General features: G+C 34.5%; 7 protein-coding genes, 1 long non-coding RNA gene and 1 other non-coding gene across 11 annotated transcripts; 3 read left to right on the forward strand and 6 right to left on the reverse strand.

Annotated features, from left to right (window-relative positions):
* Positions 1-13,659: 13,659 nt before the first annotated feature.
* Positions 13,660-15,629, reverse strand: LOC122301746 (delta-like protein C). Its single transcript, XM_043113130.1, has 4 exons — positions 15,296-15,629; positions 14,624-14,907; positions 14,118-14,182; positions 13,660-14,026 (listed from the first exon to the last, which is right to left on the reverse strand). Exons 1-4 carry the CDS (start codon positions 15,478-15,480, stop codon positions 13,811-13,813), a joined length of 750 nt encoding a protein of 249 aa, XP_042969064.1. The 5' UTR covers positions 15,481-15,629; the 3' UTR covers positions 13,660-13,810.
* Positions 15,630-20,562: 4,933 nt separating this feature from the next.
* On the reverse strand, positions 20,563-21,331 carry LOC122301751 (brassinosteroid-responsive RING protein 1-like). The gene has a single exon (XM_043113136.1). The coding sequence runs from the start codon at positions 21,195-21,197 to the stop codon at positions 20,706-20,708; it is 492 nt and encodes a 163-aa protein (XP_042969070.1). The 5' UTR covers positions 21,198-21,331; the 3' UTR covers positions 20,563-20,705.
* Positions 21,332-36,653: 15,322 nt separating this feature from the next.
* On the reverse strand, positions 36,654-37,446 carry LOC122310284 (brassinosteroid-responsive RING protein 1-like). Its single transcript, XM_043124169.1, has one exon. The coding sequence runs from the start codon at positions 37,307-37,309 to the stop codon at positions 36,758-36,760; it is 552 nt and encodes a 183-aa protein (XP_042980103.1). The 5' UTR covers positions 37,310-37,446; the 3' UTR covers positions 36,654-36,757.
* A 10,685-nt stretch (positions 37,447-48,131) lies between these two features.
* Positions 48,132-49,789, forward strand: LOC122301755. Its single transcript, XR_006240221.1, has 2 exons — positions 48,132-48,457; positions 49,558-49,789. It is a non-coding gene; the product is annotated as an uncharacterized LOC122301755 (long non-coding RNA).
* Positions 49,790-57,765: 7,976 nt separating this feature from the next.
* Positions 57,766-76,742, forward strand: LOC122310290 (guanine nucleotide exchange factor subunit RIC1-like). 3 transcript variants are annotated; one of them, XM_043124173.1, is made up of 23 exons: positions 57,770-58,173; positions 58,372-58,479; positions 60,609-60,757; positions 61,423-61,504; positions 61,654-62,069; positions 62,766-63,198; positions 63,290-63,513; positions 63,773-63,968; positions 64,090-64,235; positions 64,315-64,489; positions 64,620-64,673; positions 66,068-66,247; positions 71,922-72,055; positions 72,476-72,652; positions 73,361-73,418; positions 74,317-74,376; positions 74,498-74,539; positions 74,622-74,749; positions 74,854-74,989; positions 75,075-75,152; positions 75,430-75,546; positions 76,145-76,207; positions 76,308-76,742. In XM_043124173.1, exons 1-23 carry the CDS (start codon positions 58,027-58,029, stop codon positions 76,392-76,394), a joined length of 3,390 nt encoding a protein of 1,129 aa, XP_042980107.1. In that variant the 5' UTR covers positions 57,770-58,026; the 3' UTR covers positions 76,395-76,742. The 3 variants fall into 3 exon arrangements, 2 of the variants coding, with proteins under 2 accessions (XP_042980107.1, XP_042980112.1); XM_043124178.1 differs by having other exon boundaries at positions 57,771-58,173; positions 71,943-72,055; XR_006242601.1 differs by lacking the exons at positions 75,075-75,152; positions 75,430-75,546; positions 76,145-76,207; positions 76,308-76,742 and having other exon boundaries at positions 57,766-58,173; positions 74,317-74,393; positions 74,854-74,869.
* Positions 76,743-78,904: 2,162 nt separating this feature from the next.
* On the reverse strand, positions 78,905-84,695 carry LOC122310299 (ferric reduction oxidase 2-like). Its single transcript, XM_043124182.1, has 8 exons — positions 84,422-84,695; positions 83,999-84,104; positions 83,621-83,815; positions 83,187-83,421; positions 81,173-81,500; positions 80,481-80,724; positions 79,529-80,232; positions 78,905-79,429 (listed from the first exon to the last, which is right to left on the reverse strand). Exons 1-8 carry the CDS (start codon positions 84,636-84,638, stop codon positions 79,290-79,292), a joined length of 2,169 nt encoding a protein of 722 aa, XP_042980116.1. The 5' UTR covers positions 84,639-84,695; the 3' UTR covers positions 78,905-79,289.
* Positions 84,696-102,849: 18,154 nt separating this feature from the next.
* LOC122293564 lies at positions 102,850-102,956 on the forward strand. The gene has a single exon (XR_006237304.1). It is a non-coding gene; the product is annotated as a small nucleolar RNA R71 (small nucleolar RNA).
* Positions 102,957-106,803: 3,847 nt separating this feature from the next.
* LOC122310304 (probable receptor-like protein kinase At5g24010) lies at positions 106,804-108,686 on the reverse strand. Its single transcript, XM_043124196.1, has one exon. The coding sequence runs from the start codon at positions 108,547-108,549 to the stop codon at positions 107,155-107,157; it is 1,395 nt and encodes a 464-aa protein (XP_042980130.1). The 5' UTR covers positions 108,550-108,686; the 3' UTR covers positions 106,804-107,154.
* An 8,168-nt stretch (positions 108,687-116,854) lies between these two features.
* On the reverse strand, positions 116,855-120,019 carry LOC122305968. The gene is made up of 3 exons (XM_043118378.1): positions 119,120-120,019; positions 117,443-117,997; positions 116,855-116,959 (listed from the first exon to the last, which is right to left on the reverse strand). The coding sequence occupies exons 1-3, from the start codon at positions 120,017-120,019 to the stop codon at positions 116,855-116,857; spliced, it is 1,560 nt and encodes a 519-aa protein (XP_042974312.1).
* Positions 120,020-121,896: the final 1,877 nt, after the last annotated feature.

Below are 121,896 nucleotides of genomic sequence, written 5' to 3' on the forward strand. Positions count from 1 at the left end.
AATGCAAGGTCAATTTGGCCACGAATATGGGAACTTAATTAAGATTGGAAATGCAGGCAGAACCTTTCTGTGGAGGGCTAGTCTTGAAGCTCTTCCCACTAAGGTGAGTTTTTCTAAGATTAAAGTGGTTGATAATGCAAACTACCCAATATGCTTAGATTGCCCAGAAACTGCTGAACATGCATTGTGGAGTTGTATTTCTGCTCAAGATGCTTGGGAACAAAGCTCTAGAAGAATTCAAAAAAGTTTAATTAAAGGAGATCTTTCAAAGAGGTGCTAGAAGGTGTCTTTACTTATCTGACAATAGAGGAAACTTAAAGAGTTTGCAATGGTGGCTTATGAATTACATAAGAGAAGGTATGCTTATGCATTTGGCGTAGACTTGATACATCCCAGCACGCTGGTGGCACAATCAAAAAAGAATCTAGAGGATTTCAAAGAGGTGTTTCACAAGAGTCCACATTGAGCAGTACACAACACAAGTCCCACTTTAAAATGGACAACACCTCCAAGGGATACATTAAAACTAAACTGCTATGCTTCTACCAACAAAACTCACTGCAAAGTGGGTATTGGAGTGGTAATTCGTGACTGGCAAGGTCAAGTCTTAGCAATTCTTAGAGCCATAAGGGATCTCTATCTAGATGCTCATCTAGCTGAAACAGTAGTTGATCTTCAAGATGCAATGTTTAGCTCAAACCTAGGCTTAAATCGAACCATCTTGGAAGGAGATGCTTTAAGGATGGTTAAGATAGTGGTTGCAGAGGAGGAGAATTGGAGCAATGCTGGATTACTTACATATAGCAAGACTTTTTGCCTTGTCATCACGATTGTCCAAGATTTTAAATCTTTGGATCAAATAGACTGTAACCATGGGTTAGGTTTCCTATTTTCACCTCACGCATCAATTCTCTAAATTCCATGGTTTTCAAACTAACCTAGTTATACGGTCATATCATTATTAGTGTCTTGCCAGCCATAGTGGGGATTGTAAGTATTTTGATGAGAAAGAAAAAAAAAGCATTAAAGCTAAGTCAAGTCAACATGTTGAACTATGAAGCTAGAAGAGTTTATATATTGCTATCATGAAGTTAGTGAATGATCTTCCAAGTGACAATGGCAATATCATGATAAGTGATTCATGAACTTAATTCACGCATAGGCTTAGATGGTTAGAAAGACTTCCTATGATGTTAGGTTGCTGTTTAAATGATCATGATTTGATAAATGTCGCGTACGTATAAGGTTAAAAACCTATCACCAAGGTGAACAAGCCTTAATTAATTATCATGTCTTATGGGGTCTTGATCATGATCGCTCCGTAATAGTACTTATGATAGATAGGTTTTTTCAATGACCATGATTAGATGGAAAGTTCGATAATTTTGCAATAGTTCTTGTAAACAATTGTTGATAATTGTAATCTCACTCGATCATTCTAAATAAGGTCAAATCAACATATATAAATGGGTATTGAATGATCAAAATTCATTATATCGATTTGAAACCCTATGTATTGACTGTCTCTTAGCTATCGGTCGACTGTCGCCATCAATTCAAATAGTAGAGTTTTCTATTTCGATTTACCTGAGACTTGTTTCTCTATAAATAGAACATAGTCCACGAAATCATACGCTAAGTCCACGAAAATCATACACTTAATTCTTTGGCGTCATAGACATTTTTGTCTTGGTTCTTTAAGAGATCGAGGAGAAAAATAGGTAGAAGCTGATCATGGTTGAGTTGTCACTATCATAGAAAAACGTTTTAGGATCTGATTGTTGAAAACTAGAGAAACATTTCCAGGACAGTAGATTTATATCAGGAGATTTTGGTGAAACATTTCATGTGGTACTTATGTTCAGGACGCTGTGCAATTTTATTTATTTTGAGAAATACCCCTTGTCCCACTACAACAAAAAATATTTTTTGGGATGAAAATTTTCGTCCCAAAATGTATAGCTTTCATTCTGAAAGATTTTTTGAGATGAAAAAATTTCGTCTCAAGGTCGTCCCAACATCACTGTCCCAGAAGATATATTGGGACGAAAATCACAATTTCGTCCCAAAATATATCTTTTGGAACGATTTTGAAATTGACCGTTCGATACCGTTCGAACGATGGATTTTTTTGTCACGGTTAAAATTCATTCCAGAATAGCGTTTGAATGCTTCTCAGATACCGTTCGAACGTTAACGTTTCTTTTGAACGGTTAGCAAGATACGTTCAAACGATCAATAGAAATACGTTCGAACGTTAAATGAGCCGATCGAACGGTACAAGAGATCGAACGGTGATGATCAACGTTCGAACGATATGGTAATTTCCTGCGTTTGAACGTTTTTTTGAGCATCTGGTATCGTTCGAACGGTTTGCGCATTGATGTTTGAACGCTACATTATCGTTTGAACGGCATGCCCATTAATGTTCGAACGTGATTCGGTCGTTCGAACGGATATTATTTTTATTAAAACCAATAATTATAAAAAAACTAAATAGACATCCATATTATTTGAAAAACATAAATTAGGAACTGTTTAATTACTCACAAAAGTTTTATAATAAGTGCGAAGAAATAAATAACCATAAAACTAGCATTGTTCATACATAATTAGATAATGTCATAAGCTAGACGTAAAAAACCATCAGTTGGTTGGAGGCCTATACTGTTGCATAAGCTGTTGCATTTGGAGTTGCATATCTCTCCTGAACTCTGCTTGTTCTTCTTCATGTTGTTTGAGGCGCATCTCCATGTCTCCTTGTCTCGCCAATTGAGCCTCTAACTCTTGTTATTTTGCAACCAATTCTTCAATTCTACGATTCGCATTCTCTTGAGTTATAGAGGCAGACCCGGAAGAAGAGGAAGAGGGAGAAGGTTTTACATAGCGACCCAAACCCCTCAAATATCCTGAACGTTCACCCAGAACTTGTGTAAAAATCTCAACATCTGTATTTGAGGAATTTTAATCTGACGCAGATTCAGCACGCAGGGCAACCATTTTATCCTATACATAAGATAAAGAGTTAATATCATCATAAATATTCAAATATATTTATTTAAAACAAATTATAATACTTACATAATTTTCACGTGCATCAAGATGACTCCACTCTCCATTACGATTAGTATGTGATGCAGCATATAATTTTGTCAGATCATAATTGGCATCTGAATCTTGCTATAATAAAGATTTGTTAAGATATAAAATCATTATGATTGATATATTCAGTTAACTATATACAAATAAAAGAATAGCAATACCAATTTTTTAGAGTGGTGGTGGAAAGATCTTGAGCTTGCATGATGAGTAATCTTCAATTTTGATCTATTTGTTTTGTTTATAGAACTTCGCTCCTACATAAGAGTTGAAAATATTAAAAAGCGGAATTAAAAATAGGACTAAAATAATTAAATTAATTATACCTTATATGATGGATCCTCAAACATTTCACAAAGTTTTTCCCAATCAGAAGGTTGCACATCTTGAAAAGGATGTTGGCGTGCTTCTTCACTATTCTCAAACTTATTATAATGCTCATGACACCTCGCCTTATACTTGCGGAATGCATTACTCATAAGCTCTTCCACAGTTTTATGCTCCTCTCTCCGATCAAAATTTAATTCGAAATCATCCTTACAGAAAAAAGTTTGGACAAAAATATTATCATTTATAATATTCTAACTTTAAAGTAAAATAAAATTATTAGTCCAATTAAATTTTAACTTTTAACTTTTAAGTATTTTAAGTATTATTAAATCCAGATTATTTGTATTTTATTTAAAATTCATTTTATTAATTCAAATATTAAGTATTTTTGTGTTATTAAAACAAAACAAATTGTATTAACCTATAGTTGAATAATTCAACATCATAAATAATTAAGTTTTGTAGCAAATCTTAGATGATTTGTAATTTAATTCATTCTCATTTGATTATTTGAATCTTTTAAGTATTTAAGTATTATTAAATGTAGATTATAAATAATTAATTTTTAATTCAACTTCTGCATTTAAAATGTTAATTATTTTAACACTGACCAACATAACGTTCAAACGGTGCTCGTCACCGTTCGATCTAAGGACATACGTTCGAACGGCACATGAATACCGTTCGAACGGATTACTTCCAGAAATCACTCGTCTTCAACCTCCGAAAACCCCAACATTTACAGTCCATATTACATCAAAAGATAGCAAACTATATGATGAACTCATGTAAGCAAACGAAAACACTTATATAACAACTAAAATGAGGTCAAATTTAAGGATAATACCTGATTTGGAGAGATAAAGCGGAAAATCTACCAAACGGTCAAAACTCTTCACCAAACGGTAAAAACAACATCTTAATCCGAAAATATAAGAGATTGATAGGAGTTAGTAATATTTGAGGGCTAGATTGAAGAATAATAGCGTTGGTTGGAAGAAAATGAGCGTGTGAGTGATATTGACTCGACTGGAACGAGTGCGAGATTGTGAGGTTCTGTTGTGTAAATGTAGAACATTTACGTTCGAACGGTTGTTTAATTAACGTTCAAACGTCTAATCGATTAGCGGGAAAAAATTTTCCCCCGCTAATCTAACGTTCGAACGTGAAAATACACGTTCGAACGTTTAATTATACGTTTGAACGGTTATATTAAACCGTTCAAATGTCAAATCGATTAGCGGGAAAAATTTCCCCTGCTAATCTAACGTTCGAACGTTAACATATCCGTTCGAACATCATTAATGAACGTTTGAACGCCATTATTAAACCGTTCAAACGTTTAAGTTATATTGTTGCTTATTGTATTTTTTTTGCACTATACCTTTAAATATAATAACTTCTAAATATACTATAGTTTAGAGACATAGTAATATAACTATATAATATATAATCAAACAAATATTATATAGTTTAGTAACATATATAGTATAAAATATCATATTACATCTAATATTATAGTCAAATACATATATCAACCTATTATATATAACATATATATGGTACCATAGCATAGGGTTATATGCATCACATGCATATATATATAATGTTTAGTACTATTATATTATTATTATATTATTTAATAAATGGATATATATTAATATATATAGTGTCATCTATACTAGTATATATATGTGATACTAGTTAATATCACATATAATATATATGTTATATAAATACATGAACATAGTTTCATGTATATAGTAGTCTATATTATATTAATTATACTATATAATATAACTTATACTATATACTATATAATATTCAATAGTATAATATATTTTAATAAAATATAATATAATATATACTATATATATAAAAAATTATATATATAATACATAGTGTTTAATAATATATAAGTGCATTAAATATATTGCATTATAATATATTTAACAGTTAAAATATATTCTAATTGAATTAATTATTATATTTAATATAATTAATACCGAATATTACATTTAAATATTATTTATTATCATGAAAAATCGATTAATTAGGGAAGTGATTAATATTCAGTTAATACGTTCGAACGGTAGTAACTTACCGTTCGAACGGCACTGCATATATAAGCCCCCGACGTCACTTTCACCGAAGGTTGCACGTCTCCATTTCCTCCGTACTAAGCCTCCAAACCGCCGTCAACAGTGCCCACTCAAAGCCTCTACCTCTAACTACCGGTATTTTTCATTTTTAAAGCATTTTACCGTTTAGATTTAGGTTTTTTATAGATTAATTGTTTAATTTAGGGTAAACCAATTTATACATCAAAATAATCGGTAGATTTGCATAAAACCTTGTTAGGAACGTTTATTTAGGTTTCTATTGCATTTATTTTGGTGTAAAATCCAGGGAATCGAAGGATTCCATGGATTTCAATGGCCGAGTCGACTCGGCCTGGAATCCCGATCGACACGAAGATCGTTCGAACGCTATGCGTAGCGTTCGAACGATATAACATAACGGTCGACCGTTACAGTAATCGTTCGAACGATTTTTAATTTTATATTTATATTATTAATATTGATATTGAGAAATATATTTATTGTTGATAATGTTGTTAATGTTATTTATCTAGTCTGTAAATAGTTATTTGTTGTATTTTTCTTGTTAATGTTATATATCTAGTTTGTAATTATAAATTTCAGGTTGATTATAATGTCTACTTCTAGACCGGCACGTAAGCGACGCAATCTTGGTGAGAGTAGTAGTGGTCCAGTTCGGGAGAGGACAGTTTCACTGGAGCGACCAGTAAAGATTTCTGATTTCCAGAGTCTTCTCTGGGAGGGTCATTCATTGCCCTCAATATTCAGTGATCGTGGTTGGGGACCTATCTTGGATGAACGGGAGGAAGCATGGGAGCCAGTCTCCTACATTGACATTGTTGCTGAGTTCTATAGAGAACTCGGCAGTGCCAGTGCAGATGATTCTGGGGCCTACAGTATCACTGTCCGAGGAGTACCCGTTGTATTTTCACGAGATGAACTTATTGAACATCTTGGTATTCCTAGGCTGCCAGATGCATATCCGAATGTGGTGCCTAGAGAGTCTGATCCTTCAGTTGAGGCGGAGACAGCTGAGGAGGAGGCATCAGTTTATACTGATGAGGTCGATACCCTTGCTGATCACGAGGTGAGGGATTTGGTTGTCGGTCCAGATGCTCCACCGTATGACGGGACGAAGAGCATCAAACAGGCAGATGTATCTTCTTTCTTTAAGATATTAAATTTGATAATTGCCAATAACATTGACCCTCGATAGCACAAGACAGAAGTTGGCATTGATCGGATGAAATTTATGATACGGGTCGCTCGTGGCATTCCTATCGACTTGGTGGGGTATATATTCGATAGGATTCGATCAGAATCTTGGTACATTTCGATGGATATACTACCATTCGGAGTCCTGATCACCTGATATCTACTATGTGCTGGTGTTGTGCCAGATGTTGCTGAGCGTAAACGGGAGCCGATGGGATCGATAAACAGCACCACCCTCTCACGCAACACGGGACACTCGAGACTGTGTTTTCATGCACATGTTCCAGAACCAGTTGATCCTCACAGAGATGCACAGCAGGGAGATCATGGAGTCTCAGCTGCAGCTGCAGAGACATCTACACGGGCCGAGGCATCAGTCCACAGTGTTACTCGTGAGGAGATGGCTGACATAGTGCGTGCAACGATCAACGAGCAGACATCAGCAGTGATCGATGCAGTGCGTATGGAGATCCATTCTACTGTGTCTGAGCTTCGTACAGAGTTTGCTGCCATGTCTGCGACTCAAGTCACCATCAGTACTTGACTGACACAAATAGAGGAACGTATAGCTGCAGTCGAGGAAGTGTGCAAAGACTTGGGGTCTTAATTACTTTATGATATATTTGATTTATTTATTTCCTGTTTTTTGTATGAACAATATTTTGTGTTTTGTAAATTCAGTATTTAAGTATGAAATAGTACTGTTTTATATTTTCTAAACTAATTCTTAATTTAGATTATTCATATTATTTAATTAACCAATTTTTTATAATTACTAGTTAATCTAAATATAATTTGGCAAAAAACTTAAAAAATTAAAACCCTGTCACCGTTCGACCGATTCAAATAACGTTTGAACGGTGAATATGCATCATTCGAACGGTTACTATTTACCGTTCGAACGGTTTATCAATTTCCCTCCAAAATAATTTTGCCTATCGCGCCAATATTACGTTCAAACGGTAAAAATTAAACGTTCGAAGGGTTAATCATTAACAGTTGAACAGTTAACTTATTTGGGACAAAAAATTTCGTCCCTAAGAATACCGTTCGAACGCGTTCGAATGGTCTGGCATGACCGTCGTCATTTTGGAACGAAATTCAAATTTCGTTCCAAATTCTCACTTTTTGAGACGATTTTCAATTCGTCCTAAAGTAATTTCGTCCCAAAAAATGTTTTTTGTTGTAGTGTCCTATGGTTTGATTTGCATCACCTTTGAAGTTTTTAGATTATTTAGAATTTAAAAATATTATTTTTATAATAAAATTCATTATAAATTTAAAAAACTTGGCACAAGTAGCCACCACGAGGTGGTCAAATGGATTTCCAAAACTAGGCCGGCCACCACAAAGTGGCCGGTTGACCTCAGACCACCATGCAGAGGCTGGTCGTGATGCCGACTAACATATTCTTTTCATTACAATTTTGAAGCTTCTTAAAATTTAAATTCTTCCTTTCATTATTTAAAAAAAAATTATTTTAAAAATTTTTATTTTTCTAAATGGGGTTTTTTGTGTATTTGTTTGAAAAGAATTTAATGACATGCAACACATGATAGTATATGAATTTGCCACATGTTTTTTGGTTGATGTTGATTAAGAAAATAATTAAAAAATAATATTATTATAACTAATAAACTTTGAACTCTGTGGGACCTTTTAAAGAGACGTATTTGACAAAAGACAAGATGCTAAAAGTTGCATAGGAAATTGTTTTGTTTTGTTGTATTAGAGTCCATGTATGTTATATCGACAGAGGAAAATAACAGTCACAAGTCAAACGACACCGTACGTGTAGATATTATAAATACTTTGGAAGCCTTTTGAATATGAAAAAATCTTCACACTTTATAAATCATACTTATTTTAATTTTTTTCTATAATAAATATGTAGTGTGTGGATGATAAATATAATAATTTAATTATTTTAATAAGAATAAAATAAAATAAAAAATAATAAAAAAATAAAAAATAATATTTTAATATATAAAATGTATGGTGTATGATGATGTGTAGCATTTCTCTTTAAATATTACCCTTGCTCCCACAACAGTACTTATAAATTCCTACCAAAATAATGGGTTATAATTTTCTTTTTCCAAAACAATTGAAGAGTTTTTTTTTTTATAGTATTATTATTTAAAAAATCAAAGATTTATGTTAATTAATGGACAAACCATTTTACTAGAAATTTATAACTGAAATGAATTTTAAAAGTATATGATGAACTCAGGCTAAGGAAATATATAATACAGAGTAATCTGGGATTGTCAAATCGTATTAACGGGTCGTGTTCGTGTCGTGTCAAAACATATATATTATACTTTATAGATCAACCATAACCCGACTCGTGTCAAAATCTCAAACCTTAACATGACTCATTAAAATAACGGGTCGTATCGTGTCAATCCGTTTTGACCCATTAGTGAATATTAAGAAATTGATTAATATGACACAATACGATCCGTTTTAAACTTTTATATAAATGGGTTGAATAGACTCGAAAATAACCCGTTTAACCTAATTAAATTTAGTATAATTTTATATAAATTTTAAAATAACAATATTTATAAAAATTATAAAGCTAATTAAAAGTACAAAATTACAATCTAAACAATAAAATATTGAAATTGAAATTTTAATAATTTTACTTTTAGGTATAAGGGCATAATTGTAATTTTAACTTTCTTAATGTGTCATAACGGGTTAAAATGGGTTGACCCGTTATCAACCCATTAAGCAATCATGTCTTAACGGGTCAATCTGTTTTGACCTAAATCTGTTAAGACAAAACTCTAACCTACTATTATCATGTCATGTTTGTGTTGGGTTCACGGATCGTGTAAGATATTGACACCCCTAAGTAATCATAACTTACCTTTCTTTTTGCTTGCGGAGCAAATTTAATGATAATTATTGGTGCGTAGGTAGTGAGTTTCTATGATTTCTCATTCCACCTTTATGGTTCCAACATGAATATATAATCATTCCCACTATATTAGGGTTATAATCGGTTCGATTTGTCCGGCTTTAAATATATTTTGAAACCAAACCGATATAAATCGATTTTTTAAGAACCGATACTAACCAATTCATCACCAAAAGCAAAATCGAAATTTTTTAATTTTTCAATTTCAGTCTAGTTTAGTTCAGTTATAGGTGTGATTCGATTTTTGATTTATCCAACTCCAATCTCTACTCATGGATGAAAACTATCAATTTCGAAAACTGTCAAAAGCGTCTTGTTCTTATTGTGAGATGAAGACAAAGGGGGCTTCTATCAGGGATATTTCCACTGAAAATTATTTGTACCATAAAATAGAACATAAATAAAAGCAAAATCATAGAAAGTAAATCTAAAATTTTGAAAACAATACCTAAAGGAAAGACATTGGGGACGCCTAGAAGAGAATGAACCGGCGGCGACGGGTAGATGCAATTGTATTGGAGAAGGAAAAATATAGTTGTAAATATAATTGTGTACTAATTTGTACACTAATATGATGTCATTGGTCAAAAAATAGATTTTATTAAAAACAATGTTAATTTAAATTTTAAGTATGAATAAATCAGTATTGGTATACAGACTAATGTGTAACTGTGCTTATATATAGCAAAACTCATTAGAGAAACCCATAAAGCCAACGCTGCAAATAGAATTTTTGTTATTTGGAAAACCATCTTCCAAACTCTTTTTAAGCCATACAGAAAATTTAGCACTTTGCAAACCGAACGATGTTCACTAGGTTTATCCATGTGATGATAGAAAAATGAAAAATGGTAAAAATAAACCAGTGCCGCGTATTCTAATAAAAAATTAATAAATATAAAATCTATATAAAAAATTATTATTTTTAATGATACATCTCTTATTTTTTTGAATATAATATCATTGCAGAAGTGAAAGTTTAAACCGAAAAATCGACCCGATTTAGACAGGACCGGTTTGATTTGGGACTGGTTCATAATTCTACAAACTGAATAGAATCAGTCTGGTTACAGTTTTAATATTTTTGTGATCAGACAGATCACCGGTTCGTATTTATATATATAATTAATTTTTAATATTATTTAAAATATTATATATATAATTTTTATATATAATTATATATGAAATAATTATATATTATAATTTATGTTATAAATTATAATATTAAACATGAACATTTGTTTGATCATATTTTATTAGTATAAAATTTATATATTAATTACATTTTTAGACCTAATAAATTCTCAACATATTCTTTTGAATCATTTTGATAAATACATAATATATTAGTAATCTAGTATATCTTAGTATAGTAATTAGTGTTTGCTTTTATTAATTAATATACATTAGTTTACTAATGTATATTAATACGAAATAACTATAGTATTAGTGATACTAATACTATATTAAATCACTATAACTTATTAATATTTAATCAATTTTATATAGTAATACTAATACTAGTAATATATTAAATCAGTTTTATATAGTAATAATAATACTATATTAAATCCCTATAACTTATAATAATATAGTTATACTAAAACTGAAAAATCAGATCGAACCAAACCAGAATCGATAAAATCGAAAGTACGTGTTTATGAGGGTAATTGGTACAGAATCAGTTTTTAAAAATGTAAAATTAGTGTAACCGGATCTTTTCCAAAAATTATACAAAACCAAACTAAACCGAACTGATTATATCCCTAAAAATATGCAAGTGCAGCTTACTCTATAAATGGAAAAATTCTACTCATCATCACATACAACACACCATACATAATTTTTTATTTTTTAATTTTTTTCTTTGACCAAATATGTAGTGTATAGATAATGAGTAGAATAACTTAATTAATTTAGGAAGAATAAAACAAAAAAAAAATTAAAAAAATAAAAAAGATAAAAAAAAAATGTGATGTATAAAAATGATGAAGTAACAGTGGTACGTAGAACTTCTCCTATAAATATATCTAGCATAATTCTAAAATAACTATAGTATTTAAATATAACTAATGCTATATACCATACCACCATTTTACTTACATCTCAGTATAAATAATGTGATGCATTTATCACTATTTAATTATAAAGAAGTATATAATAAATGATTAATTAATGATGATAAATGTGTAATATCTTATTTACTGAAATACAAATATAATGATAATACAGTGTATAGAATTTTCTTTAAATATTACATGGAGAAGCTTTGGTCAGGAGCCACTGTAAAATTAGTAGTTATACAATCTCCAATCACGTGCTAGCACCTAAGGATTTATCATTTTTAAAATAAACTTAATCACACAAGATTATTACTACTAATGTTACTTAATTTTAAGAGGGCTTTCGATCAGCGCAACAACCGTAAATAAATAATCAAATATCGGATTCACAGGAACTACCAGCGCTGATTCGGAACAAATTTGGCAGGTTCAAGCAAAACCTGGAGCCGGATTGGCCGAGCATGGCTGGTTCGGGAACCGATAGCTAAACCTGGTATGATCCTGTCAACCGGATGGCGCGAACTACCTTGGAAGGGGTGGATCTAGCACTTTGCCGCCTGATCAAGCAGCTTCGACGACTCCTTGGTGTTGGTTCTACCACTCGATGGGGCAAAGTTCCGAACCTACCATCTGCTGAAAATTCAGCGACTTTCCAGCACCTCCATAGCACTGGAGGTGGCTATCGGCCGCCACCAATGACTGTCGAACAGCCACCATTTTTTTTTAATTTAAAATTAATTAGTTCAAAATTTAGTGAATATAATTTAGTTTGGGTTATATGTAGCTTATCGTTTGCTAAAGAGTTGATGGGTCATGTTGGAAGAGCATGACTCATGCCCTGTAGTGAACTAGAGGAACAGTGCAGCCACCCAAAGAAATTCCCCAATGAGCGGAAAAAAGGGGAAGGATGGACAGAAAATATGGATATGTTAGGCTACATAGAAACAAGCCCAGAAGAAGCTATACTTGGAATAATTATGGGGGTCTTTCTTCCCAAGAAAACAGTGAAACAAACTTAAGGTTACGCCTGATATTAAGTTAGGTTGAGTTAAAGATGAGTTGAGTTTATTTTTTTTGTAAATGAAAGTGAGTTGAAATAGTAGAATGAGTTTTGTGAAATTTACTTAAAATAAATTTAGATATGTTTGAATTTTAAGATGTATTTAGATATTTTTATGTAAAATTGAAAAAATTATGGATTTTACGTGTAAAAAAATTTTAAGTTGAGTGATATTTAATAATTTAAAAATTGTGTATTTTGATGTTAGGTTAAGTTTAAATTTGAAATCAACTGGACGAGTTAACATGAATCATGTTGAAATGAAAAGAAATCCATTGTTGAACAAAGCGTTCCAATTAAGCAGATGAAAGAGACCCTTGAGAAAAATGGAAAATACTCGGGTGGGAGACAATCTCTAGAGCGATGATCTGATATGATGTACAGAAAGAAAATGTAGCAGTCCACCAGAAATCAAAAGAATGACGCAGTGTAGCCGGACCCTTCGAGTTATAGCAATTAACCTACTTTAACCGTTAAATCTCTGCATGCTTTCTGTATATTTCATTGCTCCTCTTTATAGACCTGCAAGAAAGAATATAGGCTATAGGCTATAGCTGTTGTCTTAAACGGAAGAAAGAAGGGACAGCTGAGGCCAAATGTAGAAAGAGCTGTTCAGCAGTGTCAGTGGCTCTGGACAATGGTCAGCAGGTTTGCATAAGGGTTCGATGATGTTGATCACTACTAGCATCTACTCTTTCTTATTTTATTGAGTTACAGTAAGGCTAACGGAAAAGAAGAAAACTGAAAAAGAGTAAAAGTTAATGCTGCCTTTTGTCTAATATGTCCCTCTCGGAATCTAAAAAAGGTGATATTCCCTTTTGCTTACTCTATTGTGGTTAGCCACCCCTGGTTGGGGAGGAGTTTCAATTTCAAACCATAGCTAACTCATGAAATATTAAAACCAACCAACTGGAACAAATAAAAGTCCTCTCAAGTACTATGAACTATAAATGACCCTAGGTGAATTTGCGACCAGTGTTGATATGCTGAGAAAAAAACATGTTAATACAGGTTAAAGGTGTGAACGATCATTGTAAGTTACATCAGGGCCAATTGAATCATTCTCATCATCATCATCATCATCCAATATGGCTCGAGTCTGCATTTGTGATAGTTGCTGGAATCTTGCTTTCTGTATGTCTTTCTTAATGCTTAATTTCTTTGCATAAATAGCAGCCCCTGCAACTGCTCCTGCTGAACATGAAATGGCCAACACCACCACCGTCCACTGTTTATATATAAATATGCAGGGGCAGTCAGCTCAGAAAGCAGTAAAGCAAAGGTGAAACCAATACAAGGAGAGATGCCATGATACTCACATTTGTACTATTGCTGCTGATCTTTTCCCCTGGAAATCTGGGTGCTTTCGAATCTGTAGAATTATCTGCAACCATTTCTAGTATCCATAAGAAAACAATCTCTACCTTTTATAAAGATTATTATGCTTTTTTGGGTATAAATTATATAACTCCTCGTGCTCTTTCCTGTTATATATGTTGCTCAAACAAAACAATGGTTGCAATAGATTTGAATGAGACTTCTATACTTAAATGATACATATATGACAGTGTTCTGCAGTTAAGCTCGCTAAAAAGTGGCTGTCAATAGTCAAACTAGACACATTATATATATTCAGGAAATTCAAAAAAAAAAAAAAAAAGGAAATTCAGACAAATTTTCTTTCGATTGAAATGAATTGTTAAAAGCTTAAAAAGTTGATCCAAGGAATTTACACCTTAGGAAAACAAAACTAAATAGATTCAATAAGGAAAGGATGAGAGGAAAAGTATGCCAAATGGATAGAGTAGACGGAGGAAAGATGTACCTGTTAGGGTTTTGGTACGGAGAGAGCAATCAGTACTTCCTTTCCAATCAGGAGGGCACTGGCAAACATCACCTTCTGCTTCAACCAAGCATTCAGCCTCATGAAAACAGAAAATCTGACCACAAGGTGCCCCAGGATGCTCACAATGCTCTCCAGTAAACCCGGGAAGACATTTGCAGGTATAATTCTCACCCTGCACAATTTCCTCGCAACTCCCACCATTTTCACACCAAAATGAGTTCGTCCCATCACACATTGTCATTTCCTCCTCACAAAACTTTCCCCTATAATCCAAGATATCATAGCATTGATCACCCAAGTCACTTCAAAAATTACATCCATTAAGCTTTATATATAGAATTATATATATACATAGGCAATGCAAAACAAGAACTTTAAGATATGTTACGACCAAGAAGATCAGTCACAGACTAATTAACTTGGCGATCGAAACATGACTCTTAAATCACTTCATTTGAACACTCGATATCTGTTTAGGTGGTAGACAGAAACAAAGAGAGGGAAAAAAAATGAAAAGAAACTCATTTCTCTTTATTCTTTTATTTTTCCTTAAAACCTACCCAAAGTAAAAGCATTTCAGATATCTCCTTCCTAATTAAAGCAATCAATAACCATCTCAAGGAGAATGAAGACAAGTATCAAACTTTTTACCCGAGGAAGGTACGGTCACCGTCTAATATGGTGGAAGGATTCGGAAAATTGCAGATGCAAGCTCCAGTATTGTTGCATATCCCGGTTTTGCATCGACTGTCCTCGCATGTCAATGAATTCACAGTGAATGATCCAAGAAACAGTGAGAGTGTAACGATCTGCAGAAGTTCTATTCCAATGTACATTTCTAGTAGATTGTGTCTGTGTAAGAGAGGGCGAGAGGGTGTGGAGATTGTTCTTTCACATTTTTGCTTATATTTGGTGATAAAAATGAGAAAGATCACTGACAGAGTCTTAGGGTTTAAGCAAAGGTACAGAGAGAGAGAGATTTCATTTGCCGTGAGCTGCAACTCGAAAGGAAAGGAATGGAAAGGGACGTTGAAACTGTCAAAAGGGTTTTTCAGTTAAATTTACGGATTTTGGGCTTGAGATTTTTCTTATTTCCATCAGAGGACGTGAGGGATTGAGAGTGGGAATCGGTGGTACTGTAAAGGATATGTCTGTCAATTAAAGAAAGTGGAGATTTCATTTTGGTGTTTTATATGAGAAGTCAAACGATGCATGTGAATAGTTTATTAAGGCGTATGATTTAAGAAAGTCATCGAGATCAACGACTTCCGTTTCTCATGGATCGAAAGAGAATGGGTTTGGCAGAAAAAGATAAATGTTTTTAATTATAAAAAAATTTCGCAAAAATTGACGTGGTTTGATTTGTTACATTAAAATATAAAATTATTTTTATTATAAAATAAATTTAACTTATTATATATATATATATATGAAATCATGTCAATTTATAAATTTATTTTTATAATAAATCTCTTTATAACATTTTTTGTTGAAAAAATATATTGAGACTTTTGTCCAAAATGAATGGTGAAGATAGACATATCATTAAATTTTCATAATAACTTGACATCATAGAAAAGTCTCATTAGAATAGTATCAAATATTCATAGTTACCAATTCTTCTGAATTATATTAACGTAGGATTCACATTGCAGCAGAGTCTTACGTAACGAACAATATCAAATGTTTTCTTATTATGTGTTTATGTTAATTGAGTTATCCATTTCGAGAACAACACCTCCAACTTTGACTCAATTTTGTAAGAGTCGGAATTGAGTCGAATTTTTGAATTTTTAATCAGGATTAGCTTTTCTCCTTTTTTTTTTTTTTATTTTTTATTTTTTTTGACGCAAGAAGCTATACAAAACTTGCTAGATCAGAATTTCAACACACCGTGGCAAGAGCACCTCACCCTGTCTCTGCTAAACCCTCTTTCTCCTCCATGCTTCCAATCCTTTGATGAGAAATAAATTTTATATTGCTTGTATCCAAGATCAGGATATGTTTGTAAGTAATATGCAAATTTTTTTTATTGAATCAATTTTATGGTATAAGTTAGGTTTATGAATTTTTTCATGATATTAAAACTTGTTATAAGATGAATGAGGTCTACACTACTTACTCCATAATAAAAATCAGAAAAAATATTAATCTATGTAATGGAAATGCCTCAAGCGTAAATGCTATGAGGTGATCTTTATTTATACAATAAATCTGTAAAACTATAAACAAGGAAATAATTTAAGTATATACAATAAAAGACAATATCCTATAATTATGGTGAATCAGTGAGTGGAGCTAGAATCATGAAGAATCAACTATCTTCTTGGTCAGAATCAGGGGAAGTGGATTCTCCTCTAATATCCCCCCTCAAAATTGGCGTGGGTGAAATGGGAAAAACGCACAACTTGCAACCATCTAACAGAAATTGTAATTTCGGCACCCGAAATTTTCATACAAAATATAATAAATAATTTAATTTTTTTTAACTTTTTCAAATCTCAAAATAATAACAATATTAAAATATAATATTTTAGTATTTAATCTTAAAACTTAAAATTCTCATCTCAAAACTCGTTGAGCTACAAGTTCCCTAACAAAATGATAATCGATGTCAATGTATTTGGAGCGAGACTTGGTGACTGAGTTGGAGCGAGCAACAGTAGTTTGCTTTTTCGAATACCACGAGATGAGACTTCGGCCAAAGTAAACAGCATAGCCTGTTGTAGAGCACAGGGTAACATGGCATCCGGCCCAATCTGCATTAGAATAACCAAGCAATGTCGAAGAAGAATCTCGCGAGAGTTGTAAGCCATAATGATAGGTGCCCTTAACATATCATAAAATATGCTTCAAGGCACGGAAGTGATCAGTAGTAGGAGCATGCATATATTGACATATAGAGTTAACACTGTAAGATAAATCAGGTCGAGTAAGAGTCAAATATTGTAAAGCTCCTGCAAGTGACCAAAACTCAGTGGCATCAGAATGAGCAGTTCCAGATCCAATTAGATGAGATCCCACCAGAAAAGGAGTGGAAATAGGTTTGCAATCCACCATGTTTGCTCGAGTCAACAAATCAAGAGCATATTTGATTTGACTGAGAAAAATTTATTTTTCATTTTGAATAACCTCTATTCCCAAAAAATAGTGTAAATCACCAAGATCCTTCATTGAAAATTCTCGTACCGATTGGTCCATGAGGGTACGAAGCATAGACTGATTATTACCTATAATAACCATATCATCGACATATAAGAGAAGATAAATAACATCATGAAGACCATGATACACAACAAGTGAAGAATCAGCACGACTTGTAATAAAATCAAGTCCAAGCAAAAACTGACTGAAACGTTGGAACCATGTCCGTGGGGCCTGTTTCAAACTATAAAGAGATAGAATCATGGAGAATCAACTATCTTCTTGATCAGAATCAGAGAAAGCGGATTCTCCTCTAATAATCTGCATGTGAAGAAAAGTGTTGAAAAATAACATTACTTGTAGGTAAAATCTTAAGCATGTTTATAAATAATGTATAAATCCCTTTTATTAAACTGATGTTATTGGATGAATTAGTCCATGAATTCCTTCGCCCCTCTTATAAGCTAGATATCTAGCGTGAGTTCTCTCAATCTCTCTTTTGGTGCTACTGTACTTCGTCGTTATGGCCACCACCGTCCACACCGGTATCGTAGTTAAGTCTCTTGGCTCTCATCGGTCTGATCTCTCTCATCCACAAAATCCCAAATGTCTAATTCATGGCAACGCTACAAGCTATATCGGCGGCTCTGAAGATCATAGATGCGGTGAAGAAAGTTAATCTGAAGATGGCCTTCGATGAGCTCCAATCTCACTCCTCCCTCATCTCCTCCTTCTCTCTCTCATGGTCCTACCTCGACGCCCACTCCACCTCCTGCTAGAACTCCATCATTCACCGATTTCACCTCCTCGAGAAGCTAGAGTCTCAAGAACAAACTCAGCACCATCACCATGCCACAGAGTTAACCCAGACAAACCCCATAAAAAACCCGTCTTCCTCTTAGGCCCAATGCGCACGAACCACCTCAGAAGAACCTTTTTCTTCATGATCCCTGCAAACCCCGATGTGAGTTCCGAGTCATTGAGTTCGTCGAGGCCCGCGTTGAAGGCTTTGTGGGAGAGAATGGACGGGAAGGAGTTGAGGAAGTTCATAACCAAGCGTTCAAAAAGAGACGGGTGCAATCCGGGCCGAGCTCCCTGGCAGACCCAACAACTATGGTCTTGGATGCCATGTATTGGTTTTATATAGGGAATAGTGTGAAATTGAGGTTCAAAGAAGATGTGGAATTGAGTCTTTTGAGGTGGTCTTGTGTGCCACTGTTGGAAACACTAATTAGTATTAAGGCCAGTGTGGGGTGGAAGGAAGGGAGAGAGCGAAAAAGTTTCCTTTGGAGTGGAAAGCGAAGGAGGTGGAGTGGAAGGAAAGGCGAGGCCTAATGAACTACAGATGTTTGAGGTGTGCTAGCCTTGTTGGATTTGGTGGTGGCATACGGGTTGCGGTCTGAGTTCAATGTGGATGAACTTGTGGATTACTTTGTTATCATTAAGTGATTTCAGCAGGCTATGGAGTTGTGCCAGCTTATTGGTTTGGGGCGTAAAGTTGCTGTTAAGGCTGTTGTTAATTTGATTTGGGTGAAATTGTTTGCATCCTAATCGAAATCATGTAGTTTATTATGTGTTTTACCTTTCATTGAGCTTCCCTATGACGTTTAACATCATATCTGATGGGATTCTATTTTGTTTAAGTCAGAGATCCTTTTAACAAATTTAGATTAGGAGAAGAGGAGGTTGAAACTTGTACGTACTGGGTTTAATAAAAGTATGAGTTGCTTACTTGAGACTTGGTGGACTGAGCTATTAATAGTGAAAAATCTTACAAGCAGCGAATCTAAAAAAGAGTGAAATGGGATATCAGAGATATGATGCGCATTATGTATGTGTTATGCTCGAAAATTGATGGAATTCTTTAAGGTAATTGTATGATAAAAGGGGAAATGATGGGGCCTTGTTCCAAAACCATCATTGTGCTGTATTGGTATTATCCTCAGAGATTGTAAAGGGGAAGTCCTTATGACAGCTAGCAAAAGGGAACAGGACGTCAATGGTGCAGCAGAGATTAAGATGCTTGCTATCCTAAGAGGCTTAAAGCTGAGTGTCCATTTGGGCATACATCATCTTATAGTGGGGAGTGATTCTTTGATTTTGGTTCAGAAGCTCCAAAAGTCAGCGCCTTCTATATCCATGGTGGGTAATGTGATCCAAGATAGAAAGCAGCTAATGAACTGTTTTCAAAGCTGTGATGTGCAACATGTTGGCAGAATATGCAATGAAGCAGTTCATGGGCTTGCAAGGTTTGCTTGTATTGTTAATCATGATATTAACTTGTGGCGGAGATCTTTCCCTGATGTAATTGCTCTGGTCCTTTGGGCTGAGAGACATTTGTAAAGCTTTTATATTTTAATAAAGATGGTTCCAATAAAAAAAAAAAATGAATGATAAAAGAAATTTTCGTAAGCATGCGAGTAATGGCGGCAGCTAATTGATGGTTGGTAGAGTTTTACCTCAAGAAATTTTTTAGTGAAAAGAAAATGATATATATATATATATATATAAAGAGGTTTACCTTAGGAAGTGGAAAAAGTCTCAAACTAATTGAATTGTTGCTTTAGTTGATAATGCGGCTGTCCCATTAGTTGTTGATGGTGTGAGTTCAACCATTCATCAGTATCAACAGCCTCATATATATATACGGGTGATAGGTTTATTACCATATTCTACGTGAAAATGCCAATATAGCATTCAACGTTGCCGCATAAGACAACGCTTCTTTACTTGCAAGAATTGAGACGTATTTATGATAATAAAATTCCTCTGAATTTTTTGTTGGTTTCAAATGGTTTAATTTACATAACATGAATTTATTGATTTTTGTTATGCATAGATGTATATTTACATTACAAAATGTTCAATTCAATGACACCCACCGTACAAAAAACCCTCGTACAGGACTGTATCATGACTACTCACTGTAAAGATCAGGCCCATGACCGGAAGCAGTCCAAAGCCGTCGATTGAACTCATCCTTCATCTCCTCAGGCACAAACTGGGTCCTACACAGAGGACAAGTTTTTCTATCATGGTCCATCCATTGGTCCAGACAAGTCCGGTGGAAAATGTGCCTGCAATTCCTCAACCATCTTATCTCTTCCCCACCCTCGAACTCGTACAGACAAACCGCACAGCTTTCCGGCAGGTCCCCGGGGCGGGCAGACTCCGCCAGGTCCTGGAACTTCATCACGGGCAGGAATTCCTGGATCAGGAGCGCGAACACAAGTTTGGGTTTGTGTTCAGGCATCCGGGCCTCGTCAACCGGCCGAATTGAGTAGGTTTTGAGGAAGTCTGAGAGACCCAAGAAGTGAGAGAGCAAGAAAATGAAACTTCTTATGAAATCCAGAACGGAAAGTGCGTGGAAGAAAACCACACTGTACCCAGCTGGGAAGCCCATGGTCATGCAGCTCGGAGGTGGAAAAAAATGGACCTTTTTCTCAACGAGAGAGAACTTTAGCTAATTCGCTTCCGCGAGAGAGAGATTTATGTAGTGTTCATAAGTTTGCAACGGATTAGAAAACTCACTGTAAATATATTGTCACAACGATAGACACTCGTTACAAATAATTAATTGCAACAAATTACTAAACTTTGTTAATTTCCTCCCATTTCCAACAAATTAGGAAATCCGTTACAAATAAATTATCCCAACAATTAATTAATTGCAACAAATTACTAAACTCGTTGGATTTTTTTTAATTTCCTTCCATTTTTAACTAATTAGAAAACTTGTTGCAAATTTGTGAACAGCAACACCTTTTTGCAATGAATGTAGTGTCATTGGTAATTATACATATACTTTTTGCAATTGAACGAAGGTATTTTCGTTGGTATTGATGGTAATAATTTTTTAGCAATCTTATATGCAGTTGTGAAATTGCAAACGCCGCACAATCGTTTTGAAAAAGAGTGGGGTTCACGATTAAAAAGTTCGTTTTTTTTCTCATGTGAATCTCATATTAATTTATTTTTTTCAAAACGACTGCACGTCGCTTACACAACTACGACTGTAAATATCATTTCTCATAATTGTTTGCAAGAAAAGAAAAAGGTTGTTAATTTGTATAAAAATTTCGGAACCATTTTTTGCGACGGAAGTTTGTTGTTGCTAAAAATTTTTTCTACAACAAACAAGTCTCATTAAGAGCATCCTCATCCGGTTTTTCATCCTCATCCCTATAATTTAACTCAAAATCATATTTCTTCAAATTTATCCCTAAATTTTATTCATCTTCTAAAAACCTTCTACATCTCATTCCCCATCCCTATCTCTATTCTATTAAATAATATTTTTCTATTCTTTTTTTATTACTTTTTTATCTCTTTTCCATATACAAGCCTAACTACTAACTCTTTTGTCTTATTATCTTTTTTTTAAATATCACTTTCTACTAAATTTTTATCAGTTCTGCTAGACACAACCGGCCTTGCGGAAACAGCGTGTAACCGCGTCAGCTTTTGTCAGTAATTTAAAGGAAAAAAAAAAGAAACTAAATGAAATGAAAGCAAGAAGCTTTCGATGGAAGAATAAACTGCATATCAACCAGAACCAACGACTGAAGAAGAATAGCTGAAGAAAGTAAAAAGGACTGGACTGAAATATAAAAGGGATGACTGCGACTGAAGGAAGAAGGAAGAATATCGACTAAAACCCATTTTTGCAAGGCATTTTGAGTGGCTGAAAAATGCCCAAATCCATTTCTACAGATATTGACAAGTGACTGAAAAAACCCAAACCAGTGCAGCATTTCGACTGAAGAATGCCAAACTTTTTAAGTAAGAAGTTTAGAAAAATCCATTTTGAGCTCTCTGCTCGTATTCAAATGACATCAACTGGTTAAAATCTTAAATTTGATTCAGTTTTACGCTTTACAGTGAATGTCTTGAACTGAACCATCGCACCTGCAGATGGTCTGAAACTCTGAACCACTATGCATAGACCCACGGCAATACCGCAAGTCAACCACAAACTCAAAAAAAAAAAAAAAAAATTAGTGGCCACATCCTTCCAGATTTATCCTTCTACTTTCAATCTCACTAAGACCCCAAAACCCAGAAATGTCAACGATCTTGGAAGGCTTGAAAGCTCCACAGATAAGTTTGATAGAAAGAGAGAGAGAGAGAGAGAGAGAGAGAGAGAGAGAGAGAGAGAGAGAGAGATAGGAAACGAAGTACAGAATTGGAAGAAAAAATGAATATTTTTTATTAAAAGATGTGCCCGGTTACACGGATTCCCCAAGCCCGGTTGCATAAAGAGTTTTTCAATTTTTATATGATTTTGACTACCCAATACAGTATTTTTTCAAATCATTAATCGTATTATAAAAATAGTAAATTTTATTAATAAATTAATGTATTTTCTAACGTGATGGAAAATTTATTTAGAAGAGATGATTTATCAATTAAAGATTAATGAGGATCCGTAGTCACGTATTGATGATATAATTTTTTAAATTGGTTGTAACGGTAATATTACCTGTCTTTTCTCCAACGGTCATATTTTTTGTCATTTTTACAACGGTAATATTTTTTGTCATTTTTCCAACGGTAATATTTTTTGTCTTTTTTCTAACGGTAACTTTTCTTGTCTTCTCTCAAACGGTAACATTTTTTGTTTGTAGTGTAACGGTAACTTTTTCTTCTATAAATTAGCATATTGCTAACATTCACATTCTCACAAACTCAAGTCTCATTTCATTTATAGAACAGAGATTCTATTGTATCCTTTGATCTCCCACTCCCTTCATCAAATGGCTCGTACCTTCTTTCGCAAATTATTGACATACGTATCCTCTGAAGATGATAGCGATGTTCATACTGAGGAGGTCGATGGACAGTCATCGAGGCAACGTGACAATAGGCACCCACGTAGGTTTATTCTGTGTGATCATTCCCAGGGGCACGAGCGCCTATTTCGTGATTATTTCGCAGAGAATCCAGTATATCCCCCGAATCTATTTCGAAGGAGATTTCGGATGAGCCGTCCCTTATTTCTTCGTATTCTAAATGAGGTAGAGTCTTACGAGCCGTATTTCGTCCAGAGAAGAGATAATGCCAGACGACTCGGTTTATCTTCTATGCAAAAAATAACCGCAGCACTTAAAATGCTAGCGTATGGGGTAGCTGAAGATTTTATGGATGAATACATACGTATTGGTGAAAGCACCGCAATGGAGAGCCTAAAAAAATTTACTGAGACAATAGTAAGTATTTTTTCAAATGAATATTTGCGGTCTCCAAATGCTAATGATATAGCCTGATTGCTGCTGGTTGGTGAACAGCGAGGATTCCCATGAATGCTTGGAAGCATTGATTGCATGCATTGGAAGTGGAAAAATTGTCCCGCAGCCTGGAAAGGTATGTACTCTGGCCACATCCGTGAACCAACTATTATTTTAGAAGCAGTTGCTTCATATGATCTTTGGATATGGCATGCATTTTTCGGTATGCCCGGTTCACATAACGACATTAATGTGCTAGAGAGAACTTGCCCAAGGGCGTGCTCCTGCAGTCAATTACACTATCAATGGCAACGACTACACTATGGGGTATTACCTTGCAGACAGTATTTATCCCAAGTGGCGAACTTTTGTGAAGACAATTCCATCACCACGAGGGAACAAGAAGAAAAATTTTGTGAAAGTACAAGAATCTGCAAGAAAAGATGTCGAGCGTACATTCGGGGTACTTCAACAACGATTTGCTATCATTCGTGGACCTTCCTGAATGTTCAAAGTGAAGGACCTAACAAATATTATGAAAGCATGTGTTATTTTACATAATATGATCATTGAAGACGAACGTGATGATAGTGAGAGTCTGAACATTGAGTATGATCAACTTGATGATGATCTCCCAGAATTGTCACGCAATCATACAATTGAGCTTACGGACTTCATCCAGCTTCATCATCATATTAGAGATAGCTCGGCACATCATCAGATCCAAGAAGATCTAATTGAACATCAGTGGTTATTATATTCCCAACATTAGCCCTGTCGCATTCAGACTATGACCGAGTTTCCATAGTGTTATTTGAATTTATGTTTGAGTTAGTTTGCTTTGCATTTGTATTTCCTTCATGTTATTTAAGATTTATGTTTGACTTAATTTGCTTTGCATCTGTATTTTCTTTGTGTTATTTATTTTTATATTTGAATTGATTTACTTTGTATTTGTATTTTCTTCGTGTCATTAGTGACTATGTTAATGGTAAAAGTCGATCTTGGATTGCCTTTTCTTGAGGGACAATATTATAGTTTTTTATGATGATTCAAATTTTATTTTTAATCAAATTTAAAATTATAATAACATATTACTTGCATGATCAACTTGAGGGACAATAAAACAACTTGAAAAATACATAGCAGGGTTCTTTTATACATCTATCAAAAGTTTGCAAAATTATAAATACAACTGAAAATGTCACTATTATCAAAAAAATGTTCAATCTTTAGAAGTATTGCGTCTGGATATGATTTCCCTCTGGAGTTGCTGGAAATATAACCGTTGCATTTCTGGCATGACACTCACATCCATCATCATAATGCGCTGATCTGATTCCTTCTTCGCAAGCTCTACTTTCTCAGCCTCCAACCTCAGTCTTTCGTCCTCTTGAAGGATTCTATTTTGCTCTTTTTCAGCTTCAATCTTCATCTTCTCAGCCTCCAACCTCAGTCGTTCATCCTCAAGGTGTAATTTTTGTTCCTCTTTTTCCTTGTCATACTCCATCTTCTCGGCCTTCACTCGATAAAACTCTTTCTCCTGAGCGCGTGACTCCTCCAAAAGAGTATACTTCATCTTCCTGAGTTGGAAATTTTCCTCTGCTTGCCTGCCTTGGGCCTTTCGTTTTCCTTTCTCCGCTTTCCTTCCAATTGGTCGGACCAATTCGATCACTTCATTCTCCATGACATTATCCGCCTTCATGTCAAAAACAGAATCAACTATAGCGCCAGAACATCGAGTTGGGGTCGGGGATGGCGACATCGTCTTCCTTCGCTTTGGATCATCCTTTGTCGCTCGCCAAATCCACTTAGGTTGGTCCTTCAACAGGTGCCAACAATGCTCGAATTGGAATGAGCATTTCTCTAGCGCTTGATACATAACCTTGGCCTTTTCAAACTTGTATGGAAAAAAAATTAATGTTAAACCAATGTAAAAGACAAGAATTTTTAGAGTAAAAGAGACAAGGATTTGGAAATTCTACCTTGTCTTGGTCGGTCATACCATTTTGATTTAACCCTTCAACTTGGGCTAGCTTCGCACAAAACTTGTTTGTTGCCTTTTGGATAACCGACCACCGATGAATTAAAGATTTTATTGTTCACTCATGGCTGGTTTCTTTAAATTGTTGGAAGTATTCAAAAATTTTTTCCCAAAGTTGAGCATGTTTTTGATCTGTTCCCTGGACGACATCAAGGCTACAATTTAGCCATGCAGAGACAAATAACTTGTCTTCTTCGGGAGTGAAATTCCCACCCCGCACAGATTTCCTATTGCCAATAGGCTCGTTAGGGGGTAGGGGTGGAGAGTCATCAAGGGTTAATGGAGATGTTCCACTTTGCCCACCATAAGTGAGGTCGAGTTAAGAATCTTGACTAAGGAGATTGGTGAAGTACATGTGTCCAGGGTCTTGGGAATCCATCTCTAAAAAGATAGGGAAAAAGTCGATCAAATTCCCATCACTGTGAAGTTTGGGGTTCAGTCAGGGCTCAGGAACCGAATGGTGATATTATGGAAATTTGGCCACCCACTCATGGTGGCAACGACCGGTTGCCAAGACTTGTTGGCCGTCCGGGTTACCTAACCATTGAGGAGATGGCCATAAATATCTCTAATCCTCACATGCGGTTGTCATCATCACAGCCGAGGGGGTTTAATTTACATATTACACATCTATCGCAACAGAATACAAACAACAACAAACAGCATGCAAATCACAAAACACAAAATAAGAGCATTCACATCCGGTTCCCCATATTGAATAAGACAATAAATGTGGCTCAGAATGGTGTAAATAATGACAACATGCGTAATCAAGGAGTCCAACATCGAATGGCTGCAAAACCTCACCCGAACCCCGATTGCAGTTTATGGAGAGTACCACAAACTGCAACTTGGCCTATTCGAGTAATGATTACCCCGCCATATCGATGGGGCCCCAATTACATATAAAAATAACCCCATCATCACAGCCTAATTATATTCCCCCCTCTCCCGAATGACACGAAATACTGCAAATGACCAAACAACAACTAAGAAATTACTCAATGACCAACAAAAAAATATATTCATAGTCTGTGTTCCACATGAAAGAGAATACAAAAAAACTTGGCGTAGTCCGGTCAGAAAATACATGTATTTTTTATTATAGCTCACAATCTCTATTGAATAATCAATAATGCATTTGAATATGGAATTGAATATCATAGACTCCAAAAGATGAAGCAGCAAACAGAAGAATAACCGAATTGGATATACATGATTTCCCTCTGCAGATTATATATTTAAAACAAAAAAAAAAACCCAAGTGAACTACAATATGTTTTGGAAATTTTTTATGCAACCAAGAAGTACAAAAGAAACCAAGAACTAGATTTGAAACCAAATCTGATGCATGAAACCAATAAGACCAAAAGAAACCAAGAACTAGTAATGAAACACTATCATCAAATTAACTCAACCCAAGAAGTACAAATGAAACCAAGATTTATGAATAACAATCTGAAATATTATATGAAACCAAGAACTAACCAAGAAACCAAGAACTACAAAAGATTCCTCCATCAAATTCATGAAACCAAGAACTAGTAATGAAACACTATCATCAAATTAACTCAACCCAAGAAGTACAAATGAAACCAAGATTTACAAATAATAATCTGAAATATTTCATTGAACCATGAACTAACCAAGAAACCAAGAACTACAAAAGATTCCTCCATCAAATTCATGAAACCAAGAACTACAAAGAAACCAAGAACAATTGTTTCTGAAACCAAGAACAATTCCATGAAACCAAGACCTACAAAAGAAACCAATGTTACAAAAAAAAAAAAAAAACAGAAACAAGATCTACAATGAAAAACAACCAAATTCGGTGTAATTAAACCAATCTTCAACCAAAGGTCCAGAATAGTCAAAAAATAAGAGGTTCAGCCGAGGTTTAGTTTACACAATCAACTGTTGACAATCGGCCAACAGATGCATAATATGTTCGATCAGCACAGATTCAAGAAAGGTATGGCACACATCTAAGCATTTACAAAGTGAAGAGATTACTGGAAAAAAGCCAACAGAAAGCACCAAACTTCACGTTCCCCTTCCATTGAGCATAATCACAGAACATCACAGAACCACAAACAAACAGTGATTCCAACTATCAAATAAAGCCATGCCGATATAATCACAGAGAAGAAAAATACCAACGAAATCACAACAAAAAAAGAAGATAGCCAAGCATAATCACAACCCCACCCGAAGATAGCCAAGCATAATCACAATCCCAGGTAATAGATAAAATCGCAGTTAAAGATATCAAAATGCCCCAAATAAACTCAACAAAATCAGTTTCCAAAAAATTCCCAAATTCGAAACCGGAGGTCCCCTGCATATCTAGGGTTTTTTTCCAACCCAAAACCCTTTGAAATTTTGTCCTAATTTATCCAAAAACAGCCTCAAAAAAGAACCTACCACTGCTGAAAACAGAGTCTTGAGATTTATGAAAATGAAACCAAAATTTCACAACTTCATTTTCGGCTAGGGCTGGGGATTGTAGAATCAAATATCATTCAAAGTCAAAAAAATCTAGAATGGGCATACCGGCGTGATGCGAGATTCAGGGAAGTCGGAGAGATGAAGGGCAGCCAACAGTCGCAAGGTAGAAGACGCGGGATGTCAAAGGAGAGAGGGAACCGAAATCACATTTGGGGATGTACAGTGAGTGCCCATATATGGGGACCTACTGTAGCAACCGGAAAGTTTATCCCCATTTTGGGGAACCGGATGGAGGAAGATTTTAGCTCAAACCCTAAATTTTTTTCCCAAAATATGAGGATGCGGAAGAGATGGGGAGCCGGATGCGAGTGCTCTAATTACTAACTGAAGTTGGCCTTTTGGCAACGGACCTATCTGTCGTTGCTATTTGAGGAATTAATCTTTGCAATGAAAACTCGTGGTAATAGTATCTATCTTTTTTGCAACGGAACGTTGTCGTTGCTATGCTCATTGTATACCCAATCAAATCGATCGATCATTATGATATATTTCATCCATGTCCTTGTGAACAAACAATATACGATCGACGTATATATAATGATATCGATCAATTGGAGTAAATGAAAGAAAACATTGATTTTAATATATAATAACATAACATATATTATAAAAAAATAAAGTATTGCCAACGTTCGATAAGCTATAATTTAAAAATTGTCAGCATTTTTTTAAACGCTATCAAAACTATATATTATTATCTACATAATAACATAAATGCCAACAAATTCCATAACTTACCAATGTAAAAATTAAGTGTCGGCAATAATATATTTTTACTGTCACATAATATATTACTGTCACATAATATATTCTTAATTTTTTTTATAGTGTAATTATATATATATAAATATATATATATATATAAATCGAGACTCATATGTATGTATATGTCACTCTCACGTTTTAAGTTCTACAAATATTATAGTGTCCATTTCATTTATTTATCTCTCTTAAAAAATGAAAAATGATGACATGGAATAATTGGACTATTATTTAAAATATAAGATAAATTTGCATATAAAAAAACAACTATTTGTAAGGTTATATATTGAGTTCTGCCACATTGGTTAACTATATATATAGTTAAGAATTCGGATTCCATTTTTTATCCTTAATTTGTTAGGTCTTGTAGCATATGCGCCTTAAAATTAAAACGTGATAAGCTGCAATTTATTAAGAATTATTCTATGGAAAATGTTGAAGGTAGACCATTTCGTGCACCCCCTGCGCATGAAATCCATCTGGCAGCCACGGCCCACGGGATAAATAAAACGGTGCGCACGGAAGAGAAGCTTTCAGCAGTTTGAAACAGTGCGTATCGACTCATTTGGACTTTTTTTTTCTCTTCGCAGCGATGTGTCCAGTTTCGAATGGAAGAATGTGGTCGATTTGGGAGAGCAGTTTGCAGCACCTCTTCCATTCGAAACCGAAGCTTCTCTTCCATTCGAAAATGTGCTCTCCGAAATCGTCTACTGAAACTTCTCTTCCATTAGAAACTGTGCTCTCCGAAATTGATTGAAACAGATAACCCACAATGATAACCTACCATATTATTATTCTCAAAAGCCCAGAAGCTCACCACCCAAATGCCACTCCGACTTCTCATCCTTCTTCTATTTTGCTCCTATCTCCAATTCAGGTCCCTATCTCTTTCTAACCTCATACATACGTAGTCCTATGCTCTGTCTATATATTTTTTTTTCAATTTCCCCTCTTCACCTTCAGAATTGGTGTCACTTATCATTACTTTCCTTGTGATACAACTTTCACTTGCATAAAGCTTTCATCATTGGGTCTAAATTTGCATTTAACAATTGTCAATGACCAAGGTTTATGCATTATTCGATTTGAAGTAGAATCGTGGCTTATCGAATGTAGTATTGTCGTATATGGGTTTGGGTTGGAATTTAGCTTCAGTATAGTATATTTATATCCATAATTCCCTTCTTATAATGGATCAAATAATTGAATTGAAGAAGTTAAAAATTAGGGGGAGCAAGAGATAGTTACTGGGGGATGTTGCACAAGAGATCGTCAAAGTCCTCATTTTGATGACTGCAAAACCTGGATCTGAGGTCAGTGCGGGTGGCGAGAGAGTCGTGCCCAGACGTGCCGGTGGCGGAGACGAGAAGGGGTGGTTCTGCTGGTTTAGCTATCGATTGGTTCTTAGTTCGTGAGCACTAAGCGGGAAAGAAAGATGAAGTTTCAGTTCTGATAAAGGTTCTCTTCCTTTCCTTCATTCAGCTTTTTTTTTTTTTTTTCAAATTTACAAAATTGCCCCTCCAAGTCAACAGGGGTGCACAGGGTGTGCGCGAAGTTGACTACCCGTAGCAGAACTGTTATTCTATTTATAAACTGGTGTATAAGACATATCATTTAAACCCGCCTATAAATAAAACTTTTCTTTTTGCTTAACGTTTGTCATAATATAAACTGAAAAAGAATACCCATAAGCTATCGAACTCTTTATTAAATTCTCCATACCCTACACAAATTCTAGGAGGATCTAGCTCGAAGATTTGTAGATAAGTAGATGTGCAAGAACTTAATGTTGTAAATGAAAAGTAGGGCATGCATCGAGTTAAATTAACTGATTTCCATATCTAAAACCTTCTTAAAATTCATGCTTTCCTTTTTGCAGAATGATTCGCATACGATCTCCCATCTTCATCAACTTAATTTTTAATTAAGCGTTTTTAATAAACAAAAAATGATAATTGCAATCGTGATTATACAGACGTCATGTAATTATTTTAGAAAAATGAATAAATACAGGATCTATATGAAAAAAATTACTTTTTTAATAGTATACCCTACTCTTTTCAAAGCGATTGTATAACGCTTGCAATCATGAGTATACAAACGTCATGCAATTATTTTAGCATAAGTGAATAAATACAAGATCTATATGAAAAAAATTACTTTTTTAATAGTATATTCTACTCTTTTTAAAGCGATTGTATAACGTTTGCGCATTCCATAACTGTATGTAGCATTACTCGTTTTTAATATTTGCTTAGTTGTTTTATAGCTCATTCTAAATGAGTTTTTTAGCATGATTTTCCACCCATCAATATCTTTAATGCATCCCCCTCTATCTGTAATGTGTGCAGTCCATTTCTCTCAATTTTGTAAACAATTAAAGGTTGGGAAGATAAAACTAGAAAGGATTTTTTTAAGTTCTTGTTTGAATTTGAATATCCTAAGTAGAAGAGAGACACAATCATATAAAGTCGATTTCATATGTTAAATATTTTAACACCAAACTATAATTTTATAAGGGTTTATGAAAATCTATACTTCACAATATTGAATTTGGTAATATAATATGAGATGTTGAACATACATATTTCTATAGCTATTTGTTAGAAATTTGAGATCTGACCATGAAAGAAAGAACATGCTAACAACTCTATCTCAGAGTATCTCTTAATAATCAGAGGCACAAATTATATTATATATACGTAAAAGTAATTAATCCTCTCATTAGTTAATTAAGTTTCCTAGCCATCATGAAAGTCATAAGAGCATTTTGGTCCCATTCTAATTCATAATTTTAATCTTTTCATCAATCTAGACCTATATAAACTCATAAAAGGAATTAAAAATCTGTTAGAACATATTTGATATTTGACAAATACAGTTTATCTTATGAGAAAAGATACAGCTACAAAGAAATTTCACAAAAATAATGTCATAAATTAAAATAATTTTATATAATACATTAGATCTATTTTATAATAAAAATAACTTTATAATATATTAGCAAATCACATCAACATATGTAAATTTATAAATTTATTTCTATAAAATGGCTAAAATATTTCTCTTATTTATATATCCATCAGTCTTGCTGCAAAGTTATCACATTTAGGCTTTGTTTGGTATTGTTCGACTGCATTAAGATCAACTCAATTCAATTTAATTTTAAGTTAGGTCTAATATCTAAACACATAATTTTCAAATCACTAAACTTATCTCAATTTAAAATCTTTTTACACATGAAATACACAACCTTTTTTAACTTAATATATCTTTACACGTAGGATCTACAATATTTTTCAACTTCACATAAATATATATAAACTTATTTTAATATTTAAATACATCTAAACTTATTTTAAATAGTCTCTACAAAACTCACTATAATTCATAAAAAATTCAACTTATCTTAACTCAATTCAAGTCAAACATGGCCTTTAATTGACAAAAAAAAATATATATATATATTGATCGAACAAAACCTGCACAACCAAGATAAAGTCATCGGAAGAGGGTTTCCAGCTGGTTTGTTAATGGCTAATTTTTGTGGGTCTTATTACAGGTATAAAAGCAGCAAATGGGTTGTTCCATCACAAGGCTTCTCTCTGCTGTAGCTCTTAATGTATCTTCAGTACCACGGCCTAGATTCTACTGCTGAAAATGTTACCTCGTTTTAAGAAACATCGGCAATGATACGAATAATCAATGAAAAATGATATACTAGCTATTACTTTACAATTTGTTTATAATTTTAGATTAAAATAATATATTTTTTAAAAATTTAATTTAATTTTTATTTTGATTTGATAAAATTACATATTAAAAAAATATTATATTATTAAAAGCAATAAATAGATGGTGATTCAGTTGTAAGGATATCACTTCTCATAATCAATACCTTAACCGTTAAAAAAACAAAAATGTTAGGTGTATTTAAAAAAAATTTATAAATAATTTACTTCTTCTATCATAAAAATTTTAAAAAAATTAATAAAATGAATGTTATAAATAAAAATATAAATAAAACTGTAAGTAGATGTAATATTACTCTAAAAAAAGAAAAAAAAATTATAGAGATCCCGTCTAGCTCCCATTTTTTTTAATGTCTTTTAACTTAATAATTAAGAAATTATTTTTTAATAATATTCTGATTTTGATTTTTTAAAAAAAAATACAATATTTTTTAAAAAATAATGTAAAAAAAAGCAAAAAAAAAAAAAAAAAAAACTCAGAAAGCTAAAAGCAGTGAGCTTCATCCCCAGATCCCTTATCCCTAGCACCGCCCAAAGAAGAAGGAAAATGAAAATAGGGATATCATATCCATTCAGGTGATAACATTAAACCCGGATCGTGTCTGTACCTTTCCAGGATAAATATCTTTTGATTGCGTGTACATTTTTATCAACCAAAAAAAAAAAAATGGACTCATTAACTTTGAGCATTAGAGCAGCAATTGTTTAGGTAAATTTAACTTTATGTTTGGGTACTAAAGAATTTTGAGATGATAATTTTGAATTTTAGATGAAAGATTAAAATATTATATTTTAATATTAATATTATTTTAAAACTTAAAAAAGTTAAGAAAAAATTAAATTATTTATTATATTTTATATAAAGATTGAAAAAATTGTAATTATGAAATAAAAATTTTGTATTTGAGATGAGAATTTTACGTAGTCAAACCGAACCTAAATTTTAATTAAATATGAGAAAAATCTTTTATATTGAACTAGCAAAAAGTCTAACACTCAACACTCAAGCTACAGCAATTTTTAGATGATGTTCAAACAAGATGAGTTACTGTTCATACTGAAAAATTTTATTTTATTATTTCATTTATCTCTCTCCCTTTATCATTTTTTTGCTTTCTTCTTCCCGAAAACCTCCCATCATGGATCAAAGCCTAGATCCTCAAACTAGAAACATCAAAGATCGAGTCTCGAAAGAAGCTGATGACCATGAAAATCGAAGAAAAACCTCCACCCCCAAAAAACAAAACAAAAAAAAAACAAAAAACGGAGAAAATAAAAAAAATATAATAGGAAATTTTTCTGACTAAAAAGATGCGAGCATTGCAGGAGGTAGGAGGGTCTTTTTGGAGGTCCTTAAGCTTCTTTATAATTACAAATATTATTTTTTTTACTAACATGGTTTTGTTACTCAAATATTGACAATGTCCATCTTAATGTCTCCAAAGAAGTACTAAAAATCTTGATCTTTGATCCTTTGACAAATTATATTGTGCATTTAAGACTAAGATCCTCTTATAATTGTTGTGAAAAAGCATCTAAAACCAATAATTAGGAGAAAAATAAACCAAACGAATTCGATAATATTTATAATTATTTGTAAATATCTCTTCAACAGCAATGCAATTTTGTTGTTCACCCATGGCTGTTTTTATGGTAATTTGATATAAATGGAAAAACTTCAAGATTTAGGCTCCATTTGATTTCCCAAAAGGTTTCAATTAATTTGATCTTATATCAACATCTAAACACAATTCAAATACAAACACTTATTAATTTCAAATTTTTAAATTTTCAACTTCTTCATCTAATCATTACAAGTTTTTCAAACTTTTAAATAAAACACAAAAAACAATTCAACTTTTTTAAATTTTAAAACAAAACTAATATTAAAAAATTATATTATAACAATATTTTAATTTTATAATATTTTTATTCAATTTTTTTCTTTTATTTTTTAAAATCTTATAAAACATATCAAACTATTTTATTACTATTTATAAATTATTTTACTATAAATTTTTCATTTATTTTATCACGTGTAATCCTTGAAAATGATTCGAGTGGTATCATTAAAATCAGAGCTTGACATATTAAAATCAACTTAAACGGACAAGATCCGAAAAAACCGTCCTTTGCCTGCCCCCATACCTCTTTCCACAATTGCCAACAGCCCAACATCACATTATTTTTTTCTTAAAAAATAAAAATAAATAAATAAATACTCTGTTCGATTATTCAGTACCCATCTATACTTGCCAATTATTTAGCTTTGGGTTGTGGAGAATTATTTAATCTTCAGAGAAAAATATAAACTTTACAAAAATTTATGTGTAACCATTTTTACTTAATCTTTATGCATTTTACTAATATGAAATAATTGATTACGCCATATTTTTAATATAAAATAACTATTTTGACAATTAAATCAATAAAATACGTAAAGAATATACAAAAATGACTGTTAGCATAACTCTTTTTCAAAATCATACAGACATTCTAAGAATTTATTACTTATTTTTGGTTTTGAATAAATATTTCTAAGAATTTAGTCAAAAAATAACTAATTTTCACAAATTTCTTGGAATTAATTGATCACATCCCGAATTATGTCATGGCCAACACACTCTCAAATAAATTAAATTAAAACGAATACTTGTGCTTGTTAATATTTTTAGAAGAGAACTACTACACAACAGATTTACACTCAACACACTATTATTTTCGAAGTGTAAAATAGAAGAAAATAAAATAGTAAATTTGTATTTTTTAATAGTGTGAAAAAGTGTGAGACTGCTGTGTATATTTTCTATTTTTAGAATCCCAACAATTATTTATTTCAAATATTTAAATAATTAACATAAATACAACATGCGTATTGAAGAGTATTTAACTCTAGAATTTACCGTGTCTATGTTAACATTGATTAACGTGAGATTTTGATACTGTATTTAACTCTTCCTTAATTAAACGAAACATAGTACTCATTTTTTTTTTTTAAGTTCTATTATCAAATTAGTATATAGAGTACATATGATAGTAAAATATTTATATGATATAATTTAATATAAAAATTAAATTTTAAAATTGAGTGGCTCTACAGCCATTGACTCGAGACCCAATTTTTGGGTCTTGACAAGTGTAATTTTTTTTTATTATGTATTTTTAAAATACTCTTAAATATTTTTTAAAAATAAATAAAATTCATAATATCAATAAAAAAATACTTACTTAATTATCAAATAAAAAAATAAAAATAAAATATCGGGAGAAATATTAGAAACCTATTATCGAGAATTCAAGCATTTTTATTTTTTAAATTTAAATCTTATCGATCAAATCCAATTTTTTAAAGCATTTTGATCATGTCCAGACTGATAATAGAATAATTAATAAATTTGAGAATCTATGACACTATTTTCATGTTCATATCATATCAAATAAAAGAATCCACAGAAATAATTTTCCTTCAATGGTAAGCCGTGCGTTTTATGGGAAATTCTAAAGAAATTACAACTAAAAAGAAAAATAATAAAGAAATTACCGACTCTTTGTGAGAGCAAAAATCAATTAAAAAAAAGAAATTCTAAATTCTCTAATTTCTTTTATTTATTTTTTAATGTTACGTACTATTTTCTGATGCATAGATGTATATTTACATTACAAAAGGTTCAATTCAATAATGACCTCCACCGTACAAAAAACCATCGAACGCTACTGTATCATGACTGTACTCACTGTGAAGATCAGGCACACCGGAAGCAGCCCAAAGCCGTTGATTGAACTCATCCTTCATCTCCTCAGGCACAAACTGGGTCCTACACAGAGGACAAGTTTTCTGATCATGCTCCATCCATCGGTCCAGACAATTCCGGTGGAAAATGTGCCTGCAATTCCTCAACCGTCTGATCTCTTCCCCTCCCTCGAACTCGTACAGACAAACCGCACAGCTTTCCGGCTGGTCCGCGGGGCCGACAGACTCCGCAAGGTCCTGGAACTTCATCACTGGCAGGAATTCCTGAATTAGGAGCGCGGACACAGGTTTGGGTTTGTGTTCGGGCATCCGGGTCGCGTCGTCCGGCCAAACTGCGTCGGTTTCGAGGAAGTCTGTGAGACCCAAGAAGTGAAAGAGCAAGAAAATGAAACTTCTTACGAAACCCAGAAGGGAAAGTGTTTGGAGAAAGATGTTTGGGAGGAAAACCTCACTGTACCCAGCTGGGAAGCCCATGGAGCTCGGAGGTTGAAAAAACTGGACCTTTTTCTCAACGAGAGAGGGCTTTAGCTAATACGCTTCTGTGAGAGAGAGCTTTATAGAGTTTTCACAGAGAGAGAGAGAGAGAGAGAGGGGTTGGAACTTGGAAGCTTCTGTTTCAGCTGTGATAATAAGAAGCTACAATTACAGGTTGTGAGTTCTGGGAGGAGAGTGATATGGCAGATGATATGCACGCGGCGAAGAATGATTGGTGGGGTGAGTGAAGGAATCAGAGGGTTGTTTGGTGAGTTTGGGTCTTGGAAGGCTGCGTATGCCTCAGTTAATACGCGTTGTATTGAATATTAGTTGAGAAAACTAGTACGTAGAAAGCAGCCATTTCCTGGACAAAGAAATTTAAAAAAAATAAAAATAAAATAGAGGCGGCCATCGTGGGCAGAGTGCAGATTGTTAAACTCGTGGATCACGCGGTGTAATTGGGAAATTGTGAGGAAGTGGGTGCGTAATTATTGCTTATCATCTCGGTGATAATCTCTAATGGAGTAATTGAACTTGTACAGAGGATTGGGTTAGGTTTGTGTCATAATTTCCAAGTTGTTTCTTTGCTTCAAAGTTAAGACAGAAAGGCTAAACCCACGTATAGGAATCTCGATTGTAGATTTTAACGGTGGTTTTCTTATTTTATTTAGTGATTAAAGAAATTTATTTTTTAATGATATTATAAATTTTTTTAAAAATATATATATATAAGCATTTACAAAATATATAAAAAAAATTTGCATTGTCAGAATCTCCATGTGTGACTACAGAGCCACTCAAATCACAACTACATACTTACTTGTGTGTCATTTATATATATATATATATATATATATATGTTAACAACTCTATTAAGTTGGACTCTACTTTCTTTCGTTTTGAAGATTGTATTGACAATGAGGGTTTAGGGTACATTTGATAAATGAGATAAGATGGAAAATTTGTAAAGCTTATCACAATCTTTTTTTCATATATTACTCAAATATAAAATATTTATTAATTTTAAATATTTAATTTTTTTATCTAATTATTACAAATTTTATAAATTTTTAAACAAAATGTAAAAATCAATACAACTTTTATAAATTTCAAAATAAAATAATATTATATAATTTTTCTCTCGTTTTTCAAAATTTAATAAAACATTTTAACTCGAATAATTTTACTACTATTCACATATTATTTCACTATTATTCATAAAATTCTGAGATACTCCAAATATCCAAACGAGTCCACTATTATTGTTACCCTGAGAAACTTCTCTAAAGCATATATAAAGATGTACATTACAAGGAACAATTTAATAAGGTTTTTCATTTAGCAACTTTAGAATCCTAACATCTAGTCGAATATAGTGTGATTGCCTCTCTCTCTCTCTCTCTCTCTCTCTCTCTCTCTCTCTCTCTCTCTCTCTCTCTCTCTCTCTCTCTCTCTCTCTCTCTCTCTCTCTCTCTCTCTCTCTCTCTCCGTGTTTTAGAATATATTCTGACCTAATGAACAACCCAATTATATCATATATGAAAAATTAAGTTAACTAGGTTACGTTGATGTCTAACGTACATTCATTTTAAAAAGTATAGTAATATTTCAAGCTTTAGAATAAAGATACTATCACATTATGAGAAGCCTTCTTTTTATTATTATTTAAACTTTGTAATCTCAATTAAATTCTTTAATGGGTTTAGGCTTACCGGGCGCATTTAAATAACAACTGCTTAATATCATTAATGCGATAGATACATTATGTTATATAATTGATTTTTAAATTTTAATATAGTTTTAAGACACTTTTTTCGAAAAAAAAAAAAAAAAGGTTGAAGAGGGCAATTAGAAATGTTTTCCTTATCAGGACGTGATTATAATAGCACTCAACCCACTGGAGAGACATACGGGAGGGGACTAGTAGGCGAGAATTGCAAGGATTTCTTACAAGTCGAACTTGAGTGATAACTTGATCCTAATCCAACGAGGACATCAATAATCCATGAGTCAATAGGTTATCAATAATCATAAGTACTTTTCGTTACGACGTTCAACCTCAAGGCAAAGTACTCGCTATCAAACTCATAGACCATCAAACCACAACTATCAGTGATATATTTTTAAGACACTTACAATATTAATAATATTATATGAAAGTTAAACTAATGTGTTAGAAATAGTGAATAATCTTGTGAGCTTGAAAGGGCCATCATGTCTTACTTAGAGAGGAAGAGTATACTCAAGTTGATTACTTCATCATCAGTTGAGTAATCAATTGAATTGAGTGAAACAAAGTCATCATGGACTAAGTTTCACCATTTAGCAATTATGATTTCAGATGTTGCATGTCCATTTTCTATTGGCCAAACCACTCTTTATCACACATAAAGCAACGATTTGTTCAGAAAACACGGATTGAAGTGTAGATTAATTAGTGTGTGCAATTATTATATGTCTCAGTCCAACTCACGCCTAATTATTATTGTTTGGCATCTTTGGATTCTCTATCATTTCACTTGAATAAAATATAGATTAACACAAGTAGCCACAAAGTACCAACTTATCTCCACTATTCCAATTAATCCATTTCATACCATTCCTTTTCTTTCTTTTTATTTTAAACCTAAATTTTAATCATAAGATTCCACTACATATCACATCTTTCGAGTGAATGTATTGGTTTCTCGAATTAGCATTTTTCTACCACTTTTATTTTTTAGAACTTTCTCTTTAAGAACAGTTTGAATAATGAGATAAGATGATAAAATTTTAAATGAAAGTTAAAAATTGAAAGTTAAATAAAATATTATTAAAATATTATTTTTTAATATGATTATTATTTTGAAATTTGAAAAAGTTAAATTAAGATTTGAAAAAATAGAATTGCTAATCATATTTTGTGTAAAAATTTAAAAAAATTATAATAATGAGATGAGATGAAATGATTTCTGAATCCAAACAGTTCCCCTATTCTTCTATGCCTCCCATTAATCTTCTTCTTTTTTCTTTCTTACCATGGTCAAATTCTTTATAATTGAACAACATATTAAATCTACAAACCCATAGATTGAATATAAGAGATCAGATTCATAACATATGTGTATTCTACAAATCATAACTTGACAAGCATTTAATATGCTAAAGTATTTAGTACAGTTACAAAAAAATTTCACTAAAATAAATCCAACAAATTACATGACTTGATATGATAAGTTAGATTTACTTTATAATAAAAGTAATTTTACAGTCTAACATATCATATCAAACTGCATTAATTTATAAATTTATTTTTATAGTTAAAGCATTTTTCAATTAATATTGTTCTATCCATATATAAAAACATTTAGTCTATCTTACTCTGTAATCTAGCTAAGTCCTAAATCTTCCTTCTCTCTCTCTCTATTTTTTTTTAGGCAAGCAGATAATACTATAAGAAGAAAAACCGTGTTCCACAGTCCTGAATCTTCCTTGACAGTTGAGATAATCATATTTTATTTTAGAGTATAATGAGAAAGAGGTGTAAAGGTTTTTTTATTAGTCATTTATTCTTAATTTTCACCATTTAAAAGAAAAACATTTTATTTTCAAACATACATCCATTATGGAAGAATAGATGCAAATTTAACTTGATTAATATTGAAACTATATTGAATATTAATGCATATATATATATATACACACAAGTTCTCAGACTTGCCATTCTGCTGCTGGTCTGGTCATACATAACAAAAAGAAAAATATATCAAAACTGAAAGGGTTCGAAAAAGATAAGAAAATTGGATCACCAAGGTAGGTAATAGATAACAAAGACCCGAGTGAACAGGGTGGGACATTCCCACTCCAAAGAACATGATGATGGAGGAGGACAAGGAGAGTCCACGGTCCCCCATGAGACTAGCTAGGCCAGTGAGAGAAAGAGAAAGATTAGACAGAAGGGACAGATATCGTCTGTGCATGGTGGTGCGGCTAACTAATCTTGACCATAACTAGTCAAGCACCCTGCACCAGATATGGCTGCATAGGAGATCCAGATAGTCGCCATAATTCAATGTAAATAAAATAATTAAAACTATATCTTCCCGTCGGTTTGAGTTACTGAAATGAATCTGATATCATAATTCGGTATTAAAACAGAAGTTTTGAGTTCAAGCACTAAGCGCGAGCCTGAGTGCAGTGCCAAAAGTTTTGCTAGTGCCAAAAGTTTTGCTGGTGCCTGGCCAAGACATGAGTCATGGTCCCAAATGCCTTAGAAGCTATATTTCTCACTTTAGTTCAAAGTAGGCCAGGTGCTGTTGTTTTCTGTACTAAAATTGGTTGAGCAGACGTTGTATTGATTAAACAAGGACAAAGCTATCCAAGTTAGAAATATAGCATGTCAAGGGGGGGTCCTTTCTGTTTAAAGTCTGTCTTCTCCTCCTCTCACTCTCGGGTCATGCATCCAGACCCACCGGCTCAAAACATTATCTTATCTGATCTCATCAGTTTTGTGGTTTCTATCTTCTCCATTGACCCTTGATTTGGATCTCCTAGATGGAGCCCTTTGGCTGTCCTCTCTGCCAACCCTCAATCTCTGTCATAACTCCCTTCTTTTCTTTACAAAGGTTGAAGTTATGATCTTGATGCAGACATGTTTCCATTTTGTGTCTGTTCAAATGTTTATTTTATTTGTGGGTTTTATTCTCATGATTTAGCCAAAAAAATGATAAGATAACTAGCTAATAGCTTTGATTTCTTTTCCAAATTAGCTTTTTCACAGGAATGAGATAATTAAAGATGAATAGAGTTAATAAGAGTAAGCCATTTGCAATTTCTTGTCAAAGAAATGATATTTACAGTTTTAGAGTGTGCAAATACAGCACACTCTTTTTAAAGAAAGTAAGTAAGACCCACTTGAAAAAATTATTTTTTTAATAGTAAACTTTACTCTTTTTCAAAATGAGTGAACGACACTTATACAACTCATGGCTATATTTATTATTACTTAACAAAGTAAAAACTATCTCACAACTCCAAATATGAATAAAGAGACTAAAATGTGGCTGAAGTTTAAGGGGATGTTTGGATAGTGAGTTGAGATGAGAATAGTAGTGAATAATAGTAAGATTGTTGGGTTGAATAGTAGTGAGATTGTTAAATTGAGATGAGATGATTCCTAAAATTTTGTATGTTTAAATTTAAAAATGAGATAAGATGGTTTTAATTATTGGGGGATTTGATTGTCGTAAATTTTATCAATTATTGTATAATATTTATAATGATTGAATAACATTTATAATGATAAAATATTATTTATAAATATATTTAAATATATTCATAGGGATGGAGAGAGGTGGAGTTTTAGGAAGGGGGCAAGATGGAAAAGTAGGGTTCTACTCATCTCATCCTTGCTTTTCATGCCATGTTACTTTTGTCAGTAAACCTAACGTTTGTTTTATACACTATATTATTTGAGATGGATTGAGTTCATTCAGATGAGATTAATCAAATTGTAGTTTGTGCATTTGGATTATAGATTAGTGCCTTTATCGTACAAGATGAGTTGATAAGTTAAATTATTTGTTGTGCGTTTAGATATTGGTATGCCATCACCATAGGAGATGAGTTGAGAGGCTTTTGTTCCTACTCATTAACCAATATTCGCCAAAAAGGTCAAAATCTTCTTTACCAACTGAAGCATCGAATAGTTCCTCCATTGACACGTACGGAGCCACGAGTGGACAGTGGTCATAGGTCTCCCAAAACTATTGAAAATTCCCTACCTTCCCGAAATTTAGAAAAATCCTGAATGTCCCCCCAAAATTGTAAAGGAAAAATCTATTTGTCATCCTCACACTCCACACACCACACTTATTTTAATTTTTTTTCATTTTTTTTATAATAAATATGTAGTGTGTGGATGATAAATAAAATAATTTAATTAGTTTAATAAGAATAAAATAAAATAAAAAATAAAATAAATAAAAAATAATATTTTAATATATAAAATGTGTGGTGTAAGATGATGTGTAGCATTTCTCAATTGTAAAACCTCCTTCTCCCAGTTCCTCTAAAAAGTTTTCCCTTGCTTCCTCCCAAAATTTAAGAAAACTCCCTAGCCCACAAAGTTAATAAATAACCTTTATAATGCCCAGAAATTATACCAAAACTCCAGATTTTCTTCCATATTATTCCACAATAATAATTATTAAAAGAAAAATCACACATGATTTGAAAGAAAATTGTTTTAGATTCAAGATGGAAAACCACCGCGCTCAAGTACTTCAATTCATTTTCATTTTCATTTTTTTTTTCTTCAATTATATTTACAATTTTTTTAATATTAAATAAAAAATGCATCATATTAAAAATAAAATGAAAAAAGATATTTACAACCGTGAATTGTGCAACCACTGCATGATCGCTTTAAAAAAATGAATAAAGCATAAGATCCACATAAAAAATTAATTTTTTAATAATAAATTTTACTATTTTTTAAAATAATTATATTGAATTTATACACTTCACAATTATATATAAAATTACTCAAAATAAAAAAAAATTTAATTATCATAACATTGGTCAGCGGATCCCTGAGGATCATGGCTTGGTCTTTGCCAACGGGCTTTCCCCTGTTTGGGATTTGTAACGATGGGCCTAATTAAGCCAGGAAATGGATCACGTCCTGTGTCAGGATATATAACAACCTATACATTTGGGCCTTTTCCATTTTAGTCCATTTCTGCATATTTGGATTAAAAACGGTGAGCTTGTCTTCAACAGTGAGCGTACAAGTTTGTAATTTCGTATTTTCCTCGTAAAAGCTTTCCATGTTAAGCTTGGCCATCATGAGCATATGATCATGACATGGTGGGACAACAATATGTGGTCTTTAGAGCATTTAATCTCATTTCTCATAATTTTTCTTAAATTTTATTTAAAAATCACACTTTTTATAATTTTCTCTTAAATTTTACTCATATTTAAAAAACCTTTATACATCTTATTTCATATCATTTCTATATTCTATTAAAATAATATTATTCTATTATTTATTTACTACTTTTTTCTCCTACTTCTATTTTCATTTTTAACTACTAACTATTTTGGTTTTTTTCCTATATTGAATATTTCTAGTTTTAGCTAAAAATCATTATAACACGAAGATTATTTTTTATCCAAATACGCAAATGTCAATGAAATTAATACGAATAATAAATATTTGTATTTTTCCAACAGTTTTTTTTTTTTTTTTGTAGTTTTACTAAATACAAAATTAGAAACACTTGTAAATTATATTGAAATGAAAGGTAATTCAAGATAATAATAATAATAATTACAATATCTAAAACAATTCCTATATACCGGGTCCAAAAGTTTAGTACATGTCGCCAAGCTCACAATTTTTCAAAGTAAATTTTCAAAACAAATAACCACAACATCGAAATAAGAATAATGAAACTAGTTTTCTCCATTTTTGCTTACGCCTCTCTAAATCAATTTCTACTCGATGTCTACTAGTTTGGATGTCCATTGAGACTTGTATTTTATGAAGTTTAGCCATTAATCGGATAATTTTCTTCTACCCATATGATGGTATTTCTGGGTTATACCAACAAAAAAAACTTGCAAGCTTGCCCAGCCTACACAAGATAATAAAATTTGTAAGCATCAACATCCAAGTTACAATTATAAAATTGAAATTTAATTCCAACAAAATTACCAAAATAACCCTATAGTTTTGGCATCCAAAAAATAGTTGCCCCTTATTTTCCTAGTATGAGCGGTTCGTACATGTTTTAATACCACAATAACATATTGGGTATTCATTGCGATGATTGTTTGCTAAGCGTGACATATTGGTAGTGCAACTACTTGTAGTATTATCTTTTGTTTTGTTTCAAGTTTGTAGGCAAACAATGAGCATTTCCATTCAAGTTTGTCCACTTATTTTGGTAGGCAGCTCAGGAACCAAAATGGTAACATACAGGAAATTTTTCACATTGATTTCAAATGGCTGCAACAACCAGTTGCCACTATTTATTAGCCGTCTGGATTATCATGCCATGAGGTGTGTGCCAAATTTCCTATGTCCTTACTTGGCTTTGTTATCATCACAGTCGAGGTTGTTAGAGAAGGAAACACCAACAACAAGAGTGATAAATTTCAAAAAAAAAAATCACAAAATTAATGCATTGAAATGGCCAAAGAAAATGTCTTTTAATAGACTTAGAATGATTTTAATATTTACATCATGTGTGAGACAGGAGCACAACTAAGAAAACCAAAAAATCAAGATTGCCTTTTGTGAAAAGAATCACAAAAAAGTTGGTGGCCATCCAGGAATCAGATTACCTTGCCACTTTCGTTAGAGTCCCATTAAAAATACTTGTAAATTAACCCCATCTCATAGAGTCATTTAAACCATCATCACAGCCTTATATATGCTTAAATCAATACTAAACAACCCCTTCATGAATGCATACAAAGGCATTTGGTAGAAATCAATATAACAACAGCAAGTTTAGTCCAAATTAGATAAGAGAAACGCTTCCCACCGGTCCGACTGTTAATCCCACAAAAACAGCCATCCATTCAAGGCAAGACACGTAAGAAAAAACACTAAAAGAGAAATACGCTAGACCATAGAGAATCAAGGTCGTGGTCGTACGTGTTGCTAGCCCCTTTTTCATTTGCACTGCCCACTACGCTTCTCTTCCTCACTGCTTCGTTGGTCTCTGTGCATTGCCCTCAGTCCGACGCTTGTGAGACTTGTTTGCACCGCCCAATCTCAGTCTGATGCAGAAGGAGCTTAGAGCACGAGATTTATCCAAGCAGACTCATGAACATTTATCCAAGCAGTACTCTAAATTTGTACAGAGCACGAGAGATAATCTTACTCAATGTCTTTTATTTATTTATATTTTTTGAGAGATGATTTTACCACTGTTACACGGACAAAATAGCTTGATTTTACCATAACAATCCAAATGAAACAGTTGAGTTCACCTATATTTATAAAGAAAGAGACAATGGGTAAGTTAACGATTTTCCTAAGCATGGTCAGGTGGTGATCTGGTGCACCTTCGTGAAACACGTTTCGTCGTTCGCTCGTTCGTTCACTCTTATTTTGGAGTATTCCTGGCAGCACCCTTCTTATCTTTATTTGGTACTTGCCAGCTGTTTTGAAGGAGTCCGACGCCGATTCGTGGGGATTTCATTCGGGTTGAGCTTCGACGAAGGGGTGCGATTGATTTCCTTCGGGTTGAGCTTCGACCCAGGGGATGCGATTCTGAAGGGCAAGTTGGTATGTGATGAGATTGGGGTGCAATTCGGGATTGCGATTCGTGGGTGAGGAGTTGGTATGTAACGACGAGTCAGCGAAGGAGGGTGCAAGAGGTATTGTTTTGAAATCGATTTTTTGATGTTTGCTAGTTTAGGATAAATATGGTGGAAGTCATACGTGTAACTGTGTAAGTGGCAGACTGTTATTTGTTCAAAATCAGCCGGACCGGTCCTAAGGAATTCCCATTAGATAATTGAAACAAACAGCAACTAATTCCATTATGACAATAGAAGAGATACCACCATGTGAATTAACTTAGATGTTGAATAATAATTAATAATGATAAGTAATGATACCATAAACAAACTAATGCATATACTTGATGTGTTAATAAGTCCATGACATGCAAACAAGTAAGTCCAGTTCACAAGTAATAGAGAAGTACAACAACTGATGCATAAACTTGATGTGTTAATACTTGATGCATATGCTTATGGGTTATGTGAATAACATGTACAAGCTATACAATACTTATGGAGATCTACTCAAGAAGTCCCCACTCAACACAACAATTAACAATAGACCACAAACAAAAGTTTTTCAAAATTTCTCACACTAACAATTTTCTCACATCAACAGCCCCTTCATCATATTTAAAAGGCATCGAAATGCCTTTTGTTTATAACCAACAACCCCTTCATCATAAACGAGCAAGCGAAATGGCAAAGAATAGCTTTGTGATATCCCGTATTTTCGTGTGTTTTAATTAACTAATTATTTTATTTATTATTAGTATTGGTTCTCTTATTTTAAATTTAATAGGATTTTCGTTGTATCATTTTATGATTTCTAAGTTGTGAAATTTATTTTAATGTACTTTTCTTGATATTAATTATTGTTTAATATTTAAATTGCTCTCTATTTTAATTTAGTTTATTGTTTATTGTTTATTAATATTTAGTTTTATTGTTTTTATTTGTTTTTTATCTATTTTATTGTACCCATTCTATTTTATTGGACCTTTATTTTTAGGGTGGGTTTGTTTTACTGGGTTTTATTTCTCTTTTGGGCCCAGCCCACTCGATTTTGTGAAGCCCAACTCGTTGGTTTGCAGCCCAGCCCCCTTATCCCTTTAAATGGCGTCGTTTGGCTATTGCTCTTAGGGCTTTGTTTCTTTTCTTTCTTCTTCCTTTCTTCATCTCTGCCTGCACCGCTGCTCTTCTTCTCTCTTCACTTTCATTTTCTTTTTCTTCTTTAGGTCTTGTTATTGCGCAGATCCATTCTTATTCTTTGTCTAGCGTAGTTCGATTTCTTCTTTCTTTTTTTCCCTTATTGTGTTGATCAACTTCTTCTTCTTCTTCTATTTGGTTTCTTTTCTTTTTCTTCTACAGATTTCTACTGCCGTAGCCCCTTTCTCTAATCTTGGTATGGTTTTTCTTTTCCTTTTTTTGTCTTTGATCTTTTGCTCTCTTCTTTTGTTACAAAACCGTGCCTTCTCTTCTTTTCTCTAGTTTTATTTATCATCTGGTTTTCTTCTCCCTACAAGTCAGCTCGTGGTGCATTTCCTTGCTTGATTCTATCTCTTTCCCTTGTCCTTTGGTATTACAAATTTAGGTTGGGAAACCCTTTGCATTTTTAGCATTTCTCCCCCCCCAACCCATGCTCTGTTTTAAGTCAAACCCATGCCCTGTTTTCTTCTCAAAATCCTTGTGCCATGTGTTCGGTTGTGCTCTGTTTTAGGCACCAACCCGTGTTCTATTTTTGGCCCCATCCCGTGCCCCTATTTTGGTCCAAGCCGTGAGCTCCATTTTTGGTTTTGTTTGGTGGTGTGTTTTGTTGCTGTGAACGCCTTTGTCTAGCCACTAGCCTCCTCTTTTCATCTTGTAAATTAGTTCACATTTTCTTCAATTTTTGCTTTGAATTTCTTTATTTTCGAGTCCCATTTTCAGTCTCAAAATCGTGCTTATTGGTGATTTTATTTCGGGTTTGCTTTTGGTATTAATTGGGTGCTTGTATGCTTTGATCTTCCAAAGTTTTGCCTTTTCATCATTGCAAGTAATTTTCAAAAGAATTTAACGAGATTTAAATACATTTTTATACTAACATATTTTTCTGCAGTCTGTTTGGTTGGGCCGGGCATCGGGTTCGAGGAGTGTGGATTTTTGGGTCGGATTGGAGGATGTGTATATTTGTGGAGTTTGGCAGTGATTGGGTTTTTATTTGTTGATTATTTTCATCATGTCATTCATAACATTGTTGCATGCATTTTCACGTGATATGAATGAAAACTAGGTTTTCGTGTTGAGAAAAGGATTTTTGGGTGCGTGTGTATCATTACCCTAAGCCGAGATGAAACATTATCTTGTTATAACTCCTCTTATTACTCATGGGTAGATAACACTGAGTGACATCTCATAGATTGTTGTAAGGTTACAACGGGATCAGACGAGATGGTAACGCTCTCGTACCAACTTCGTGGTCCATCTGTTGGTGAGAGCTAGAGGATACCTAGTCACGAACGCGCTGGGAGCGAAGCTGGATATCGCTTGTTACGAAATTACATGCAGGGTCATTACCAGTGGTATGACTAAGGGAGCCAGGGTGTGTAAATGGTCCCTAGATGATATCATGGTGCATATGGGATAATTTGGATAATGAGTCATTTTTTGGAAAAATGACCAATTTTAATAAATGGATATATGGACCATTTTTTGAAAAAATGATGGTTTTATACTTGATCCGTTTTCTGGACAAATGGCAGTTGTTTCTTTTAATGGACTTGTTTTGGGCCAAATGAGATTTTTGACATACGTTGGAAAAATAGTCATTTTTGGAAGTCTCATGCATGTTTTAGCATGTGCATGCATTCATGTTGGTTGTTTAAATGTATTTTTATATCTTGGGTTGTTTGGTTGGTTACTTATTAAAACTCATAATCTCACGTGGTATCCCTACCTTACGGTTCCGTTTTATGGAATTGTAGATTTTGATGTAGATGAGGATGTCGAGCTTGAGGTTTCGGCTCCATCGGAGGAGTGACCTGTGGTCGATTGTTGGCTTTGAGATTTATTTCCCATTTCTTTTGTCGATGTATTTTGGCTTTGTGTTATATTTTGTAGGATAATTGTATAACCTTTAAAATGCTTTTATTCTGGTGAATTTGTATTTATAATTCTGGTACTTAATTGATTATCTTTTATTTATCCGTTGCGATTTTTCTTGTACACTTTATGCTTGTACACACATTTAGCATTTGTTGTTTGGGGTGTGTGACCCATGTTATCATCATCTCTTATCACGATTATCACATTTTCGTAAGTGAGAGTTGGGGGCACCACAAGCTCTAACTAACAGCCCCTTCATAAAAAAGCAAGTAATTGAAATGACAAAAAACAATAGTAATCAAATAGCTCATTCATAAAAAACAAGCAATTGAAATGGCAAAAAAGGATTGTAATCAAATAGTCCATTCATCACAACAGGCCCTTTGATACAAACAATCAATCGAGATGCCAATTTGACCAAAATACCAACAGCCCCAAAATGACAAATAGTCCATCAAAATGGCAAACTGTCTCAATAAACCAACAGCTTAAGAAGAAAAAATAAGCAATCAAAATGGTAAAGAATAGTAGTAATCAAACAGCCCCTTCATCACAATAGGCCCTTCGATCAATACCAAGCAATTGAGATGCCAATCTGACCAAAATGATCACAAAAGTCCCAAAATCACAAATTCTGTAATCGAAATGGTAACTGGTGGTTTAAAATTAAACAACCCCAAAATCACAAACAACCTCATAAAATGGAAAGATCCTGATTTCAAAAATCTATTATAAACAGAGGCAAATTGAAATGCCAAACCATAGAGCACAAATGAAAGGACCAAATATCACAAGCAAATATTTCAGAGGCCAAAGTTAGACCTAAGGGTAAGGAAAAAAATTCTCAGAAAATATGCATTAGAGATTCAGCCATGGGAGCCCAAAAATCATATGGCATAGACAACGGAATCCAGCCATAGGAGGGGGCTTCAGTAGTAAAAATTGAAAGAAGAGTGAGAAACACTTATAGGGTTTTCACTCCAATGAAGAGAAACCACCGTCAATGGTGGTTGTGTTGTGAGAGAGGGAACACAAGGGACCAACAACCTAAAGTCACTTTGGGGATGAATAATAGTTCCCCATATATGAGGAATCATTGTTTCTCTCCTATAGCAAAACCCTAAAATAGGGATTGGGATGGGAGGGGATTTATCAGCTCCTCCCTAAATTTTTCTCCATAATTTGGGGATAACAATGGAATAGGGCACTGGATGAAATACTCTTAGAGCATTGTCATCCGCTCCTCATCGGCTCATTTTCTCCAATATTTTTCTCCAAAATATAGGGGAGGTTTTGGGAAAATGGCAAGTTATACCCTCACATCCTACTCCCCAAATTAGGGTTTGGATTTGGGGATGCTAGAGTAGATCCACATATTTGGAGAGGTACTGTAGATTATTTTCTCCAATGTTTATTATTTCCTCCTCTGTGCTTTGTTCACCCTCCTGCGTTCAATTCTCTCTTGTGCCCGCCTAGATATCGAGTCTCCTTTGCGACCATCGACGGCAACCCTTCCAATAATTTCTTCGATAAATTTCCAAGCCAACTCTGACAAGAGCACGCGCGCCCACACACACACACACACTCCTTTTAATCATTGTCGAACCACATTAATTATATGTCGTGTGTTTATTTTCTTGTTTACTTTAGCTTCGTGTGATTCTATAATAATTTCTACTATTGTTTGATAAGTTTTTGTAACTCAAGTAATTTGGGTGAGCTCAACATGTTCTTTGGCTTTGCTGTGATATTTTGGTTTTGTTATTATTGTGATATTTGGCTTCCACAATTGCTATGATTGGCAACTTATAATTTGTGAATGGTTGATTCCTCCTTTGCATTGTTGGTTTTTTTTCCCCTTTTATTGTTAATTGATTGATTCTTGAGTTTTAAATTTTTATGTTATTTCCATTCAGTGAGTTGTATGTTCTTATGGTTTATGGATTGAGTATATGTGCTTGAGTTGCATATCACAAATTGTGAGAATGATTGTTGTCGCATCTCTTGAGAATGTTAATTTGATAACTCTATTGATAAAGACGTGAATTTGTTTCTAGAATTGAGATTTTGCAACTTATGGTGTTGTCATGTTGATATGCATGGACTATCATTGGGGTTGTATTTATAATGTATCAAAGTTGTAATGATGGTTAGAATTGAATGTTAAGAGTGTAAAATTAGTAGCTATTGTAAATGAGGCTTGATCTCTATGGCAGAGTAAACCAGATGACCATTTTTATTGTGAAAGTTTCACAAATAAAACTCAAATTTGCAGCCATTCAAGCTTGTGCTCATTTTCTATGCCTGGCCTTTGAACATTACATTCTAAGCCTAAATGTTCTTGATTTATACCATTAATTGATTTTGAAGTCCTTGAGAATATGTGGCAGCCCCTTATGATTGAGAATTGATTCACTATTTTTTTTTTTGTTTTGTTTTTCTTTTGCTTCGTAGGTTGGCTTTTCTTTAATGTTGTGATATATACATGGTTAACTCAACTTCTTCATGATTAAAAATGGCAGCCCCTCATGCTCAATATAATAAACTATTTTGTGCAATCTTTTCTTTAAGCATTGATATTTGGCTATGGTATTTGACTTTGTCATTTGATTTTGAAGTCCTTGGGAATATGTGGCAGCCCCGTGTGGTAGATAATTGATCCACTTAACTATGTTGTTTTTATTTCACTTTATTTGTTTACTTTTCTTTTGTACTATGATATATCCATGCTTAACTCAATTTGTTCTTGACTAAAAATGCCATCCCCTTGTGTTCAATATGATAACCTACTTTGTGCTATTTTTTCATTAACCATTGATATTTGTTTATGGTATCTGGCTTTGTCATTTGATTTTAGAAGTCCTTGAGAATATGTGGCAGTCCTTTGTGGTCGAGAATTGGTCCACTTAAGCATGATGATTTTATTTTGCTTTGTTTGTTGGCTTTTCTTTTGTGGTGTGTTATATCTATGTTTAACTCAACTTCTTCAAAATCTCAAATGGCCCCCCCTTGTGCTCAATATGATAATCTACTTTGTGCTATTTTTTCTTTAATCATTGATATTTGGCTATGGTATCTTGCTTTGTCATTTGATTTTGAAATCTTTGGGAATATGTGGCAGTCCCTTGTGGTCGATAATTGATTCACTTAACCATGCTGTTTTTATTTGCTTTGTTTGTTGGCTTTTCCTTTTTTGTTGTGATATACCCATAGTTAACTCAACTTTTTCTTGATTAAAAATGGTTGCCTCTTGTGCCCAGTATGATTAACTATTTTGTACTGTTTTTCTTCAATCATTGATATTTGAATATAGTATTTGCCTTTAGCATTTGATTTTGAAGTTTTTGGGAATATGTGGCAACCCTTTGTGGTGAAGAATTGTCCCACTTAAGCATGTTGTTTTTGTTTTGCTTTGTTGGTTGGCTTTTCTTTTGTGTTATGTTTGTTTTGCTTTGTTGGTTGGCTTTTCTTTTGTGTTATGATATATCCATACTTAACTTCTTATTGATTAAAATTGGCAACCTGTGCTCAATATGATTACCAATTTTGTGTTGTTTTTTCTTTAATTATTGATATATGACTATGGTACTTGGCTTTGTCATTTGATTTTGCAAATACTCTTATTTATACATCAAAATATTACCGTTAAAAAATATGAGTGTTAAGAAAATGACAAAAATTATTATTGCTAGGAGAATAACACTAATTATTACCATTGATAATTTTACTGTTAGAAAATATTATTGTTGGAAAAAAGGCGAATTTTGAAAAAAATATGTAATACTTTTGAATCTATTATCGCACTCTTCGAAAAATAATTTAAATTTTTGTTTAAAAGATTTACTAGAGATCAATAGTTAAAAAAAAATAAAATAAAAGAGTGAGTAGTTAAGATTGTGAAGGGAAGGGAATTAAAAAATAATAAAGAAATGATGAAAGAATATTATTTTTAATAGAATAGATAAAGATCTTAGAGTGAGATCAAAGATATTTTGAAAAGATGAGTAGTTAAAATATAAAAAGATGATTTTATAGTAAAATTTTGCAAAACTTATGGTCATCCCAACATGAATGCTTTTAGAAAATGATGAGAGTGAGAAAACAATACGATGATAATGACAACTTTATTTTATAAACTAATTAATAATAATATTTTAAATTGAAGATATATTTTACAAAATAGAGCAGTAAGAATGTCATTATTTTATACAAGAGTTAATCTTATAACCGGTTGATCTGTTTTACTCTAAACTGCAGCCCTCTAATGGGTAATCTTCGCATAGGCTCCTCAATTTTATCTATCATGTGCCCGCACTTAGAGAAAGAGAGAGTTGAGGGAGAATTGGGAGGGAGAGAGAATGGAAATGGGTGGGAAGAGATTCACCGTTCTTCTGAGCTTAGAGGACTCAGACTACATAAAAAAGATGTATGGAGGGTACTTTGGCGTGTTCGTGAGCTGTTGAAGAAACTGGACTCCATGAAGAAAAAAGTTATGGGCATATGCTTTGCCTTTGGACACCAGGTAATTAATTCTATTTGTCTTCATAGTTTAATCTCCTAATTTGGCCATTAGTGGTCTGTTTTTCTGTTTTTACGTGCTTTAAATTACTCTGGTTGGGATTTTGTGCCAACCTATTGATTCTCCACCTTCTACCCATGTCTATTGCACTTGAAACCGATGGATGCTACATTGCATATCCAAGCACTCCTAATCTAAAGGGAAACAAAGATGGGTGATGTTAAAGATGGTGGGTGGCAAAGATGATGGACAACGACAGCAGGAAAAGAGGAGATGCTTGGCGACGGTAGCATGAGAAGACTAAATGACTCAAGAGTGTTCTGAGCATGAGGGGTTTGGGTTATATCGATGAAATCTAGTGTGATGCATTCTATTGACTTAATGTGAAATAATTGATATGTTAAAATTTAATTAGAGGCTTTTTATGGGGGAAGAGCAGATTGACCGCTCCAAAGTGGTTCTCTTTACACAAATATCTTTCATATAAAATTGAAGCCATTTGGTTTCAGAGCTCATCTCATTTAGTATGGAAAGACACTCTTTTATCCAAACACTTACTTTAAAATCACTTTCTAATATAAAACTTTCTCATCTTATCTCACTTACTAATCTAAATACACAGTTTTTAAAAACCATCTCATCTCATTTCATCTTAATTCAACAATCTATTCACAAACAATCTCAACTCATATACTTCCTAATCCAAACATATAAAATTTTCAAAAACTATCTCATCTCATATCAACTCAACAATCTCACTACGATTCATAAACTATTCTAATTCATTTTATGTTAACTCACTATCCAGACGAGCCGTTGTAAAAAGAAAATTACTGAAAATATTGTGTTTCTTTCATTGCTTAAAACTTGTACACTATATCCAACATATAGCATAACATGAGAGTGTAGGACAATATGATTGCATCATTTGTGACAACATGATTCTATTGGAAAGCTTATAAAGACTGGTTTATTAGACAGTTTGACATGGACTATAAGGACTTCTGGTAAGGAAAATAATAATCTACATGGATTGTAAGAGGTTATTCAAAAGGAAACGATATTCTTACATCTCTTTTAAAATTTTATTTCAAATAAATAGTATTTTTATAAAATACATTTCGCAATTGTTTTATCATTCAATCAATTTGAATTGATTTTTTTTTTTTAATTTAATGACACAATTACATTGATTTATGTAAAATAAAGTTGGAAAATAGTGATAAAAGAGTTTGTATCATTAACCTTCTCAAAATGCTAGTTTTTATTATGTGATATTAGGCTTGAAATATGATTTTAATTTATTAGGCTTCGTTGATTTTAAAATTTATTAGAGTTTTATTTTTATTTTTGCCAGCATGCTACAACTTTGAAGTGTCAACAAGATGTACTTTCTTTGGTATTCACCAAATCTGGTTTTTTTTTTTTTTTTTAAATAATGAAATAGGGACATTATTATGAAAAAGTCTAGTTGTAAGAATAACTGTGTACCAATCTAATGTGATTGATCAAAAAGTAGATTTTATTGAAAATAGTGTTAATTTAAATTTTAAATATAAAGTAATCAGTATTGGTAGGGCTGTTCAACCGATCCGTCCCGACCCGGTTTAGTACTGTTCCGACCCGACCCGTTTGGTTCCACTGTCGAACATGATATTCCGAACCGTTACCCGTTACCCGATTAATCGACCCGTTTTGTTTTCGGGTTTTCCGTTTTAAGTTTTTGGGTATGCTATAAAAGGCACGGTTCGTTTCACACCTGCACTGCGAGTGGTCTTCGAATACCCCAACCCAAACGGTGGTTCACCTTCTCCTTCTTCGCTTTCAAGCCGAGCCCACATGGTGGTTCACCTTCTCCTTCTTCGCTTTCAAGCCGAACCCAAATGGTCTCTCCACTGTACGCGGGGCCGTACTGTTCTTCATAGGCTTAGGGCTATGGCGATTTCATCTTCGGTCTCCGTGGGACCCTTGTCGAAGGACTAAGGAGGTGTCGTTTTCATTGTTGGGGTTGAAGTTGTCGAATGACCGAGGAGATGTCGGAAGATTTGGCTTTGAGCTAGCGTTCGGGTTGGGCGTGTTGAAAAGGAAAAGAATAGAACAATCAGGCTGCTCCTTTTTCCTCTCCAGCATGATCAAGAACAGAGTGGAAGTAGAGATTTCAGCACAATCCAGCCTCTTCATGGGAGAATCTGCGAATAGTGAAGCCACATCTCTCTTCAATTTCTCTCAATTATTTCTTCTTACTGGCTTGTTTAGTTTTCTCCTTAATGTGCGAATATTTTTTTTTCCCCTTCATATACGTTTTTTGAGTCCTCCCTTGTTCATGGAATACAACAATCACTGTCAATTTGAGTATCCGTTTGACCCATTAGAGTTTCTGCAATTAAAAAAAAAAAAAACCCTGATTCAGATCATCCATGGCTTTATCGCTGTCACTAATGGTCACTGAAATACGCTCATCTGTTTTGTGTTTATTTGAGATCTTGCGAATTTGTTTTGAAGTGACTTCCATTTGGTTTCAGATCATCATGTATTCGAAATGCTTGCCTGCTAGGGTTTATCAACAAGAAGGAGAGAGCGAGAGAAACGGGTATCGGGTAATTTTCGATTCAGTCAAAAACGGGTACGACCATTTCCGCTTCCGAAGAACACTGGAACGGTTCGGGTATTTTGGGTCGGGTCGGTTCGGCTAAATCGGCCGGTTCGGGCCAGCGGCTTATTTGTTCACCCCTAAGTATTGGTATGCAGATTAGTACGCAGTTTTGGTTATATGTAGCAAAACTCCATTATTATTTACAATACAAAAAATATGATGGCATGAAAATCTCTTAGCTCCAATAGTTATAAAGGAATGATATTTACAGTTGTGATTGGGTAAGTATTATATAATTATTTTGAAAAAAATAAATAAATACGGAATTTACATGAAAAAAATTAATTTTTTAACAGTAAACCTCACTATTTTTTAAAATAATTATACGACACTTTCGCGTTTTATGATTATATATAATATTATTTTAAATTAATATTTTTTTAAGAAGTATTAAATATATTATTATTTACTTAATAAAATATGTTTGATCATTTTACTTATCAATTAAAAGATAATAAATAAAATATTAATATGTTTTAAATTATAAATAGAATATGTAAATGCTTTGTATTTATTTTTAAAAAAATAAATAAATATATGATTCACATAAAAAATTAATTTTTTAAAAATATATTCCACTCATTTTAAAAAAAATTTAATGTTTGCATAACGGCTTCATTTGGTTACATAGTTAAGATGAAATTAAATGAGATGAGATGAGATATTTTATTGAAAATTGAATAAAATATTATTATAATATAAATTTTATTTTGAGATTTAAAAAAATTGAATTATTTACTATATTTTATATAAAAATTTAAAAAATTATACTAATTAAATGAGATAAAATAGTTTGATTTTGTGTAATTATAAATCCGTAAAAAAAAAAAAAGAAAAACAGAAAAAAGAAAGATTAATCGGACTACTTTATTTTGGTACAACGTTCCGTTTGCACTATCAACAGATTAATTTCAAATTTCCTTAGAAAACAAAAAAGAGATTAATTTAAAACCAAAGAAAAACAAAGGAAAAAAACCCGTGAAATTGGGAAAGAGGAAAGAGCTATGGTGTTCAGAACTCGGTAGGTTGAGATCCAACTGAAAATGGGTGCATCACTGTGTTTTAGTGATAGAAAATGTGTCAGATCTCTCCCAAATACCATAATCTCTCTTTGATCCAAGCCGTCTAAGTCCCAGATCTCTACCACACCGCAATAACCAAAATAGCAAATCGAAGATGTATATGGCATATGGATGGCCCCAGGTGATCCCACTGGAGCCAGGGCTCTGCCCTTCTTCCCAGAAGATCATCTACCTCAAGGTCAATAATCGCCTATTGCTAGTCGTCTCCCCCTCTCATATAGAGCTTTGGAGTTCTTCCCAGGTACCAAATTTCCTATACAGAAGGATATATGTATATATATATGTATATATGTATGCATGCATGCATGTATTTGTGTGTGTGTGTGTGTTTATGTGGGTATTTGTTTTTTGGGTTTTTGTGGTTATGGGTTGTTTTTAATGTGGGCATGCTGAGTATGTTGGGTTTTAACACATTTTCCTTGTTGGTTTTGGGGTTTAGCACAAAGTAAGATTGGGGAAGTACAAGAGGGGTTCGGATTCGGTGCAACGAGAGGGGGAGAATTCGCAGGCTGTTTGGAGCCCTGATGCCAAAATAATCGCTGTTCTGGTAAGTGTTTCATTACTTACTGTCTACTTTTTTGTTTCGTTTTGTTTGTATAAATATGTTCTAATGATCTCACTTTGTCAAAACAAAAAAATGTGTTGTAAATAGTCCAAATTGTGTCAGAGAATCTACTGGCATTAAGTTCTCCTACATTGTGATGCTTCGTGGGAAGGTGTTTGGCCACTTTTTAACTGTACATACATCTAGGCATTTGTTTGTATAAGTGCCTGTTTTGACTGGCCTGGAAATCAAATCCTTTAAAATCAACTGTAAAGTGGTGGGCATTATGTTGGGAAATGAATTCCCCGTGTACTTGGGCAACATCGGTTACTTGTTTCAATAATACTTTATTTTACTTGTCAAAAGAAAGTGTTGGGAAATGAATGGACAAAGTGTTTACCATGTCAAATGAAATAGGGAATTGGGATTTGGAGTTGGCTGTCCTGCATTGTGCTGTTTATGTGTAGCCATGAGAGTTTGTGTAGACCTTTGGAGAGAGAATGAGAGAATTGAATTTTATTGATCACTTAGTTATTGGGGTTAAAAAGTCTCCATACTTATTTTTAATAATTAAGGCAGATTTTATTCAAAGTGCAAAGGGGAACTGCTCAAGTACACTGGAAATATACAATAGAGAAGAACACCCAACTATAGGGATGAAGAAAATAACACAATTCCCTAAACTCTAGGAACCTATGGGAGTGGAACCTGTTATGTGCTTCCATCCATACATAAAGACAGTCAAATGTAAGGGCTGTTAATTTTATTTCTGTCTTCTCGCAATCTTCAAATGTAAGTTGCCAACAAATACTAAGTCGTCTTGCTCATGAATATTGGAATGTTCTTTTCACTAGAATGCGCAGGATTGGGAACTTGATGAGATTACAGGGTTTTTGTATTCTGTAAAGATAGGTGCAAATGGGAGATATTGCTTGCTGTGGAAACACTCGGGGAGCAATAATTTTCTGTTAAGTCATTTTATAAGGTGTTGTCTACCCAACATGATTTTTTTTTTTTTTTTTTTTTTTCGTGGAAGAGCATTTGGAGGGTTTGCGTGCTGTCTAAAGTTGTCTTTTTTACTTGGACTGCTGCACTAGGGAAGATTTTGACGATTGATAATCTGAGAAAGCGTGGTATGATTATTATGGAATGGTGCTTTATGTGTAAGAAGGATGGTGAATCGATTGATCATCTTTTTCTTCATTGTGAGGTGGCTAGGGAGTTATGGATTGGTATTCTATGTAGAACTGGGCTGAGTTGGGTTACGCCTAAGAGGGTGGTGGAGGTTTTAGTCTGCTGGAACAGAAATCACAATAGCTCTCAACTGGATGCGGCTTGGAGGATGATACCATTGTGCTTATTGTGGTGTGTATGGACAGAAAGGAACGACAAATGTTCCCTAAGAGTAGTGGGGGATATCTGGAATTTCTTTGTCTTCTCTCTTTCAGTGGTTTTCTGCTATTGTATTAAGGGAGAGAGTGTTCATGAGGTTTTGTTTTCTTTTCAGCTTTCTAGAATTTAATTAGGTGTCTCATCTTGTATACTTCCTGCATACATGGGCTCCGCCTAGTTTCATTCGTTTCAATAAAGTTTATTACTTATCAAAAAAAAAAAAAAAAGATTTTTTGTGAAGTTAGTAGTTAAAGTGTATCTGCATAAAACTTGATGCCATTTTTGAAACAGGTTTTTTTAGAGTCAATCTGGTGTCCTTAGCTATAAAACATGAAGATTCAATCTGGTGTGTAGGTGCCTGACTTGTATATTACCATATTTAACTGTTAATAGTAAAAATGGGAAGAAGCACAAATAGATATGGTATTTGAGCTCAGGTTGTAGAGCGTGTGGCTGTTAACCACAAGGTCGGAGGTTCAAGCCCTCCTAGTGCTTCCTAGCTAATGTGAGTATTTTTTTCAATATTATAATTATATATATATATATATATATATATAATATTTTAGTACACTATAAGCATTTTTTTGACTGAAGTGATGGTTATCTTGGCTAGAGGGATGTAACTTCATTTTCTATAGGGCTTCATGCACTTCATGTTGCGCAATTTCTTTCTTCATTCAGATCTAGCTATACAATATTTTCAGATGTCACCCTGTTGCTGATATATTCTTTATTTGCAGACATCATCTTTCTTTCTTCACATTTTTAAGGTTCAATTCACTGAGAAAAGAATACAGATTGGAGGGAAGCAATCCTCTGGCCTGTTTCTTGCCTCCATTTCTCTTCTTCTGAGTGAGCAGGTGCCTTTTGCAGAAAAGGTCTTTGCAACGTAAGTACCCGTTGACTTTAATTTACAAAAATTGAATTTCTATGTCAGATATTGTTCTTAGTCTCGATAAATTGGTGAGATATCTTTGGAGTTTACATAATTCCATCTGGTCATATAAAAATTATGCATTCCGTGTGTAATCAGGGGAATCAAGTAGAAATAGAATGTAGTCTTTACAAAATGGAGGTATCAATTGATCCCAAATTTTGCGATACTGGCATAAACTCCTGAATGGTAGTACCTTAGCTTGATTTATGTTTCTCGAAGAACTTGACTACATTGCTTAACTTCCATCTTTCTCTCATCCAAGTAGCTTGTAAAGAAAAATGAAAGAGAAAAGAAAAGTGATATATAAGTTCTATAAATGAAATATGGTAAAAAAAAGAATTTACTTGCTCAAATATTCCATCAACATGAATTTTTTTCCTACCTTTTATTAGATAAAGCATCTTGTCCCTTTACAATAGGTTAACTTGCTGATATATGGCCAGCTTGATTTTAATTTTTCAGATACTCTTTGGTTGTGATATTTTTATATTGCGTTAGATATTGATATTGATGTTTAACAACATAATAGTTTTTAACCTTTATTTTAATGATGTTATCTTGTCAGCAGTTTTTCCGAGTTTTGTGCTGATATGTCTGGTAATATTTTTTCTTGCCAGGAGCAATATTGTGTGTGATAATAAACATATGCTAGTTGGACTTTCTAATGGATCTTTATATAGCATCTCATGGAAGGGGGAGGTAATGCTAAAGTGATAGGCATAATCGGTTTTTTAGTTGATTGCATATATTTTTGGAGCATTGATGCTGTATCTCCGTTTCTAGAATTGAGTGATGTTTCACTTCTAGTTGTGTTGATCTGCTTACAATTATGGTCTTCTCCTTGACAGTTTTATGGATCATTTGAACTTGATCATGACCTACATGATAGCAGTGAAGTTTCTCAACCACCACTTTCTTTGGATAATGGCCTTTCTGCTGGTGGTGCTCCAGGAGTTGTTATCTCCAACCATGATATCTCCAAGAAGTCTGCTATTATCCAATTAGAGATTAATCTTCTATTGAGGTTGCTATTGGTGTTATATTCTGATGGACAACTGGTGTTGTGTTCAATAAGTAAGAAAGGTATAAAGCAGGTTGATTGTATTAGGGCTGAAAGAAAGTTGGGTTCTGGTGATGCTGTATGTGCTTCAGTGGCTTCAGAACAACAAATCCTTGCAGTTGGTACCAGAAGAGGGGTTGTTGAGTTATATGATCTAGCTGAATCGGCACCACTTATTCGTACTGTGTCTTTGTATGATTGGGGGTAAGCCTTATATAAAATGAGTAAAGTTTGGAAATTTGTGGCATAATATAACAATTGTTGGTTTTACTTGTAGCGCCAGATACTGAATCTCCAGCAGCGTCCATAATGTACATTTAACTCCTAATAACATTCCTTTTTAAGTTGGGTTTATATTAACTTAGACTTACCTCCTTTCTTTTCATCTTCGTGTGATGATTTGTACTCATGCATGATATGTTTCCTTCATCTCTATTGAGTTGCAAGAGGGTTATAAAAAGAGTCGTACAAGTTTCAAGAGTTATGCTAGGACACCAAATGTGTCCAAGGAGGGGTTGAATCCTGTAATTAGTGCATTATAGCAGCTGGAGTGGAACTGTATTAAATCAGAGAATTGTAATTTGGCGCATATATTAATCATACGAGGCTTGCTTTTGTGCTAAAGTTTGTGAATATCCAATTTTTATTGGTTTATTCTAATTGATCAACCATGGTGCTCCAGTGAATTGTGTATTTCTTATACTGGATGAGTCAATTTGATTTTCTTTTGCTAGTATCTGCTTCATGTTGTTATTGGTTGTGAGAAGTCCAAAAGTTGACTGAGGAGGATTATTGACCTCAGCATTAGTTTGCAGTTTGAATTGAAGTCTGTTTCATATAAGCTTTGGTTGAGGTTGTAGGTCACGAAGAATTTTATGTCCTGGTGCTGTTAATTTGCAGATATTCAGTGGATGACACTGGTTCTGTCAGTTGTATTGCATGGACACCTGATAATTCAGCTTTTGCAGTTGGGTGGAAGTTAAGAGGACTTACAGTCTGGTCTGTTTCCGGGTGCCGTTTGATGTCAACAGTCCGCCAAATCGGTTTAAGTTCTTTATCTTCTCCAGTGATAAAGAGAAACCAGGACAGTAAGTATGAACCTTTGATGGGTGGCACCTCGGTGATGCAGTGGGATGAATATGGATATAGGCTTTATGCTATCGAGGAAGGATCTTCTGAGAGAATTCTTGCATTTTCTTTTGGTAAATGTTGCCTAAACAGAGGAGTTTCAGGCACAACATATGTCCGCCAAGTGATTTATGGTGAAGATCGTTTGCTTCTTGTTCAGTCTGAAGATACTGACGAACTTAAAATGCTCCATCTTAACCTTCCAGTTATGTTTTGACTTGCAAACTTGAAAAGAAAATTTCTCATTGGTATTCCTGAAATATGGATTTTGCTGATTAAGATTTTCATTGGCTCAGGTTTCGTACATCACCCAAAATTGGCCACTTCAACATGTGGCCGCTAGCAAGGATGGAATGTACTTAGCAGTTGCTGGTCTCCATGGGCTAATCTTATATGATATACGGTTGAAAAAATGGCGAGTATTTGGAGACATTAGTCAGGAACAAAAGATACAATGCAAAGGTTTGTTATGGCTGGGGAAGATAGTTGTCGTCTGCAACTACATTGACTCTTCTAGCACGTGAGATGATTACCTGTATTTTATTTTATTCTGTTGAGTTAAATCTATTCCAATTTTGGTTTGGTCTGTCGTAAAAGTCATTAGTTTATGATTATCACTGTGTAATTGTTAAACTGAGGTAAGCATATTTGACTGCCATGAGTTTCCATTGCTTTGTCAGTACGAATTCTGTTCTTTAAGTAGATGAGAAGTTTTGTCTATTTATTTTATGCTGCAGGACATCATTATAATTAATGCTGATTTAAAATATCCTTTGCAGGTATGAATTACTTTTTTATCCGAGATATCACCTTGATCAGAGCTCACTGCTTGGTCGTAAACCATTGGTTGCCAAACCAATGGTGATGGATGTCTATCAAGACTTCATTCTTGTCACATATCGGCCATTTGATGTCCACATATTCCATGTTAAATTATTAGGTGATATGACACCTTCTAGTACTCCAGATTTAAAGGTAGATGAATAATTGAAATAAATACTAATTTCTGCACTCCTGAAGTCTCAGTTTGCACTTTGAATGACTGTGCTTTAATGAAACTTTATTCTTCATTTTTAAGTGATTAAATGACAAACAGCTTTCTACAGTACGGGAACTATCAATCATGACTGCAAAGAGCCATCCTGCAGCCATGCGTTTTGTCCCTGATCAGCTTCCAAGAGAGGGCTTCCCAAATAATCATTTTTCTTCTTCTTCAGATTTGTTATTTAGAGAGCCTACAAGGTATGCATCCTCCGAAGTGATAGGTAGACTTTCATAAACCACTTGTGACATGCCTTTTAATGTATGTGTTCTATGCTAGATGTTTGATATTGCGGGCAAATGGGGACCTTTCAGTTCTTGATTTGGATGATGGACATGAAAGGGAGCTTACTGACTCTGTTGAATTATTTTGGGTCACTTGTGGTCAGTCAGAGGAGAAACAGAATCTAATCGAGGAAGTTTCATGGTTAGATTATGGTCACCGAGGAATGCAGGTAATTAATTGTAGAGATCTATGTTAGTGTTTATTACACTTCTCAGTTGTCATTTGCTTTATTGTTTACCTTGGTTTGGGTAATTTGTAGTTGTCTGACATAGTTTCTTCTCGGAAGCTTCCTTTTACAGGTTTGGTATCCATCGCCTGGTTTTGATCCTTTCAAGCAGGAGGAATTCTTGCAGGTATGCATGTCTCTAAGACCATGTTGTGATCTTTTGGCAAAGAGTGCTAAACAGGGCAAGGGAGTTTATGTGAAACTTGTTTGTTTGTTCGTTTTGGTTTTGGTAAGTACGCTAATTTTATTCAAAGTGCAAAGGGGCACACGAAATATACAACAGGAAACATCCAACTACTAGAGATATGAAGAAAAAAAGACAATTCTATAAAATTAAGAAAGCTAGAGGAACATGAGCTATAATACACTTTGATCTAAACATGGAGAATTGACCATAATGGCTCGTAATTTTAATCGCTATCTTACAATCTCCTATGGTCTGAATTGCTATGGATCTAAGGGGACTTTGCCAACAATCCATCAAGTCCAACACTGACCCACTCAGTCTGAAAGGTACCACATATCGATTTCCATAGATCCCTAACCACCTTGCAGTGTAGCGAAAGATGACCAATGCTTTCTGTACCCTGCTTACACATACAGCAACAATTCATTACTACGACATTTTGCTTTCTTAAGTCATCCATCATACCAAAGAATGTTATTTTCGATGGTGCTTTATTTCTCCAAATATTTTCCAAGGAAAAGCATGGCCACGTTTTTCTTTTAATCAGTAAATAAGGATTTTATTAATGAGAAATAAGGATTTATACAAGAACAATACCTAGGAATGATTAATTAGGGATACAAGGAGTTCACGAATGTTCAGACCATTGAAGTCTATTACAATTGACCAATGGGGATGCCAAACAATGCTGGGAAAGCTGTCGTCAAGGGCTGATCACCGCACCACATATTGTGCAAAAACCTGATCTTAGAACCACCCCCACCTCAAATCTAACGCAACAAAAGTTCCCCCAGCCTCTCCTAATGTTTTTCCACACCCCAACCTTGGAAGACCCACTAACCTCATTTGAATGCTAACCTCCTGGCCCTCTCACTCTTTTGTTTGTAACTCTTTCATATTTTGGACCCAGCTGGAGTTAGTTCTGTTTTATGTTTCTCATTCTTCTTTGATGCAAACAATATGGCTGTAGATGTTTTTACCTTTGTTTGTGAAATAATAAGTTTACTGATTATTGAGATGAGATACTAAATGAATTTAATTTACCTATTGGTTGTGTCTAATGTTCCTAGTTCATTCCTTGAAAGTCTAATGTTACATCTGCATCTTTAAAAATAAACTTGTGGGATATAAGTTACTTTAATTTGTTATTTGGTCAACGCAGCACGAGTTGGTGCATTTGGCTTTGACATAAATATAGATAGGTGTTTGTTTTCTATATGTCTTGTGTACTTGGGCTATCTATACCTATTGTTTTAAATTAATGAAACTTATTGATTACTTTTAAAAAAAAATTGTACCATGAGATGGTAAAATAACTTGGCATTAATTTTTAGTTGGATCCGGAGCTGGAATTTGATCGTGAGGTATACCCCATGGGACTTCTACCAAATGCTGGCGCTGTTGTTGGTGTTTCCCAGAGGATGTCATTTTCAGCCTGCACAGAATTTCCATGTTTTGAACCTACTCCGCAAGCTCAAACTATACTTCATTGCCTACTTCGACACTTACTTCAGGTACGAATTTTGCATTTTTGTTAATGCTTTTAATAGGGACCCCACTGAAACTAAAAGAACACTATTCTTTTCCCCAAACCCATCCTCCTCCTCCCACTGTCTTTGTGATTCATGAGTTTTTTGCTTGTCTAATGCAACATTTTTTTTTTCCTTCTTATGCTGACAAGTCATATAATTGTAGTTAATGTTTATTGAACCCATGACATAACCCTCCATTCTATACTTATAGGGGAGGGGCTACCTATTAAGCTAGTGCTTTAGTGGCAATCCTTTGTAGATGCATAAATAATTTAAAAATTAACATGCATGATATGGACTTTTGCAACCATCTAGGCTATTGGGTGGTACTTCAGATATTAGCAAGGCCAACATCTAGGCAATTGCACTTCAAAAACTTTGTGAAAATCATAGAAACTATGGGGCTCAGTATCTTTGAAGATGGTTACCTGGTTGGTAGGGATTTGACTTCTTTCTGGTATTGCTGTGGTCTTAGAGCTGCAGTATTGTTTTGTGAAGCAATGCATTGTTTACTAATGCTCCTGGATTGTCAATGATAAAATTATTATTGGTTGGCCCCAACCTTTTCAATAAAAGGCAAGCTCTTGCATATTGAGTAATCATGAACGTCAATCAGATTATTATTACCACACCTTGGTTTAGTTATTTAAAAAAAAAACTCCTATTATTCTTCTTAGTTTTCTGATTTCTAGTATGGTTATCAGATGCTTGCTTTGCCAAATCCATTGCTTGTTCTTGTTGTAATATTAACTTGTACAGTAATATTCATGAATATCCTATGTGAATAATCGTGAATTACATAGGTACCCTCGAAGTTTTCTGTACTCCGTACAACCAAAAACTCTGATGAGGCCTGGTGGGATTAAGCGGTAAATCACGACTGAGCAGTGAGTTGTAGGGGTCGCAGAGTAGGATGGGGTTTAGAAGAAATCTAGTTGTAGAGTCGAAAACATTTGTTTTGAGGAAGGAAGGAGGCTCCTTGCTCATTACATAAAGTAGTTGGAAGATAGTGAAGGAAGTGAGACTTGGGGTGGTATAGGTGTAATTGTTTGCAAAAGCATTGGAGGAGAATTTGAAGGGGGACGAAGGATTTTTGTACCACATCAAGGGAGGTTGCCAGGAGCTTCATTGCACAGAGGTGCTCAAGTGCCAATGGCCGTTTCATGGCATTAGTAGAATACGGTGGGGGTGGAAGGCGAAATTTTAGTTTTATACCGGAAGACATGGAGGAGATGGGTTGGAGGTGAATGTCAGATGAGTTGAGGGAGGCCATTTCGGGGGAGGGGATCATGCTTTGTAACACGGGCAGAGTATCACAGATGCTGTCGGGGATGGGGAGCCAAACACAAGTTCGATCGTACAAGGAGGCCCTGGTGCAGGTGACGGTGCCGGTGTAGTCCCGAGTACAATATACAGGTGGCAGGGCCGGCGGTGGTAGAACTCAACAACAAACTATGGTGAGATGCGTACAAGGTTAGGGGACGAAAATTGCTCGACACACTACTGGATTAGACTGTGTGCAATGGAAGGGTGGCAGTGGTAGGCCCGTTGTCGCTCTGGCAGGCGATGGCGTGCATAGTACTCTGAAGGACATGCAATCCCAATTGACAAATTTGCAAGAGAAAGTGGCTGCTCTAATACGCTGTGTTGCGGAGGATAAGGCTATTGGCCTGGGCTATGCACTCAGGAATGATATTGGGCCTAATAAACATATAGGTGTAGGCAATAAAGTGGGGCTTAATACTTTTTGTGGGTGTTCATGGTATTTATGGGCCGAATTCAGATAGCAATAGAGGACTTCTATGAGAGGAGCTAGCGGGAGTTCATAGTTGGTGGGACACACCATGGTGCATAGGCGGTGATTTTAATGTTATAAGGTTCTCAAGGGAACGATTAGGAGAAAGTAGGATGCGACTTGCAACGATAAAATTTTCGGAGTGTATTTTCGACTTGGGATTGGATTGTGGTATTGTTCAAGGAGGGTGTCGGTACTTTAAATTCGAAAATATGTGGTTGAAAACTGAAGGCTTTATGGATAGGGTTAGGCTATGGTGGTACTTATATCAGATCCATGGCACTCCTAGTTTCATGTTGGTAGGTAAATTGAAAGTCCTGAAACAAGATTTAAAGCTTTGAAATACTCAGTCCTTTGGTGATATAGGTGACTAGAAGAAGTCTATGTTGGGAGAGATACAAGAATTAGAAAGGATACAGGAAGGTCAGGTCCTTTCCTCGGAAGAGTTATCTCAGAAAGCAAAATTAGTGTTAGGATTTGAGAGGGTTATATTATTGGAAGAGATTTCTTAGTGCCAAGAATCCAGAGCATTGTGGTTGAAAGAAGGTGATCGAAGTACACAGTTCTTCCATAGAGTGGCCAACTCTCATAGGAGAACTAATACCATTGAAATGCTGAATATAGACGGCATGGCTTGTACAGAGACTCTTGTGATTCGAGAGCATGTTGCTGATTTTTTGTAACACTTACTAAACAAGTGGGATGGTGGCCAAAGATCGATGGACTAGCCTTTGGAAAATTTTAAAAAAGCCTAAATGCCACTTTTATTGCACTTATCCCTAAGAAGCTTGGGGCAACAGAAGTGAAAGATTATCGACCCATTAGCCTTGTAAATGGGGTGTATAAGATCTTATCCAAGGTGCATCATCTACGGGAGGTGTTGGGAAAGATCATTTTGAAACCCCAAAATGCTTTTGTAAGTGGTAGGAAAATTCTGAACTCAGTTCTCATTGCCATTGAATGCCTCAATAATAGATTAAAATTCGGCAATAAGGGGATCTTATGTAAATTGGATATGGAGAAAGCTTATCATCATGTGAATTGGGATTTCTTAATTTACTTGCTTGGGAGATGTGGTTTTGGGGAGAGATGGTGTTCGTGGATCAGATGGTGCATCTCAACGGTGAAGTTTTCAGTGTTAGTAAATGGCAGCCCATTTGGCTTCTTCAACAACTTGAGAGGCCTAAGACAAGAAGATCCTTGGTCTCCACTTTTATTTGTCATAGTTATGGAGGCGCTTAGCAGAATGATCTCAACCTTGGTTAACAGTGGTTTTTTGAGTGGTGACCCCAATAGGGGTACTCTTAACATTTCTCACTTATGTTTGTAGATGATACATTGATTTTTTGAGGCAGAACAAAACCAGATGCGAGCATTGAGGGCTTTCTTACTTTGTTTTGAAGCGACAACTTGTCTGAAAGTGAACTTCGACAAATCAGAGTTGGTGCCAGTTGGTAATGTTCGCAATATTCGATAGTTGGCTAATGTTCTTGGATGTAAGGTTTCCTTTCTTCCCATGAATTACCTCGGTCTTCCTTTAGGGACAGCATCACAGGCTAAGTTGATTTGGGATACAGTGATTGAGAAGATTGAAAGTAGATTAGCTGGTTGGTCGAGATTGTACTTGTCGAAAGGTGGTCGGATCACCTTAATCAAAAGCACTCTGTCTAATTTACCAACGCCTTTCTTATCGCTGTTCCCCATCCCAGCAAGTGTGGTGACTTGGATTGAAAAATTGCACTGTGATTTCCTTTCGAATGGTATGGGTGATGAAATCAAATTCCACCTGGTTAAGTGGGATAAGGTATGCTCTACAATTTCTTCTGGGTTGGGAGTTAGAAATATGAGGATCTTTAATAGGGTTTTACTTGGGAAATGGTTGTGGAGACACACCATGGAACCAAAAACTCTATGGAAGTTGTGATTGATCTTAAATATGGACGGGGGTGTGTGTGTGTTTTTTTTTTGGGGGGGGGGGGGGGGGGGTTGTTGTTCGAGCACTAGAAAGGTGAGTGGGGCTTATGGAGTGGGAGTTTGGAAGCATATTAGACGAGGGTGGGGTTTTTTACTCGTCATACTAGACTTATGTCGGGAGATGGTTCTATAATTAAATTCTGGAGTGACCTATGGTGTGGTGATAACACCCTTAAGGATTCATTTCCTTCAGTTTTCAGGATTGCTTGTGAAAAAGAAGCTTTAGTAGGGCTGCCCAAGATTGGGAGGATTCATTCCCTTCAGTTTTCAGGATTGCTTGTGAAAAAGAAGCTTTAGTAGCTGATGTTATGGTGATTTATGGGGATCAAGTCCAATGGAACGTGAACTTTAGTAGGGCTGCCCAAGATTGGGAAATGGGTAACTTATAGAGGATTTTTTTCGTCTTCTATACTCCATGAAATCGTACATTCAAGGGGTTGACAGGTTGTGGTTGATACTAACAGTTAAAGGCATATTTTCGGTTCGCTCTTTCTATAAGTATCTCACACAATTGCAAGACAATCAATTCCCATGGAAGAAGATTTGGCGAAATAGGGCGCTTCCTAAAGCGGCATTTTTTGTTTGTTCAGCTCCTTTGAGTAAGATTTTGATGACGGACAACTTATAGAATTGGGGTGATCGTAGTAGATTGTTGTTGTATATGCAAGAAAAGTGGTGAGACTGTGGATCATCTTCTACTGCGTTGCGAGGTTGCTAGAGCGCTATGGGATGATGTGTTCTGCAGGTTAGAGCTAGCTTGGCTTATTCCTGCCACAGTAGTTGAGTTCTTGGCCAGTTGGACAAATCTAGGAGGAGCTCCACAAATCACAGCTGTGTGGAAAATGGTGCCTATTTGCATCTTGTGGTGCCTATGGCAGGAGCGAAATGACTGGACGTTTGAAGACAAAGAACGCTCTATAGGGGAACTTAGATCACTTTTTGTTAGAACATTCTTTTTATGGGCCATAGCTGTAGATTTTAATGGCCTTGGCCTTCATGACTTTCTTTCTTCTTTTTCGTCTTCCTAGATAGGCGTTAACTCGTGTATACTATCTTGTGTACTTGGGCTAAGCCTATTATTATTAATATAATTGTTTACTTAGAAAAAATAATAATAATAACCATGAATTGATTCGTCCATGAAAAAGTGATTGCAAAGACTAGTCATGTATTTGTCACTGCTTTTCACCATGGTTATATTTGGAGATAGATGGCAACTAATTGACGGACACAATGAGAAATTATTTTGTTTTTGGTTACTTTACTCATAACAAACTTAACAATTGCCATTTTTAATGCAATAACTGGTCATGATGTTTGTTTAAGGAAGCAGGTAGAACTTCATCAGGTTAAGCCAAACTCGAAAGGTGTAAGACTTACTATTTTGGATTTTGATTACTCCATGATGAGGTTTAAAGTGCCTTCACCCAAAAGGAACTTTATGAAATTTATTTTTGGGGGGCTAGCAGAGAGGTCTCTCAAGCACTAACTCAACAATGAGCTTCGCGAATAACAAAAACTCTTATTCTCCTTAATATTGGCTTATAATACCTATTGTTGAAGAGTTCTCAACATCAACCTGATGAAGTGGAGCTTCAGCTAGAATTTTGAAACCTAAAAATGAGTCCATCAATGTATAATGCGATTGTACTTAATTTGGAAATTATGCTGGTGTACAAACCTATTTTGGTCCAAAAGTATATTTTAAAAGATAACATCTCCCTACTATAAAACATGGGCTTTCTTGGGTTTGTCAAAAGGTGCCTCTTTAGTCCCTGGCTTGATTTTGTAGGCTTCATCCAATATCCCAAGTGGTGCCTGAAGTTTGTGTGATTTAGTAACAATGCTCTTTCCTATGTTTAAGATATTTTTACACTTTTAGTTCAGTTTGTGTGTGTCTGTCTGCAGAGAGATAAAAGGGAGGAGGCTTTACGGTTGGCGCAACTGTCAGCAGAGAAGCCTCATTTTTCACATTGTCTGGAGTGGCTTCTTTTCACAGTATTTGATGCTGAAATAACCAGGTATAGTACGGGAAGGAAGTTAATCTGATTTTGAGCCTTGGTACTTCTCTACTGTATGGAGTTGTAGAAAGTCAGTCTCCAAACTAGGTTCTTGTGGACCGTATATGAATGGGATGTGCTGCTCACTTTGTGGCCTTAGTGAAATTGACTAGTAGTGCTCAAGGGAGCAGTAGGCTACTCAATGTGGTAGGCTCCTCCCTACTGATAAATCACCCTACCTTAAAGAAGGTAGAACTTGATAATTGGTCTTGAACCATTATGCCGACATGCCAGTTGGAACCATAATCAAGTTTTCTGTTTTTTGACATTGGCTGATGATTTCATCCTTAAATGATTTTACTTTTAGCATAATTTTATTTTTTGGGTAAATTGCTATCTTATAATTTCAACATATTGCTTACTATATCAATTGCACTGCAGGCGAAATGTAAACAAGAACCACGTCTCAGTCCCTAAATATGCTAACTCTCTTCTGGAGAAGACCTGTGATTTGATTAGAAATTTCCCCGAGTATTTTGATGTGGTTGTAAGTGTTGCAAGAAAAACTGATGGTCGACATTGGGCAGATTTGTTCTCTGCTGCTGGAAGATCAACAGAGTTCAGTGTTCCCCTTCTAGTTTTTTCTAGTTATTTTTTTTAATATGTTTACTGCATGTTTGAAGTGTATTAGAATATTACATATACCCATAAACTTACAATCAAAACTGGCACATTACACCCATAAACTATCAAATTTGACACTTTGCACCCTCCCTTAAAATCCAACGGTCAAGATTTTGTTATGTAACCTATTTTTCTTTTATCTTTACAGTTAGAATCAAACGAAGGTATAAAGTGTCAGTTTTTGGGAGTTTAGTGGTGTAAATTGTCAGTTTTGGTAGTTTGAGGGTTCAATGTGTTAGTTTTGGTATTGAAGTGCAAAGCTTTGATAATTTGAGGGTGCAAAATGTGTTTTTCCCGTTTACTTGTCCAAATACAGTTTTGAAGTCTATCGGATCTCCTGCAGATAGACTTGGTTAGCCAGTTCCCAGACTCAGCTTGATTAGTCCATAGTTTCTGCCTCATCAAGAAATTTTTTTTACCTGGACATAGCTTCCAATTTCCCCAAAGTGTGTTGTCCATAAGATGCCTCAATTTGCTGCTCTTATTTAAACTGATTTTTCCTCCTATACTACCAAGTGTTGCATTTTATTCTCATTTACACATCTCCATTCTTGAAAACATCACTGGTGTCATTTAAGCTATAAGCTCCATTTGCTCAACCGAGAATGTAAGCACTCCCCCATTGTTTTTCCCATTGTTTAGGTTGTTTGAGGAATGCCTCCAGCGAAGATGGTACCGAACTGCTGCTTGCTATATACTTGTAAGAAACACAATGTTTCTTAAATAACTGATAAGCATCTGGGTATTGGAAATTATCATGGTTTTGGTTCTTTTTCCCTAGTTTTTTTCCATTACCTGTTTTTCTTTAGTACTGCTTGAGGTTAACTGTGAAATAGTTAAGGTTAACTGTAAAAATGAGGCCATCCATCTTTTCTTCTGATTAGAGAATGTTAAGCAGTTGAGCCCCACAATTTATATCTCCAATAGATGAGTACATTTTCTCTCTACAAACTACCACAACATTGTTGTTTACTGAGGTTGACTCAGTACAATTTGGAAATTAATTTGAAATTTTAGTATCAGTTACACCCTCCACCATGGGTCAAACACCATATGAGTTCAACAGAATTATACAAAAAGACCAAATTATCCTTCATTCCATTAAGAGGCTTAGTTTTAATATTGAGGGTATTTTTATCCTTTTATGCATATTTTCATTGAAGCCAATGGTGATTTTTGACAGACGGCGTAACAGATGCTGAAATTTCAAGTTAGGGTCTGAGTTGCACTAATTCAAGGTTTAGGGGATAAGTGACAACTGACAATTAGGTGGTAGTTTGTAAAGGGAAAGTGTAATTAACTTTACTTTAATGTAAGAGGTATTTTAAAACCTCTTACTTCTGCTGTGGTTAGAAGGCTATGCATAAGATGTAAAAATATAAGTTCCCAATGTAATACATTGCATAATCTGGTCAGAGGGAGGAAGTAAGGAACTATAAAAGTATCTTTTGCCCTGTGTACTTTCATAAGGCCTTTGGCTTTATTGATATTATCTTACTTACAAAAAGAATCTGGTGAGTGGATCTACTGAATGTATATCTGAAAGTTTCCACCTATCACTGCCATTTTATCAATTCATTTTGTCTTGAACGTTTCAGGTAATTGCTAAACTTGAAGGCCCTGCTGTCAGTCAGTACTGTGCTTTACGCTTATTACAGGTAGAGACTAGTATCAGGTTACAATTTTATTTCAGTTTTATTTTCAACCTTTATTTTCCTCTTTTATTCATTCTTTTTCTTAAAGATTTATTTTTGACAATGATTGTTAAACCTTCTGCAGGCAACACTTGATGAATCATTATATGAACTTGCTGGGGAGCTGGTATGAGCAAGACATGATGATATGCTTCTATGATTGATGTATTTTAAACAGGGTATAGTAACTTTTTTAATTACGTTTTTAGGTGAGGTTCTTGCTGAGATCTGGAAGGGAATATGAACAGGCATCTACAGATTCAGACAAATTGTCTCCTAGATTCTTGGGCTATTTTCTATTCCGTACCAGTTACCCGAGGCAGTCCTTGGAGAAAAGGTGGTTATAAATTGTTTGATATAATTTTCTATAATTCTCAGTCGGCAGCTTTGACATTCCAAATTTTACTAACTACACTTCTCTTTCTGCCCCTGTTGGAGCAGCAATTCAATCAAGGAGCAGAGTGCTCATGTTGCTTCTGTTAAAAATATTCTAGAAAACCATGCTAGTTATTTAATGTCAGGAAAAGAACTTTCCAAGCTTGTGGCATTTGTGAAAGGCACTCAGTTTGATTTAGTGGTAAGAAAGGCTTCTGTTTTTCTTTGTGCATGATTACGTTCTAATGAGATGTGATATTATGTTTTCTGATGACAATATATTGCAGGAATATCTTCAAAGAGAAAGACATGGATGTGCTCGCTTGGAGAACTTTGCTTCAGGGCTTGAACTTATCGGGCAAAAGGCATTACTATCTGAAAACACTCTAAATCTATTTATCTCTATTGTTAAAAACTTCAAAGCCGTGTAGTCACAGCTTAGTTTCCTACATGAGGAAAACACTGATAATAGTAGTGTACAGGTCTTAACTATAGAGGAAATGATTCGGAGACTTGAATATTTATGGGAATTTAAGCATAAAGCATGATAAACAGACAAAGCATTTACTTCCAGAATATTCCCTTTTTTTCATAACACAAATTTCCTCTTTCTTCCCTCACTGAATTCTTTTGTGTGCCTAGCTTCAAATGGATACTCTGCAGAGCAGGCTGGATGCAGAATTCCTTTTGGCTCACATGTGCTCTGTTAAGTTTAAGGAGTGGATAGTTGTACTGGCTACACTTCTAAGACGATCTGAGGTACAGTTGGATTCCTTTATACAAACCTTGGTATCAATAAATATATGCATCTGCATTATTTGCGTAACATGTACTGGGATCAGTTTAGCCTTCATGAACTAGGAAGAACTCACAAAATAACCTTTTTTGTGGGGCAGTAGTCTCTGTGATAAGAACTTCCAATCTGGAACAGCAAGTATAACTTTGTGTTCACCCTGGAAGGGGAATTATTTGTGGAAATTTCATAGTCTGACAGTTTTCTTTAGGGAAAAATGTATATAAATACAGTTAACTGAGTTTTTGTAACATATTTCGAGATTGTTTCTCGTCAACCTAGCATTGTGCGTGTAGAATGGTCTTTGACCTGTTGCATGTGCGGTAGTTTCTTGTCAACCTAGCATTGTACCGGCAGAAGGGTCTTTGTCCTGTTGCATGTGCGGAAGGCCATTGATGCATTCTGCAGCATCTGCACACATGCATGAGAGAGAGGCATATAGGTGTCATGGGGATATACTGTTTGAGAGAGTGAAGGAGAAAGGGGTACTTAGATCTCATATCAGTTGGTCTTATGCCATCTCTGGACCCTTTATCAACCCATGTTCATTCTAAATTTGCACAGGTTCTTTTTGATATTTTCCGGCATGATATGCGGTTATGGAAAGCATATGGCATTACCCTGCAGGTATTTGGGCCTCAAAGTTTTCACGATTTTAAAAATAATCATGCAATTGATCATTTGTGCATTTATATCTTATTGTCCTTTGTTGATCAATGATTGTTAGTCCCATCTGGCATTTGCTGAATACCACGATCTACTTGAAGAGTTGGATGAGAAACTTTCATCAGTTGTGACTTTGGTAGAGGAATGAGGGCAGATTTGGATTTCCAATCTAAGCCCTGACCACATATATGTTGCCAAATGAAGTACTCCGACGGTCAAATCCAGTACACATGACCACAAATCCATTTGTAAATGGAGCAGACAATGAGCACCGGGAAGCACAAAAAATCATGTTTTCCCTTTGGTAAATAATCATTTCAATAAAAATGATAGTATTGATGGTCTCATTGGAATTACAGAATTCTTCATTCTTGTAGAATAGGAGAAACAAACATTGGGAGTTCATTTCTAATTTTTTGATTGTATTTTTTTTTAAATGATTATTTCACACTTATAATCTCTATACATATAAATGGCTTGGCTTGTTCTTCTATTATCTGATTTGTGTATAGGATTTTATTCTCTCTTCTGAGGTTAGAAACTAAATATATATTCGATTGACAAGAGTTCTGTTCCAATTTATTGAATATCGATTCAATAAATATATTATATTATATTATATTATAAATATATATTAATTTATATTTATTATATACAGGCACATTTTCTTATTCTTTATACATTACATTGATGTGATTAGTCAATAATTATTTTATATTAAAAAATAACGCAATTAATCACATTAGTAGAATGCACAAACAGAACACAAAAATGACTATATCTAAAGTTTTTGTATACATAAATATATATATATATATATATCGTGTTGTATGCCCTCAGAATAATTACCTAGTATATTAATATTGATTAATTTGTTCATGGTTGATATTACTAATGTCATTGCTCAGAATGGTTGCCAGGAGTATTTCCAATGAAAAATATTGTATTTCTGTAAATAATAATGTTTCTATCCCTAACTTCTCAACGTCTTGGGAATAAAACATTTTCAAGATGGAACAAACAATCTTGTTCTAATTATGGTGGTTAATGCAGTTTTTGAAGGTGATTCTCTGGTTGTGGTTAATGCTACTAATAGTGGAGGTGAAGTGAGTACAGATTATAGTGTTATCATTGAAGATACTAGGAAAATGCTTAGTAATAATGTGAAATGGTCTGTAAAGTTTACTTATAGGGAAGCTAACAAGGTAGCTCATACATTGGCCAAATTGGATCTTGATTGTAGTGATGAAACCGTATGGATTGAGGAGGGTCCTCCGCAGATAAAAAATTCTGTATTGAAGGAAAAATATTGTAATGATTAATTGATTGTTAATGAAATATGTAGGGGCCTTTTAGCTCTTACTTGTTCTTCAAAAAAAAAATATTGTTCTTTGAAGTACTTAAACTTAATTCTTTCTTAAAAAAAAAAAAAATTCTATAATTTGATGAACTCTATCCTCTATTCAATCATTTTCTTTCTTAATTTTCTTGTTGAATATCTCTTTTGTGAATCCTGTGTTGGGGGAATTCAAGAGATAGACGCCGGAAATCCACCTTGGTGCGGGTGGGATTAATACCCACGCACCCGAGATATGGCTGCGGCTACCACAGGACGGTCAAGTCAAGGGTCGGTCAGTCACACCCTTTAGGATGGGCAACCACCAATACCATGGTTTTTTTTTTTTTTTAATTGTTTTTAAATTTGTTTTTAATTGTTTGTGGAGAAGTGTATTTTACATGCTGATGTAACAACTTTTGGTTAGAATGTGTAAAATAGTTTGAAAACTTCTACTCATCATTCTCATACTATACGTGCATCACACATAATTTTTTAATTTTTAATTTTTTTCTCTTACTTAATATGTGGTATATAGATGATGAGTAGAAGAATTTAATTAGTTTAGAAAGAATAAAAACAAACAAAAATCTAAAATAAATAAAATAAATTTTAAAAATTAAAAATAAGTATGATGTGTGGGAATGATAAGTAATAAAGCTCGAGAGTGAGTGAATAAAAGCTAAAGTAAAATTTCCAAAGATCAAGTTTGAAAGTTAATTAGATCATCTAGTCAAGTATATATCATTTCATATAAAATAGTACTAATTATTAACCATTTTGAGTTTTCCAACTATATAATTTGAGTTTTAAATTACATGCATATATGCATTCCCTTTATTTAAATCTAAGTTGAAAAAAGTTATATGTATATGTTTTATTTATTCATCATTGGATTTTATATGATCAGTGCTTTGACAGGAATTCATGTGAAGTAGAAAATATTTGGTTGACCAACTTGTGATTAATTCATTAAAGAACTTACTGTATATGACTGAGAAAGTACATTACTACCCAAAATATATAAGTGTTTGCCTTTTCTTTTGTCATTCTATTTAAAATATTAAAAAATTTACGTGCAGTCACTTTTATATATATTTTTTATATTTTATTGATATGATTAGTTGAATATTAAAAAAAATTAATACAGCCAATCATATTAATGAAATGCGTAAAGAATACATAAAATAACTGTATATAACATTATTATTAAAATATATTTAAAATTTGTCTTTTTGCTATGAGAGATCATGATCTAACAGATATATTCTTAATTAATATTTTAACAAATAATAATAATAATAATAAAAACAGCCAGCAGATTGACAAAGATCCTCTCCATTTGATCCGTTTCATTTCAAATAAAGAGTATTTCAACAGTACTACATGCACCTCTGTTTATTGTATTGAACAAAAACACCAAGTTGCAACTTCTACGTACCACAAGCGTTATATATTATATCTTCACGATATTGTTGCACACATAAAAAACCTAAGAAATTACGACACTAGTTATTTTACATATAATTACTTTCATGTATTTTTTAAGCAATAATAAAAAAGTGATATAACAAATCACATTAATAAAACGTAGAAGAGAGTACATAAAAGTACTATATATAGAGTTTTTGTTACAACATATGCTTTATATATATATATATATATAGACACAACCTTCTTTGTAGCAGAGCCAGACTTTCGAGGATTTCACCAGGTAAAGCTAATGGATTCAAAGTGCAGATTATCTGCAGAACCTGACGAACAAATGGCCGCAACCTCATGTCTCAACCTCTTCGGGCCTGATGCCAGAACTTTGATACTTGATCCTTTGCACCCTAGTAGCATTCCTGCGAGAGAAAGTAGGCGTTCGTTGATAAGTGAAATGACCAAAATACTTCATAAATAGTTTATGCTAAATTGATTCTATTACTGTATTAATTACTCACTCTTTAGGTCAGGTCTTCCACCAAAGTGCACGTTGATAGCTTGTGCAAGAGACTGGCGAGGGAGGCTTTCCAACTCCATATCATGATAAGAGCTCGGAGACCCCATTGCCCCTTGTTTCATGTTCTGAACTTGCTTAGCTTCACTGGCATTCTGCCTTTTGTTCCAAAAAACTGCTACACTGGCTATCATGGCTATGCAGAAGCACAAGACTAACATGTTAATCGCTGCTCTCCAAGAGGTCGAGAATATGTTATTGGTATTGTGGTCGATAGGATATATATAATAGCGAGTAATGATTCCTGTTAACAAAAGGAAAATGACAAAGGAAGATGCTATTATCATGCCAAGCCAAAGCCAGCTGTTGGGACCTAAAATGGCAGACAAGTGTGCATCTGTTGCATGGGGCTTGAACCATATGGCTCTAAGGCCGGGCATTGAGTTATCTGTTTTGGGTTCTTCTTCTCTTGTTATGAAGGCTTCAATCTGTAGCTGCAGTTTGGAGATGTCAGAGGCCGGAGTTGCAGAGATAGGAAGGATGAGGTCTAGCATGGTGAGGTCGGAGGAATTCTTGAATGCAGAGATCAGGATCACTTTTGGAGTTTTGCAATTCATGGGCGTATTGCTCATGAACATGAGCTCTCGTATGATAGATATGAATGGAGTAATGCCGCTGCCTCCACTCACCATCACAAGGGTGTCAAACCTGAAGAATCAATCACTAATTAATAATTAAGGAGGTAAGGAACGAAGCTTTGGAATAGTTTTGAAAACAAGATTTGAAAAGTGAAGTCCTGATCCTCATTTTTTTAACTAATATTCTTTCATCATTTTTGACGTGGCATTAATGATTGAAAGGTTGTTTATTTTTTAGTACTTGTCTGCCAGTTGGCGTCACTTCAAGAGAATTATGGCAAAATGATGATTAAAAAGATGATGATTAATATCTTTTACCTGAAAATATCAGTTGAAGCCGGCCCATACGGTCCTTCAACCGAGACCTCGAGGCGTTGGATGGGAGAAGGTGATGAAAGCATTTGGTAGAGCTTCTTGGTCCAACTTCCATCGCCTTTAACAACAACGCTGAGCTTGTCACCTTCCAAATTGCTGTTGGAAGTCACAGTAAATGGATGCCACTGTAACTTGGAAATGCCAGGCACATTTATGAACACCACGCTCAAGGGATTATATCTCAAACCTGGCAAAATGATCAAAATCCAAATCTTACTTTTAAAAAATGCAAGACTCTCGTAATACTATAATCATGAGCATCAATTATTCATCTTAATGTCATCATCTTTAGCATATCAACTACTATATATATATATATATATAATAGTTGCAGTCGTGATTGTATAAATACCGCGCAATCATTTTGAAAAAAATGAATAAATACAGAATTTATATGAAAAAAAATAAATTTTAATAATAGACCCATATCTTTTTCAAAATGACTACACGACACTTGTCTACTCCACGAGTATTATAACATTACTTATATATACATTTTTATGTAGCTTCATAAAATGAAAAATCACTTAAAATGTAACACATATGTTAATGTGACTAAAGCCGATATATAATAATATTTAAGATAAAAAACAACATTTAATACTAAATATTAGGCGTAAGCTAGCTAGCTTTACCCAAACTCTTGGCAAAGTTGAGTTCAAGTGTTTGACCAGGCAGAACTCGGGCAGAAATCAATCGAACATTTTGTCGTGACTGTAGAAACCTGAGGTAACGGTCGACAACGAAGAGGTAGAAAGAGGGCAGCATCATGGTGCAGAAGGTGAAGCCAACATGGAGAATGAAGAAGATCATGAAGAGAATGTAAAGGTAATGGGTGTAAAAGAAGAGCTCGAAGAATTTTCTGCGTATGCGAGGGAATGTTGTAAACCACATGGCTAATCCGGCTAGCAAGGCTAGCTCTCCTGCCACATTTGATACCCCAGTTTTTTCCCAGTGAAGCATCTGCATGCATGTGTTTCATTAATATCATCATGATCACAATGATCAGATTTCACAATATCTCAAGATAATTAAAAGAGGAAAAGGTTAACATTCATGCATTAAGAAAATAGAATAAAAAATAAAGTTGAAATTGATCCATGATAATGACTTGACACATGAATCTCACTAAGGATAAAGTGTTATTAGCCATGCAGTTGGTGGCCGGGAATAATGAGCATCAGTTGTCCCAAGGAAATTTACATATGATCTATAGTAAAGTACTGCATATCACTTTCATAAGCTTGTTTAAGTTAGATGGTCATCATTACCATGATTCTTGTGAAGTACTGCAGAAAACACAAAGCACTTTCCAATAAATATGGATGAAAATCAAATTCATGAACTCTCAAAATTCATCGAATCACCCGGGTCCAACACCTTTGTGGTGGTCCCAAGCAAGCAGCAGGCCATTAAAATCAAAAGAAAAGGAATAAAAAGCAATTTAGAAGCTCCTTCACTAGTAGTGCCGGATGAACAACCTTTTTGGACAGACCTAGCTAGTTTGACTTCACACACACTAACGAATATGGGTTGATGCCTGATGGTATATATATGTTTGTGTGTATCTATATGGCCTAAGCGCAGGCTCACTTACGCACGCCTCTCAGGATGGCAGGGCCATTTTACTCTTTTTCGCAGAAACCCCATTCCTTATGCTATCTATCCATGATCCGATCAGACAGAAAGAAAACAAATATAAAAAAAAAATCCTGGGTACTAAGTATTAAGTTGGATCTTCATCCACCATAATATATAGACGTGTTTTCTGCACTATTAATCTCTGGCTCCTACCAAGAAAGTCAACCTACTGGAACAACCCAAAACCATTCAATTTATGAGCCCCTACCGACAGTCTTGTCCTAGCTGAAACAGTTCATGATTTTCTGCATGGAAAACAGGTGTGAAATATCGACATAGCCGCAACAGTAAAGCAGTATTGACGCGCAAAATATATGTAACAGACGTCTGTCTCTTTGCAAACCAAACAAGGAAGCTAGGCTAATACTTGTCGTGCAAAGCACTGAAGCCGAGTTTACGTACGAGCGGGTCCAACCATGCACTAACCGACCACACCACCACGATGGTCATCATGTGAATACCACCGTAACCATTCTTTCAGCATTACTACTTTCGGTTCATGATCTTTCATGACATGGTGGAAGGTCGAACCTAGACGGATGCATCATCTCCCAAATGTAGTTCTTTTTCTGTTTTTGTCACTAAACGTCAGGCACAATGAAAAAGTATCTTAGGATGTTCTGAAACTACGTACGTACATGCTAATATTATGTATTGATCTAATTTGTAATAGACCAGTACTTTAATTTGTATTAATCTGAGATGAGATTATTAGTCTGGTACGTACTTGAATAATTACCTCTGGAATAATTCGATAACAGAGACAATCTACTTAATATAATAAATAGCAAGCTAGCTTATACCCTAGACGAACCCTAATAATCAAACTCAATAAATTAAAACAGTTAATTATTTGATCAAGAAAATTAAAAAAAAATGCTAAAAAGCTTCAGCGTATATATATATATATAATATACACATATACATGGATTAATTGTATATATTGATCAACCAGTACTAGTACATATGGTAATATATAAAAGGTTTCTGTAAATATTAATTAATTACCTGGGAAATGTTATTGGTGAGAGCCCAGTACAGAAGGTAACAAATGCCATGAGCAGTGAAGAAAGTCATGACGATGTGACCAATCCATATGTGGTACTTGATGCTACCCTCTGAGGTGAGGCCGAATATTGGCAGCACCGATGACCCTCGGGTCACCGGGAAGAACAAAAATGCCAAACATATGTTTCCGACCAGGCCTAGAATTAAACCTGCTGTGTCCAACTTAGATTGCCATCTGCACAAAGATCACGGAACATTACAAAGATCGATTTCAGTGGCCTGAGTCATGAGAAATAAAAGATCTTTGTCAAAATTGATATCTAATATTTAGTATTTTAAATATTTCAATAATAATAATAATATAAAAAAAAAAGATGAACACGATCGATCATATATTTCTGATCTGCAGGTCGCTCATCAGTACTACTACTTACACTTCCTCGCCGTTCTTTGCCGCTGATGATGGGGTGATTTTAGCGAATTTGTTGCATAGATATGTTGCAAAAGACCAAACTAAGAGTGCAATGAACATGATGAAAAACCCCAGCTCTATGCCTGAAACTATCCCCAGAGGGCCTTTTACCAACGCCGGCTGCTTCCAGGTTGCAAACTTATGATTTTTGCCATTGCTGTTTATCAATACTCATGATGATCATAGAAAACTGTATCAGGTCGAGTTTTCGTTCTTATATTCATAATAACTCGTGCGGAAAAAAAAGAAAAATAAAAACAAGCACCCCATTATTCTTTATTATCAGTATTAGTCATAAAAAAATGTACATGACATATATGTAGTACTAGTACTGATCTACCTTTGCATTTTGCTGATGTTATTCAATTTGGTTCCAAAATGGAGGAAGACACAACCCACGGCAGCAATAAAAAGAACGGGAAAGGTGTAAATCAGAAGCGTTGCACCTGTGACATAAGGCATATATATAAAACTATTAGAATAATTCTGATAAAGAAAAAAAGGGAAAATATTAACTGTCATCAAGACACATCAGTACTGGAAAGAACGGAGAAATGATTCTTCCATAAAGGTCAGGATATAAAAAAAATTAAATTTATAAAATCATGTGATTTTGAGATTATAAACTTTATTTTACAAGTGAATTTGATATATCACATTAAATCGTCGTTGATTTATGAATTTATTTTTACGAGATTCTTTTGTAGACATAACATTTATTAATAAAAAATGAAAGGAATATAAATAGTATTGGATTGTAAACCTTCCGTCCCAAAATATGTGGAGTTAGTCTTTGATCGGATAGTGGGCAGCCAGTCTTGTTTGTATGTGTTGGTGGGCATCATGATCCACATGAAAAGACTCCCCAGAAAGACTGCCATCAGTACCAGCCTCATGGCTGCCTTAACTTTCAGCTTCATGATTTCGTCATGCGAAGAAGAAGAAGAAGGTGGCTTTTTGATCACCATGTTTGCATCCATCTCTCTCTCTCTCTCTCTCTCTCTCTCTCTCTCTCTCTCTCTCTCTCTCTCTCTCTCTCTCTCTTCTTTTTTATTTGTATGGGTAATGCGAGAGGAATTGCCCTTTTATAGGGAAGAATGTGTATATGATTTTATATTAGATACAGCAACATGAGTACTTTGGTCATGTGGGCAAAAGCAGCATGATTCATATCTTTTTGTCCCGATGTTAGAATGTCAGCTCCATTTTTTAACCACAGAAATCAAAAGGAAGGCCACCATAATAAGTAGAGGTGTAATTGGTCTGATTTTTTTTTATTTTAAACATATTCTAAAACTAAACCGATGTACGTCGGTTTTGAGATTTGAAAAATCGATACTATACCAGTTACACCCCTAAACTGATCATTTTAGTTTTACCAGTTCGGTCCAATTTTTTCGATATATTATATAGTATATTATAGTATATAATAATATAGTAATAATATATTGTAGTATATTATAATATATATTATAATTATATTATAAACTATAGTGATATATTATAATATATAATATAGTAATATATTATATTATATTATAATTTATAATGATATAATATTAGTATAACTATTAATACAATAGACTATAGTGATAATATATAGTTATTTATATAGGATTTTAAAACTTAATATTATATTAATTAGTAATTTATCATATAATATAAAATTATTTTATATATAATTATATATATTATATATAACAAATTAAAAATATATATATGAATTGGACTGGTGTTAGAAAAAGAAAATCTGGAACCAAACTGATTTTGACTAGTTTTGAAAAAAAATGAAACTAGTACAGAACCGAACCAAATCCAATACAGGACCAACTCATCGGTTCGGTCCGGTCTAATTTAACAGTTTTTTTTTCACCTATAATAATAAGACATGCATATGTTATGCAAAGGAAATTAAATGATTTTTTCAATAATATTATCTGAGATTATTATTATTTTTTTATAAAGAGTAAAAAGGAAACTAAAATCTAATTAATTACATGATTTCGGCTAGAAGACTACATGCAATGTGCGTGTGGGGATTACTGATTAGTATGGATTTTATTTCTTTTTTTGGAAATGCGTGGGTTTAGGGTGTGGCTGCTTGTGTTGCCTTCTGGCTTATTTGTAAAGCACACCTTCCACCCCATACTTGCCACATGTCCTATTTTTAATTCCGATTTGTACAAATTATATATTTATATATATCTTAGCTTTTAAGAATGTATTTTCCTTTTTAATAATCATCTAATATTATTTTTATCTTAAATTTGATATCAACAATCACATCAATATTCAACGTAATATAATTCTTAAATTACATTCTATCAATTATTATTGTTGTCGATGGTAACAAAATTGACAACAAAAATAATCATTTCTAGTTTGATATATATTAAAATCAAAGCAAAAATGGAAAAGTCATATACGACAGTTAGAAATTGTAATAATATATATTAATACAGTGAACAATCGAGAGTACTTTTGGACGAAGAATTAGTATGGAGTATGCTAAATTAATAAAAATAATGTTATATATAATTATGAAATGTGTAAGTATCGTGTAGTCATTTTAAAAAATAGTCGGATATAGTATTATTAAAAAATTAATTTTCTTTTCATATGAATTACGTATTTATTCACTTTCTTCAAAATAATTATAGATTGTTTATATATTCACGACTGTGAATATCATTTCTCTTTAAATTATCTAATAGTTATCTCTATTTAAATTATGAATACGTGTGTAGTAATTCCACCGGTGATAGTGGGGGAAAGGCATGCAGCCGGGTCGAAGTCGATCCATCGGATTGTGAGTTGAAGATTAGCACTTGCATGAACCTTGCCATGGCCCACGTCACTCACACGTACGGTTGACAGAATTTTGTCAAATTGCTTTTCCATTCCCACTAGTACGTACGACGTAATCTTCTAAGGTGGAATGGAAACTACACATCTTATTCATTTCTAACGCCACACACGTCAAGCAAAGGACCTGATCCAGCTTGTTTCTTTCTTCTCATTCTCCCCCATACTTTCCCAATCCTAAACTTATATATGAATTGACATTTTATATAGATATTATTTTTTAACCAACGATGCATAAACAGTACGTACTGGTACAAGAAGAGCGGGTGAGATATTGCCGCATTTAAAAACTCCATGCATTATAATAACGTCAATGCTCGGGAGAAGAGTTGAGTACAATTAAAAAGAAAATGACAATGAATCATATGACAGATGGAAAAGAATAATTTTCCTTGAATACTTTTAATTGAATAAGAAGATACAGCTTTACACAAGTATTTTCCTATAATTGCGCTAGTCTATTCTAGGTAGTCTAAATATAATAGGAAACTAATATCTAACAGCACACACCATACATTTTTATCTTTTGACTCTCTCAACACTCCCCTGGCCTCAAGCTGGGGAGTGAATGTCAAGAACTCCCAACTTACGTATCATGGTCAAGAAAGCTTCATTTTCCAATGGCTTGGTGAATACATCTGCAAGTTGATTTGCCGAAGTATTAACATACTTAATTGGTCACAATTGAGTCATCTTGTATCTTGTTATGAAGAGTTGCTTTATTGTGGCAATACAACAATGTTGGCTTTGGATGTAATATTCACAAATCCTTCAATAATGAGTGTAGCCAAGATAACTCACAACATGCACTTGTCATGGCTCTATATTCAGCCTTTGCTGAGGAGAGAGATATGGTTTTCTGTCTCTTTGTTTGCTAGGAAATAAGAGAAAATCCTAAAAAGACACAATAATATGTAGTGGATTTACAAGATGTCGTGCAACCTGCCCAATCAGAATCACAGAAGGCTCGTAGAAAAAGTTAGCAAGTAAATGTTGGGTGTCACTTTTGTTATACATAAAGAAAACCCATGTGAATCTAGAATAGTCATCCATAATAGTAAAAAATTATTTAACATCATAAAGAGAGGGAATTTTGTAAGGGGCCTAAATGTCACAATGAATTAATTTGAAATGTCTAATAGACGAAATGGAACTAGCAAAAAATGGAAGCCGACTCTGTTTGCCAACTTTGTTTTGCAAGTGCACAAGCATCACAAGCATCATTGGACTTGAATGGAAAATTTAACAGATTCTTGGCCATAAAATCTAGTCTAGAAGAAGATAAATGCCCTAATCAGTGATGCCACAGATCAGTGGAGAAGGTGACTTGAGAATAGGAGGAATGTCCAGCAATGGCCAATGCAGATTTGGTTTTGATGCTCTTTCCCATTAGCGCAACCAAGTAATAAAGACCGTCTTATTGTTTACCCAAACCAATCGTCATCCTCATCATCAAGTCCTGCAAAACACACCATCGAGGGAAGAAGGTTATTGAACAATTGAGATCTCTCGTGCTTTGGCTCATAGACATTAAATCCACCTTACAAGATGGGACACCAAGCACATTTTGTTAAAAATAACAGAATTCAAAGGAAGAGTCCCGATGGATGTAATCGGAGCCTTTTTTTTCACTTGGCATAATAACTGGTGGAAAAATAGTGTTTTCACTACTGTTGACAAGTAAATTTGGAGAAGAGGTAATATGGCCTATTGCACCACTATTGATGATTAATTGAGAGAAGTGAGACAAAACTAAGGAAGCACTAGCAACATTAGCTTTAGGATTAGTGAATTGTGATATCCCTTTACCATTCATGATGGACAGTATTTGTTGGATTTGCCAATCAAAGAGCCCATTTGTCACTGACTGCATTTCCTGCACTGCTAGACCATCCTTGACATTGGTGATTGAAGATTGATGGCCATTGTTGAGCTTAGAATGAGTGCCTCCTTGTTTTGATTTGTTTGAAGCATGTTTTGGATGTCATGGTGGATATCTTCTCATTTCTCCCTCCCATTTTTGTCTTCTCTCTGCACCCTTGCCGAACACCAGTTCCCCCTTAATATTTGTACTTTTTCCTTTCGTTTCCATCGACTCCCTCAGCAACACTTTCTTCCATTTCCATACTCGGCTTCCATTTGCAGAAAACCCACTTTTTTTCTTTCCCTCTCTCCCATTTTCTTTCCTAGAGTTTCTGCCAACCCTAAACCCTTTCTCTTCTAACACCCTTTCTTAGAGATTGGCTCAGAACAATTACTGGTATGATAATACTCTCTCTCTCTCTCTCTAAACTTTTTAATTATGAAGTATTATACAACGACTAGGATTTGTTGTTTGAAGAGAGTATATTGTTTTGAACATGTTTTTACATACATTTCTTTGTGTTATCTTTTTCTTGAATATGGAAGTGTCATTTGTTCGAAAGATGCTTTAGAACTGCTAACTTTTAATGCTATTTTTTTTTTTTTTTGTTATTCTAATTACTAGTCTGCAAACTGTTATAAGTGAGAAAATTTCAGGTTTCCCATCTTTAGATTAAAATAATTAGTTTTGTGAAGGGATTTGAAACCCTATTTTCCTTGGTCCAAATTTCTATGTAAAACATGTTAGGATTTTTTTAATCTCTAAAACTTATCTAATTTTGATTTTTCATTGCTAAGTGTTATCCCTTTAGCCTTGAGCTAAGGAAATGATAGAAAAGTATCTGATCTTGTAGCATGCTCCATCTTTTAATGTTGCGTACTCTGTGATAGTGGGTACCTTGGAGTCAATCAAGGTTTTCGTTGAACTCATCATTGTTTTAATTAGATAAACACAGTACTTGATATTGCTATCCCCCTCCAAAAAAAGAAAAAGAAAAGGAAAGTATGCCTGAGGCCTTCTCGTCTACCGTGGCATCACGCATGGTTTGAAAGAAAAATATACATGTAAAAATGAAAAAGTTCCTCTTACTCTACTGATCAAGATTCAAGAAAAAGAGAACTTCCACTTACTCAGCCAATTGATGACCCTTCGTCACTGTTTCAAAATAACTTTCTTATTCCTTCGTGGCGAAAATAAAGGTTTTAGCTGAGAGGGTGTATCACATAACAACTATTAATGATATAATTAAAGTTTTTGCTTGTCACATTTTCCTATTTTGACTGGGTTACCATCAGTATTTGGTTATTTTATCTTATTTTGTGCTCTTTATGTTGTAGATAATGTAGATAACGTAGTGCTAATTTTAAGCTTACTAGCTTATATATCCAAGGTTAGCAATCCATAGGAAATGACTATAGTAGAATCCATACTTGATATCCTTGTTCAAGATCCACCTGAGGAAGACTTATGCTCTGTTGATTTGACTTGTACCAAGTTTCGCATTTCAGAACGTGTTGATGCATGCATAATTGGTGAATGCTCTAATGTAGAATGACCAACACGTTCCATATTGAGAGGGGAAGAAAATGATCTTTGGGCAGCTTGAAGGATTATAAGAATGATAAATATTTGGAATATAGGCTATAAGTTTCTAGTGTGCTATGTAAACTTCATATCAATTTTTGCTATTTTAATTTTTGGTTGATAGAATTCCTGTATTGCATGTCATGAACACTGTATGCAATTGTAGATGTAATTGGTGGGTAGAAAAAGTAGTGAGAACTTGTGTATGTTAGTCTTTTAGAATTGTAGATGTGATTTTTGGGTAAAAAAAAAAAAAAAGGTTTGTGGAAGTATTTTTTAGTTTAAAGAATTGTAGATGTGATTCTTGGATAGAAAACAGTTGACATATATGTTTGTTGCATTCACAAAATTGTAAATATGGATGTTAGGTAGAAGAAATGTTGACAACATTTGTATATGTGATTGTTGGAAAAATGTGTTTGTTATATAATTAGGTTAAGAAAAAAATCATTGGGAAACAATAATGTTCTTTATTAATTAATATAAGGAGTGTATTTGCAAAATATTAAAAAAATTAAAAAATTTATTATTAAAATATATAATATTATATTATTATTTTAACTTAGAGCATTGGGCAATGGCCTTGTCATTGCCAAGTCCAAATTTTGACTCAAATTAAAGTTTTTGGCTAAAGTCCAAACCAATAGAGACAGTGATCCACATTGAACTAGTCATCCCAAAGTCAAACTAATAATAAAATATTATTATTTTAATAATAATTTTTAAAATATTTTAAAATTTTGTAAATAGACATTTAATCTCCACAAAATGCCTATCACAGATCAAATTCAGCAGCATTACCATCAACATTTAATCTCCCAGTTGAGAAATCCACCAACTTCAGCAACTACTAACCTAACAAAACAAAACTCGTTGCTCTAACATTTAAACTAATTGCTATCCAACATTAAATCCCACCAACAAAACAACACAACACAACATATTTCCACCAACTTAAGTAGCAGTAGCAGATTTCCACCATCTTTAGATGTATGGACAACAAAAAATAGTCCAGTGCAAAAGTAGAACTCAGGTATATAAGATTTTGAAGCTTTGTGGAGAAGGTTCCTGAGTGATCTAGTAGAAAAAGAGATTGAGAGTGTGGTTTCAATTCTGTATTTGATATGTTGTAGGAGGAATTTAGTGGTCTTTGAGGAAAAATTCTCAAGTCCAGCTAGTGTAATTCAAAGAGCTTTGGTTGGTTTGAGTGACTTTCATGAAGTGAATAAAAAAGAAGGCCATGAGGAAAGAGGAGTTGGACAAGTTCTGCAGAAGACCAAATGGAAAGTGTTAGAGGAGGGCCAAGTTAAAGTTAATTTTGATGCTACCTTAGATTTAAAAGCTCAAAAAATGGGAATGGGTGTGGTGCTTAGCTAGGGACTTTAGGGGGGATGTTTTAGCTTCCTTGTGTGGGTAGAAAACCTCTGTTGTTTCACCCTTCGTTATTGAATACCATGCCTTATGGAGAGTTGTAAAATTATGCATGGAATTGAGGTTCACAAGTGCATGTTTTGAGGGGGATGCAAAGGTGTTGGTGGATGTTATGAAGGCAAGTTCAGAGGATGATTCATGGAGAGGCCAGCTGGTGGGGGATCTAAGGTCTGCTATAGTGGCCTATTATGGGTGGTGCTTACAGTTTACTCATAGAGAAGGAAATGCAGTTGCACATAGCTTAGCAAAGAAGGGCTTATCGACATTACATGTCGATAATGAAATAGTTTGGATGGAATGTGTTCCACCTGAAAGTATATAGAAATTTGTATATGGTAAAGTTTGTAATCAATTAATCAAGGAATGAAATGATAACAGGAGGTATTTTTTCCAACAAAAAAAAAAAAGTAGAAGTAACTAGTCAAATTACTAGTAGTAGCAGTACCTAAACCAAGGGTCATCATATACAATTTCAAATAATTTCAGCAAAACCAAGTAATTTTAGCAACTTCAAACATATACAAGTTTAGTCTATGTCAAACACAAAAAGGCTACACACTCCTAGTCAAATACAAAAACAAGCATCTTCAACTTCAGTCTAAATATACTCCAAGTTGCTACCCAGCTACATGTTTCTTCAGTCTACTTATGGCTGGGCAGCCACTAAAATAAATAAATAAATAAACTCTACAACAAGTTACACATCAGGATAAGGTCTCAATGGAGATGTAGATATACTTCCGGAATGGGACTTCGATGCCTCAAAAATTTCTCTCTGAATATTAAGGAAGTATTCTTGTTGCATGGCATTCATGCCAGCAAGATCATCATCTTCGCCTCAAACTTTTTCTTCTTTAGTTCAAATTCAGTACATCTATCGCAATTTCCTTCAACGCAGCTACTCTCCACTCTACCATGCACAGTGTCTATCGTTGCTTAAAGTGTTTATCGTCGCTCAATTAATCTAAGGTCATTTTGATCTCAGCATCATGGCCTTCCCAAGACCTTTGCTTCCTCTCCCTTTCTTTCTCAACTTTTTTGATAAGAGATCTCTCACCAAGAACCTCCATGTTTCCCTCCATAGAGTTGCCTACAACTTGACTTTCCTACTCAATGGCTGGACGTTTATCATGTGGCCTTCTCCTCGTACCAAGGGTAATCATGGGTTCCTGCCATTTTGGTTAGTGTCTTAGAAGACACTAGTAATGCTCTATTGTGAAGTTTGCATGGTCCATCTTTGTACATAAGTTTTGCCTTCTCAATTTATAAAGGCAAAAAAAGATTGTTAGTTTATAAATAAGTCATATAGAATTGCATAATTTAAGAAAAAGAATACATACCTTATATTGCTATGTGGTGCCACTTTGGGGTTCTATTTGAACCTTTTCCACCACTTTGTAAAAGAGTGGTGAAGAAGAGATCATCTTCAAATGGTGTTTCCATCATGCTCAAAACTATCCATATTGAGCATTGAGCAAAGAAAATTGGTTCTTAAAAATAGAAGGTTTACTGTATTGATTCTAACAAGTTTAGAAATAAAATCAGTAAATTAATAACAGAAAATCAGTAAATTCTAACAAGTTTCGAAATAAAAACAGTAAAAACAGGTTTACTGTATTACTGTATTAATTCTATAGGTTTACCATCAGTAAAAACCGGTACAAAGAGGTGATATAGTTCGAGAAAATAGATATAGCAACAACAAAATTCACATACCCTCACTCCACTTTCATATAAAGAAAAAATTTGGAGTTCTAGTCTTCATTGCACTTTTTATTTTTGGTTCTTCAAACACAACAAATGTGAAAACACTAATAAAAAAGTAATCATGTGAAGTCTTTAATGTGGAACTTGTTTATTTATTCTCTTATTTTCACTTTATCCTCATGCATAAAATAAAAGATGATAGGCCATATGGAAGTTTTTAATGAAAGGTAAATCAAAAGATGATCCTCACATTAGTTGCGAGTATTATATATTGGTTCTTCAAACTCTTTTCTTTCTTTCTCAAGCTGGCCCCAAGTGAATATTTAAATTGCATGACACATATATGTTTCCATCATTCTAATATCTTTTTCAACGGTATATTCAATCTTCTTTCTTGTGAGGGTTTCTCATTTTTTTTTTTTTTGGTAGTCCAAATGCATATTAGGAAACCTTGATTACACATTTATTTATTTTACTTTGATTTTCTGAAATTTGGTCAAGGAAGAAAGTGGATGTTCTCTATTTTTAACTTATTGGAGTCTACAAGTTGTTGATGGATGTTTGGCCTAGAACTTTAACACTAAATTGAATTTAATAATATTTTAAATATTAGAGTAAATTATTTGTGCTACCTTATCTTCGTTGCCTACCTCAGAAAGAAATGCAACTTTTTCTACATAAAACTTGTGGGTATCCATTTATATTTGTTCCTTTGATCTTTAATGGAAACAATGTCAATTTTGTTGTGCACAAACAAATCTAGGTCCATTGTATGTAAGTTTTCAGGACCACTCTACCCTTGTCAAAAGAGACTTTATGTCACTTATCTCAACATCATTGTTTTAGCATGCATAACTGAAATTCGATTCGACTAGTGGAGCCCACTTAATGGAGCTTTTTCCATCTAACCCCCCCTAAAAAAAATGACAAAAAAAGGGGAAAAAACCAACCAAACAGAAAATCCAAAGAAAAAACAAACTATTTTTTGTAAGTTACAATGTGTATACTACTTCTTCCTAACTGGCTATGTAATATTTATGTTGTTGATGTCCTTGGGAGCTACATGAGAATCAATTAATTTCAAATGTATATATGTGGTTTATGTATTTGTCTTTGATTTTGGAAATAAAGAAGCTACAGGTCAAGCACAGATCTTTCCCAAGCACAGATTTTGCACAAATCAAGCACAAATTAGACATACCCAATGGACCAAAAATCTGTCCTATGAAATTTTACGTACCAAGCACAGATTAGATGGTGAATGGGTCTTGCCGAATGGGTGCGTGATGTCGATTCTCACCTACTTTCAATTGTTCCCGTCGAATGGGTCCTGAGCTACACCAAGAATGAGAGAGAGCAAGTATTGGTCTAGTGAAAACGGAGAGAATAAGAGAGATGAAGACCAGTCTAATGTAGAAGGAAGAGAATGAGAGAGAGGAATGCCACCTTAGTGTAGAGGAAACTGAGAAATAAAAAAGGAAAAATCAAGAGAATGAGAGAGAGGAACTCTCAATTTGGTGTAGAAGGAAGAGAGAAAGGGAGAGGGAAAAGAAAAACATAGAGAAAAAATGGAAAGAAGATTCGGTGAAGGAAGAAAGGGAAAGGAAGGTGGGCATCGAACAGAATGGAGCGAATGAAAACAGACAATGAATTGTTTTTGATAAAATAATCATTTGTCCTATGAACAGTTACAAGCCAAAGATGACTTTATCTTTGGCTTTACTGTTGCTCAAGACCTCCAATCCTTTATCTTAGCTAATTCAATGCCAAGCATTTTAAGTGAAAATGGGGCAAATTTTGCATTGGCCAGTGCTCTAATAAGGCCAAAGAATCTGCAGTTGCCATGAGTGTAGTTGTTAGAATCTATAGAATCATGGTGTCGTGTGTGACTCACGTACAACTTGGATAGTGTATGAACCTCATGTGCTATTCAAGCGATTGTGTTTTTTGACCAATCTTGTATATCTGTGTTTGGAAAGTTGACCGGTGTAGAACTGCAAGTGCACAGTATCGTAGTTTTATAATAAAGTAATAAGAAGAGTATCGTCCTCAGGGATTAGTACCTTACGTTTGCCAAATACCAAAATTATACTAAACTTGATTTTATCTAGAGGAATCACTAAGATTTTTTTTTTAGTTGCAATTTAAACTAGATCAACTCAAAGAACAATATGCAAAGGAAATAACACTGACATTCGAAGATCAAATTAATAGGAAGAAAACTTCTAGGAAATCGATTTCACCTACTTCTTCACTATGCTTTTCTCATCCATCTAATTTAATTTTAAATCTCTTTTGTCTATTAGCAAATCTCTAATTCATCCAAAAGCCTCTTTCGATAGTTAATTGGAATTGACTCTTGGTTATCAATTCACACAAGAATATGCAAATTCAATAATCAAGAACGCAATAAGACCAATGATTTAATTACTACATAGGTTCATACAAGTCTTTCGATCTCTATACTTACCTATGCTGAAATATCCAAGATCTACCCTATGATTCCCTCTTTCGATAGCAAATCACAAGATTACTTATCATCTAATCAATGGCCAGTTAATTAGAAGCAATAAATTCAGAATAAATCAGATAAACAAAGAGAGAATTGCATTAAATTAGCATAGACAATCAAGCATAGTTCGGAAATAGGTTACATCGTTTTCCTATAATGAAGAAAATTTAGCTCATGCTAGAAATGGAATTCAACATAAACGAATTCACCATAATTGTTCTGAGAAGATGGGAAGAAAATAAACACTGAAAAATCCTCCTTGCAGCCGCAACTCGTCGTCAAAAGCTCAAGGGAACGATTCAACGCTTTTCTCCAGTTCGTGCTCGTGTATGATTCCAACGTACGTGCAATAATTGGAATTCCCTCTCCAAAAACAGATGATTTGAATCTCTCTAGCTATGTTTTTCTCTCCCAAGAAGTGTTCTCCAGTCAAAACTCGCGGCCCTAGAGTGAAAAATTGCTTTTATATGGTGTCACGGTGGAAAACCTAAAATCTGTCAAAATACGATATTCGCTCGAGCGGGGTGTCGAGCGCACATTGAGCGTTCGACTCTGTCTTATTTCGCTCGAGCATCCTGTCGAGCGTTCGACTCTGCCTGATTTCGCTCGAGCGGCCAATGTCTCCGCTCGAGCGATCTTTGTTTTTCAGCAATCCGCTCGAGCTCCCTGTCGAGCGGCAGTCGAGCGTTTGAATTTGCCTGAATTCGCTCGAGCGGCCAAAAGCCTCCGCTCGAGCGAACTTGTAAAATCTGCAATATGAAATTTTGCAAGTCATCAAATACCCCCAAACTTACAACTTTGTTTGTCCTCAAACAAAAAAAAGAAAAGCAAATGATAGTTTAGGCAATATCGACTCAACCCGAAGGAGAAGTATCATCACTCACCAAACTTTTATGAATTCAGATTTCATCTCTAGTATCTTACTCTTTTAACATCAAAGATGGCAGGAAAATCAATAAAAAATGTTGCAGTTTGTCAAGCAAGAGTTAGGCGTTTACTTCAACCTAAAGCTAAGACCTTGAGTGTGTGTGTGATATAGTCAATTTAACCTCAAACCACCTGCAAATTCAGATAAAAGTAGAACAACCAAAATCAGAAGAATTCTCTTAAAACTTAACCCCATAAGTCCAATTTTCAGAAATCCTCTCCACTAATGTAGTCAACACCAAAATCAGAGATCAAAAGGTCTTTAATAAGGTTGTAATGATAGGCCACAGGGTGAGGGTTAAGAAAGAACTGGATATGGGAAATTAAATCAAACTGGAAAAATACTTAGTGAAAAGAACATTAAAAGAGAAACCCATATGATTCAAATCATAGCTCTTTCTTGACAATATGCTCATACTTGTGGCATTATTATTGCTGTAATCACTGATGTAATACCAACAATTCCTTTAACAAAATCTGAGGTAATTCACACTCCGCTTAGCGACTTCTTTTTCTTTTTCTTTCTCTTTTCTTCTTCTTCTTCTTTTCTCTTTTTTTTTTTTTTTTTTTCCAGTCACTTCCTTTCTTCTTCTTTTTCTTCTTCTTCTTTGATCAATCAAAGCAAAGATAATACGGTTCATCATGAAACCAATTTTTCTCTTTTAAATGTAACTCTCCACCAAAGTATTTTCTCAAACTATCAAAGGTAGAGTATTTGTTTTTCAGGCTTAGAGCTGGTATGGTTTATGTAGTTCAAAGAATAAATAAAGGCTCATGAAGGCTCAAGGGGGTTGACTATGGAAACACACCATGTAATGATGGCATGACATTTAGGACGGCTGGGAAAGCTTTTTGGTTATGCCAAAGAAATGCCTAGATCATTTCTCTGATATTTGGTCTCAACTAGGATTTCGCCTCAAGGACCCATCAACGGATTCTAAAGCAAAGCAAAATCGAACCTCCCTCTTTCAATTAATTCAACTTCTTCTCTTCATAAGCAAAATGGAATAAGAGAAAAATGACTATGTGCTCAATTGTGTTCAATGTCAAAGATTTAAACCAAAGTACCCACAAAATTTCACTTGACATAAAAGAAATTTTTAAAAATGTTTCTCAAAACCATCTTCAATCACAAATTTCAGAGTCATAGATAATTCAATCTTACTCCAATGCCTGCTTGGTAAGAGAATCAAACATCCCATCAACAACCCAAGATTTAGAAAACAAGATGATCAAATGATTATAGGAGTTTACACCCCCAAACTTAAACTAAACAATGTCCTCATTGTAATGCAAAAGTAAAAAGGATTGAAGAAATAAAGGAACTTCCCTGGTTTCATGGTGAATCTTCCGTAGATTAGAATTTTTCAGTTATTTATTCATGCTAAATAAACCTGCATCAAAAACCAATTTATTAAAACTTAAATAAATAAAGATAATAAAATAAATGAAAGAAAGAAAGATAGATCTATGGGTTGCCTCCCATAAGCGCTTGTTTTAAAGTCTACAGCTAGACTTTTCAATGATCATCAATTAGGATCTCCAAGAGGAATAAATGCATAGTTCCTCTCCATTTGCTCTCCATAGTAGTGCTTCAATTTCTGACCATTAACTCTGAAAATATCCCAGTCTTGTCCTTCAAATCTACTGCTCCAAAAGAGAAAACTTCATGAATTGTATAAGAATCCGTTCATCTTGATTTTAACTTTCCTGGGAAGAGTTTGAGTCGTGAATTGAAGAGTAAAACTTGTTGTCCTGGAGCAAACTCTCGCCTAAGAATCTGTTTGTCATGCCACTTCTTCGTCCTTTCTTTATAGATCTTTGTATTCTCATATGCATCATTCCGGAATTCTTCCATCTCATTCAATTGAAGAAGTCGCTTTTCACCTGTTGCATTTAAATCAAAGTTAAACTTTTTTACAGCCCAATAAGCTCTATGCTCCAACTCCACAGGAAGATGACATGCCTTTCCAAACACTAATCGGTATGGAGACATCCCGATAGGTGTTTTAAAGGCTGTACGGTATGCCCACAAAGCATCATCAAGCTTCTTCGCCCAATCCTTTCTATTGATTTTGACCATCTTCTCAAGGATGTTCTTGATCTCTCTATTTGAAATTTTAGCTTGACCATTAGTTTGAGGATAATAAGCAAGTGCTATCTTGTGCTTCACACCATATTTAGAAAGAAGATTCTCAAACAACTTGTTGCAAAAGTGATTCCCTTCATCACTAATAATAGCTCGTGAAGTGCCAAATCTTGTGAATATGTTCTTGTGCAGAAATTTGAGCACTACCTTTGCATCATTTGTTGTTGTAGCAATTGTTTCCACCCATTTTGACACATAGTCAACTGCTAATAAGATATAAGCAAAACCAAAAGAAGGAGGAAAAAGCCCCATAAAATCTATTCCCCAAACATCAAACAACTCAACTTCTAAGATACCTTTCAGTGGTAACTCATGACGCCTTGAAATATTTCCCATACGTTGGCACCGGTCACAAGTTTTCACCAAAGTGTAACTATCACGAAAAATAGAAGACCAATAGAACCCACTTTGAAGTACCTTAGCTGCTGTACGGGTGGCTCCAAAGTGTCCTCCATATGATGATGAATGGCAATCATGGAAGATGTCTTGTATCTCTTCTTCTGGCACACATCTCCTAATGATTTGATCAGGGCATCTTTTGAACAACAAAGGCTCATCCCAAAGATAATAATTTACATCATGCAAAAATTTCTTACGTTGATGGTAAGTAAGATTAGGTGGTAAAACTTTACAAGCTAGATAGTTGACAATATCAGCATACCACGGAAGCTTGATCTCACATGCAAACAACTGCTCATCAGGGAATGCCTCTTAGACCACTAAATCTGGTCTTTCTTCCTCTTGCTCTAACCGAGAGAGATGGTCAGCCACTAAATTTTCACTTCCTTTCTTGTCTCGAATCTCCAAGTCAAATTCTTGAAGAAGAAGGATCCAACGAATTAGCCTTGGCTTAGCATCCTTCTTGCCAAACAAATAGCGAAGTGCTGCATGATCAGTGAACACTATCACATTTGTCCCAATGAGGTAAGACCGAAATTTGTCACAAGCAAACACCACAGCAAGCATCTCCTTCTCAGTTGTCGTATAATTCAACTGAGCTTCATTCAATGTCCGGCTTGCATAATATATGGCTCTAAACAGCTTGTCTCGCATTTGCCCCAACACTGCTCCAATTGCAAAGTCACTTGCATCGCACATAACTTCAAAAGGTTGACTCCAATCAGGTACAATCACAATTGGTGCTGAAATTAGCTTCTCCTTGAGTGCATTAAAGGCCTGCAAACAAACTACATCAAAGTCAAACGCAGAATTTTTCTCAAGAAGATTACATAAAGGTTTAGAGAGTTTAGAAAAATCCTTGATAAATCTTCTATAAAATCCCGCATGTCCCAGAAAACTTCTGATTCCCTTCACATTCTTTGGAGGTGGTAGTTTCTCTATGGTTGCAATTTTGGCTCAATCCACCTCAATTCCTTTGGATGACACTCTATGGCCCAACACGATCCCTTCTTGAACCATGAAATGACACTTCTCCCAGTTTAAGACTAGATTTTTATCTTCACATCTCTGCAAAACAAGAGCTAAGTTATGCAAACAATGATCAAAAGATGTACCAAAAACTGAAGAGTCATCCATGAATACTTCCATTATATCTTCCACCATGTCAGAAAAGATAGCCATCATGCACCGTTGAAATGTCGCAGGGGCGTTGCACAATCCAAAGGGCATCCTCTTAAAAGCAAATGTTCCATAGGGGCATGTGAATGTAGTTTTCTCTTGATCTTCAGGAGCTATAGCAATCTGATTATACCCCGAATAACCATCCAAAAAACAATAGTAGGAGTACCCAGCCAATTGATCCAACATTTGATCAATGAATGGAAGTGGAAAATGATCTTTTCTTGTTGTTTTATTCAACTTGCGGTAATCCATGCATACACGCCATCCCGTGACCGTTCTTGTAGGAATGAACTCATTATTGTCATTTTTCACCATCGTCATTCCACCCTTCTTTGGTACAACTTTCACTGGACTTACTCATGAACTATCTGAAATAACATATATAATTCCAGCATTAAGGAGTTTCAAAATTTCAGCTCTCACTACTTCCTTCATTGCTGGATTTAATCTTCTTTGGTGCTCGATCGTTGGCTTGTAAAACTCATCCATTAAAATCTTGTGCATACAAATGGAGGAACTTATTCCTTTTATGTCAGAAATAGTCCATCCCAAGGTTGTTCTATGCTCCCTCAATACACGCAGCAACTTTTCCTCTTCTTCGGGTGTGAGTGATGTAGCAACAATCACTGGAAAGGTATCCCTATCACCCAAGAATGCATAGCGAAGATGCTCAGGTAATTGCTTCAACTCCGGAGTATTTTTCTGCATCTTTTCTTTATCATTTTCAGATTCACTCTTTGGTACCACCGGCTCTAGCTTCCCCACTTCATTACTAAGCGATGTAACCTGCTGCAATGCTCCCAAAGCAAAAACATAGTGGAGAAATTCTTCACTAAAAAAAGGCAAGTCAGATTCACAAACAGCAGAATTATTAAAATCAAAAGCATGAGATGAAGTGGTGATACAGCGTTCTAGGTGGTCGGATGGCATATCTTCTTGAAAGGCCTTTTCTACACATTGCTTAATGACATCTACCCGAAAGCAAGTACTTGGATCTTCTGGAAATTTCATGGCTTGGTAGATGTTGAACATAATCTCTTCCTTGTTTACTCTCAATGTCAATTCACCCTTTTGAACATCAATTAAAGCTCTTCCCGTGGCCAAGAATGGTCGGCCAAGAATTAATGGGACATCTTCATCTTCCTCCATATCTAACACCACAAAATCAGCAGGGAAAATGAATTTATCCACCTTTACCAATACATCTTCTATGATCCCACGTGGATACTTGATGGATCGATCCGCTAGTTGTAAGGAAATTGTTGTATGCTTCATCTCTCCAAGTCCTAATTTCCTGCAAACAGAAAGTGGCATAAGATTAATGCTAGCACCGAGATCACATAAGACTCTATCAAAAAATGAATCTCCAATAGTGCAAGGCAAAGTGAAACTCCCCGGATCTTTTAATTTTTGAGGCAATTTCTTTTGAAGAATGGCACTGCATTCTTCAGAGAGCTTCACTGTTTCAAACTCTTCCAATCTCCTCTTCTTGGAAATGATGTCCTTCAGGAATTTGACATAATTTGACATTTGTTCCAAGGCATCTGCAAAAGGAATATTAATGTAAATTTTCTTAAAAATATCCAAAAACTTAAAAAATTGCTTATCTAGTTTTTGCTTTTGAAAACGCTGAGGATAAGGAAGTGGAGGAGCAAGAATAGGAGGATTGTCAGGAAATGAAATTGTAGGAGCAAGTCAGTCTCCTCTAGTGTATCATTGACAATCTCCTCTTCTTCTACTTGATCTTTGCTTTGGCCATTGTTCGCAGCGGTAGGGGTGGACTTGCTCTCCTTTAATGGTGCCCTCTCAATTTCTTTTCCACTCCTAAGTGTGATGGCCTTGCATTGTTCCTTTGGATTCACTTCAGTGTTGCTAGGAAAAGCTCCTCTTTGTTGGGCATTGATGGTAGTGGCTAGTTGCCCAATTTGCACTTCAAGATTCTTCATAGTGGCTCCCATATTACTACAATGAGTCTCAATGTTGTCCAACCGTGAATCAGTCTTTTTAAACCTTGCATTGGTCTCCTGAATAAAGGAAACCATGGCATCCTCAAGTGACATCTTCTTCTCGCTTGGTTGGCTATCAAATCCTGGAGGAGGTTGAGGTTGCAACACATTCTTTGTATTTTCATATGACAAATTCTCATGATTTCTAAGCCCTGGATGATATTAATTTGGCATAGGATTACCACGATAGTTGTAGTTCCGATTGTTGACATATTGAACTTGTTCTTGACTCGCCTCATTGCTTGGAACTATTATACTTGTAGATGCAACATATTCTGTACTTTGTGGTATCCTTTGTGTTGTCAAGGCTGAAATATGATGAGATAGAGTAGCAACTTGAGCTGAAAGGGCTGCTATCGGCTCCAAGTCATGAATTCCAGCAACCTTCTTAGCCAAAGTCCTCTCAGTTGGCCATTGATAGTTGTTTGAGGCAATTTCTTCCAAAAGTGCAGTAGCACCTTCAGCTGTCTTCGACATCAAAGTTCCACCAGAAGCAGCATCAACTATAGTTCGAGTTTGCCCATTTAACCCATTATAAAACATCTGAACTTGCAACCAATCTTTCAATCCATGTTGTGGGCAACGTCGCACCAAGTCTTTATACCTCTCCCACGCTTCATAGAGTGACTCAAAATCATTTTGCTTGAATTGGCCAATCTCACTCCTGAGTTGGGCTATTTTTGCAGGAGGGAAGAATTTAGCAAGAAACCTCTCAGCTATGTCCTGCCAACTAATGATGCTTCCCGGTTGTAGAGATTGTAGCCAACCTCTAGCCTTGTCCCTCAAAGAAAAAGGAAACAATCTCAGTCTAATGGTGTCTTCAGTAACACCGTTGATCTTCACAGTGTCGCAAATCTCCAAGAACATTGCCAAATGAATATTGGGATCATCCAGTGGCGATCCGCTGAATTGAGCCTGCTGCACTATGCTAATCAAAGCTGGTTTGAGCTCAAAGTTGTTGGCATTGATTGGCTGGCGCATTATGCTCAAGTAATTTCCATTCACAACTGGCCGTACATAGTCCTTCAAGGTGCGTGGTAGTACCTCACGATCTTCTTCAGCCATAGCTAGTATCTTATTTCTTCTTAATGATCTAAGAGTTCTTTCAATCTCCGGATCAACAGGAATAATATCACGAGATCTAGCACGGCGCATCCAATGTCAAAAACACACATGTAGAACAAATTAAAACAAAATTCTAAATTAAAACCAAGATTACTTTGTATCGATATTGACAAAAAGAATAAGAATAAACCAATCCCCGGCAACGGCGCCAAAAACTTGACTGGTGCAAAACTGCAAGTGCACAGTATCGTAGTTTTATAGTAAAGTAATAAGAAGAGTATCGTTCTCAGGGATTAGTACCTTACGTTTGCCAAATACTAAAATTATACTAAACTTGATTTTATCTAGAGGAATCATTAAGATTTTTTTTTTAGTTGTAATTTAAACTAGATCAACTCAAAGAACAATATGCAAAGGAAATAACACTGACGTTCGAAGATCAAATTAATAGGAAGAAAACTTCTAGGAAATTGATTTCACCTACTTCTTCACTATGCTTTTCTCATCCAGCTAATTTAATTTTAAATCTCTTTTGTCTATTAGCAAATCTCTAATTCATCCAAAAGCCTCTTTCGATAGTCAATTGGAATTGACTCTTGGTTATCAATTCACACAAGAATATGCAAATTCAATAATCAAGAACGCAATAAGACCAATGATTTAATTACTACATAGGTTTATACAAGTCTTTCGATCTCTATACTTACCTATGCTGAAATATCCAAGATCTACCCTATGATTCCCTCTTTCGATAGCAAATCACAAGATTACTTATCATCTAATCAATGGCCAGTTAATTAGAAGCAATAAATTCAGAATAAATCAGATAAACAAAGAGAGAATTGCATTAAATTAGCATAAACAATCAAGCATAGTTCAGAAATAGGTTACATCGTTTTCCTAGAATGAAGAAAATTTAGCTCATGCTAGAAATGAAATTCAACATAAACGAATTCACCATAATTGTTCTGAGAAGATGGGAAGAAAATAAACACTGAAAAATCCTCCTTGCAGCCGCAACTCGTCGTCAAAAGCTCAAGGGAACGATTCAACGCTTTTCTCCAGTTCGTGCTCGTGTATGATTCCAACGTACGTGCAATAATTGGAATTCCCTCTCCAAAAACAGATGATTTGAATCCCTCTAGCTATGTTTTTCTCTCCTAAGAAGTGTTCTCCAGTTAAAACTCGCGGCCCTAGAGTGAAAAATTGCTTTTATATGGTGTCACGGCGGAAAACCTAAAATCTGTCAAAATAAGATGTTCACTCGAGCGGGGTGTCGAGCGCACATCGAGCGTTCGACTCTGTCTTATTTCGCTCGAGCATCCTGTCGAGCGCATGTCGAGCGTTCGACTCTGCCTGATTTCGCTCGAGCAGCCAATGTCTTCGCTCGAGCGATCTTTGTTTTTCAGCAATCCGCTCGAGCTCCTTGTCGAGCGGCAGTCGAGCGTTTGAATCTGCCTGAATTCGTTCGAGCAGCCAAAAGCCTCCGCTCGAGCGAACTTGTAAAATCTGCAATATGAAATTTTGCAAGTCATCAAAAGTGCAATGGTGTGGTAGGTGTATAGACCATAATTTTAAATTTCGTACCGTTTCTAACGGAATTTTTCATTCTGGTCTAGAATCTAGTACACTATACCTTATTTCGTTTTGCTCCAAATTTTAGCCCATTTTGGTTCGTTTTGGCCATTCCGACCGGAATTGGCATTTCGGGTCCTATTCTGTTTCAGACTATTTTTGTAATTATCTTGTGTTTGGATGACATTTTTGTAAATTTTAAATATAGATAGTATTTAATTCATTTTTAAATTTTAAATTTTATCATTGTTTTTAATAATTTCTCTTTTATTTTTTTTCTTTGCTTTTGTGTCTCAACTCAAGTTTGTGATTTTCTCAACCTATATTCATTTTATAAATCTTTAATTCTTTTATATATATATACACACATATACATGACACACACTTACATATATATATATATATATATATTCTATTAGTTATTAGTTTATATAAACATATAAATATTTATATATAATATAATATAATTCCAAAACAGTACATTAGAATGTATCCGTATTAAAATATTCCGTTTTAATACTTTAACCGGAATAATCACCTGAAGAGAATATAAAATATTGGCACAGACTTTATGGCTAGAAGGAGATAAATTAGCTTTTTACGACATATTAGAGAAAAATAAACTAGAAAATATGAGAGAGGAAGCTCCTCGCTTGCCCTGTCCCCTGGCCGGGAAAAGTAGCCCAGGAACTCTTGGGCTTTTAGAGAGGAGAATGTTTTGAAGACAGTGGGAGGGAAATTACTGTAAACTTTGCTTTCACATATCAAAGCGTTAAAGCTTACCTTATAAAATTTAGTAATTTACCTCATAAAAACACTCAAAAATTATGTTTAATGATTATATGGAATTTCGGGGATAAAACTGCCAAGAGTATATGTAGTTGAGCCGTAACCAAGAGTCTATAGGCAAACTTCACTGAGAAGGCTCTGGCTCCTCTAGAGGACTGCAGTTTGAAGACTGTTTTTCAAGTTGTTGATTATAACAAGAACTAGTTTGTACAAAAATGAAAAATGTAACATAGAAGAAAGGGTATTTGGAATGCCCCTCTAAATAAATCCTAGAGTAGCTGAGCTTTGTGTTTAGAGGGACTTGGGACCTTGGAGAAAAGAGACATTTGAAACTTGTAAGGTATTTTTCCTTTAGGCTATGAATCTTCAGGGAGCCCATTCGTATTTCGTACCTTGTTCTTTTTGTAAATTATTTCGGCTTGCTGCTTGAGGGCTCAAAATCGAAAAGCCTATGCTCAATCCACATGCCAAGAAAGCTGAAAGCGCATGCTTCAAATACCCCATACATAAGAGCTTGATCTCACCAATATAGACATTTATCAGATCTTTTGGTTATTTCAAACTATATTGACAAACCAAATTATCAAAATATCTATGTTTTAAATTAAATGATACTATCCATTTCATTTCACTTAAAACGGAAAAATCATAATCCAAAGTCGAACAGAAGCCACTGCAATTCCAATACACAGTGCAGGGTAGGTGGATAAATCGTAGGAAGACTATAGGGTTCAAGTAATATGGTTTTTCATAAAGATTTATTATTCATACAACCATTTATGCCATTTGGGGTATCACCGAACTAATGGTAGATTCTGACTCCAACTCCAATTGGACATATTAATCTGTTGCAAATTTCTTAATGGAGAAAACTTGGGGGAAAGAATCCAATTTCTATCTAATAACTGCTTTTGTTTGAGCATCAACTACTGAAAATTGGAGAAATTTCACAGAAAGCATCCAAGTTATTCGAACTACCCTTGTAACATTAAGCAAACCAATCTGGTTCAAGCATACCACAAACAGAATTTAGATAATCCCAGATGTTGGAGCATTCAGAATGGATAAATATTTCATCCGTACAGGCTTATTGAACAACCTCAGGTCTCTTGGGCAACACCTGGGGAAGCGTTAGATATTTAAGACCGTTGATTCTGAAAGTTCAATACAACGTTACAAAATAACAATATGATACACACCAATTACATGAAGCTCTTTAACGACTTCAAATTCAAGCTTATACTTGCCTTCTTCTATCACAGAAAATACAACAGGGAATTCTACTATCCCTCCTACAGACCCCTCCCCTTCCCAAAAACCGAAAAAAGAAAAAGTCATAAGCACTATACTAAGTTTCTATGGCATGCGAAAGTTTTATGTTACATAAACCCTATGACTCATTAGAGGCAAGCCAAAATACCTCTTATGGCTGTGGCTAGCCCTACTTCACACCAGCACCAGATACATCCGTTGGCAATTTCGACCATGTAAGAGAGTTCCTTGACCCAGTCATCCTCCTACGCAAGAGCATAGAGAGGCTTACCAGCAGACAAGCAGCAGCTACCAAAGGAATCAAAACACCAATATTTCGTTTGGGCCAACTCTGCAAAACCAACTCTGCAGGCAACTTGCCAGCAAGACTGCCCATCGAATTATTCAACTTCATAACCTCAACTGCATTCAGCGTACCAACAATTGTATGTGCCATGCTGCTGCTCGAAGGCCCAACACTGACACTCAAAACCCCTGAGGCATCTCCATCAACTACGAAGTCGGCATAGAAGGGAGAAGCCAATACATAATTGGTAGCTCTCGACAAATCCAAATCTTTATACGCCAAATTCCCATTAACATACACGTTGAAATACAGCAAACCTAGTGAAATGCTAGCAATATCACAAAAATGCAACCGAACAAGGTACTTAAACCCTCCAGTCACGGGAAACACCCATGTAATATTGACGTCAGGAACTGAATCATTCGTACTACGAATCACTCGAGCAGTATTATAGACGTTATCAGGAGCAACCTCGCGGCTCGCACCTCCCATCTGATACCAAATTCGACCACTAAAATACACCCTTTTTGACCCAAAGCTCGAAACCAAGAATTCATCATCGGGAATCCAAGTCCTCCACAAAGTATCGTTAAAAGGGGTCACTTTAGGCCCTCCCACACTGACCCTATGCACAACTTCAAGCGTTTGCATAGCCAACCCATCAAATTCTTCAGTTTTCTCAGAATTCACATACTCTGCTGTATCTAGGATCAAATCTTTAGGCGCAGAAAGCACTTCAAGTGCATTCACAAAAGCAAATTTAGACTTTTTAGCGGGAATAAACGTGATTACAAGCTTTTCAGTATCAACCCAGATCAGGTACTCCTTCACCCTAGGGCTTACTACCTCCCCACCGATAAAATCGTTCAGAACCACAAACCCATTGATTAAAACGTGAAATTGCGCATCCCCAAAATCAAATTTCGAAGAATTGAGCTTCTGGAAATGGAAGCGTACCATGTGGGTGCCTTTTTCTCTGATTTCAAATTCGTACCTGGAAGGCCTGGTGAAGACCTTGGCCGATTGGTAGATTCGGGGAGAAACATCAAAAGGGTTCTCGTTTCTGAGCGAAGCTGACCCGCTCGCGTGGAGTGAGTACGAGTTGCGGCGAGACGCATCAGAAACGAATCGGCGATTGTCCACGACAGAGTCCACGATGGATCCGCAATCGACGAGGTAGTTATCTGTGGGGGAGAACAAGGTGTAAGAGAGAGCTGAGAGGGTACAGAGAGAGAGTAGGAGGAGAAAGAAAACAAGCTTTCCATGCGGATACTCCATTAGAGGGAGATTGAGAACCGAGCTGAGAGCCTGAGAGGCCGAAAATTTGGGGTTTGTAATAAGCTAGCTCGCTGGGGAGGATGAAGATATGGGAGTCAGAGAAGAGCGAGGTACGAGGTCCACGCGCATTGGTGTGACTGGCTAAAACAGCCTGGCAAAGTTGCGCAGGACGCGAAGGAAAGCGGGTCCCTCCACCTTTAAAGTGGGATTCACTTTGGAACGCAATGGGAGGATGCCGTTTTTGACTGGGTTGACGACCACACCGCACAGTTCTTTTATTACTTTTTATTATATGAAATTCATTTTTATTATAAGATAATAAATATCATTTTTTTTTTTTATAATGTTTAAGTTTACTTTTCTTATTGGCATTGACTAAAGAAAAGTAGACCTTTGATCCATGAATGGGTCGTAAGCCTATAATTACTACTTTTCTTTATAAAAAAAATAGTTGAGATTTTCAATTTTTTTTATTGAAAAATAGAAAAATATCACTATTCTAAAAGTTATAACCACTTTTTTTTTTTTTTAAATCATCATAGGTTTATTAAAAGCTTGTTAAAACATGTCTAGAACTTTTGTCATGATTGAGTAATTTAAGGATATTTAGATCTTAAATTTCCTTCAAAATGTTCAAAATATTAATGGAGTATTATTACAAAAAAACTTTTTATTTATTGTTATTTATTTTTTTATAAAAATTATTATTTTTTATTAGAATAAATATATTCTCGTTATAAATAAATATTTTCATCACAAATAACTCGCTCTAACTAACTTGTCACAAAAATTTCTTTAAATTATAAGTTCTTGGCAAAGTTAAAGACCTCAAGCAAAAGAGAAATAAACCCATGAATTGGGTTGTATAATATTTATTATTTATTTAATATTATTAATAATATTTATAAAAACAGGTCTCTATTATACTTAAAATCTCTTTCACTTGAGATCTCAACGTCGGTATTAGATTTTTTTTGTTTTTTAAATTTTTTTTTAATTTTTGGGTTAAGAGGATAAAAGAAAGAAGGCGAGAGGAAAGGGCTCGGATGCCTCCAAAACTACAGAAGGTTAGCTCCCATGTAAACAGCTGGTAGTCTTACGCGGGACTTTGGTTCATTGGTTGCCAATCAAAGACTAGAAGAAAACGAGGTCTAGTGGATGTCATTATACAAGAACTCGTTTTTTTTTACGTTAGGGGTCACACAATTTTAATTGTATTTATTTATTTATTTTGGAAGTTTGCATACTCCCTTTTAAAAAAAATATATTATTATTAAAAAAATAATTTCTTCATATAGATTCTAGATTATTAGTCACTTTTTTTAAAAGTAACATAAAACTTATATATTCTAAAACTGCAAATAGGGGCATAATTGGTCCAATCTGGTCTAGTTTTAGACAAGATTTAGGACTGAACAGATATGCACTGATTTTCTATTTTTCAAAATCGATTACATACTAATTACTTTCCTAAACTGGTATTTCGGTTTTATCGGTTTTCTGTCCAGTTCGGTTTTTTTTTTGTTTTAATATACTATATAATATAATATAATATTATAGTGATAATATATTATAGTATATTATAATATATATTATAATTGTATTATAAACTATAGTGATATATTATAGTATATAGTGATATAATTTTAGTATAACTATTATTATGCACTATATAATATTAGTATAACTATTAATACAATAAACTATAATGATATAAGATTTTAAAATTTAATATTATATTAATTAATAATTTATCATATAATACAAAACTATTTTATATATAATTATATATTATATATAAAAAGTATATACGATATAAAAAATTAAAATATATATATGAATCGATCCGGTTCGGTTTTAAAAAAATATAAATAGAAACCAGATTGAATTTGACCCGTTTTAAAAAAAATAAAACCGATACCGGATCGAACCAAACTAAGTACCAGTCTGGTCCGGTCCGGTTTATTGATTCACTGATTTTTTTTACATTCCTAACTGCAAATATCATTTCACGTATATTTGTATGGATACTTTGTCTTTTCATGCCGTATTACACTACAAGAAATTTGACTTTTTGCAGCGATTTAAATTTTGTTGGAAATAAAATCGCTGCAATTGATTATCAATTTCAGCATTTTTGGCGCACGCTGTAGACTTTTAGAACAAAACTATTTTTTTTAGAGAGTTGCAACGATTTTTACTTATTGCAATGAAAAAATTCGCTGCAAAATAAATACATGCGATTTTAACTTAAATTGCAGCGGACAAAATTGCTGTAAAAAGCAATTTATCTTGTAACAACGGAAAATTTCGCTGCAATTACATTTGATATTGAAAGGGCGCCAAAACGCCCTAAAATCACATTTTCCCCCCCTCCCCGTCACTTTGCGTACACTCCCAAATCCCGAACGTTCTTCCCCAACTTCTTCTTCTCCATTAATTTTTTCTCTCCCTGCACATGAAGCAAAACCCACTTAGAATGCCACAAGCTACGCAGTTGTCTCTTCCACCGAAATCCATCACTATCAGCGGAGTTACTCCACTGATTTGGCGACCGCGGGATCAAAATCCACTCATCCTCGTGCATGACTCGCTCTTCTGCTAGTTCCAGTTCAAAAAGTGGTATTCCCAAATCTGCCGTTTGACATCAAGAAAACCCTTTTCTTGTAGTAGTGGGTTATCCAACTCGCTTGCATCCCATCGTCCCCTCCACTCAGTAAGATACTCTGTTTTTTAGATAGAATATTTTCTTAATGAAACCGTTTAGGTCAAGTAGAAACAGGGGTGGTTTGCTCTTTCAATTTATGCATAAATTGCCTATGTGTTTGTGTATGTATAATGTAACTGTGGAATTGCTTATAATGTATTTTAAAATCAATACAAACATTCTTTTGTTAGAATGACTAATAAACAAATGGTTATGATTTTGGAACCGAAAGCATGGGGGAATTCAAAGCTGGATCCCAAACAGAACAGTGGTGGCTTTTAACGAGTTGAACTACTATTACTATTAGTTGTCTGGTTCAGGCGAATGGCCTCAATTGGGGAAGAAAAACAGGGTAATTAATTTGAAAACTGAGTTCTTGCTTTATGCCATGACAGGGTAATTAAAGAATGAGAAAGTCTAGAGATTGTCAGTCTTTATAAGCTATGATATGAATGATATGTAGTATCTTTTCCAAACGGGAAGGGGGTCACAAGAATATTCATTGAGTGATATACCAATTTCCCTTTCTCCAGCCAGTCTGAAAAGTAATGCTGCCTAATACAAGAAGTAATCATTAATGGATTGATAATCAAACAAATCTAATTAAAACACCAATTTCCCTTTTCTTTTTTTATTGCAAACAATACCACTGTGAGATCATGGATGCTACTGTGAGCTCATGGAGATTGAGATTAGATGGGATTCTTCCTATCAAACTCTCAAGCCTGGCTTTCGGATTTAAGTTAGTCATCTTTCTTCATCACTATTTGTTTTAACTGTTTAAGAGATTAGTTGGCTTTGTTTTAAGATGCAGGGGCATACATTTATCACATAATATTATTTCCTTTTCTAACCTCTAGCTTTGTTGTCTTATTATTACAATAATTATACCTTGCAGTACTAAGTCAATATTGCAATTATTACAATAACCTCTAGCTTTTGCATGATCTTTTCATAGAAATATTCACTGTTAGATGGAGTTAAGCATTGTTACAAGTTGGCTGCCTTTTAAGGATATGGTGACCTTCTAATTGAAATTCATGATCTTTTTGCATCTAGGATTCCAATGTATCTATTCCCTCTACTTGCCACTGAGAACAAGGAAAGGCCTTATGAACATCTAAGGCTACTAGCTTAGGTGCTATCGATTCCTTAGTGAAGTTAATCTTTCTTTCAACCTCTTCAATAGTCTTTAAGCACTTTGTTTTCCCATGTTCCTTGATATATATTTCTCACCCAATTTGATTGTTGAGAGTTAAAGTTTGTTTAAAAAATTGCACGAAAAAGGTATGTTCCAATCAGAACCAGTGATGTTTTGGTTATGCAGAATGGATGTAATGATGCAATTGGCCAAAGGGGTTGGAGAGAATTAGCTGTTTTGGGCTAATTCTAATTAACTTAGCATCTAATTAAAGAGGAGTTGGAAGTTGGGAAACATGGGTTGGAAGTGTTGGGATAAAGAAGACACCCATAAATTTATGCCAAGTGGAGGGAGTGTATAAACAAGGGAAAATTGCACAACCTATTGTGAGAAGAGATTGTGCAAGTTTTCTACTCCATTTTGCCCCAAACATTTAAATTTTTGCTGTGATTTTAGTCCTCTCTTTTTAGTCCATGTCAGAACTTCATTTTTGTGTGTCGAACTCTTAAAAATCAGTTTGTAATTGTGAGCTATGTCCTGGAGCAAATAAGAAAAGTGAACAGCTAAGGATTTCTCCCAAACTTGTAAGTCTCTCTTTCATAATTTTCTGATTTTGCCACTAGTCCATCTCATTCTCTCTTTCATAATTTTCTAGTTTTGCCACTAGTCAATCTCATTCTTTCTAACCATATTTGTACAACTTAGAACTATGTTTTCTTTTTCTTTTCCTTAATTATTGATCATAGGTAGTAGCATAAATTAGATAATTGGTGCTGCATTTCATTCATTTCCACCATTGAGACTATGTTAGGCACATAGAACACAACCACCCTGAGATACAATATAGGTAGTTGCAGCTAAAAACAAGTGAACTTCAAGGAGTATGGTTACCAACAAACAAAGAGCAGCACGAATCACGTCAAATTAAGGCAGTGATACAACTGACAGCAATAGTAAAAATACATTGCTATTGTTCTTACCCCAGTTTTGAGAACCTATCTTTGACTTTGCCACAAGCAAATAACCTAAGCCATTTCTGTGTAATTCTTTGGCAACACATACATTGCTAAGATATGCCCTTGCAAAATCAGCTCCAATCCCCTGTTCACGTGAATTAGGAAGACTCAATTATCTTAAAATGCTTTTTAAGAATGAGAACTGCTAGCAAACTTAGCCTGTCTTGTTGAGACTTTCATGCTTTTGACTGGTCCACACCCATTCTCCACTCTATGCAACACCATGTGGTGAGGCTTGCATGAGATGCATGATACCAATCAGCACTTAGTCCAACCACCATAAAAGGTTGTGCTTTCATCCAACTTATACTTTCAGATTATGAGTACCCCACATACCCCTTTTCTTCACATGTATTAAAATCAAATTGGATTTGATATTATTATATTCAAATTGGTATTTTTTATTGTTGTTTGTTGGTTCTTGAATTGCGTGGTAACAAGATTTGTGCCTAGTACCTATCTCAGACCCAACCAGTATTTTTGTGTTGCTTGTGAATTCCTTATAGTTTTGGGGGATGCCATTGCTCTCTTATCTCTTACCAAACCGAAACAGTCATTGAATATTCTCTCTCTATATATAAAGCATATGATACTACTATATCTTTTTCCCTTGCTATATCTTTTCAGATGACCTATGTGCTGCATGTAAGGTTTGTTTGCCTTTTCCTTTGTTTGTTCTGGCAAGAAATTTCTTTCTTTCGACTGTTCTTTTAGTTTTTTGGTGGTTTTGTATGCTCTTTGTATGCTTTTTATTGAGTGAAGTAGTATGCCCTGAGTTGAATCTCTCTACAAAGGATGCTTATAAAATTCTGAGTCTAATACAATGCTTATCAGTTTAGTGGATTGAGTTGGACTAGATTTTGGTTTGGCTGGCCGTTTTATGTCTTTGTCTATGCTCCAAGGTAGATAATATGTCATTTTTTTCTAGAGACAACCAAAGAATTCAAATACTTGTATTTCTTTATGTATATATGATTAGTTTGTAATTTGGTAATTCTAAATGAAAATGGCCGGAAAATGTGCAAATTGCAAATACTAAAGATTTAAGTAACAATGCTGCCTTGGTTTTAGCTTCCAAGTTCTCCATATGTGTTGTGTGTGTGTGGTCTTTGAATCTCTGAAGGCTCAAGCAAGTCTTTAGATCTAAATTTCTTGTTTTTCCACTCGAAATTAGATTTGGACATTTTGCTGTCCTTGTTCCATGGTGATTTAATAAATCACTTATTTTCTAACCAGTTTTACACTAATTACTCATGATTGCTGATTAGTGGTTGAAGCTTCTTTCATCACTGCCTTCTTTGACTGACTTAGGTTGGATTTTAGGTTATTATATCAATCTGTTTGATTGTAGCATAGTGTCTTTGCCTTTCAAGAAACACAAGTTTGCACATTGCTTGCCCTAAGCATGAAGCTTTTTTATTTACCCTAGCTATTCAGAGAGCATTAAGTATGCTTGTAGTTAGATTCTTTACTTCTTAAGGCCATTATGCTATTTATTGTTGTCATTGTTTTCTAAGATCAGTACTGCTAAATTTTTTTGTTTCCAATCTTGTAAGTTTCTGTTAAGCATGCATAATGGTACACAATAAATTTATGGCGTTAACAGTTTATTGGAATTCATACCTGCTGATTCAAATAGATTGAGTTGGCCTGCAATGAGAGATTATCCAAAGGTAGAGAACAAAAGAATTACAGCAGTTAAAATAGTACCAGATTTCCTTAATTGCTAGAAATCAAGAGACTCAAATACGGAAAATTATCTTGCTTACTGGAAGAAGATGAATAGATTGACTGATTAATAAACTTCTTTGTAGTTTAATCTTTTTGAGATGCCTGCCCTGAGTTGAAAATTCCAGCTTTTTTGTACTTTCTTGTTCTCTTCCTTTTCTAAGTAAATTCCTATCATTTCTACATTCTTAACCCATGATCTTTATATATCCTTCATGTAGAAAATTGAATGGCCTTTATTGGACAGCAAGCATGTTATAGTTGGAGGTGGCTTTGCTGGAACATCTTATTCATTTTTGCGAATAGGTGCAATAAGGGTTGATGTTAGAGAAATTTTAGCAGTACTTTAAAATGTATCAAGCTACCCCTCCGTCTATATAAATTATAATGTAAATGAATTTATACTTTGACTTGGGTAAGGATCCTTGAGTACTTTGTTGTTATTTTCTATGTACCCTTTGTATTATTAAGTAAAGGGAATTAAATCTTAACTGATCTACTAACTTTGCTTCTAATACAAGTGAAAAAAATTACTGAAACTATATGTTTCAGTAGTAATTTTTTTTTTAATTTTGTAATTAAGTATTTCCAGCGATTTTTAGTCGATGCAAATAGACCAAAATTCGTTGCAAATCATCAGTTTCAGCGATTTTAGTCCTTGAAAAAAATGTAAAATGCAACAAAGGAAGCAAGCGTTGCTTTTGGGCATTTGCAGCGCTTTTTGGAACATTGCAGCGATTTTAGTCCTTGCAAAAATGTTAAATGCAACAAAAAAGCAAGCGCTGGTTCTGATATGGCACATTTGCAGCTTTTTTATGAAAATTTGCAGCGATAAATAGACGCTGCAAAAAGTATCAAAAGCAGCGCTAGAATGGTATGTTGCTTTTTACGTACACAAATTGCAGCGCTTATAAATCAATTGCAACGATTTTAAGTGTTGCAAAAAATGTCAAAAGCAGCGAACCAGATGTAGCGCTGCTGTTGTTGGGAGGCTATTGCAGTGAAATTTAATGATATTGCAAGGATAAATTTCGCTGTAATTGATCAAATGCAGCGCCATGTAAGTCACATGGGGTGGCCTTTTGCAGCGTGAAATTAGTGACTTTGCAGCGGTTTAAAAACGCTGCAAATGAAGTCTGTTGCAGCGTTTTTCTAATAACGTTGCTATTGATCAAAAATATCACTTTTATACTGTCGAACATGCAAGGAGGGTAATAACGCTGCAATTGATTAATTACAGCGTTTTTTGAATGTTTTTGCAACGATTTTAAGCGCTACAAAAGGGCTAATTTCTTGTAGTGTTAGTCAGTTGATTCTTTTAATTGTATGCAATTTGCACCACAGATATGTGTTAAAAATATTATACAAATAAGATAATGACAGAGATTTCCACCAAATTAACCCATTTATAAATATTTTGAATGCTCTTTATTAAAATATAAATTAAATAATAAAATCTAACAAGTAATAATTTCATATGATATCTATTTATATATCTTAAGTTTGAATACTAATTCTATACACTATCTAATTTAATTAAATATTTCATCAATGTATGGATTCTTACGTATTCAAGGAATCGATGCATGGCAAATTTATAGACATAGTGGAGAAAGCTTTCTACAACCTAATTTAGAGGAAAACTCCTTTGGTAAAGGAATCAACTCACTATTTAAGAAGACAGTGTGAAAAAAAAAAAAGAACTTGTTTTTATCAGCGGAATGCAATCATTTCATCCTCACTGCATTCTCCCACTTCGATAACCATTGTGCTATTGTCCTGAGTCGGCAAGATTCTGCAGCAGTTTCTTCTAGGAGACTGCTCAAAACACAGAGATTAATCTAATTAGTTGTTACTTACAATCATTAATATATATGCAGATCATTGTAATTAATTAATTAAGCGTCTAATTAATTTGGTCCCCAATTTGAACATCTAATTAAACCACATATATGTAAAGATTTTTAAAAACTAATATAAAAAAAAGATTAAAAAAAAGATAGTTTTTGAAAAAGTGAATAAATACGTACGGGATTCACTTGAAAAAAATTAATTTTTAAGTCTTAAATCTCATTTTCTTTTAAAATGACTGCATGGTACTTACACTCTAATCACTACAAGAAAAATGACCTTTTGCGACTAATTAATAGCAACGAAAAGATTATTAGCAACCAATTTGATTGTTAATAGTCTTTTCGTTGCTATTAATTGGTCGCAAAATGTCATTTTTTTTTTGTAGTGAATTCAAGATTGTACGTATGTATTATTACTTTAAAAAAATAAAAAAAATTCATTAATTACCTTCTCCCATAAATGTGGGTTGGGCTTCTTGTAGACCTCCACTTTATCAATCCGAGAAGGGTCCTCCATTTTCCAATTACAGCGTCGATGTGGGCTTTGATGAAGGGAATATACACTAATTGTTTGATTATTTTGTGCATCATCACATGATGTTGTAGTGGCGTGGGAAATGTAATACACAAAGGGGTATTGACAAGGGCTCCTCCCGAGGGGACGAGTGTTGAAGGCAAAGCCTTTGTAGTCAGCTTTGGGGTACCAATTGTAAAAGGTTCTGGCTGGAATCTCTACCTCTCGAGCTGTCAAAATGCCACGAAATATCTGAATTGCGTAGCCCCATGACACAGATACTGTCCAACTCCGAGTCTTATCGTAGCAAATGGATTGTTGCATGAGCCCCGCTGAGTCTAGCTTCATCGGGAGCCTCAGGCGTTGGAGGGCTCGGAATCGGTCCATATGAGGGAATATCGGCTCAATCACGTCTAGGTGGTGGAGGGACACCAATGGGGCAATTGGGTGCGCCGCAAGGAGTCCGAATATGTTGCCGTATACATCAAACTGCAGAAAACAATCTACCAATAATTAAGATCATGCAAAATCCATATATGCATGCCTGTGTATACATATTATAAAAAGAGTAATGATTGATGTAAGTACTAATATTCTTATTAATAAAGCATAATAATAGTAGGCCAGATAGTTGAGTAGTCTCTAACATTTACCTTAAAAAACTCTATTTGCAACTAATTAAGGACATGATTACAGATCCCATTCAGTTGATTGGCCATATTGGTTGGTCATGAGATTCTAGAGAAAGATAGACATATCATATGGGTTACACAACTTTTGATTGCCTCGTTTGGTTACGCAGATGAGATAAGATGGAATGAGATAAGATAAAAGTTAAAAGTTAGATAAAATATTGTTAGAATATTATTTTTCTTTTGAATTTTGAAAAATTTGAATTGATTACTATATGTTGTATAGAAGTTTAAAAAAGTTGTAATGGTTATATGAGATGAGATGAGTTAAACTGTGTAACCACATATGAATATTTAATGCTATGAATATCTGTATTGATTTAAGAGTAGTGGAGTGTGCAAGCACTGTACATTTATTTTGAAAAAGAGTGGAGTCTATTATATCAAAAAAAATTTATTTCTTTTTATGTGAGTCCCATATTTATTCATTTTTTTTCAAAATAATTGTACGGCGTTTGCACACTTACAACTGTAACTATCATGCATTTTTCTTTATTTAAACATCTAATTTGGTCAAGTAATGGAAGAGGATCACAATTGAGATCAGGGTACACAGAATACCTGACTTAGTACTATATATATAGATATATATACTGTACGTTGACATGTCACTGGTGTGGAGGGTGTGTCCTCTACCCAAATTTACGAGTAAAAAGACTTATATATGTTACACATGATCACCTCTAGATCATTGCCTACCAAATTTTTACCTCCATAAGAACACCAAATAAGATTAATACATTAGAATTAAGAATGCATGATGAAGAACTTAACCACATATGACTAAAAAGGGAAAAATTATTTAAGCTGATCATTGCTCTGAAATATTATGTAGTGGACATGAGAAGTAGTAACACAGTATATCTTGCATGTATTCTAAACAAGCAAAAAGAAGCAAGTGATATGAAAGAATTTTAACCTGGTGAAATCCTTGTTCTTTGGTGAGAGGAACACCAAGCTCGGCCATGCAAGCCTGAATCCGATCATCCGATCCGTACAAACCTGGGTATCTTTGTATACACCTATCCTGCATTTTTTCAATCGCCTTTGCTAATCCATAACTAATAGCAAACCCTCCACCACCATACGCCATTTTGTACGAAAAATGTATGTTCTGCAGATGACTCTCGGACGTGCTACCAATATAATAGTAGTGATTATGATCGTACTTCTGCAGAACTCTGACCAAATTGTCAGGAACAAAAACAGTGTCATCATCCCCCATCACAAACCACCTCACATCCTCCAAACCTAGCCTAAAAGTCTCCGAAACTATGCGCGATATGCGTATCGCCGACCTGTGGCCTCCTGGGTTTTTGTACGTGAACTTCGAGGTGTCATTGGAGATCTTCAATGGCGGTAGAAGTTTTTCTTCATCAGCTTCTGTTTTGACATGCTTGTCCAACCAAACAAATCCACGCGTTTCGTTTGGTCTCCACCATATCTTGACGTAGTTTTTCCTATGGTCCCAGAGCTTGGCTGACGCTCCAATGCCGAAAACTACGTGGGAGAGGTTCGTTTTGATCTCTGGGGGTTCAGGACCATGATCCTGATCAGTTCTTGGCAGTCCAGACGGCGATAAGATTATGTCGGATCTGTGATGAGTGGTGAAATTATATTCTTGTTTGGTACAAAAACAGGAAATATCCACTAACTTAAGGGAGCAAAAGATCACGTAGATGACTGGAATCAAGAGGAAAAGGTAGGCCAATGATTTTAGAACAGACCAAGTCGTGCGAAGTTTTTCTGAATTTTTTGTATTGGTTTTCATGGTGTAGGGTTTGCAGGGATTAGAGGCCAGTGCATGAAGCTTTTTCATGGTGTAGGGTTTACAGATATTAGAGGGGAGCGTTTGAGAATTTACGAGGTGATTAGATATTGAAGAGGCTTTGTAAAGTTGAAGTAGCCCTCTGAAAACAGAACTCTTTTGTACCGAGTTATCCAATTCAAGTTGAACAACGTAGTTTAATTAAGTTTATCCAGAAAACTGAAAATATTATAATTTGCTATTTCCGCGTGGGAAAAAAATTAGTTTCCAATCCTTCCCCTACTACGAGAAAAACAACGGAAACCAAGTTTAAGCCCATAAATAGCTAAGAATTGGGTACGTACCTATCCACATGAACATTTACCAGTTTGGATATTAGAGTATTTTGAAAATACTGTTCTACTATTTATTATTTTATTATTATATCTCACATATTTTTTTTTTATTATTTAATATTTTATCATTATTTTTTAATTATTTTTTTAATATTATTCACAAAATATGCGAAATTAGCACACTACCCAAATGCCATCTCATGTACGTCTCTCTCATTCAATTAGATATACGATTAGAGTGAAATAAAGGAAGTAAGTCGAAGTAATTAAGACATTCTATGAAACCCAAATAGCATAGTCTTTCCAAATAGCACAATCAATCTGGCCTTTCCGGTGTGTAACTTTTATGTACTCCTTTTGAAAAAAATCGATAAATTTGAGCATGAAAAACTTATTATTTTTTAATGGTAGATCCCATTTTTTATTTAAAAAAAGTGAGAGAGATTTGCATACTGTAAAACTATATTAAGCATTACTCAATTTAAATTTAATCACTTTCTCTACCTACAGAATTGATTTACTCGAGAGTCTAGGCCGGGTGGCAATTCGTGTTTACGGGTCGTTATTATGCTGCGTCAAATCATGGACATTCAACTGTATGGATTAACTTGACCCCGACCCTGACATGTTAAAATAATAAACGTGTCAAACTTTAAAACTCAAACCCAACTCATATAAATAACGGGTCGTTTCATGTTACTCGTTTAATAATTAATTAGAAATAAGTCAACACAATGCGACTTATTTCAACTCGTTTTATGTAAATATGTTGAACTGACATGCATAATGGCCTATTTGATATGATTAACATAATTTAACACAAAAGTTAAAATCTATATTTATTAGTAGTCACAATAACTAAAAAAATAATAAGACTACATGCTAATAAAAAATAATAAACCTTGCAATAACAAATATGAGTATAAGTCCAGAATTATATTAATCACAACAATAAAAACATTGTATATTGAGCAATACCAATATTACGAACCAATAATAATAAAATTATAATTTTGAAATAAAATCTAAATGGATTACCATATGGATCGATCACTAACCCGTTATTGAGTACTTATTTATTAATCGTATTTTAACGAGTCAACTTATTTTGATTTGAACTTATTTATATCAAACTCAAACCGTTAATTTCATGTATTATCACCCCTACCTACCCATGCCCTAGAATTATTTTGACAAATTATTATGCAGTCTTTGGGTTTTTTTTTTTTTTAAACTAATTTCACTACAAGAAAAATAGACCATTTGTGACCAATATTTTTTTTTTGCAACCAAATGGATTATTTGCAATGAAAGCATACTCATTTTAACTAAAAATAATTATTTCATTACAAATAACTGATGGTACATAAATAGTTTTCTTATAGTGAATTTCCCGTGTTGAAAAAGTTCTAAAGGATTATTGCCTTTAGTTTAGTGATTCAAAACGTCGCCAACGTGAAGCATACATGATACTTGTTACGTCATAAACAATATTTATAGATCATCTTTGAAAACTTTATTCATCATTTTTATATTATATATTTCTTTTTTATTATTATTATCAAATATGTGGTATAAGAATGATAACTAGAA

This window comes from Carya illinoinensis, chromosome 1, assembly GCF_018687715.1.
Source record: "Carya illinoinensis cultivar Pawnee chromosome 1, C.illinoinensisPawnee_v1, whole genome shotgun sequence".
Lineage (NCBI taxonomy): Eukaryota > Viridiplantae > Streptophyta > Magnoliopsida > Fagales > Juglandaceae > Carya > Carya illinoinensis.

Bases quoted from the DNA above. Each gene is read 5' to 3' on its own strand.
- LOC122310284 (XM_043124169.1), bottom strand. From the start codon at position 37,309: ATGGGCTTCCCAGCTGGGTACAGTGAGGTTTTCCTCCCAAACATCTTT.
- LOC122310299 (XM_043124182.1), bottom strand. From the start codon at position 84,638: ATGGATGCAAACATGGTGATCAAAAAGCCACCTTCTTCTTCTTCTTCG. The intron at 84,105-84,421 runs GTTTACAATCCA...CTTATGTCACAG, and splicing joins CACATATTTTGGGACGGAAG to GTGCAACGCTTCTGATTTAC. The intron at 83,422-83,620 runs GTAAGTAGTAGT...ATCTTTGTGCAG, and splicing joins GCAAAGAACGGCGAGGAAGT to ATGGCAATCTAAGTTGGACA.
- LOC122301746 (XM_043113130.1), bottom strand. From the start codon at position 15,480: ATGTACATTGGAATAGAACTTCTGCAGATCGTTACACTCTCACTGTTT. The intron at 14,183-14,623 runs GTACATCTTTCC...AAATGGTTGCAG, and splicing joins CCGTACCAAAACCCTAACAG to ATAATTCTACAGATTCGAAA. The intron at 14,027-14,117 runs GTGAGTATCATG...ATATATAAACAG, and splicing joins TCAGCAGCAATAGTACAAAT to TGGACGGTGGTGGTGTTGGC.
- LOC122310304 (XM_043124196.1), bottom strand. From the start codon at position 108,549: ATGGAGTATCCGCATGGAAAGCTTGTTTTCTTTCTCCTCCTACTCTCT.
- LOC122301751 (XM_043113136.1), bottom strand. From the start codon at position 21,197: ATGACCATGGGCTTCCCAGCTGGGTACAGTGTGGTTTTCTTCCACGCA.
- LOC122310290 (XM_043124173.1), top strand. From the start codon at position 58,027: ATGTATATGGCATATGGATGGCCCCAGGTGATCCCACTGGAGCCAGGG. The intron at 63,514-63,772 runs GTGAGATGATTA...TATCCTTTGCAG, and splicing joins TACATTGACTCTTCTAGCAC to GTATGAATTACTTTTTTATC. The intron at 76,208-76,307 runs GTATTTGGGCCT...AATGATTGTTAG, and splicing joins CATATGGCATTACCCTGCAG to TCCCATCTGGCATTTGCTGA.
- LOC122305968 (XM_043118378.1), bottom strand. From the start codon at position 120,019: ATGAAAAAGCTTCATGCACTGGCCTCTAATCCCTGCAAACCCTACACC. The intron at 117,998-119,119 runs GTTAAAATTCTT...TGTTTTCTGCAG, and splicing joins AAGAACAAGGATTTCACCAG to TTTGATGTATACGGCAACAT. The intron at 116,960-117,442 runs GTAATTAATGAA...TGTTTTGAGCAG, and splicing joins ACCCACATTTATGGGAGAAG to TCTCCTAGAAGAAACTGCTG.